The 132,023-nt window shown below is 56.9% G+C and overlaps 12 protein-coding genes and 1 long non-coding RNA gene across 25 annotated transcripts in view; 3 read left to right on the top strand and 10 right to left on the bottom strand.

Moving 5' to 3' along the window:
* Positions 1-581: 581 nt before the first annotated feature.
* Positions 582-7,971, top strand: LOC129735246 (coiled-coil domain-containing protein 63-like). Of its 2 annotated transcripts, XM_055700797.1 has the most exons (12): positions 582-704; positions 1,541-1,630; positions 2,050-2,213; positions 2,356-2,545; positions 3,678-3,797; positions 4,280-4,461; positions 5,015-5,196; positions 5,713-5,933; positions 6,389-6,463; positions 6,866-7,058; positions 7,434-7,631; positions 7,814-7,971. In XM_055700797.1, the coding sequence occupies exons 2-12, from the start codon at positions 1,619-1,621 to the stop codon at positions 7,927-7,929; spliced, it is 1,653 nt and encodes a 550-aa protein (XP_055556772.1). In that variant the 5' UTR covers positions 582-704; positions 1,541-1,618; the 3' UTR covers positions 7,930-7,971. The 2 variants fall into 2 exon arrangements, with proteins under 2 accessions (XP_055556772.1, XP_055556771.1); XM_055700796.1 differs by lacking the exon at positions 582-704 and having other exon boundaries at positions 1,489-1,630.
* Positions 7,972-9,380: 1,409 nt separating this feature from the next.
* On the bottom strand, positions 9,381-13,246 carry LOC129735272 (myosin regulatory light chain 2A, cardiac muscle isoform-like). 2 transcript variants are annotated; one of them, XM_055700953.1, is made up of 5 exons: positions 12,210-13,246; positions 11,224-11,328; positions 9,939-10,014; positions 9,808-9,856; positions 9,381-9,697 (listed from the first exon to the last, which is right to left on the bottom strand). In XM_055700953.1, the coding sequence occupies exons 1-5, from the start codon at positions 12,271-12,273 to the stop codon at positions 9,602-9,604; spliced, it is 390 nt and encodes a 129-aa protein (XP_055556928.1). In that variant the 5' UTR covers positions 12,274-13,246; the 3' UTR covers positions 9,381-9,601. The 2 variants fall into 2 exon arrangements, with proteins under 2 accessions (XP_055556928.1, XP_055556927.1); XM_055700952.1 differs by lacking the exons at positions 11,224-11,328; positions 12,210-13,246 and having other exon boundaries at positions 9,939-11,143.
* Positions 13,247-17,941: 4,695 nt separating this feature from the next.
* On the top strand, positions 17,942-29,169 carry LOC129735361 (myosin regulatory light chain 2A, cardiac muscle isoform-like). The gene is made up of 6 exons (XM_055702119.1): positions 17,942-18,472; positions 26,411-26,561; positions 27,443-27,547; positions 28,757-28,832; positions 28,915-28,963; positions 29,074-29,169. The coding sequence occupies exons 2-6, from the start codon at positions 26,498-26,500 to the stop codon at positions 29,167-29,169; spliced, it is 390 nt and encodes a 129-aa protein (XP_055558094.1). The 5' UTR covers positions 17,942-18,472; positions 26,411-26,497.
* Positions 29,170-30,800: 1,631 nt separating this feature from the next.
* On the bottom strand, positions 30,801-52,222 carry LOC129734841 (coiled-coil domain-containing protein 63-like). Of its 3 annotated transcripts, none has more exons than XM_055700160.1 (12): positions 51,911-52,222; positions 38,070-38,369; positions 37,137-37,226; positions 36,225-36,414; positions 34,974-35,093; positions 34,309-34,490; positions 33,575-33,756; positions 32,839-33,059; positions 32,309-32,383; positions 31,714-31,906; positions 31,141-31,338; positions 30,801-30,958 (listed from the first exon to the last, which is right to left on the bottom strand). In XM_055700160.1, exons 2-12 carry the CDS (start codon positions 38,291-38,293, stop codon positions 30,843-30,845), a joined length of 1,791 nt encoding a protein of 596 aa, XP_055556135.1. In that variant the 5' UTR covers positions 38,294-38,369; positions 51,911-52,222; the 3' UTR covers positions 30,801-30,842. The 3 variants fall into 3 exon arrangements, with proteins under 3 accessions (XP_055556135.1, XP_055556147.1, XP_055556129.1); XM_055700172.1 differs by lacking the exon at positions 51,911-52,222 and adding an exon at positions 36,554-36,717 and having other exon boundaries at positions 38,070-38,192; XM_055700154.1 differs by lacking the exon at positions 51,911-52,222 and having other exon boundaries at positions 38,070-38,448.
* Positions 52,223-54,549: 2,327 nt separating this feature from the next.
* Positions 54,550-60,447, bottom strand: LOC129735254 (coiled-coil domain-containing protein 63-like). Its single transcript, XM_055700883.1, has 10 exons — positions 60,304-60,447; positions 59,972-60,161; positions 58,722-58,841; positions 58,058-58,239; positions 57,324-57,505; positions 56,588-56,808; positions 56,058-56,132; positions 55,463-55,655; positions 54,890-55,087; positions 54,550-54,707 (listed from the first exon to the last, which is right to left on the bottom strand). The coding sequence occupies exons 1-10, from the start codon at positions 60,420-60,422 to the stop codon at positions 54,592-54,594; spliced, it is 1,596 nt and encodes a 531-aa protein (XP_055556858.1). The 5' UTR covers positions 60,423-60,447; the 3' UTR covers positions 54,550-54,591.
* Positions 60,448-60,886: 439 nt separating this feature from the next.
* LOC129737330 (uncharacterized) lies at positions 60,887-62,130 on the bottom strand. The gene is made up of 2 exons (XR_008735065.1): positions 61,992-62,130; positions 60,887-60,976 (listed from the first exon to the last, which is right to left on the bottom strand). It is a non-coding gene; the product is annotated as an uncharacterized LOC129737330 (long non-coding RNA).
* Positions 62,131-63,504: 1,374 nt separating this feature from the next.
* Positions 63,505-71,047, bottom strand: LOC129735251 (coiled-coil domain-containing protein 63-like). Of its 3 annotated transcripts, none has more exons than XM_055700825.1 (12): positions 70,944-71,047; positions 69,843-69,932; positions 69,260-69,423; positions 68,928-69,117; positions 67,677-67,796; positions 67,013-67,194; positions 66,279-66,460; positions 65,543-65,763; positions 65,013-65,087; positions 64,418-64,610; positions 63,845-64,042; positions 63,505-63,662 (listed from the first exon to the last, which is right to left on the bottom strand). In XM_055700825.1, exons 2-12 carry the CDS (start codon positions 69,852-69,854, stop codon positions 63,547-63,549), a joined length of 1,653 nt encoding a protein of 550 aa, XP_055556800.1. In that variant the 5' UTR covers positions 69,855-69,932; positions 70,944-71,047; the 3' UTR covers positions 63,505-63,546. The 3 variants fall into 3 exon arrangements, with proteins under 3 accessions (XP_055556800.1, XP_055556801.1, XP_055556798.1); XM_055700826.1 differs by lacking the exon at positions 70,944-71,047 and adding an exon at positions 70,769-70,788; XM_055700823.1 differs by lacking the exon at positions 70,944-71,047 and having other exon boundaries at positions 69,843-69,969.
* Positions 71,048-72,221: 1,174 nt separating this feature from the next.
* On the bottom strand, positions 72,222-80,043 carry LOC129735253 (coiled-coil domain-containing protein 63-like). 5 transcript variants are annotated; one of them, XM_055700874.1, is made up of 12 exons: positions 79,894-80,043; positions 78,793-78,882; positions 78,210-78,373; positions 77,881-78,070; positions 76,630-76,749; positions 75,966-76,147; positions 75,232-75,413; positions 74,496-74,716; positions 73,966-74,040; positions 73,371-73,563; positions 72,798-72,995; positions 72,225-72,615 (listed from the first exon to the last, which is right to left on the bottom strand). In XM_055700874.1, the coding sequence occupies exons 2-12, from the start codon at positions 78,802-78,804 to the stop codon at positions 72,500-72,502; spliced, it is 1,653 nt and encodes a 550-aa protein (XP_055556849.1). In that variant the 5' UTR covers positions 78,805-78,882; positions 79,894-80,043; the 3' UTR covers positions 72,225-72,499. The 5 variants fall into 5 exon arrangements, with proteins under 5 accessions (XP_055556847.1, XP_055556849.1, XP_055556851.1 ...); XM_055700876.1 differs by lacking the exon at positions 79,894-80,043 and adding an exon at positions 79,719-79,735; XM_055700875.1 differs by lacking the exon at positions 79,894-80,043 and having other exon boundaries at positions 78,793-78,921.
* A 1,363-nt stretch (positions 80,044-81,406) lies between these two features.
* Positions 81,407-82,319, bottom strand: LOC129735260 (coiled-coil domain-containing protein 63-like). Its single transcript, XM_055700915.1, has 2 exons — positions 81,747-82,319; positions 81,407-81,564 (listed from the first exon to the last, which is right to left on the bottom strand). Exons 1-2 carry the CDS (start codon positions 82,192-82,194, stop codon positions 81,449-81,451), a joined length of 564 nt encoding a protein of 187 aa, XP_055556890.1. The 5' UTR covers positions 82,195-82,319; the 3' UTR covers positions 81,407-81,448.
* Positions 82,237-87,892, bottom strand: LOC129735368 (coiled-coil domain-containing protein 63-like). The gene is made up of 9 exons (XM_055702224.1): positions 87,745-87,892; positions 87,162-87,325; positions 86,830-87,019; positions 85,578-85,697; positions 84,914-85,095; positions 84,180-84,361; positions 83,444-83,664; positions 82,915-82,989; positions 82,237-82,512 (listed from the first exon to the last, which is right to left on the bottom strand). Exons 1-9 carry the CDS (start codon positions 87,754-87,756, stop codon positions 82,237-82,239), a joined length of 1,422 nt encoding a protein of 473 aa, XP_055558199.1. The 5' UTR covers positions 87,757-87,892.
* A 2,470-nt stretch (positions 87,893-90,362) lies between these two features.
* On the bottom strand, positions 90,363-97,644 carry LOC129735250 (coiled-coil domain-containing protein 63-like). Of its 2 annotated transcripts, XM_055700810.1 has the most exons (12): positions 97,628-97,644; positions 96,701-96,790; positions 96,118-96,281; positions 95,786-95,975; positions 94,535-94,654; positions 93,871-94,052; positions 93,137-93,318; positions 92,401-92,621; positions 91,871-91,945; positions 91,276-91,468; positions 90,703-90,900; positions 90,363-90,520 (listed from the first exon to the last, which is right to left on the bottom strand). In XM_055700810.1, exons 2-12 carry the CDS (start codon positions 96,710-96,712, stop codon positions 90,405-90,407), a joined length of 1,653 nt encoding a protein of 550 aa, XP_055556785.1. In that variant the 5' UTR covers positions 96,713-96,790; positions 97,628-97,644; the 3' UTR covers positions 90,363-90,404. The 2 variants fall into 2 exon arrangements, with proteins under 2 accessions (XP_055556785.1, XP_055556786.1); XM_055700811.1 differs by lacking the exons at positions 96,701-96,790; positions 97,628-97,644 and adding an exon at positions 96,660-96,678.
* Positions 97,645-112,978: 15,334 nt separating this feature from the next.
* LOC129734189 (myosin regulatory light chain 2A, cardiac muscle isoform-like) lies at positions 112,979-116,848 on the top strand. Of its 2 annotated transcripts, XM_055696380.1 has the most exons (5): positions 112,979-114,013; positions 114,894-114,998; positions 116,207-116,282; positions 116,365-116,413; positions 116,524-116,848. In XM_055696380.1, the coding sequence occupies exons 1-5, from the start codon at positions 113,950-113,952 to the stop codon at positions 116,617-116,619; spliced, it is 390 nt and encodes a 129-aa protein (XP_055552355.1). In that variant the 5' UTR covers positions 112,979-113,949; the 3' UTR covers positions 116,620-116,848. The 2 variants fall into 2 exon arrangements, with proteins under 2 accessions (XP_055552355.1, XP_055552346.1); XM_055696371.1 differs by lacking the exons at positions 112,979-114,013; positions 114,894-114,998 and having other exon boundaries at positions 115,462-116,282.
* Positions 116,849-118,230: 1,382 nt separating this feature from the next.
* Positions 118,231-132,023, bottom strand: part of LOC129734193 (coiled-coil domain-containing protein 63-like) — a 16,481-nt gene continuing 2,688 nt past the window's right edge. Inside the window, exons 2-13 of the mRNA XM_055696390.1 lie at positions 125,665-127,009; positions 124,565-124,654; positions 123,982-124,145; positions 123,653-123,842; positions 122,402-122,521; positions 121,738-121,919; positions 121,004-121,185; positions 120,268-120,488; positions 119,739-119,813; positions 119,144-119,336; positions 118,571-118,768; positions 118,231-118,388 (exon numbers count right to left, since the gene is read on the bottom strand). Coding sequence (XP_055552365.1) covers positions 118,273-118,388; positions 118,571-118,768; positions 119,144-119,336; positions 119,739-119,813; positions 120,268-120,488; positions 121,004-121,185; positions 121,738-121,919; positions 122,402-122,521; positions 123,653-123,842; positions 123,982-124,145; positions 124,565-124,576 — 1,653 coding nt within the window. The 5' untranslated portion in view covers positions 124,577-124,654; positions 125,665-127,009 and the 3' untranslated portion in view covers positions 118,231-118,272. The remainder of the gene's footprint in view (positions 118,389-118,570; positions 118,769-119,143; positions 119,337-119,738; positions 119,814-120,267; positions 120,489-121,003; positions 121,186-121,737; positions 121,920-122,401; positions 122,522-123,652; positions 123,843-123,981; positions 124,146-124,564; positions 124,655-125,664; positions 127,010-132,023) is intronic.

Below are 132,023 nucleotides of genomic sequence, written 5' to 3' on the forward strand. Positions count from 1 at the left end.
GTGCTTGCAGGCTTCCCAAAGGCTGCTGCACCAAAGCCTTCCCAGCCCTGGGACAGGTAACAAGTGTTCAGAGAGCGGTGGCTTTGCTGATCAAGGTTTTGCTTCCCCTTACGCTCCTGAAAATGCAGAACAAGCCCACTGACAGCTCTTGGACACCTGGAGTTTCTGCTTACACGCAGCATTTGAAAACGTGGTCCACTGTGGAGGTAGCTGCCACGTGTGCTGATTTATTTGTTTCTATTCTCACCTCCTCCTTGCTGCTCACTGCTCGTGAGCCTGGCAGGTTTTCAGGAGCCAAGCTCCTCTTACATAACGTTGTGGCAAATCGGTAGGACAGGATTCGGAGGGATCTGTGGCTGGAATCACCCTTGATCCCTGCATTCCCTTCTGGTTTGTCCTCACAGCTTGGGCATGCCATTGTGAGCTGCTGCTTTGCCCTGGGGCATCCTTTGCCTTGGGCATCCCTCTGGACCAGGGGTGATGTGGAGGATAAGGTCTCTAACCCTGCCGCTCTGCTGTCTACCACTGCTGGTCGTGTTTGCTCAAGTGACCAAGCTCTCCCTCCCTGTGGCCCTGGGCAGATCCCTCTCTGGAGCAGAAGGTTTTGGAATTGCCCACGATGGAGAAAAAAAAAAGGTGTCTGAAGCCGACTTCAGGAGACTGCAGGGAGAGTTTCAGAGAGCAGCAAAGGGAAGCAAGAACGGGTAAAATGTGGGTTTCTGCTTGCTGTGGACATGCAGCCAGGGAGATGCTGGAGCACATGCTTCAGGGCTGGCTGTGGGACACGGAAACCACTTGGGTCTGTTTCGCGTGGGCTCCCAGTGCTGCCCATGGGGTGGGTGGGGGTGCCCCGGCCGCCCCCTTGGTGACAGTCACAATGGAGACCCCATCCATGCTGCGGTGGGACCTGGCAACGGGGCCAGTGCCTGTTCCACAGAGCCTGGGGCAGGGAGCAGGGCTGGCTCCCTGCCAGGCTCTCCTCTCTCCTGCACTTCCCGTGGGAGGCAGGGGGCTGCTCTTTGGGAATATCTGACTGCCACCGTGGTCCCATCCCCTGGCTGGAGAGGAACCGCAGCACCCTGCGGTGGGGTGAGCAGCGCTGGGGGCAAGAGGGGAGCCCGGGGGGCTGCAGCAGGGCTGGGGGGGACCAGCGGTGGGGGTGAGGGCTGCGTGGTCAGCCCCAGCGCCTTCCCTGCCTGCGGCGGGACAGGGGCTGAATCCAGGCGATATCCCCCACTTACGCTCCCCGGGGGCTCTGCCCGCCGGCATGGGGGGCCTTGGCCTCGCCGGGATTTCTGTGGAAACCCAGGTACTGGACAGGGTGGAACAGCTCAAACCATCTGTTCTTCCCCTACTTATAAACTCAACAGGAGGAGTGTGTTTTGCGATGACATCACTACGGATGCTCTCCTTTTATTCATCGCGCAGCCGTCTGTGATGGTTTCCTCATGTGCCAAACACACGAGCGGGTGCTGAGGGACGGGCAGGGGGACACAAACACCCCCTTAACCAGCGTTTCATTTCTCCCCTTGGGAAGCAGGTCTGTCCCCGCAGAGGCTCCATCATCCCCTTCCCGAGGCGTCTGCAGAGCAACCAGCAGAGTTAGCTGGAAGAAACGATGGACTCCAAGGTATAAAGTGAAGCACAAACCCAAGGTGAACTTCTCTGCAGGTGCAGGTCTGCCACGGGGACCTCCCCTGCAGAAATAAACGTGGCGGTGCGGTCAGCCGGGCAGGCGGTGGGGAGCCAGGCTTGCTTTGGCCAGCAGTGTTGGGTGGTGGGGGGACTAATTCTGCAGCCCTCCTGTGCTGGGCACGAAGCTGTGAGGCGGCTCGGCAGCTCTCATGGAGTTGGTTTGGATGACTCAGTGTTTTGGGTGGTCAGGCATATTGTGACGTCATGAATACTGGGTGGCAGCGAAGAGCTGAAGGTGGTGACAAACGGCTGGAGGTGGTGGTGCCATCCACCCGCTCCCCAGTGTCCAGCTCTGCTGTCTACCGCTGCTGGTCGTGTTTGCTCAAGTGACCAAGCTCTCCCTCCCTGTGGCAGTGGGGAGAGCCCTCTCTGGAGCAGAAGGTTTTGGACGTGCCCGCGATGGAGAAAAAAAAGGTGTCTGAAGCTGAGTTCAGGAGACTGCAGAGAGAGTTTCAGAGAGCAGCGGAGAAGAGGAAATCTTACGGTGCCAACGTGAGGCAGCAAATGCAGGCTCAGGAGTGAGTGCAGCTTTGTGTTTGGAAAGTTCCTCCATGCCGAGATCTGGGGACCCCGGTGCTGAAGTGAGGAGGGGTGAGGACTTGCTCCGGTATTGCAGGTGGGATGTGCTAAAGGTCATTTGTTGTCGTTGTGTTTTTACAGAAAAGAAATAGCGTCGCTGACTCAAGAACGCAAAGTGGTGTTATTAACGCCGAGCCAGATCCCATCCCCAAGAAATAGGATGCGGGATGAGAGGAATTGTACGGGGCTCCAAGGCCTTTTGCAGACCAAATATCAGTGTGATTCCCTGATTAAAGACAGAAAAGCCCTGTTAGCGGAGCTGGACAAGGAGGTAAGAGCATCTGGAGCGTTCCCTGGCTGAGCACGGTAGAGCAGTGCAGAGTCACAGAGTCAACCCTATGTAAAACGCACTTGGTTCAGGCTTTGGAATATAATGCTGCCTCCTGGCAAAAACCACAAGACAATGCCAAGCGGGCAGAGCCAGGCTCCCATTCAAGTCAGCACTGGCTGGAAACGTAAGGTCTGACTCTCAACCACCTTCTTGTCCCACGGGTCTCTGCAGCTGCTCTTTGACGGCACGCGCCTGCCTGGGGTCACACAACATCCCTCTGCTTGTCCCTTGAGGGTTTTTTTTTTTCCTCATGTAAAAAAAAAAAAGACAAAACTGGAACAGTCAGTTGTGCTGCCTGAGACATGGGAAATAGAGGAGCAGCAACATCTAAGGGATGTCCCATCACTTCTCCTGAGGACAGTCTGGTTGGGTTTGGTCAGTGGTGGGGTGGCATGCCCAGGGCAACCCAGGGCTACAGAAGTGACAGGTCCCTGCAGCTTTCTGCTCTGGACAAGCCACCCATGACGGAAGCCAGGGAACATGCTCAGGTGGTTTGCAGGTGCTAGATGTGCTGTAGAGTTTTCCGCAACAGGGTTAGCTTTCAATCAGGGATCTCTTGGCTGAGTCATACCTCTCCCACCTGCCCCCGGCTTCGTTGTTCTCCAACTACTTCGCTCTTCTCATGGATTTATTTCCTCTGGCAGCTGCCCACTTCTGACAAAAGTTTTCCTCCACTCATTCCCAGGGAGTGCTGCGCAGACCCCTGTCTGGCCAGCACTCTACCCCTACCAAAAAGCCACCCTCCTTGCCTCTTCTGCTCGGCACAGAGTGCTGCTGTGCCGCCTTCAGCACCTGCTGAATTTCCCTCCAGAGGCAGCTGCGTTTCCTTTGCCACACGAAAATAAACCCATTCCTAGTTACAGCGTATGTTTCTTGAGTGTGCAGGGTGGGATCCCTTGGGATTAAAGCTGCCGCTGTAACTGTGAGCTCCTTAATGACATGGTTGCTGTAGTTCAGGTCAACAGGGTATTTTCTTTGGCTAAGTGTCCTGCCAAGAGTCCAGAACGTAGGGGTGGAGATTATACTGACTTTTTTTTCCCCTCTCTTTCTTTTTTCTAACCTGTACGTGCAGATACTAGAGCTGGAAAAAAAGATGGCGAGGCAAAACCGGGCGGCAGTGAAGGCGAAGCAAGCAAACAGTAGCAAACAGCTGCAAAAGCAGATTGAGACACTGGAGCTGCATCTAAACAACGTAAGCAAACATTTTGCAGACCTCCGGAGACCATGTGTGGGGCCACACTGGGGCCTGTGTGCAACCCCCTTTTTGGCCAGGACCAAGTGTAATGCTGCAGATGCATTTGGTTGAGACAAACAGCATAAAGGAGGAGCTGGCTCGTTCCTCTGGCCTGCTTGCTCCCAGAGTATCTCAAAGGCTCCTTCAAGCTTGGTGAGCCAAATGCAGCACTTGGGCCATGCCAAGAAGCCTGAAGGTCTGCACCTGTTTAGTGATAAACCTGAGCTGCCTGCAGCCACCTTGCCTTGGACACCACCAGCTCCTGGTCTGTGCCATGATCAGCCTAGCCTGCTGTTACCTCCCCTGTCTTGGGGAGGGGGATAGTACAGGAGCAACTTCAGAGAAGAGATTTGTCCCAGCCGTGGTCAAGGTCTTTCAGCAGAAACCTGACGCCCCCAAGTCCCGCACCAGCTTCAAACCTTTTGCTTGCCTCTCCCCAGGTCACCGTCCATTTCCATACCATCCTGTCCAGAAACAAAGAGCTCCGAGAAGAGATTGAAAAGCTGCAAATCCAGAAAGCTCTTTTGGGCAAGCTCTCCTTGAAGCTCCATAAGAAGCTGGCTCAGCAGAGGAGAAGGATGAACACTGCCGCTGAGCAGTGCACACAAGGCTACAAGCAGCGGTACGTGGCCTTGTGAACCCTCTGTGGCAAACTTGGCGCTGGTGGGCAATGCCAGCGACGGGTGTCGATGTAAAGAGAGGCCATCTGCAACTTCAGAGAGAGGATGCACCCGCTGTTGTCTAGAGCTGGGTGCTAAGGCTTTGGTGCTTGGTCAGTGCAGGGAGACCGGTACCTCCAGGGGGGTTTACTCCGCCTATGCCAGATGTTTCTCAGGATGTGGTGAACTGCCCTATGGAGCAGCCTCTTTCCCCCCCGAGTCCCATCTCCGCCTGCATGGGAGGGTGCAGCAGACCTGGAGCAGAGACCAGCCAGCTCCAGGCAAAGTGAGCTTGGCTGCCACAGCTGGGTGCTGTGTCCGAGTACAAACCCCCAGCCAGAGCTGTGTTAGCTGCTGCTGGCCTCGGGCTAACGCAGCTGCATCTGCATGGGAGCCGGCCAGCGTGCACAGCATCACGGGGGTTTTGCTCGGCCAGGCACAGAGATGCATGGGAATGGGCAGGACTACAAATCCTTATACCTTCCCGTGGTGTAACCTGCTGCTCTCTGTGCTCAGGATGGGGGCTCTGGCAAGGATTGCAGCCTTGAACAAAAGACACATAGAAGACACAGTCCAGCGCAATGTTGAGCTGCAGGAGCAGAAGCGTGCCCTAGAAAAGGAGAACAAACTGAAAAACTTCATGCTGACCAAGTGCAGAGATCGCTCGGAATTGGAGGAAGTGGCCAAAAAGAGAAAAGGTACCAGATGAGAGAGAATACCTGCAACTGGTAGCACAAGCCAGGAGTTGGCAGAGTTGCCCAAGGGGGTTGCGTATAGAAGCTTATGGCTCTGCACCCCAAAGGCGGGACCTCTCCCCATAGCTCTGCACCCCAAAGGCGGGACCTGTCCCCTGCCTGCAGGCTCCTTCACCCAGCCTTCAGCCTACAAGTGGAAAGGATGAAGAGTGATAACCAAGTGAAAGCACCCAGCATCATGTGTCTTGGGGTGCCCTTGGGGCAGAGGGAGGGGTGGGGAGGCAGGGAGCTGCCCCTATGGCTCCTTTTGTCCTCTTGGGGAAGGATCCCACCGTGTTTGCCCCGTTCCCATGAGGACAGGGAGCTCCCTGCTTAGTTTTGGGTGAAATAAAGACACTCTCTGCCCCTCTGGCCCCAGGCCCCACGCCAAACCTCAGGGCACCTGCAGGGAAAGGCTCTGCAAAGGGAGCCCTGCAGGGACACCGCACAGCCAGGCCTCTTTTTCCATCTCTCCCTCAGCCCTGAAGGCAGCCCAGTGGGCCAAGCAGAGCCAAATGGAGAGCTTCGAGAGCCAGGAGGTGGCTTACAGGCGCCTGCTGGAGCTGGCAGAGGACGGGAACTTTGACCGCCTGGTGGATAACTTGATCGAAAAGGAGGGGAAGAACTTTGCCTCCTTCATCTACATCACTGAGCTGAAGAACGAGATGGAGAAGATGAAGCAGAGGATCAAGGATGTCCAGGTCTCTTCCAAGCTCTTCATGTCTGCCCTTTCTCAGCTGGTGCTTTGGGGCTGGCGTGGGTTTTTTTCCTCTCCCATGTGTCCGGCCTCGCTGCTCACAGCGGAGCCCAGCTCACAGCCTGCCACACGGGTGGGATTAGGGGAATGCAAAGCGGTAGCCCAAAATAGAACTCCCACAGACAGAAGGCTGTGTTCTCAGAGCTAAAAGTGTCTCAGTGCTGCCACCGTGTACCCAGCAGTATGCAGGAGGGCCAAGAGCTGCCTCAGCCTTGAGTGGGGCTGGCTGGAGTGAGAAGGGGGGTCATGACTTGTCCTCCTGCCCTGGGGACAGTGGTCCCCAGAGGGGTCAAGTGGGATGTCCCTGCTCCCAGGGTGGAGGGATGGTCCCCAGCCTCTCTTGGGCACATCTGGTGAGCATTCAGCCAGTATGCCCTCCATGTGCTTGTGTTTACACAGGACGAAATTACAACCCTTATGATGGACCGGGAGGACGCAGAGACGGGCAACTTCCATGTCCTGCAGGAGCTGGAGGTATGGCAGCCGGGATTTCCCTCTGCCAGGGCAGCAGAAGCCTGTGTGTCCCGGCATGTGTCCTAGCGAGTGTGGTCCCGTCAACACCGCTCTGGGCAACGGCTGGAGAGGCATGGGCAGAAAAGGGCCCTGCATTGGCTTTGGCAGCCCTGTCTCCCAGTGCATGAGGAGAGGGTGACTGCAGGGCTTCTGCCAGCCCTGGTTCTCTGGCACCTGGGGCCTGGGCTGTGGCATGGGGAGCTTGGGATCCCCTTCACAGAGCCTTTCCCCTGCAGGGATGGGAGCATCCCACAGCCCCTCCTGGGCCGCCTCCAGTGTCCGGACTGGACTTGGCCAGGACTTGGGGGTGGGGGGGCGCGAGCAGGGGGCTGTTGTGACACCTGGCAAAACCTTTGCGGATAGGAAAAACTAGCGGAAACCACGAGGGAAGCCAACTGGTGCGAAGAGAGATGCAAAGAGAGCAGCAGAGTCCTGGGCCAGATCAAATGTGGCGTGGAGGCCCTTTTGGAAGTAATCGGTGGCGATGCTACGAAGACAACGGAGCAGCTTGGAGAAAATGGGCAGATCACGGATGGGAATCTGACGCGGATTTTAGGTGGGTCAGGGCTGCCCGCCTTCGCTTGCCACATGGCCCAGACCTTGTCTGTCCACCCCCTGCTTGCCCCGTGTTTAGATTGAGCTGGTTTCCTGCCCCCACCCCGTCATGCACGGGTGTCCCTAATGGGAATTTGCGATGCCAAATCCCCAGGAAATTCAGGAGCCAACCGGGACGTAGAACCACCCCGGTGGACCCCCCAGGCCCCCATGTTGGCTCTGGGTGTGGGACCCAGCCTTGACCCCTCGCCCCTGGGGAGCCTGACGGCACTGCCTGGGGGGAATCCATGGGTCCTGTGCCCAGCAGACCGCCGGGGCGGCGTTTGGGCAGGGCCCGGTGGAGGGGCCCTGTGGGACAGCATTCCCTCCCACCCAGGTCTCGTGGAGAAGGAGACCAACGAGCTCCTGCTGATGGAGAGCGTCCTGCGCTACACGCGGGCTGAGGGCTCGCAGCCGGCCCAGCCCTTCGCCAGCCCGCTCCTGGGCACCACCAGCCTCCCGTGGGTGATGGATCGGGCCCGGCTCTGCCCGCCGCCCCCCGCCCTGGACAGCACCCCCGCCGACATCGCCGCCTGTGAGTGAGGTGGGAGGGAGGGGCTACGGCCAGGCAGACAGCCAATCCACAACCCCCTCATGGCCGCCTGGCCAATCCCCCGCTGCCACCTCTCCTCCCCAGCCAATCCCCACCGGCCTGTCCCACCCCACCACATCTATAAGGCCTGTGCCGGCAGACACGGGTGTCCTTTTCTTGGGCAGGGGAGGTGCCGCTGGGCCACGGGCAGCTGCACCAGCTGGTCCTCCAGAGCTGCGAGAAGGAGCTGGGCCACGCTGCCGCTGCCGCCAAGAAGGGGAGCAAGAGCCTCAAGGAGTGAGAGCCCGGCACGGAGGGATGAAATAAACAGTTCCGCTCCTCAGCTGCCCCTCTGCTTCTGCGCCCTGGACATCCTTCCATCTCCCAACACCTTCTGCGGGCTTCAAAAGCTTGCCGGCTGATATTTCGGCACGGCTTGGCCCACTGCTGACAGCAGCCATGGCCGGGGGTGGGAACAGCTGCTCTCCGGCGGGGGGGCCGTTGCCGTTGCTCAACGCCACGCGCTTCCCGCAGCTGGGCATCGCGGGAGTGGTGCACCGGGGACATGGTGACCACAGTCCCTGCCCTGCACCATGCCTGCCCGAGGGGCTTGGTGAGGCCACGGGGGGATGCAGAGCGGGCTCACGGGGCTTTGCCTGCTAAGCTGGGAGAAGCCGGCAGCTCTCTGCTGCCTGAAGGAAAGCTGAGCTCAGCGCTGGTCCTGGGCTGGTGGGACCAGGTGGCTGCTAGCCAGCAGCCCTGCGTGAAACAGCCTGTTTGGGTCTGGGAGCTGGGCCACGCTGGGAACCGAGGAGGCAAGGGGAGGAGAGGGCACGCGAGGGTGATGTGCACGGGCCGGGAGGCTGGGGCAGGGGGGTCTGGGAGGGCGCGGGGGCTCCCGCCGGGCACAGCCGCACTGCGCAGACACACTAGAAACTGGAGCTTTGGCCCTATTTCTGCTGAGGGTGAAGAGAAGCGAACCAGAGAGGAGGGATCTGCAGTATGAGACAGTCAGGGCCACCGAGACAGTGACAGCTTCATCCCTGGAGAGGTGGGGGTTATTATCCCACGGAGCTGTTGATCATGCAGGAATGGGATGAAAATCCCTGGGAGCTTCCCCCAGCCCCGCTGGGAGCCTCAGGCTTCAGTGCCTTCCCAGCATCGCTCTGCCCTCGGTTGTGATTTTTCTTACCTAGTGCCACATTCTGCTTTCTGCCATGAAAATCATTTCCAAGTAAATGCATCCTCAGAGCCTGTCCGTCTGGCTGTGAATTAGCCTGGAACTGGATGGCTGGCTTGTTAGCTCATCAGAGTCTCCGGGATAACGGCAAAGCACAACCTCAGGAGCAATGTGCTGGCTGGGGATTTTGCTCATCGCCTTGAACTGGCCACACCCTGCAACCTGGGCCGCAGATGCCCTTTGCTCACCTTCAGCACCTCCTCTGTTCCCCTTCACCCCAGAGCTGAGTAAGCAACACCAGGTCTACAAAACACAGCCCTGCTGCAGCCTCCAGCGCTGTCTCGTGCTTCTGCCCTCCAGGGATCTCTGGGTTTGCCGAGTCCCTGGGAAGGAGCTGGCCACGCACTCCAGCTTATGAGGAAGGGATTATCACAGCTCTTGTGACTCAGCCCGTGGCTCCCGTGTGCTTCCCTGCACGGAAGGGAGAGAAGCAGGCAGGAATCCTCAGTTTGTCCCCTCTACCGGGCTGCCAAAGAGTCTCTGTCCCCAGGGACATTCCTGGGGCAGGGGGTTCTGGGAGGGCGCGGGGGCTCCCGCCGGGCACAGCCACACTGCGCAGACACACCACGCCAGCCCAAGCACCGCTCACACCAGCGGCTGGGTTTCCTCTTGCCAAGGGCAGTTTAATGTGGATGCCATTGACGCATTCCCCAAGGGGAGAGGTAAAGGGTCCCCCCGCCCCCCGTGCACCCCAGACAGAGGTGATCCTGCCAGCCCCAGTGCCGAGCGTGGGCTAGTCCTCTTCACCGTGCGTAATGATGTGGACAAGGTTTTTGTAGTCCAGGTTGCCAGAAATGTCCGGAGGGAAGGCTGCGAACATCTGATCGACCTGCCGGGAAACAAACGGGTTGAAAAGGCAGCGCAGAAGGGCTTTGTGGCTGGGGGTCTGTCGGGGTGGAGGGCACAGGAGGCTGGCGGAGGGTGGGAAGGAGCTCGTACCTCTTCCTGGGAAAACCTCTCGCCCTGCGTCATCAGCATTTCTTTGATGCTGCAAACAAGAGCACGGTGAGCACCAGGGAGGCCTCGGTGAGGACACCCCCCTGCCCCCCGTCGAGGCACCCCTTACTCACTAGGCAGATTTCAGGCCTTTCCCCTCTGGATCGAACACCTTGAATGCATTCAGGATTGTCTCCTCCGGGTCAGCACCTGCGGGTGACATGGCCACAGCCGTTGGAGGTGGCGGTGGAGGAAGCCAGCTGCAGCCTCCTGCTTCTCCCAGCCTTTGGGGAGAAGGTGAGGGCCAGGCTGGGAAGTGGGGGGCCCACAGGAATGCTGACCCTGCAGCTGGGACCTCGACCGTGGGTGGTGGCATGTAGAGGAGCAGACATAGGGCCATGGTGTGCCCACAGAGCAGGCGGTGTCACCACCGCCCTGGCGTCCGGCAGCTATCTAATCTTTTGGGTGTATTTATAGAGCTCCAGGCACAGACTCGTGGGGCCTCGTAGCCTTCTGCAGATCTGCCGGGGGGCTGCGTGCCTTGGCTTGTGTAAGTGATACAGGGTGCAGCTGGATGGGCCCCTTGGGTCAAACCCATGCTGTAGGTAGGGCCCTTGCCAGGGTGGCACTTGGTGGCACCGTTGCTGTCAGCAGGCTCAGAGGCACTGCAAGATCTCCTGGCCCCTTTTTTCTGGAGGGACAGCAGCAGCACAGCCTGTTGGTTTTTTTAAACGGCTGTGGAAACTGAGGCATGGGGACCTGCTCCTCCCCCGCAAGCGGCTGGGGAGACATGGGATGAGATCCAGCTCTCTGCATGGGCAGCCCCAGCCCTGCCTTTGGGACTGTTGGTATGGCAGGTTGGCACGAGTTTTGGGGTGCAGGGACCTGCCTGGGGACAGCTGCTCAGGGTACATGGCGCTGAGTTTGTCCTAGCTGTGGTGCCTTGGGATGGGGAGGCGGGGGTAGTGCCCAAGGCCACGATTTGGAGGACAAAGACTGGAGCTCTTGGGGAGAGGGGTTCTTGCTGGTTATAGTCCCAACAAAGCCTCTGTCTCTGGGGGGGGGTCCCTGTGTTGCAACTGGGAGAAGGTGGCACTAAAGGGTGTGGGAGGGGTGGGTGAGGGAGATCATTTCACAGGTATCCCCGGGTTGTCCCTAGGTGTCACCTCTTGGCCGTGGCGTGGGAGGCATCTTTGCTCTGACCCACTCCCCAAGCTCTGCACACCGCAGCATGGCAGTCGGTGCCACCTGCCTTTCCTTGAGCAGCTCCCATCTGAGGCCTCCAAGGAGTCTCTGATGGGTCTCGCCTGGAATGGTGATGGAGATCCTGGGAGCTGGGTGGCCTCCCCACGTGGGACGGGATATTAGTGATGGTGTGGGTGCCCACCAACCCCGCCAGCTTCCCGGGTGCCCCCTCACCTTTCAGTTTCTCTCCAAACATGGTGAGGAACACAGTGAAGTTGATGGGGCCGGGTGCCTCCTTGATCATCTCATCGATCTCCTCGTTTTTCACATTCAGGCGTCCTAGGGGAGAGCAGCGTTGGGCGACTTGTGTGTCCACGTCCTGCTGCAAATTCATGCAGACCTCTGCGCTCCGCTCTACATACTGGGGGCTAGAAGACACAGCACAGGAGCCTTCCCCTGGAGGATTTTGCCCCCAGCCGAGGGAAGCGGCACAGCCCTGGGGAGCCACTTTTGATAAGGAATGGCAGTAGCAGAAGCGATGATGGGAGAATCAACGTGCTGGCTGAGGGTGGGTGGGCTGGACATGTCCAGCTCTGGTTTCTCGGGCTGCAGGATCACAGCAAAGAAGGCTGCAAAGGACTGAGCTGTGCCGCTTCCCTCCTGCACGGCCCCATGGATCAGCCTCCTTCAGCCCTCCTCAGAAGCTGTTTTGGGTCAAACCCACCAGCACTGTGGTTCCCCCTGGCCCCCAGTGCCAGAAACGAACAGGACTGAATGCCTGCGTCCTCTTCCCTGAGCTTGGGGTGTCTTTGGGACTCCCCAGCCCCATCGCTGCTTCGTGCTGACCTCCACGACGGGAGAGCCAAGGTTGCAACTTCAGAGCTTCCTACAAACCCCGTCAATCCCTGTAACGCCCGTACACCCAGGGATGCTGTGGGACGGGCACAGCCAGGCAGGGAGCATTTGGCTGTGTGACCCAGGAGCTGGCTCTCTCTGGTACCTACGGGATAAACCACCCGCTGCTGCAGGAGCTGCTCCGAGTCACCCGGCGTGGGATCTCACTCCCTAACAGAACTGGGTTTGGATCAGGCAGTTTCCAGCAAAACAGGAGATCCAGTTAACTGCCGGGGCTTGGCTAAAGGGGGGCTCACAGCTGGTTTCTCACTTAGTAAGTCTAACGTTGTTGAAGCTCCTGGGGAAGGTCCTAAAAGGGGGCTCACCGAGTGCAGCAAACGTGTCTCTCAGATCTGCCTTGTTGACGAAGCCACCCCGGTTCTGATCCATGATGTTTTAAAGCTGGTGCCGGTGGCCACCCTGTCCCTGGAGTTCACGCCAAGGGGGCTTGTGGGGTTGGCCCATGTGTCCCAGTGCTGGCTGGTGGCCGGAGGCCATCTCCTCTGCCACAGACGGCTTCTGTGCCCTCAGCCACGTCCCTGCACCTCAGGCTGCCATTGCAGGGGGGCTTGGGGGCATCCTTCCCTTTCCTTGCACTCCCTCCCTGCATCCCCCTTCTGCTGGCAGCATCTTTGGGAGCTCTGGGAGGGTTTTATCCATCTCTCCTTCGTGTTCAGAAGGTTTGCATGTTTAACAGCTTGTTCCAAACAGACTTAATTTAGCATCTTTGCCTGATTGAGCTCCATTTTCACTCGGACTGCGGCAATAACCAGGAGGATCTGCCCAGCTCAGGGGTCTGGGGAAGAGCTGCCACCCACAAAACCAGGGGCCGGCTGGGCTGGGGACAAGGCAGGTCACGGGGACGAGGATGGAGAATACCCCCATCCCTGGGCTGTGGCCTGTCCCAGGGATGTGCCCCGTGCTGGGCGCGGGATGTGGCCCCAGGACGATGCAGCTGTGCTGGCCTCCCGAGCCAGAAATAGCAGTGTTATCTGCCATGCGCACGCCCAGACGCACCGCAGTCGAGATAATTTGGGCAAAGCAGTCAAAAAGGCAAATTAATTAAAGCGCATGTGCTAATTGTAGGGGGCATGTGCCTGAAAATAAGTAGCCGTGGCAGAAGCGTGGCCGGTGGGGGGACCCAGGCACCCGGGGGCACCGAGGGCTGAGGCCAGGCACAGCTCAGTGCACGCGCTGCGGGAGCTGCGGTGGGCACCGAGGGGAGGCGGAGGGGCGCTGTGCCCCCCGAGGCGGCTCAGCCTGCGCTCCTGTGCCCCCCTGCGCCCCCCTGTCCCTTAGTGTCCCGCTCGGGTGCCGCCCCAGCCCCCGCAGTGCCCCCCGTGCGCCCCCGCCCCGGCCCGCTGGGACGCGCTGCAGCGCGGCGGCCGCCGCCAGGTGGCGCCATTGTAGCGGGCGCGGTGCGGGCGCTGCCTGGTCCCTGGGCGCTGGCGGGTCAGGGAGAGGGGAGGGGGCAGGCGGAGATGGGAGGGCAGGGAGAGGGGAGGGGGCAAAGGGGAGATGGGAGGGCAGAGGGAGATGGGAGGGCAGGGAGAAGGGAGGGGGCAGGGCGAAAGAGGGAAGGGCAGGGAGAGGGAGGGGGCAGGGGGTGATGGGGGAGCAGGGAGAGGGGAGGGGGCAGGGGGAGAGAGGGCAGGGCAGGGAGATGTGATGGGGCAGGGGGAGAGGGAGGGCAGGGAGAGGGGAAATGAGAAGGCAGGGAGAGGGGAGAGGAGAAGGCGTCGACGGGAGAAGGCAGGGAGAGGGGTGAGGGCAGGAAGAAATTTGGGGAGAGGGGAGAAGGCATGGAGAGGGGCAGGGAGAAAGGGGCAGGGGGAGAGGGCAGTGTGGGGGGCGAGGGCAGGGAGAGGGGCAGGGGAAGAGGGATGAGGGGAGAGGGCAGGGAATGGGAGGGACAGAAGGGAAAGGAGCAGAAGGGGGAGGTGCAGGGAGGAGCGAGACAGGGAGAAGGGTAGGAGGGAGAGGGCAGGCTGCCATGAAGTTACAGCAGCCGCGGTGATGGGCTGCCGTGCTGTGCAACACTTCAAACCATTTGGGAGAGCACGGCACAGAGGCTGGAACAGCTGGTGCCCCGCTACGGAGCATGGCTCCTGCCTCCCTGGGCCAGGCAGAGCCGGGCATCGCTGGCATCGCTGGGCTGACCCTGGCCTCTCGGCTGCAGGAGGCAGAGACCCTGCTGCAGGGGGCACGGGGTAGGCAGGGGAGCCCCTGCCAGGGTCTTCCAGACCCCAGGACCCAGCTCCGCTTGGTGACAGCTGACAGGGCCATGCTGCTTCATGGGATGGGAGCAGGGCTCCGGCAGTGGCCCTCTGGGTCCCCATGAGGGTCTTTCTGCTCTGTGCCCCGGGCTGAAGCTGGGCCCCAGCTCCTGGCCAGCCCCAGGACCTGATGGCGCTGCTGTCCCTTGGTGTGGCGCCTGCCATCCCCCTGCCCATCCTTGGGATAAGGCTCACCGTCACCGTCACCGCTGGCCCGTCACCGCTGGCCTGCGCCAGCATCACCCCTCGGCCACCTACCGGGGCCAGATCACCGCACAAAGGACCTACCATGTGGATCGCAGATGTCAGGAAGGAGAGAATAAATGCCTGAAATGGGAGTATGCTGAAATCCTTTTCTTTTTTTTTGTTTAAAGTACACAGAAAAGCCCCTTCCATATTTTAATGAAAAGCCTTTCAGAAGAGGAGGCAAGAGGCTGCCATTTACAACGGGCTATTGTCAGGCGCACAAAGCAAACCCTTCTGGAGACAAACTGATTTATTAACCCGCACCTCGCAGCCCTCCCCCAGGCGGGCGAGCCCTTAGGGTCGGTGGGCGGTGGGGCCGGGCTCCCCCTGCTCCCCCGGGGTTCCCCGGGGTCCAGAGGGACGCTGCCCAAGGGGACACGGGGACACAGGGGGAGCAGGGATGGAGGGTGCTGCCCTGCACCTCTCCATCCCTCTGTGTGGCACAGGGCACAGCCCCTCTCCTCTTCCTTACGGCTCCCATCGATTTAATAGTGATTTGGCCAAACAGAAACATTCCTCCAAAGCCCACAATTTAATTTGCTCACCAAAGATGCCGTTAGTTCTATTTCTGATTTACGAGCCGGCTCCCCTGTTCCCTCAGCAGCAGAGTGGGGCAGTGATGTATGGGCATAAGATCAGCTTTGTGGGTGCGGGGAGAAGGTCCCCTTGGTGCGACCTGTCTCTGATGGTGCCCAACAGCAGATACCTGGAACATCTTGGTCATGAACAGATTGAGCCATCCCCAAGGGGAGGACACCTTGACACCTTGGCATCAAACAGCAGAAACCAACTCTCACCTCAGCTAAGAGCATCCATCCCACCTGGGTTTATTGACCCACCTGTAACCACCCACCACCACCACCACCACCACCAGCAGCACCACCAGCACCACCCCCCAACCCCAACCCCAAGCCCAAGCCCAAGCCTCACCCCCCCACCCCGCCCTGTGCAGGGCCCTGAGAGAGGGATGGAGGGATGGAAATGAATTCCCCTGGAGGGATCCCCGCCTTGCACAGCTGGTGCTCTCACTGCTGGCTAATTGCAGCCTCATTAAGCCAAAGGTGAGACACTTGCCTGGCACCACCAGCAGACCCAACCTCATTACAAATCTCAGTGCCTTCCAGGGGGCTCAGGTTTTCTGGTTTTTGTGGTTGTGGGGGCTGAGAGAGGATCTATTTATTTCCAGAGCAAAGCTGGGTGCTTGACTTGGGTGCACTCCAGCAGGGACAGTGCAGAGGCTGGTGATGGTTGGGGTCTTGGTGCATCCATGGAGTTTGCTGTTGATGCCAGTGGTGCTGAGGTTTCAGCTGAGTGTTTGCAACTGCATTGGGCTTCACCAGTTCCAGGCGGGCCGGGTGCTTTTGTTGCTGCACTGTGAGCAGGACCTGCCGCGGGAGCCCACTTCTCCAGCCAGCTCTGGAGGTGGGGAAGGAGCTGGAGCGGGGGTCTTGGGAGCGTCCAGGCTCTCTCTAACACAAGCCGTCTTGGCTCTTGCAAATCCTTTCTTTGAACTTTGATTTTCTGTTCACTCGTTCTTCTGCCTGAGGCGTTTGCAATTGTGGGATTGTGAGCAGCTCTGAGTTTCTCTGACTGGAAGAGATGAGAAAGAAGAGATCATTTCCTAGCCGCTTGTGCTACAGCGTGGTACCAAGGTCACTTTGGGTGTCTGCCTTACCCTTTTGGACAGTTTTCCTGGTGCCGGTGAGCTTCAGATGGCGAGAAGGGAAGGAGCAGACCTGTCAGAAGCACCCGCAGAGCCGGGTGCGGTTTGAAGGCTACTCCTCTTCTTCAGGATCTTCTGAACTCCAGCTATACTTTTTATTGGAATTCCAAGGGTTCTGCAAAATGCAAGTAACGTCAGCAGGATGATACCTGAGCTGCCAGGTGGGGCCAAGCCCCGGGATGGGGGGGATGCTGTTCTCTCCCCAGCCATGTGCAGGGAGAGGCTCCAGTGCCACAAGAGCCACGGCAGTGAGAGGAGCCAAGAGCTTTGGGGCTGGGATGGTGGAAGACCCCGAGTGACAGCTGCAGGAGTGCTTGTCCTGGCTTTGCTGGCATCCATGTGCACGGGTAGTGGAGGCTGCCGGGATGGCTGACCATCTTCCTCCAGCCCCTCCAACTCCTCCACTGGGATCTCCACCGTGGCAAGCGGTGACGGGTAAGATGGGAGGAGCAGCACGCTGGTGAGCCAGGGGGCTACTGCGTGCTGCCCTCAGCCTCCCCGCAGCTTCAGAGGCAAAGCAGTGCCCGGGGCTGGTGAGCCTGGGCCAACGCTGCAAGGCTGCATCCCCCTCCATGGGGGGGGTGGGGGGTGGGCAGCTTGCCCCACGCTGGGCCTTGGGGACCAGAGAAGGGCTGTGGGTTTGTGTCACCACCTGGCAGGAGCCCTGGGCTCTTCCATGCGCAGAGGCGTGCACGTGTCTGCACAACAGCTTGGGGTGTTACCTGCTCCTTAGCAGGAATATTAAAACGCTGCACTTGCTTGGTCTGCAAATACCTGCTGCAAAATGTACCCGAAGGGACAGCTCAGCCCTTCTCCGCTGAAAAGCGAGTCACGGCCGGTGATGCTGGGGTCCCTCTGGTGCAAGCACGGCGGGAGGTGGGTGGGGTGGGGTGGCTGCTTGCCCCTGGGCAAAGGGAATTGACACTCAAAGCTCAATTAACATTGCATAGTTGGTTTGACAGGCTGTGGGGCAGAGGTGGGAAGTTATTCGGGTTGTTTTGGGGTAGGAAAGCCACGGGGGTATTTCTTGGCCAGGTTTTGGTAGTGCCCAGGCGCTGCTGGCTGCTCTCCGATGAAGTTGGTCAAATTCTTCCGTGCCCAGGCACGTTAATTTAAAAACAGAGCCCGAACGTGGCCTGGACGTTGGGATTTTTCCTGGAGCGCGTTTGCTGGAGCAACTCCCACCAGGGTCAAAGGTGCTGGATGTGTCAGGTTAAGGGAGGGCAAGAGAAAAACCCAGCCCCCGCTGAAAAAGTTTGACGGGTGGCTGCTGGGTGGCCGTTTCCCACCTTCCTGCGGCACTGGGTGTCACGGAGCCAATTGCGGCTGGGAAAGACCTTGGAGACCCTCAAGCCCAACCGCTGAGCCGGGTTCTTAAAGCGCTGCTTTAAGAAAATACTGATTTATTGGGGGGGGGGGGGGGGGGGGGGGATCGTTGCGCCGAGGTGCTGCGCCCCTTCCCCGGCGAGGTCCGGCGGGATCCCGGAGCCGGGGGGGGGAGTGTTCCGGTGCCGGGGAGGGGGGCGGCCCGTCCCTCCCCGCGGGGCGCGGCGGCGGGCGCTGCGCTGCGCTGCGCTGTGCTGCGCTCCCCTCCGCGCCGCTCCGCGCCCCTCCGCGCCGCCGGGCTCCCCCAAGATGGCCGCCGACGTGGGATCGATGTTTCGGTACCGGACGCGGTTTGATGTCCGCCGGCTCCAGGTTGGTGGCGGCGGCGGCGGCCGCGGGGCTGGCGGCGGGGGGGGGGATCCGGGCGGCCGCCCCCCCCCGCCCGCTCCCGCCCTCCCTCCGCCCGCCCTTCCCCATCGATAGGTATCAGAAATTGATCCCCGCCGCCGCCGCTCTTTGTTCGGCGCCGCCCGGGAGCATGGAGCAGCGCTAGCGGCGATGGAGCCGCCCGGCCCCCGCCCCGCCGCCCCCGAGGTGACAGCGGGGCCGGGGGGGCGGCCGCCGCTCCGCCCCGGCGGGAGGGAGGGAAGTTGCGCGGGATGAAGTTGCGGGGAGCGCGGCCCCCCGCGCCGCTCCGCCAAGTTTGTGGCGGTGCCCGCCCGCGGAGCGCAGCCGCAGGTGCCCGCGGGCCGCCAAGTGTCCCCGCCGCCTGTCGCCCCCCCGCCGCGGCGGGGCCGGCCCGCTCCCCGCTGCCCGGGGCCGGCGGGGGCGCGGTAGCCCGGGGCGGGCGGAGCGGCGCCGGCCGGAGCCCCGCCGCGCTGCCATTGTTACCGCGGGCCGGGGCCGGCCGGCGGCGTGCGGGACCGGGGCGGGCTGCGGCGCGGGGGCGGGGGGCGCCTTTGTGGCGCTGGGCAGGTCCCGGCCGCCGTGCCCCGCCGTGGTGCCCTCGGCGGTAACGGTAAGTCCTTTGTTAACGCGGGCGGGGGGAGGCTGGTCGGGGGGTGCTGGCAGCCCGTGACCTTAAATAGGCACCGCGGTCGCGGGGAGGCGGCTAATTAACACAATAGCTCGCCCAGCGTCATGGGATGAAACCCAGCCTGGCTCTACTACAGAAGCCGAAAGGCTGGTTGACACGGACATGAAATGGGTTCATCCCTGTAGGATATTACGGAGTTTAAGACGTAGCACGCTTCGTAGGGGAGTAAACAAATGGGAGTGCGATTTCTGGGGCTCCGGTGCTGCAGCAACAGTTCCAGCCTTTCATACATTTTGGCTTTGAAGCGGATCCCGTGCCGCATCTGTGCTAGGCGACCCGAAAAGTACCGCAGGTAGCGCGGCCGGCCGGCTGGCCACGACTGCTCAGCTCGGGCATTGTGGCTGGGCAGGATTAGGGCGCTCGGCGCCGGGGCTGGGCAGCGTTCCCCGCTACGGCACGCTGGGGACCTGCGGGTGCGCGCAGACCGTTATGGAAAGGCAAAACGCTGGCGGCTACTTTTCCGTGGGTCTGTGGCAGGGGGAACTTTGCCGGCGGGGCCGGGCGGTGGGCAGCCCTCCATCCCGGTGGGGGGGGTGGGGGTCGGTGGGCAGGCTCCGTCCCTGCCGTTCTGCTGGACCAGGTGGCTGTGGCTGGGTGCAGAGCGGGAGAGGGAGCGGTGGGGATTGACTTCTGGGCAGGCTTCGTCGCCTCGCCGGGATGATGGTGGGAAAGGTGACCTTGTGCCAGCTTGGCCTAATGCCCTCTACTTAAAAAAAAATAAATAAAAAAAATGGGGGGGGGGGGGAAACGAATTAAAAAAGAGGAAACAATCCATTCATATTTTCCAAGGAGTTTTTCCTTATTTTTCTTTCCTCCTTTTTTTTTTTTTTTCTCCTTCCTTATTAATGCATGTGTCTAAGCAGCTCTGCTGGCCTGGGGCTGGCTGGGAAAGGCAGAGTTTGAGCAACCCTGATGAATTGGTAGGCATATATGAAACATGTAGATAATGTGCTACTCGGCAGCACTTTGATTGAAACGACTTGTTTGCTGATGATATTCAGTGGTGTGACTGAAACTCGCCTCCCAGGGTGGAGACAGTCTCAGGCACTGAAACAGGCTGGACGTGTATTTTTAGTAAAGTAGTATTTTCAGCTCAGGATTTGAATTTTGTGGCGATTTCCTCATCCCTCTCTGAGTCACACCCCAAGTCCTTTCTGTTGTTTATTGCAGATGTTGAATGCTACAATCATCCGGGAGTTAAGTGCTTGTTTTTTGGAGGAAGAAGCTAATATTCCTTAACGTGGTTTCTTGCCTCAGCCTGCAGGCAAGGATTTAAGCCAGAAACACCGTCAATCGAGTTTGCCCTGCCAGCATCAACTCACCTTGGAGGTGTCAGCCCTGCAACGGTGCTTAACTCACGATGCGCCTCCCCAGCTGGATGCTGGCACCCGTCAGGGCTGCATCCTAAAAGCTGGTACCCTGGGGTTTCCCTCCTTGCCTTTACACTTTACACAGATTTCCAAACTCTGCACCAGTCAACAGACATTCAGAGCACCGAGGAGCTTCAACACAGGGATGGAGCAGGGGTCTGTGGGCTGCCGGCACACCGGGCTTGTGCCACAGTGCCAAAAGGGAGCAATGCTGTTGTGGTTTCCTATTTGCCTTCTCTACTCTGTGCCGGGGCAGACTTGTGTCCCCTGGCAGGACCACCTGTGTCCGGGGAGGATGCTCGCTGCCGGAGCAGAGGAGCTGCTGGAAAATCTCTCTTGGAAGCCCAGCAGTACCAGTTTACTGCAGGCAGAGGAGAGCAGGCTGAGCCCTCACCATTAAGCAACACGCTCTTCCCGCTGCGGTGCGTCCGTGCTTAACTTGCCATCGGTCAGAGAAAGACAACACACGTGGGGACGAGTGTGTGTGGCAATGCGGGGCCTTCCCAAAGCGTCGGCTCTTGCGCTGGACTGGAGCGGCAGATCTGGAGAGGGCCAGACGGTCTGTCGGGAGCACTGAGCATCAGACACCGTGTGGCCTCTGGAGCTTCAGGGCTGGGTTGCTTCTCCCTGGGGGGTGCATCCCAGGACGTAAAGCCCCCATTCCTGAAGCATGGGTGTCCACAGTCCTCCTGGCGTGCCCGGGGTGAGAGCAGCAGGGATACAGGGACTGTCTGGCAGCAGGGCCATCCCTGCACGGTGCTGACTGCTGGTTGCATCGTCTCACTCAGCCCCAGCTTTGGGGACACCAGTTTTTGCCAGAGAAATGGGTGGGACTCCCTGCAGAGCCCAGCTGGGCAAAGGTGCCTGGGTGCTGTCCCTTCCCACCTCCTCCTGGGGACTTCAGAGCCCGTTGGGCCATTTTGCAACCCAGCAGAGGATTTCCCGCTGGCGAGGGCTACGCCTGCCCTCTGAGAGCAGTGTGTCCAGCTACGTCCTTTCCTCCTCCTGCAGGAGCAAGAAATTGGACAATGAAAATGGAGCTGATTGCTTGAGAGACGGCACGGCGGCCTGGGGCCAGGGGATGGCACAGCGCAGCATTTTAAAACTGCAGGTAAGTGCCCAGTGGGATATTTTGCCAGCTCAGAAGGAGGTGGGAGAAGGCTCTGCGCTGCGCCGGGGAATACGCTGCACAGGCGGGTTTCAAGAAGCAGCACAGGTTGAGCTGGTAAATTATGAAATGCCACACTTGAGGTCTGTTATATAATGTCCCTTTACAGAACCTGGGAGCTAAATATAAAAGAGACTTACGTTTGGGGCTGGTGTAAAGCGATGCTCCAGAATGGGGTTGTGTGGGAAGGAGCGCTCTGCAGCGCTGCGAGAAGCGGAAAGGCTTTCGAGACCCTGGTTTCACTCCCAGCTTCCATAGCTTGTTTTCTCTGCAACCTTGCGAAAAGCATTTACTCCCTGGGTCTCAGTTTCCCTCCCTTTAAATCAGGAACAGTAAAACCTCCATTTCCTTGCAGCTGCATTGTCAAGATTAATTCATGTTTGCAAAGTGACCTGAGAATCTATAGAAAGCCCAACAGTACATCATTATCCCGATCTAATCTTGGCATATAATATCAGCGGGCCAAGTTCCCCTCCCACACTGGAGGAGAAGGGGTTGTGCCAGCGTAGGTGAGGGGAAAATTCCAGCTGAGACCATTTTGTTTTCTTTGAGGAAATTCCCCTCTTGGTTAGCTCTGAACAGAAGGATCAGCTCCCACACAAATCGGCTCATGCCGAAGTGCAGAGGGGTTAATGGCACTTTTGGATGGCTCGTCCTGCCTCTCCAGGATGCTGATGGTGATGCTGAGCTCCCGCAGGACCTGCTGCTGCCTCGCTGGCTCCTGCTGCTCCCAGGTGACAAGGCTGGGAGCATCTCCCATGGGAAATGCAAGCAGGAGCAGAGCAAAATGCCCTAAGTGCCAGGATCCAGCCTGCTTGGCAGTGATCTGGGGCTGTTTCACACTCCCTCAGCTCCTGCCCTCTTCCGCTGTATTTCCACCACTGAGCCCAGCGTGGCCCCCAGCATCCTGCTTTGCTCGGAGGATGCTCCCTCCTGTCCCTGTTCTCCATGAAATGCTGGGAACAGCCTGGCCTACCTTCCTTCTTCCTCTCTGCATGCAGAGAGAAGACCGCAGATGCTGGACGGTCACAGGGGAGATAGACTGGTTTTCAGGTCAGGTGTGACTGTTGGATTTGGGGGCTCAAGGAAGCCAGGCGCAGACTGAAGGAGAGCTAAAGCACGGGATGTCAGAGGAAAGGTGAGGGTGAGCAGGGGATGGTGCTGCCACAGCCTAGTTCCTGCAGTGATGGAGGGATGCAGAGATGGAACTAGGATCAGCCTCGTTCAGCTTCTCTGCCAGCGCAGAGACACCAAGGGGCAGCTAACAGAGGGCCTGCCCCAGGCCGCAGGACCGGGGAGCAGCTCACCTGAGCTCACAGCGCTGCTCATTTCCCCCCGGAGGTGGCTGACATCCCATTCATGGGTTACCTGCAGACGGGAGAGCGAGAGACTGCTCCATCCCTTGTCTTTTGCTGGGACAGGGATGATGCAGAGCATCGTGGTCCCTGAGCGGAGGCTGAAATGGGGGTGTAGGAGCCCCAGGAAGCCTTGTCACCCCCCTTGCAGCCCTCCCCGCTGTGCAGTGCCCATTGGGAGCCGCATTTCACAGCCCGTGTCTGGCTGCATGGCTGGGACCTGGCCAAAGTGGATGCGCGGCCCCTCCAGGTACGATGTGTGGTTTCTTAAAACCACCTGATCAGCCAGGCCTGATCCTGCACCTGTGAAACCCATCCGAATTGCTGGAAAAAAATGTTTTCTGACAGGATGGAGATTTGCAGGGGTGTTGCCAAGCAACTGGCTCAGCTCTGCTGCCTCCTGCTCCTCTCCTCCTCCTGAAGAGTGAGCAGGCAGGGGATGGCTGCATCCCTGCATCCCTCTGCCCTGCCTGGCCAGGGCAGCCTGCCTCTGCCTGCCTGGGGAGGTACCACTGGGGAAGGCAAGGACCACTTGTGGCTGGTGCGCCGGGGTGCTGCTGGCCGGTGGGGGTGACCGCTCCTGCACGCCCAACCCATGGCAAATCTCCATCAGCAGCAGGGTTAGAAACAGGCTCTCTCTTCCAGCCCTTCTCTGAGCTGTGCAGCTTCCCTTTGAACTAGTCCCAGGAATGTGTGCTGACACACCGAGCAAAACGCTCAGGAGGACTCATTATAACCCGACTTTGATTAGTGCCACCTCTGCATTTCTTTGGGAGTTGCTTCGCATTTACCCTAAGAGAAGTTGGCAGCCCGAACCCTTGGGATTTTCTTTTCTAAAGCTTTAATTTAAATCAACTCTTGGGCAATAAACTGCCGGTTACAAAACTCAGCTGATGTCCCTTGTAAGGCCTTGGACCTGCAGCCAGGGCCATGAAGCAACGGCTGGCAGGAGGGGAGGCAACTGATAGCTGCGATCTTGCAAAAGATCAGTTGCTGAGTGAGTGGCAATAAAGAGCAAATCCAGCCAGCTTGTAGAAATGGCAAATGGGCCAGACTGCTGAGAACAATCTGTTCCTTCTCTAGAGAAGGGCTGTGGTGCTGGCGATGGGCTGGGCAAGGGGCTATTCTCAGTGTGAGCTGCTCTGAAATTCTGCTTCAGAAAAACGGCAGGGCCGAGACAGGCTAATTACCAGGAGACATGTCCTAAATCAAATAAAAAGGCTGCAAGTGGCTTTGCCAGGCTGACTCTTCACCAGGGAGGTTTGTGCTGAAGGAGCCCTGCTCTGCCTCGTCCCACAGACCCGCTCGCTGCTGTGTCCAAAGCTTTCTGCTCCAGCAGCACAGCTGCCAGGCTGATGCTGGGGCAGGGAAACCCTGCTGATCCACCTCAGGTCATCCGCCGGCCTTTGACTGTGCACTTTACTGTCTCGTTCCATCACCTACCTAATCGGGCATTAATAACGTCACTGAGCCAGAACGAGAGCACCCAGTTTCTTGCCCAGTGCTGCAATTGCTGTTGGAAGGGGATGCCCCAGAGTGCCCAAACCTCTCCCATCAAGGCAAAACTGGGGAGACAGAAAGGTCTGGGACTGTCTATATTAGCATCGTGCTGGGCTGGACCTGGGGTGCGCTTCCTCCAGGCAGATTTCTTTCGCTTGTCCTGCTTTCCTTGGGGCTTGTGGGCTCCCCCAGGATACTTACTGGATACATCCTGCTGATGTGACTTCATGGCAGTCTCCCCTCTCCCTCCTACTCCTTTTCCCTGTCTCTCTCCCCCCCGCCCCTCTCCCTTCTGCTTCTTTTCCTCCTGTCCCTCCCTTTCCCTCTCCCTGCCCTCTCCCATCATCCTTCTTCCCCTGCCCGTGCCCTCTCCCCTAGTCCCTCTACCTCTGCCCATCTCCCTGCACTCCCCCCCCGCCCCTTTCTCTCCGCCCCTCTCCCTGACTTCTCCTCTCCCCTCTCCCTGCCTCTCTCCCCCTGCCCCCCTCTCCTCCTGCTGATCGTCTCCATGCCCCCCCATTTCCCCCTGCCCCTCTCCCCTCCTCCTTCCCCCATCTCTCCCTATCCCATCCCCTCCCCTCCCCTCACTCCCCCTGCCCCCTCTCCTCTCCCTGCCATCTTTTCTCTCCCCCTCCCCCCTCCCTCCCCTCTCCCCCTGCCCCCTCCCCTCTCCCTGCCCTCCCATCTCTCCCTGCCCTCCCTCTCCCCTTGCCCCATCACCTCTCCCTGCTCCCCCATCTCCCCCTGCTCCATCACCTCTCCCTGCCCTCCCCTCACTCCCCCTGCCCCCTTCCCTCTCCCTGCCCTCCCATCTCTCCCTGCCCTCCCATCTCTCCCTGCCCTCCCATCTCTCCCTGCCCTCCCTCTCCCCTTGCCCCATCACCTCTTCCCTTGCCCCATCACCTCTCCCCTTGCCCCATCACCTCTCCGTGCTCCCCCATCTCCCCCTGCTCCATCACCTCTCCCTGCCCTCCCCTCACTCCCCCTGCCCCCTTCCCTCTCCCTGCCCTCCCCTCTCTCCCCCCTCCCCCTCCCCTCTCCCTGCCCCCCATCTCCCCCTCCCCCTCCCTCTCCCTGCCCTCCCATCTCCCCTGCCCCCTCCCCTCTCCCTGCCCTCACATCTCCCCCGACCCTTCCCCTCTCCCTGCCCCGCCGGGGACCAAGCAGCGCCCGCACCGCGCCCGCTACAATGGCGCCACCTGGCGGCGGCCGCCGCGCTGCAGCGCGTCCCAGCGGGCCGGGGCGGGGGCGCACGGGGGGCACTGCGGGGGCTGGGGCGGCACCCGAGCGGGACACTAAGGGACAGGGGGGCGCAGGGGGGCACAGGAGCGCAGGCTGAGCCGCCTCGGGGGGCACAGCGCCCCTCCGCCTCCCCTCGGTGCCCACCGCAGCTCCCGCAGCGCGTGCACTGAGCTGTGCCTGGCCTCAGCCCTCGGTGCCCCCGGGTGCCTGGGTCCCCCCACCGGCCACGCTTCTGCCGCGGCTACTTATTTTCAGGCACATGCCCCCTACAATTAGCACATGCGCTTTAATTAATTTGCCTTTTTGACTGCTTTGCCCAAATTATCTCGACTACGGTGCGGCTGGGCGTGCGCATGGCAGATAACACTGCTATTTCTGGCTCGGGAGGCCAGCACAGCTGCATCGTCCTGGGGCCACATCCCGCGCCCAGCACGGGGCACATCCCTGGGACAGGCCACAGCCCAGGGATGGGGGTATTCTCCATCCTCGTCCCCGTGACCTGCCTTGTCCCCGGCCCAGCCAGCCCCTGGTTTTGTGGGTGGCAGCTCTTCCCCAGACCCCTGAGCTGGGCAGATCCTCCTGGTTATTGCCGCCGTCCGAGTGAAAATGGAGCTGAATCAGGCAAAGATGCTAAATTAAGTCTGTTTGGAACAAGCTGTTAAACATGCAAACCTTCTGAACACGAAGGAGAGATGGATAAAACCCTCCCAGAGCTCCCGAAGATGCTGCCAGCAGAAGGGGGATGCAGGGAGGGAGTGCAAGGAAAGGGAAGGATGCCCCCAAGCCCCCCTGCAATGGCAGCTGAGGTGCAGGGACGTGGCTGAGGGCACAGAAGCCGTCTGTGGCAGAGGAGATGGCCTCCGGCCACCAGCCAGCACTGGGACACATGGGCCAACCCCTGCGGCGAATGAAGAGACGGGACGCAGCTTGATGCAAGCAAATGTCAATTTATTGTACAGAAGCACGCGTTTTTATACACTTTCAGAAGCTGCGCGTTTTAAACTAATTGGTTCTTGAAGCTAAGCATTGCATACTAGGCAATCCCTGGTTGGTGGTTAACTACCAGCAATTAACAGCAAGGTGTTACCTTTCCTTGGCGCCATCCTTGGCGCCATCCGTCTCCCACTTCCCTGTGCTCTGTAAACATGCCCCATCATGTTAATTGTTGTCTAGACAAGCTCGAGCACATTCCCCTCAGCTAACTGATTGCCACGCATGGTCCTAGTTTCCAGACTGCTCCTGCAAACCCCACAAGCCCCCTTGGCGTGAACTCCAGGGACAGGGTGGCCACCGGCACCAGCTTTAAAACATCATGGATCAGAACCGGGGTGGCTTCGTCAACAAGGCAGATCTGAGAGACACGTTTGCTGCACTCGGTGAGCCCCCTTTTAGGACCTTCCCCAGGAGCTTCAACAACGTTAGACTTACTAAGTGAGAAACCAGCTGTGAGCCCCCCTTTAGCCAAGCCCCGGCAGTTAACTGGATCTCCTGTTTTGCTGGAAACTGCCTGATCCAAACCCAGTTCTGTTAGGGAGTGAGATCCCACGCCGGGTGACTCGGAGCAGCTCCTGCAGCAGCAGGTGGTTTATCCCGTAGGTACCAGAGAGAGCCAGCTCCTGGGTCACACAGCCAAATGCTCCCTGCCTGGCTGTGCCCGTCCCACAGCATCCCTGGGTGTACGGGCGTTACAGGGATTGACGGGGTTTGTAGGAAGCTCTGAAGTTGCAACCTTGGCTCTCCCGTCGTGGAGGTCAGCACGAAGCAGCGATGGGGCTGGGGAGTCCCAAAGACACCCCAAGCTCAGGGAAGAGGACGCAGGCATTCAGTCCTGTTCGTTTCTGGCACTGGGGGCCAGGGGGAACCACAGTGCTGGTGGGTTTGACCCAAAACAGCTTCTGAGGAGGGCTGAAGGAGGCTGATCCATGGGGCCGTGCAGGAGGGAAGCGGCACAGCTCAGTCCTTTGCAGCCTTCTTTGCTGTGATCCTGCAGCCCGAGAAACCAGAGCTGGACATGTCCAGCCCACCCACCCTCAGCCAGCACGTTGATTCTCCCATCATCGCTTCTGCTACTGCCATTCCTTATCAAAGGTGGCTCCCCAGGGCTGTGCCGCTTCCCTCGGCTGGGGGCAAAATCCTCCAGGGGAAGGCTCCTGTGCTGTGTCTTCTAGCCCCCAGTATGTAGAGCGGAGCGCAGAGGTCTGCATGAATTTGCAGCAGGACGTGGACACACAAGTCGCCCAACGCTGCTCTCCCCTAGGACGCCTGAATGTGAAAAACGAGGAGATCGATGAGATGATCAAGGAGGCACCCGGCCCCATCAACTTCACTGTGTTCCTCACCATGTTTGGAGAGAAACTGAAAGGTGAGGGGGCACCCGGGAAGCTGGCGGGGTTGGTGGGCACCCACACCATCACTAATATCCCGTCCCACGTGGGGAGGCCACCCAGCTCCCAGGATCTCCATCACCATTCCAGGCGAGACCCATCAGAGACTCCTTGGAGGCCTCAGATGGGAGCTGCTCAAGGAAAGGCAGGTGGCACCGACTGCCATGCTGCGGTGTGCAGAGCTTGGGGAGTGGGTCAGAGCAAAGATGCCTCCCACGCCACAGCCAAGAGGTGACACCTAGGGACAACCTGGGGATACCTGTGAAATGATCTCCCTCACCCACCCCTCCCACACCCTTTAGTGCCACCTTCTCCCAGTTGCAACACAGGGACCCCCCCCAGAGACAGAGGCTTTGTTGGGACCATAACCAGCAAGAACCCCTCTCCCCAAGAGCTCCAGTCTTTGTCCTCCAAATCGTGGCCTTGGGCACTACCCCCCGCCTCCCCATCCCAAGGCACCACAGCTAGGACAAACTCAGCGCCATGTACCCTGAGCAGCTGTCCCCAGGCAGGTCCCTGCACCCCAAAACTCGTGCCAACCTGCCATACCAACAGTCCCAAAGGCAGGGCTGGGGCTGCCCATGCAGAGAGCTGGATCTCATCCCATGTCTCCCCAGCCGCTTGTGGGGGAGGAGCAGGTCCCCATGCCTCAGTTTCCACAGCCGTTTAAAAAAACCAACAGGCTGTGCTGCTGCTGTCCCTCCAGAAAAAAGGGGCCAGGAGATCTTGCAGTGCCTCTGAGCCTGCTGACAGCAACGGTGCCACCAAGTGCCACCCTGGCAAGGGCCCTACCTACAGCATGGGTTTGACCCAAGGGGCCCATCCAGCTGCACCCTGTATCACTTACACAAGCCAAGGCACGCAGCCCCCCGGCAGATCTGCAGAAGGCTACGAGGCCCCACGAGTCTGTGCCTGGAGCTCTATAAATACACCCAAAAGATTAGATAGCTGCCGGACGCCAGGGCGGTGGTGACACCGCCTGCTCTGTGGGCACACCATGACCCTATGTCTGCTCCTCTACATGCCACCACCCACGGTCGAGGTCCCAGCTGCAGGGTCAGCATTCCTGTGGGCCCCCCACTTCCCAGCCTGGCCCTCACCTTCTCCCCAAAGGCTGGGAGAAGCAGGAGGCTGCAGCTGGCTTCCTCCACCGCCACCTCCAACGGCTGTGGCCATGTCACCCGCAGGTGCTGACCCGGAGGAGACAATCCTGAATGCATTCAAGGTGTTCGATCCAGAGGGGAAAGGCCTGAAATCTGCCTAGTGAGTAAGGGGTGCCTCGACAGGGGGCAGGGGGGTGTCCTCACCGAGGCCTCCCTGGTGCTCACCGTGCTCTTGTTTGCAGCATCAAAGAAATGCTGATGACGCAGGGTGAGAGGTTTTCCCAGGAAGAGGTACGAGCTCCTTCCCACCCTCCGCCAGCCTCCTGTGCCCTCCACCCCGACAGACCCCCAGCCACAAAGCCCTTCTGCGCTGCCTTTTCAACCCGTTTGTTTCCCGGCAGGTCGATCAGATGTTCGCAGCCTTCCCTCCGGACATTTCTGGCAACCTGGACTATAAAAACCTTGTCCACATCATTACGCACGGTGAAGAGGACTAGCCCACGCTCGGCACTGGGGCTGGCAGGATCACCTCTGTCTGGGGTGCACGGGGGGCGGGGGGACCCTTTACCTCTCCCCTTGGGGAATGCGTCAATGGCATCCACATTAAACTGCCCTTGGCAAGAGGAAACCCAGCCGCTGGTGTGAGCGGTGCTTGGGCTGGCGTGGTGTGTCTGCGCAGTGTGGCTGTGCCCGGCGGGAGCCCCCGCGCCCTCCCAGAACCCCCTGCCCCAGGAATGTCCCTGGGGACAGAGACTCTTCAGGCAGCCCGGTAGAGGGGACAAACTGAGGATTCCTGCCTGCTTCTCTCCCTTCCGTGCAGGGAAGCACACGGGAGCCACGGGCTGAGTCACAAGAGCTGTGATAATCCCTTCCTCATAAGCTGGAGTGCGTGGCCAGCTCCTTCCCAGGGACTCGGCAAACCCAGAGATCCCTGGAGGGCAGAAGCACGAGACAGCGCTGGAGGCTGCAGCAGGGCTGTGTTTTGTAGACCTGGTGTTGCTTACTCAGCTCTGGGGTGAAGGGGAACAGAGGAGGTGCTGAAGGTGAGCGAAGGGCATCTGCGGCCCAGGTTGCAGGGTGCGGCCAGTTCAAGGCGATGAGCAAAATCCCCAGCCAGCACATTGCTCCTGAGGTTGCTCTTTGCCGTTATCCCGGGGACTCTGATGAGCTAACAAGCCAGCCATCCAGTTCCAGGCTAATTCACAGCCAGACGGACAGGCTCTGAGGATGCATTTACTTGGAAATGATTTTCATGGCAGAAAGCAGAATGTGGCACTAGGTAAGAAAAATCACAACCGAGGGCAGAGCGATGCTGGGAAGGCACTGAAGCCTGAGGCTCCCGGCGGGGCTGGGGGAAGCTCCCAGGGATTTTCATCCCATTCCTGCATGATCAACAGCTCCGTGGGATAATAACCCCCACCTCTCCAGGGATGAAGCTGTCACTGTCTCGGTGGCCCTGACTGTCTCATACTGCAGATCCCTCCTCTCTGGTTCGCTTCTCTTCACCCTCAGCAGAAATAGGGCCAAAGCTCCAGTTTCTAGTGTGTCTGCGCAGTGCGGCTGTGCCCGGCGGGAGCCCCCGCGCCCTCCCAGACCCCCCTGCCCCAGCCTCCCGGCCCCTGCACATCACCCTCGCGTGCCCTCTCCTCCCCTTGCCTCCTCGGTTCCCAGCGTGGCCCAGCTCCCAGACCCAAACAGGCTGTTTCACGCAGGGCTGGTGGCTAGCAGCCACCTGGTCCCACCAGCCCAGGACCAGCGCTGAGCTCAGCTTTCCTTCAGGCAGCAGAGAGCTGCCGGCTTCTCCCAGCTTAGCAGGCAAAGCCCCGCGAGCCCGCTCTGCATCCCCCCGTGGCCTCACCAAGCCCCTCGGGCAGGCATGGTGCAGGGCAGGGACTGTGGTCACCATGTCCCCGGTGCACCACTCCCGCGATGCCCAGCTGCGGGAAGCGCGTGGCGTTGAGCAACGGCAACGGCCCCCCCGCCGGAGAGCAGCTGTTCCCACCCCCGGCCATGGCTGCTGTCAGCAGTGGGCCAAGCCGTGCCGAAATATCAGCCGGCAAGCTTTTGAAGCCCGCAGAAGGTGTTGGGAGATGGAAGGATGTCCAGGGCGCAGAAGCAGAGGGGCAGCTGAGGAGCGGAACTGTTTATTTCATCCCTCCGTGCCGGGCTCTCACTCCTTGAGGCTCTTGCTCCCCTTCTTGGCGGCAGCGGCAGCGTGGCCCAGCTCCTTCTCGCAGCTCTGGAGGACCAGCTGGTGCAGCTGCCCGTGGCCCAGCGGCACCTCCCCTGCCCAAGAAAAGGACACCCGTGTCTGCCGGCACAGGCCTTATAGATGTGGTGGGGTGGGACAGGCCGGTGGGGATTGGCTGGGGAGGAGAGGTGGCAGCGGGGGATTGGCCAGGCGGCCATGAGGGGGTTGTGGATTGGCTGTCTGCCTGGCCGTAGCCCCTCCCTCCCACCTCACTCACAGGCGGCGATGTCGGCGGGGGTGCTGTCCAGGGCGGGGGGCGGCGGGCAGAGCCGGGCCCGATCCATCACCCACGGGAGGCTGGTGGTGCCCAGGAGCGGGCTGGCGAAGGGCTGGGCCGGCTGCGAGCCCTCAGCCCGCGTGTAGCGCAGGACGCTCTCCATCAGCAGGAGCTCGTTGGTCTCCTTCTCCACGAGACCTGGGTGGGAGGGAATGCTGTCCCACAGGGCCCCTCCACCGGGCCCTGCCCAAACGCCGCCCCGGCGGTCTGCTGGGCACAGGACCCATGGATTCCCCCCAGGCAGTGCCGTCAGGCTCCCCAGGGGCGAGGGGTCAAGGCTGGGTCCCACACCCAGAGCCAACATGGGGGCCTGGGGGGTCCACCGGGGTGGTTCTACGTCCCGGTTGGCTCCTGAATTTCCTGGGGATTTGGCATCGCAAATTCCCATTAGGGACACCCGTGCATGACGGGGTGGGGGCAGGAAACCAGCTCAATCTAAACACGGGGCAAGCAGGGGGTGGACAGACAAGGTCTGGGCCATGTGGCAAGCGAAGGCGGGCAGCCCTGACCCACCTAAAATCCGCGTCAGATTCCCATCCGTGATCTGCCCATTTTCTCCAAGCTGCTCCGTTGTCTTCGTAGCATCGCCACCGATTACTTCCAAAAGGGCCTCCACGCCACATTTGATCTGGCCCAGGACTCTGCTGCTCTCTTTGCATCTCTCTTCGCACCAGTTGGCTTCCCTCGTGGTTTCCGCTAGTTTTTCCTATCCGCAAAGGTTTTGCCAGGTGTCACAACAGCCCCCTGCTCGCGCCCCCCCACCCCCAAGTCCTGGCCAAGTCCAGTCCGGACACTGGAGGCGGCCCAGGAGGGGCTGTGGGATGCTCCCATCCCTGCAGGGGAAAGGCTCTGTGAAGGGGATCCCAAGCTCCCCATGCCACAGCCCAGGCCCCAGGTGCCAGAGAACCAGGGCTGGCAGAAGCCCTGCAGTCACCCTCTCCTCATGCACTGGGAGACAGGGCTGCCAAAGCCAATGCAGGGCCCTTTTCTGCCCATGCCTCTCCAGCCGTTGCCCAGAGCGGTGTTGACGGGACCACACTCGCTAGGACACATGCCGGGACACACAGGCTTCTGCTGCCCTGGCAGAGGGAAATCCCGGCTGCCATACCTCCAGCTCCTGCAGGACATGGAAGTTGCCCGTCTCTGCGTCCTCCCGGTCCATCATAAGGGTCGTAATTTCGTCCTGTGTAAACACAAGCACATGGAGGGCATACTGGCTGAATGCTCACCAGATGTGCCCAAGAGAGGCTGGGGACCATCCCTCCACCCTGGGAGCAGGGACATCCCACTTGACCCCTCTGGGGACCACTGTCCCCAGGGCAGGAGGACAAGTCATGACCCCCCTTCTCACTCCAGCCAGCCCCACTCAAGGCCGAGGCAGCTCTTGGCCCTCCTGCATACTGCTGGGTACACGGTGGCAGCACTGAGACACTTTTAGCTCTGAGAACACAGCCTTCTGTCTGTGGGAGTTCTATTTTGGGCTACCGCTTTGCATTCCCCTAATCCCACCCGTGTGGCAGGCTGTGAGCTGGGCTCCGCTGTGAGCAGCGAGGCCGGACACATGGGAGAGGAAAAAAACCCACGCCAGCCCCAAAGCACCAGCTGAGAAAGGGCAGACATGAAGAGCTTGGAAGAGACCTGGACATCCTTGATCCTCTGCTTCATCTTCTCCATCTCGTTCTTCAGCTCAGTGATGTAGATGAAGGAGGCAAAGTTCTTCCCCTCCTTTTCGATCAAGTTATCCACCAGGCGGTCAAAGTTCCCGTCCTCTGCCAGCTCCAGCAGGCGCCTGTAAGCCACCTCCTGGCTCTCGAAGCTCTCCATTTGGCTCTGCTTGGCCCACTGGGCTGCCTTCAGGGCTGAGGGAGAGATGGAAAAAGAGGCCTGGCTGTGCGTGTCCCTGCAGGGCTCCCTTTGCAGAGCCTTTCCCTGCAGGTGCCCTGAGGTTTGGCGTGGGGCCTGGGGCCAGAGGGGCAGAGAGTGTCTTTATTTCACCCAAAACTAAGCAGGGAGCTCCCTGTCCTCATGGGAACGGGGCAAACACGGTGGGATCCTTCCCCAAGAGGACAAAAGGAGCCATAGGGGCAGCTCCCTGCCTCCCCACCCCTCCCTCTGCCCCAAGGGCACCCCAAGACACATGATGCTGGGTGCTTTCACTTGGTTATCACTCTTCATCCTTTCCACTTGTAGGCTGAAGGCTGGGTGAAGGAGCCTGCAGGCAGGGGACAGGTCCCGCCTTTGGGGTGCAGAGCTATGGGGAGAGGTCCCGCCTTTGGGGTGCAGAGCCATAAGCTTCTATACGCAACCCCCTTGGGCAACTCTGCCAACTCCTGGCTTGTGCTACCAGTTGCAGGTATTCTCTCTCATCTGGTACCTTTTCTCTTTTTGGCCACTTCCTCCAATTCCGAGCGATCTCTGCACTTGGTCAGCATGAAGTTTTTCAGTTTGTTCTCCTTTTCTAGGGCACGCTTCCGCTCCTGCAGCTCAACATTGCGCTGGACTGTGTCTTCTATGTGTCTTTTGTTCAAGGCTGCAATCCTTGCCAGAGCCCCCATCCTGAGCACAGAGAGCAGCAGGTTACATCACGGGAAGGTATAAGGATTTGTAGTCCTGCCCATTCCCATGCATCTCTGTGCCTGGCCGAGCAAAACCCCCGTGATGCTGTGCACGCTGGCCAGCTCCCATGCAGATGCAGCTGCGTTAGCCCGAGGCCAGCAGCAGCTAACACAGCTCTGGCTGGGGGTTTGTACTCGGACACAGCACCCAGCTGTGGCAGCCAAGCTCACTTTGCCTGGAGCTGGCTGGTCTCTGCTCCAGGTCTGCTGCACCCTCCCATGCAGGCTGAGATGGGACTCGGGGGGAAAGAGGCTGCTCCATAGGGCAGTTCACCACAGCCTGAGAAACATCTGGCATAGGCGGAGTAAACCCCCCTGGGGGTACTGGTCTCCCTGCACTGACCAAGCACCAAAGCCTTAGCACCCAGCTCTAGACAACAGCGGGTGCATCCTCTCTCTGAAGTTGCAGATGGCCTCTCTTTACATCGACACCCGTCGCTGGCATTGCCCACCAGCGCCAAGTTTGCCACAGAGGGTTCACAAGGCCACGTACCGCTGCTTGTAGCCTTGTGTGCACTGCTCAGCGGCAGTGTTCATCCTTCTCCTCTGCTGAGCCAGCTTCTTATGGAGCTTCAAGGAGAGCTTGCCCAAAAGAGCTTTCTGGATTTGCAGCTTTTCAATCTCTTCTCGGAGCTCTTTGTTTCTGGACAGGATGGTATGGAAATGGACGGTGACCTGGGGAGAGGCAAGCAAAAGGTTTGAAGCTGGTGCGGGACTTGGGGGCGTCAGGTTTCTGCTGAAAGACCTTGACCACGGCTGGGACAAATCTCTTCTCTGAAGTTGCTCCTGTACTATCCCCCTCCCCAAGACAGGGGAGGTAACAGCAGGCTAGGCTGATCATGGAACAGACCAGGAGCTGGTGGTGTCCAAGGCAAGGTGGCTGCAGGCAGCTCAGGTTTATCACTAAACAGGTGCAGACCCTCAGGCTTCTTGGCATGGCCCAAAGTGCTGCATTTGGCTCACCAAGCTTGAAGGAGCCTTTGAGATACTCTGGGAGCAAGCAGGCCAGAGGAACGAGCCAGCTCCTCCTTTATGCTGTTTGTCTCAACCAAATGCATCTGCAGCATTACACTTGGTCCTGGCCAAAAAGGGGGTTGCACACAGGCCCCAGTGTGGCCCCACACATGGTCTCCGGAGGTCTGCAAAATGTTTGCTTACGTTGTTTAGATGCAGCTCCAGTGTCTCAATCTGCTTTTGCAGCTGTTTGCTACTGTTTGCTTGCTTCGCCTTCACTGCCGCCCGGTTTTGCCTCGCCATCTTTTTTTCCAGCTCTAGTATCTGCACGTACAGGTTAGAAAAAAGAAAGAGAGGGGAAAAAAAAGTCAGTATAATCTCCACCCCTACGTTCTGGACTCTTGGCAGGACACTTAGCCAAAGAAAATACCCTGTTGACCTGAACTACAGCAACCATGTCATTAAGGAGCTCACAGTTACAGCGGCAGCTTTAATCCCAAGGGATCCCACCCTGCACACTCAAGAAACATACGCTGTAACTAGGAATGGGTTTATTTTCGTGTGGCAAAGGAAACGCAGCTGCCTCTGGAGGGAAATTCAGCAGGTGCTGAAGGCGGCACAGCAGCACTCTGTGCCGAGCAGAAGAGGCAAGGAGGGTGGCTTTTTGGTAGGGGTAGAGTGCTGGCCAGACAGGGGTCTGCGCAGCACTCCCTGGGAATGAGTGGAGGAAAACTTTTGTCAGAAGTGGGCAGCTGCCAGAGGAAATAAATCCATGAGAAGAGCGAAGTAGTTGGAGAACAACGAAGCCGGGGGCAGGTGGGAGAGGTATGACTCAGCCAAGAGATCCCTGATTGAAAGCTAACCCTGTTGCGGAAAACTCTACAGCACATCTAGCACCTGCAAACCACCTGAGCATGTTCCCTGGCTTCCGTCATGGGTGGCTTGTCCAGAGCAGAAAGCTGCAGGGACCTGTCACTTCTGTAGCCCTGGGTTGCCCTGGGCATGCCACCCCACCACTGACCAAACCCAACCAGACTGTCCTCAGGAGAAGTGATGGGACATCCCTTAGATGTTGCTGCTCCTCTATTTCCCATGTCTCAGGCAGCACAACTGACTGTTCCAGTTTTGTCTTTTTTTTTTTTACATGAGGAAAAAAAAAACCCTCAAGGGACAAGCAGAGGGATGTTGTGTGACCCCAGGCAGGCGCGTGCCGTCAAAGAGCAGCTGCAGAGACCCGTGGGACAAGAAGGTGGTTGAGAGTCAGACCTGACGTTTCCAGCCAGTGCTGACTTGAATGGGAGCCTGGCTCTGCCCGCTTGGCATTGTCTTGTGGTTTTTGCCAGGAGGCAGCATTATATTCCAAAGCCTGAACCAAGTGCGTTTTACATAGGGTTGACTCTGTGACTCTGCACTGCTCTACCGTGCTCAGCCAGGGAACGCTCCAGATGCTCTTACCTCCTTGTCCAGCTCCGCTAACAGGGCTTTTCTGTCTTTAATCAGGGAATCACACTGATATTTGGTCTGCAAAAGGCCTTGGAGCCCCGTACAATTCCTCTCATCCCGCATCCTATTTCTTGGGGATGGGATCTGGCTCGGCGTTAATAACACCTCTTTGCGTTCTTGAGTCAGCGACGCTATTTCTTTTCTGTAAAAACACAACGACAAATGACCTTTAGCACATCCCACCTGCAATACCGGAGCAAGTCCTCACCCCTCCTCACTTCAGCACCGGGGTCCCCAGATCTCGGCATGGAGGAACTTTCCAAACACAAAGCTGCACTCACTCCTGAGCCTGCATTTGCTGCCTCACGTTGGCACTGTAAGATTTCCTCTTCTCCGCTGCTCTCTGAAACTCTCTCTGCAGTCTCCTGAACTCGGCTTCAGACACCTTTTTTTTCTCCATCGCGGGCACGTCCAAAACCTTCTGCTCCAGAGAGGGCTCTCCCCACTGCCACAGGGAGGGAGAGCTTGGTCACTTGAGCAAACACGACCAGCAGCGGTAGACAGCAGAGCTGGACACTGGGGAGCGGGTGGATGGCACCACCACCTCCAGCCGTTTGTCACCACCTTCAGCTCTTCGCTGCCACCCAGTATTCATGACGTCACAATATGCCTGACCACCCAAAACACTGAGTCATCCAAACCAACTCCATGAGAGCTGCCGAGCCGCCTCACAGCTTCGTGCCCAGCACAGGAGGGCTGCAGAATTAGTCCCCCCACCACCCAACACTGCCGGCCAAAGCAAGCCTGGCTCCCCACCGCCTGCCCGGCTGACTGCACCGCCACGTTTATTTCTGCAGGGGAGGTCCCCGTGGCAGACCTGCACCTGCAGAGAAGTTCACCTTGGGTTTGTGCTTCACTTTATACCTTGGAGTCCATCGTTTCTTCCAGCTAACTCTGCTGGTTGCTCTGCAGACGCCTCGGGAAGGGGATGATGGAGCCTCTGCGGGGACAGACCTGCTTCCCAAGGGGAGAAATGAAACGCTGGTTAAGGGGGCGTTTGTGTCCCCCTGCCCGTCCCTCAGCACCCGCTCGCGTGTTTGGCACATGAGGAAACCATCACAGACGGCTGCGCGATGAATAAAAGGAGAGCATCCGTAGTGATGTCATCGCAAAACACACTCCTCCTGTTGAGTTTATAAGTAGGGGAAGAACAGATGGTTTGAGCTGTTCCACCCTGTCCAGTACCTGGGTTTCCACAGAAATCCCGGCGAGGCCAAGGCCCCCCATGCCGGCGGGCAGAGCCCCCGGGGAGCGTAAGTGGGGGATATCGCCTGGATTCAGCCCCTGTCCCGCCGCAGGCAGGGAAGGCGCTGGGGCTGACCACGCAGCCCTCACCCCCACCGCTGGTCCCCCCCAGCCCTGCTGCAGCCCCCCGGGCTCCCCTCTTGCCCCCAGCGCTGCTCACCCCACCGCAGGGTGCTGCGGTTCCTCTCCAGCCAGGGGATGGGACCACGGTGGCAGTCAGATATTCCCAAAGAGCAGCCCCCTGCCTCCCACGGGAAGCGCAGGAGAGAGGAGAGCCTGGCAGGGAGCCAGCCCTGCTCCCTGCTCCCTGCCCCAGGCTCTGTGGAACAGGCACTGGCCCCGTTGCCAGGTCCCACCGCAGCATGGATGGGGTCTCCATTGTGACTGTCACCAAGGGGGCGGCCGGGGCACCCCCACCCACCCCATGGGCAGCGCTGGGAGCCCATGCGAAACAGACCCAAGTGGTTTCCGTGTCCCACAGCCAGCCCTGAAGCATGTGCTCCAGCATCTCCCTGGCTGCATGTCCACAGCAAGCAGAAACCCACATTTTACCCGTTCTTGCTTCCCTTTGCTGCTCTCTGAAACTCTCTCTGCAGTCTCCTGAAGTCGGCTTCAGACACCTTTTTTTTTTCTCCATCGTGGGCAATTCCAAAACCTTCTGCTCCAGAGAGGGATCTGCCCAGGGCCACAGGGAGGGAGAGCTTGGTCACTTGAGCAAACACGACCAGCAGTGGTAGACAGCAGAGCGGCAGGGTTAGAGACCTTATCCTCCACATCACCCCTGGTCCAGAGGGATGCCCAAGGCAAAGGATGCCCCAGGGCAAAGCAGCAGCTCACAATGGCATGCCCAAGCTGTGAGGACAAACCAGAAGGGAATGCAGGGATCAAGGGTGATTCCAGCCACAGATCCCTCCGAATCCTGTCCTACCGATTTGCCACAACGTTATGTAAGAGGAGCTTGGCTCCTGAAAACCTGCCAGGCTCACGAGCAGTAAGCAGCAAGGAGGAGGTGAGAATAGAAACAAATAAATCAGCACACGTGGCAGCTACCTCCACAGTGGACCACGTTTTCAAATGCTGCGTGTAAGCAGAAACTCCAGGTGTCCAAGAGCTGTCAGTGGGCTTGTTCTGCATTTTCAGGAGCGTAAGGGGAAGCAAAACCTTGATCAGCAAAGCCACCGCTCTCTGAACACTTGTTACCTGTCCCAGGGCTGGGAAGGCTTTGGTGCAGCAGCCTTTGGGAAGCCTGCAAGCACCTGCATGGGGGATTTCCCACATATTGCATCTGCATTTCAAAATCCCCAGCAGAACAAAGGAATCCCGGGGGGAGTGGAAGATCTCTTTCTCGCTCCCACATCTTGTGTTCAGTGATACGCCTCCCACTGGGGTCCACACAGGCAGAGCAGCCTTTGGACCAACAGCAAACCAACAGACCTTCATCTTATTTCCACTTTCCACTCCTCTGGCAGCCCTCCTGGTGCTCCTTTTTCATTGGTTTTAATTAGAGAAGCAGGTCATCCATGAAGCAGAGTTATGCTGGGGTAAAATCAAAGGAAGCAAAGAAACCAGCCGCGTCCCAGGCTGCTAATGTGCATTTCTGGCCAATGCACTGAGGAACATCCACAAAGTGTTTTCTTCAAGCCATGTGAAGCTGAAGCTACACAAAAATATCCCACTTCATCTTTCTGAGAAGCAGTTGCCTCTGCTTGTCTTGCAAGGTCTGCTCCACACCATGGGTCAATTCACATCCCTCTGTAACCACATCCAGGCAGCCTGAGGTGAGCTATGCAGGGAGCCACCCCGCTCCCCAGTGCCTCTCCCCTTGCGCAACAAAGAGAAAAGGCAAAAAATATGCTCATCCCACCATAAAGCAGCTGAAGAAGGGCTGAAAATCCCTTTGCTGGATGTACAGCACTGGCTGACACCAGTTTTTCCTTTTCCCACCTTGTGAACAGCTCAGCTGAGCCCCATGGAAACCCGCAAGAACTTTCTAGCCGGTTATGAAACTCAGGTTTTGGCGGAGCATAGAGATTCCTGACCAAAGAGGGGAAGACGGGGGCTCCACTCCTTGCCAAAGCAGTGTCAACTGATCTGCTACTGCTGCTCTCCACTTAAAGTAGGACAAAGCCTCCTTTCGCGCTGTTTGTCCGCTTTTTCTAAGCGATGCAGCAGATGACCACCATGCTTGCCCAGGGATGCTCGACGGCAGACAGGAAATACCTTTCATCAGAAACCCATAAAGTACCTCAACTTTTTTTTATTTTTTTTAAAAAAACAAACATGGAGGGACGGAATAGCAAATCACATTTTGCCCATGTCCAAATAGCCTGTCTCAAAAATTTTGAAGCAGAAATCTTTTACCATTTTTTGTCAAACATGTCACTTGAACAAACTTGAGATGGACTTGTTCTCGTTGTTGACAGCATCTGTTGGTGGGAGATTTCAGACAGAGGCCAGCCGTTGAGACTGAAACCTTTGGCTCGGTGGAAATCAAGTCCTGGCTGGGGTGTGCAGGGTACACCAGTGAGAAGAGAGAGCACGACAAAATCTCCGACAGGCATCGCGCTGCTGGCTGTCTGGGAATGGAGCTGCATTCGGCTTCTGCACATGGTTTGAGCCCTTGGTGAGCCCCAAGGTGAAGCCAGAGGCTCAGGAGCAGCAGCCAGCCTCCTCGCCAGGTCGCACACAATGCATCTGCCTGCCTGCAGCTGGCAGGTTTTGTTACTGGAGGGAGATCATTGCACTGTATGTTTTGTAAATAAAATATGATACCAAGAAAACACCTGCCTGTGCGTCATCAGCTCCCTTCTGAACAGGACAGGAACCCCTACATCTCCAGATCAGCCTCGCAACATGTTCCAGCTGCTCTTCTTTTGCCTCACAAATTGGCACCGTCTAACCCCCAGACTCCGCAGCATCTGAAATTTGGGGGTCAGCAAAATATTTTCGTCATCAGAAGCAAGAAGCATGCATAAAAGCTTTATCTTGATTGTAACACAAGGAAATCTGGATGCAAACAGTAGGAGTTACGAAAACATCTAAATCCTGCCTGGGTATTGAGTTTGGAAAAATAATATTTGACCCACAAGTCACCTGCTCTTGTTTTTGCAGTGTTGGAACAGCCCGTGTAGATCTTTGTTTGAAATGTACACAAACACGTTGAATTTCATGGGCTTAGTAAATATGTAATCTAAGGCAAGGGGAAGTGTGGGTGACTCGCATTTCTTAGGATCCGCCTACATACAGGGATAAAATAATTATTTAATAAAATAATTTCATTATTATCTGCATATATATATGTGCATGTGTGTATATATAGTGTATATATGTATCATATTATACACACGATAGATGTATGTGTGTGCATATATTAGGTATATATATATATGTACAGAACAATAATGAAACAAACGCTCCTTATTTTGCTCCTGTATGTAGGTGGGTATTTATATATATTATATATATTTTTAAACATAGCCAGATTATGAGCAACTGTACAATAAACAAAGTGGCATGTGCATGAGATAGTGAGGACAAATCAGTGGGGAAAAATATTTTACATGGAGGCTTCCAAGGAATGTGACCAGAGTGGTGATTTCTTTGTGGCATTCTTGGTTAAGCCTCTTCTAACAAGAATTGACGGTGCTTTGGACCTTGCCTAATACAGTTCAGCAAGTGAGATATATTCTTTGCCCTGTCCACTGTCTTTTGAAGGGCCGGATCCTTCCTTCCAGAAGTAGGGTGTTCCCAGTGAAGTCTGCACCCTAGAAGGTGCTGAGCTCTCCCCTTCCACCTCATTTTCCCCAGCATTAACAGGAGTGAAAGGCACCCCACTAAAGGTGCTCAGACCCTCAAAGGACTTGGCCCTGGAGAGGGGGTAACAGCTGAAGGTTAAGAAGAAGATATTTCCAGCAAAGAAAACAAGGGCAGGAAGGTTCCTCTGGAAACACTGGACCAATTCCCCTTTTCAAATAACTCAGTTAAGTCCAAGAGAACTTGGCCCACACAATGAGAAAGGATTTGGTGCAAAAGAGCTGGGGTGGGTGGGTGTGGGGGTGGGTGTTGTTCCCTGGGAAGGTGCAGAACAAAAATAGATGTAAATCTGCAAAGGCTGTCACAATGAAGTACATCTGAAGTAACTCTATTGTCTTCAACGGGGTTACTTTGGGCTTACACCATCGTGACTAAGATCAGCGTCTCAGCTTGGGCATGCTCATTACAATAAGTGTTCGCTCGGGGAAGTCAAGCATTGCAGCTGCGTCTTGCAACGGGCAAGCGCCTGCCTTTCAGGTAGACTCTGCATCCTCTTCTCTCCTTCCTCCCGCCAGATCTAAGGGTGCTGAGGCTGCAAGTCCTTTGCTTTATCGCCCTCACGAAGCTGAACTCTGCTTGGGCCCCACCGCGGTAACAAGCTTTTATGAGTACTGTATAACTGCCGGCAGGGGGAATCTGGCACGCATAGTGGGAGCAATTCACGCGGGGAAGGGAGGGGAGGAAGAAAGAGGTTGTCACAGCCAGCCATTCAAATTAAAGTAGGAGTCAATAAGCAATTAAACAAGATTTCAGAGAAGCAAACGGAACTGTGAGGAGGGCCCACACAGCCCATCTCTCTTGCCCATGCCATCCAATTTATGAGCAGAACCTCATTTACCCGTTGGTAGCCAAGGTGCAGCTACATACGGGATAAAGTAACAGCAGAAGCATGAAACAAAAGAGCAAGACACTCTGGAAGGTGCAGGCTGTTTCTCTGTCCTTAAGTATTTCAAAGTGCTGTGCACTTCTTGAAGCCTTTGCAGGGGGAGACCCACGTATCTGAAGGCGCTCAGGAGCCGAAGGGCTTGCTCAGGCTGCACAAACTGCAGTGGGTGAGCGGGGCCGGGAGCTTGTGGCCCCGAGGCGAGCTGGCCACGGGCTCACTCTGCGAGCTGGCCACAAGCTCACCTTCCGAGCCGGGCCACCGGGCTCACCCTGCGAGCTGGCCACCAGGCTCACCCTGCGAGCTGGCCACGGGCTCACCCTGCGAGCTGGCCACGAGCTCACCTTCCGAGCCGGCCACCGGGCTCACCTTCCGAGCCGGCCACCGGGCTCACCTTCCGAGCTGGCCACGGGCACCCAGCAGCGGGCACCCTGCGAGCTGGGCCACAGGTCAACCAGGCCAAGGGCTCGCAGGGAGCAGGAAGGGGCCGCCACTGCCTTCCCAGGTCCCACCACTCACCCCTGCAGGCCATGGCTCCTCAGGCCGCAGCACCCGTGAGGCAGATGGCGGCCACAGGTGAAATCCGGACGGAGGAACAATCAAAATAAAAGTTCCGTTCACGGGCGCTGATCTGAGAGAATGGAAAGAGGCTGCCCGAGAATACCGTAATGATCCGATAAAGACGGCACAGAATTTTAAATTTCTAATAAAACAGCACAATCCTGACTGGAGTGATATACAATTATTATTAGATTGTTTGACTGAAACTGAAAAACAATTAGTCATAAAAACAGCGGGGGATCTCGCAAAGGAACATCATAATATAAAGGGAGATAATTATAGAGAATGGTTTCCTTTGTTGGACCCGGAATGGGACCCAAACCGAGCCGCTGAAATGGGAAGATTACAGGCATACCAGGAATGGATATTCAGAGGAATGGAGAAAGCAATTCCTAGAACAATAAATTGGGCAGCGTTATATGAGGTCAGACAGGGTCCTTCTGAAACACCTTCAGAATTCTTAGACAGAATAAGAGATGCAATGCACCGGTACACGTCTCTGGACCCAAATTCGGAGGTAGGCGCACAGCAACTAATATCCCTCTTTTTAGGACAATCACAGGGGGATATTAGGCGCAAGCTGCAAAAATTGAGACCTCCTGAAAATAGAGACTTGGAAAAATTAGTAGAGGAAGCATGGAGAATATTTAGTAACCGAGAAGAAGGTTACAAGCAGGACCAAAAGAAAGTATTAGCAGTAGTAAGAGAAAATGAGAATCAAAAATCTAAAGTTAAATCAAGGCGTGGGCTGACACCCCTGGGTAGGAATCAGTGTGCAATATGCAAAAGGACAGGACACTGGAAAAACGAATGCCCTGAACGCAGACATCAAGAAAACACTAAATGGCGCAATAATCAAGGGAAAACAATAGCTCACATGGAAGAAGAAAATTGACTAGCCGACCCATTAATAAAATTAAAATTAGGAGAAGAACAGGAGGAGGTGGAATTTTTAATAGACACAGGAGCCACCTATTCGGTTTTGAACCAGGCTTTAATGCCTTTGGGAAATGATTATGTTTCAGTAAAAGGTGCAACTGGCCAAACTGAAAAGGCTTATTTTTGTAAACCTTTAAAATATAAGTTGGGAAAACAGATGGGGATCCATAAATTCCTATTTATGCCAAATTCCCCAAAGGCCCTTCTTGGTAGGGACTTATTAGAACAATTGGAGGCAACAATCAAATTTAAAAAAGGGGAAGTTACTCTGGAGGTAAATAATCATCAATACATACAGGTTATGAGCCTATCTCTGGCCAATACTCCTATAAAAAGGGAAATTGATACCAGAATTATTGATCAGGTATATCCCGGAGTATGGGCAATTGACATACCGGGACGTGCCAAGAATGCATCACCTGTAATAGTAAAATTGAAGGATGGACAGAGTGCGGTAAGAATTAAACAATACCCACTGAAAAGGGAAGATAGGGAAGGAATTCGTCCAAACATAGAGCGATTCATAGAACTAAAACTACTAAAAGAATGTGAGTCAGAATTTAACACACCTATCCTCCCAGTTAAAAAACCTGATGGGTCTTATAGGATAGTTCAAGATTTAAGGGCCATTAACAAAATAACAGAGGATCTGTATCCTGTAGTAGCTAACCCCTATACCTTACTAACCACCCTGACACCTGACCTAGCTTGGTTCACAGTTTTAGACTTAAAAGATGCCTTCTTTTGCCTCCCTCTCCATGAAGCCAGCCAAAGAATTTTTGCTTTTGAATGGGAAAATCCCAGAAGCGGTCGAAAGACCCAGCTCACATGGACGGTGTTGCCACAGGGGTTTAAAAATAGCCCCACAATTTTTGGAAACCAATTAGCAAAGGATTTGGAGTTATGGGAACCACCGTCAGAAGAAGGGAAAGTGTTACAATATGTAGACGATCTTCTTATTGCAACCAGAACCGAAGAATCTTGTATTATTTGGACTGTGAGTCTGCTGAACTTTCTGGGACTACAAGGATATCGAGTTTCTAAGAAGAAGGCACAGGTGGTGTTACAACAGGTCACATACCTGGGGTACGAGATCAGTGCCGGACAACGGGTCCTGGGGAAGGCCCGAAAAGAAGCCATATGCCAAGCCCCCCGACCACGAACTGTAAAGGAACTGCAGACATTTCTGGGAATGACAGGATGGTGCCGGCTTTGGATATGTAATTGTGGCTTGCTTGTTAAACCATTATATTCCCTGATAGCAGCTAATCAGAAGGATCTTCAGTGGGATGCTGAATCAGACAGAGCTTTCCATGAACTGAAGAAAGCCTTGATGTCGGCACCAGCACTAGGACTTCCTGATGTGAGTAAGCCATTTTTCCTATTTTCCCATGAGAAACAGGGAATGGCATTAGGAATACTGGCACAAGATTTGGGACCATACAGACGGGCAGTGGCATACTTCTCTAAACAGCTGGATGCCACTGCAAAAGGATGGCCTGGTTGCCTGAGAGCAGTAGCAGCCGTCATCCTAAACATCCAAGAGGCCCGGAAGTTTACCCTGGGCCAGAAAATGACTGTCTTAGTATCCCACACAGTGTCTGCAGTCCTCGAAACAAAAGGGGGGCATTGGCTCTCCCCACAGAGATTCCTAAAATACCAGGCCATAATGGTGGAACAAGATGATGTTGAGATCGTGACTACAAACATCGTCAATCCGGCCTCATTTCTTAATGGGAATATTGGAGAATCAGTCGATCATGACTGTCTAGAAACGATCGAAGCCACTTATTCTAGTCGGACAGATCTCAAGGATGTTCCTATTAATGGAGCTGAACATCGGTTCACGGATGGGAGCAGCTATATGCTGAATGGAAAGCGACATTCCGGATATGCTGTTACAACCTCTGAAGAAGTGATAGAATCGGGGCCGCTACCAGCTGACACTTCGGCACAGAAGGCTGAAATCATAGCCCTTACTCGAGCTCTGGAGAGAGCTCGGGGAAAACCTATAAATATTTGGACTGATTCTAAATATGCCTTTGGAGTGGTACATGCTCATGGAGCAATATGGAAAGAAAGGGGACTGTTAACCTCCCAAGGAAAAATCATCAAACATGCGGAAGAAATCTTGAAACTCCTAAATGCGGTCCAGCTTCCTGAAAGGGTGGCAATTATGCACATTAAGGCACACCAGAAAGTGAGCACAGAATTGGAAAGAGGAAATGAACTGGCGGACAGGGAAGCAAAACAGGCAGCCAGAAAAGCAATCAAGGTAGAGGGTGCGCTAATACCCGATGGACAAATATCTCTAGAAGGTAAACCAGACTATACTAAAGAAGATCGCAAACTGATTTCTGACCTAAAGGGATCATATAATGAGGAAGGGTGGGCTATAATCTCACATGGGAGAATAGTGATTGTTGCGACGGAGGGAAGACACAGTCGCTCAATATGAGTGATCAGCAGACTTCGTTTATTGTCCCTTACAGTCACCTTTTATGCCTTGTTATAATTAGCTCATACATATTACAAAAGTTAAGCTCATTATTGGTTAGTTGCCTAAATACCAAGCCCACCCCTAGTTTCTCTTCTGTAGTTTTCTGTTCCCACCTGCAACATTCTTTTCCCACCAAAATCTTCCTGTTATTGTGTAACAAGGACAGCCAAAGACAGTGTATTTTGCTTTACTTCAGATAAGCTGAGAGCGATGTGCATTTTTGTCCAGCCAGCTGGACTATGTCTATGTGACCTTTTTCAGCTAGCCAGTTATCCACAATTCCCCTGTTTTTATTTTGGGCGACATAGGCTTGGTCGACCATTTTCAATAACAGCGTGTTAACACAGGAAAATACACAGCCAACTTATAAAATCTCAGTTCAGAAGTATAATTCCTGAAATACTTGAAAAATAAAGTTAGCTTGAAGCTTTAATTTAGATGCTCTTTCTGTTCCAGTGATATAAAAAGTTTAAAAAATTCAAAGGTAATTTTAAAGTTCTGAACATGGACTAATGCAAGCTCAAACCCGAAAAAGAAACCAAACTGATGTTTGACTAGGAATATTTGCAAATATTTTAGTGGAAAATCCCTGACCATTAACAATTTTCTGTCCAAATAACAACTGCCCTTATGCAACCAACCAGTCCATACATTTTCTGAAGAATACCTCATTGATATCAAAGAATTAACAAAGGGGAAAAATTAGTTCTAAGCTATATACATTCATAAGTGTTTTTTTCAATAGTTACATACAGATTTACACACTAAGCCATAATGGCTTGTAGGTCATACACACAAGAATAGTACGTTGCTTATCTGTCTGAATGTCTATGCTAAATTTGACAACTGTGCCACAAGCCAAGCCTACATGGGTGCTGTATGTTATGCACGTTCCTTAACAAACAGAAGTATAATAGACAAATTCCCAAGACCTAGTCCCCAACCTAATTATATTATTTTATAGCCAATTAAGGAAAATAACACAAATGTGCATATCTGCATGTGCACACACCTTTTAGTTCAGAACCAATCTGTGATAAAAGGCCTTAGCCTTATGGCATCATCGAATCTTAACGAGTACAGTAATTAAAAATGCAGTCTTACTGTAAGTGCGATTTATGCTGACATTCCCTCAAATGCTACACGTGAGTATTTCTCACTCAACTGCCTCAAGTTAAAATAGTAGTATTTGTTAATATGTATTAAAAAAATCATTAATTCTCTACAATAGCAGTTGACTTCCATAACACTATGTAAGCAAAAGAGGCCTAAGATGGGTTTTCTGAATACTAACAATTTATTTTAGACTGTCTAAACTCAGGTCTTGAAAGATTTCACTCTGCCAGACATAGAAACACTGTTGCACTCCAGTTGTGATATCCCTTTTCCCAAGTTGTCACATGCACATCTCGCTCAAGCAACATTATTGTCAAAGTTTCTCTCTGCTACATAAAAGCATGTTGCACTTGTAGATATAAAAGACAGCACCCTTACTTAGATTATTACCTTATTACCTCATAACTCTTAGTATACCTTGTATCTCTGATTTCATCACTTCAAAAATTCACCAGAAGCAGATAAAACCACAGCCTCAGATTAAACTACACCTTAACTGCTGATTCAAATAAAGGCATTCTCTTCCAGATATGCCTAATGCTTACAAATAATTTTGGCTGGTTTTGATCAAGAAACTATTATTACAATAATGATCAAAAATAATAATCCCATTTGCAAAATGCCTTTAAGCCAGCCTCCTAGTCCCAACCAATTTCCACATTCAGAATACAGCATAAATACAGAATACAGAATAAATTATCTCCATCAAGGCAAAAAGGCTTCTTTTTAAACACAGAAATGTTTGCTAGTTCAAGGCAGAAACCCATTTCTTGTAGGTGACATCTGAAGCTTTTTTTTTTTTTTTTTTTTTTTTTTTTTTTTTTTTTTTTTGGTGGGATTGTAATCAAGTCCGTATTTTTCCTTGAGAAGCTTAAGCTGTTCCTCTTGTTTCAGGAGTGTTTCCAACTCTGATCTGTCGACTAGGTCCATATTTCCCAAAGATATCATACATTTCCTCCGCTGTGATTTTATACGGCAGGTTCCGAATATAAAGGGTCCGATTGACCTCTGGGGGCAGCCAGATGTCAGCTCGCTTGGCCGCTTGCATCGCCATGGCGCCGATCGGAGCGGGGGGGGTGGAGGGGGGGGGTGCAGCCTCGGAGAGAAACCGCGGCCGGGAAGGGGCCTGCCGGGCCGCGCCGCCGCTCGCCGCTGCCGCGGGGGTCCCGGATGCTATCCCATACGCTAATAACCCGAGTAATTCCTTTTTACAATCTATGTCCCGAACGCTCCGCTTTTCTAAAAAGCATATGAGCGAATCGTACGTCGCTTGTCTCTCCATACCTTCGTCAGCGCTGTTGCAGCCTTTGCGAGACTTCGGCGACGCGTGGCCGGCGGGACCCTCTGTAGGTGCTCCCGGGCGCGGGGACTGTGCCCTTCCGCCTCCTGCGCTGCTTTCAGGACCGGTACCCGAATCTCCGTCGAACCGTGGCTCGCAGGTTCAGCCCTCTCTAGGGTCCCTGTTCGGGCGCCATTTGTTGCGACGGAGGGAAGACACAGTCGCTCAATATGAGTGATCAGCAGACTTCGTTTATTGTCCCTTACAGTCACCTTTTATGCCTTGTTATAATTAGCTCATACATATTACAAAAGTTAAGCTCATTATTGGTTAGTTGCCTAAATACCAAGCCCACCCCTAGTTTCTCTTCTGTAGTTTTCTGTTCCCACCTGCAACATTCTTTTCCCACCAAAATCTTCCTGTTATTGTGTAACAAGGACAGCCAAAGACAGTGTATGTTGCTTTACTTCAGATAAGCTGAGAGCGATGTGCATTTTTGTCCAGCCAGCTGGACTATGTCTATGTGACCTTTTTCAGCTAGCCAGTTATCCACAAGTGATTCCTTCCTACATGGTATGGTCAGTAGTCAGGGAAGAACATAGAAAAAGGCACTGGGGGGCAGAAGCTCTATATAAGGATCTCACTAAAAACATAATAGCACGAAATTTGTATACTACTATTAGACAAGTAACCCAACAATGTGATCTTTCTCTCCAGACTAATCCTAAGATTACCAAGGGGCCAAAGCTGGGAAAAATCGGGAGAGGAAATGTTCCTGGGCAACATTGGCAGATCGATTTCTCGGAACTTCCTAGAAAAGGGGGGTATCGATATTTATTGGTACTAACAGATACCTTTTCAGGTTGGCCAGAAGCCTTCCCGTGCAGAACTGCTAAAGCCCGGGAAGTGACCAAAATACTACTCCAAGAGATAATACCTAGGTTTGGAGTCCCAGCGGTAATGTCCTCGGATAGAGGACCACATTTTGTGTCCAGAATAGTGCAACAGATCAGCCACCATCTAGGAATAGATTGGCAATTACATACCCCATACGGACCACAATCGAGTGGCCAGGTGGAAAAAGATGAATCATCTAATCAAACAACAGATTGTCAAGTTAGGCCAAGAAACAAATCTAACTTGGCCCCAGTCTTTGCCATTAGCTCTTACACGAATTCGAACCAGACCAAGAGCAAAAGAGGGGCTTAGCCCATTTGAAATTTTATATGGACGACCCTATGGGGTACAAAAGGGGATGTCTTCACAGATTGGTGAAGAAACAATGACTTCCTATATGGTGGCACTAAACAAACAATTAATAAGAATTGAGAAGCATGTGATGGGAACACGCAGTAGGGGTCTGGATGGACCTGTTCACGATATACAACCAGGAGACTATGTATACGTTAAGTGTTTTGCAGATAAAACCCTGGAACCACAGTGGACCGGACCTTTTCAAGTTCTACTCACCACCTACACTGCAATCAAGGTTGAGGGACAGAAGTCTTGGATTCACCATACCCGGATTAAGAAAGCCCCTGCAACTTCGTGGAAAGTAACCCCAGATAAAAAAGAACTGAAACTCAAATTTACTCGGACAAATGGGAACAATGTGGGTGGCAAGTAAGTGAACCTGAGCGGTTGCGGATCCACCATATGGGAAGGGCACCACAACAAACAATATAGAACAAAAGAGTCTGGGACTGAGCCAGTGGCCGGTCTTGCCCAACTTGTTATCAGTAAGCCCCAACTCAAACAAAGATATTTTTGATCAAAACAGATTTTATGACAATGCTACGGAGGTAGAAAGAAAACTCCAGTCATGGTGGAATATGGTGAACTTCACCTACGACCCCAACACACACACCATCACAGCTTTTGTATTAACCATACATAATGCAGTAATAATTACCATACACCCCATTGTAGCCCTTGGAATTAACCATAATGGGGTGCTCCTATACCCTTTTGAACATAGAACATGGGCCAGAAAGATAGGCGACAAGTGGCAAACAGTAGATTTAGAATCTTGTATTATGCGAGAACAGCAGGGCTTCCTCTGTGAAAGCAATACTATAATGGCTCATATGTCATTTCGAGGCCCAACCAAATGCAAACTTGAAAACAGTAATTATATATGCAGGGAAGGGATGTGCGTGTTTGAGAACTAAGTGTAACACAATAACCATAGATGGGGAGGTAAAGGAGACTGCACAGTATTCAAATTATTGTATTTGTAATTTTACTACTATCACAGGATGCGATTTTAGTTACTCAGCCCCAGTAGTGTCTCATCAATTCTTAAAATCCAATTTTACCCTATCACAGATAATAATTCCTACCCCCATAGGACTAAATATAAGCAGTATAAAAGAACTATTAAAACATGCAGATTTACAACGTATACTGGAAGAAACCAAAGAAAAGGGACATGAAACTCTTCTTATGATCCATCATGATGTAGAGGGGATCAAGAAAGTTTTAAAAAAGGTAGAACAGGATGGAAACCATAACTGGTGGGATACTCTCTTTGGCTGGTCACCTTCTGCAACAGGAATTCTTAACACTATGGTACACCCCATTGTGATCTTGTTGATCAGTTTAGGAATTTCCTTAATACTAACCATTATGTTATATTTGTGGGTTTGGAGAATGTTTACAAGGGTAACACTTATGTATGATGCTTTATATCATTCGGGAAGGCTGCTTAAGTAAAAGAATTTACTTAATTTAATAGAAAAGGGGGGATTGATATGGAGAAATAATGTGAAATGGGGATAATGGACATGGATTGTATGTGTCTGCTTAAGGAATGTGGGTATGGTGACTAGTCATGGGTGCGGTGACAACTACAGTTTTGAGGAGACGCCTGTCCCTCCTCCTCTAACAAAGGGGCTGTTTAAAAGAGAATGAGAAAAGAAGAGAGACATTCAAATGCTATCTAGAGGGAGGGAGTGCTAAGTCTCCTTGCTGGAAAAGATTGGGTGGTCACAAGGACATGAATCACCTGAAGAAGATCGGATGGTCACAAGAACATGAATCACCTACAAACCTGCAAGACCACCACATTCCAGGAAACGGACTGATAAGCTAATTAACATACGAAGCGGGGTTTAGGTAACGAATATGTATAGGCGTTAATTGAATATTCATTTGTTCATTGTATAAATGTGAGATGGTTCGTCACTTCGGGTATGCACGCTTGTGGAGGAGCGATCCCCCGTGCATCTGCGCGCAATAAACATACCTACTTTATAACTTTCGAGTTATAGAGTCTAATTCCGCACGTCACCACCACTCACCCCGCAGGCCATGGCTCCTCAGGCCGCAGCGCCCGTGAGGCAGATGGCGGCCACAGGTGTGATTTTGGTGCTGTTGGCCCTATTCTAGGGCTGGGGAAGCGGTGGATCCCCAGAGAGGGAGCCCACCCCTCACGCCAGCTGCCTCCTGCCAAGCTGCCGTCGCCTCACAGCTCAGCCTCCGTGCGGGTGCCCGGAGGAGGCTGTACTGACAGAAGGCCGACCCCAGCCGCCGCCCCCCGCCGTCAGCAGACGCCAAACGGCCACCGTGTGGCGGCAGTGCCGCACTATTTCACCTCCCGTGAGCGGAAGTATTCTGCGAGAGCGGCACGTCTGCGAGTCGCTTCCCGCCCCGCGCTTCCCGCCCCGCGCTTCCCGCCCCGCGCTTCCCGCCCCGCGCTTCCCGCCCCGCGCTTCCCGCCCGGCCTGTAAAGGGTTCCCGGTGAGCCGCCCCCCCCTCGCAGTATCCGTGCGCCGGCCGAGCTCGCTGAGGAGACGGCGGCCATTTTGTTCAGGGCTGGGTCTTTGCTGAGAGCGGCGTCGAGCGGGGGAGCCGGGGGGGGGGGGAAGAGCGAGAGGGAAGAAGGAGAGCGGGGAGGAGAGGAGTGTGAAATGTGTGCATTTGATTCGTGTCAATATAGAACAACGCTAGGACCGACCGCATGAAGAAATGTAACCTTGTGTAACCACACGCCTAAGAAAAACAAAGTGATCAATGTATATAGTTCCTGTATCTTGCAAAGAACATCTGGCTACATACCTAGTTTCTGTATCTTACAAAGGACATCTGGTTACACACCCTGATATGCAGGCTGAGCTGCTAACCCAATAGTGTTAAGTAAGAGAAGTTTACAGGGCACATGCGTAAAATCTAGGGTCATCCGAAGGGTGAGCTGAGGAAGACTGCTCACTTCATCCATCGACCCCCAGAAAGGGGTTAAGAAGACTCTCAGAGATAGCAAGAGCATGTGCCACAAAGTATGCGCCTATGCCAAGGATCTATTTACATAAACCAACCCTTTCTTAGAAATAGCTATGAATATATATTAGTTTAGGAAATATAAACCAAAAATAAATTCTGTACAGCGCGCGTCTTGGTGGAGCGCAGACTCCCGGCGCACCCGGTGCTGTTTGCTTGGCTCAATTTGCTTAATAAATTGCAAACTTTGATTGTAATCCTATCTTGGGACTAAGTTATTTATCACAGGAGGAAGGGGAGAAACGAGCCAGAACGAGGGGAGATGTGCCGGCCAAGCAGCGAGCGGAGGGAGGGGGAGCCGTGGGGAGGGATCTGCCCGTCCGCTGAGAGGCGATGGCAGATATAGACAAGCTCAACATCGACAGCATCATCCAACGGCTGCTGGAGGCTGAGGGTCGGGGACGGCACGGGGCAGGTGGCCATGGGGGGGGCGGCCGAGCCGGTGCCCGGGAGCCCATCGGTGCGGTGCCTCAGGGTCCCGCCTCAGCCGCCACCGCGGGTCCTGCCTGCCCGGTGAGGTCAGGGGGGCAAAATGGAGAGGCGCCGAGGCGCTTTGTCTCGCTGGGGCTCGCCTCCGCCACCGCCCCAGGCGGCTCTGCCTGTTGTTTCGAAATCTCGTAATGAAGTACTTATCAACACCAATGTGATGCACATAAGCACACACTTCTTTATTGACGGCCGGGTGTGTGAGTGAGTCCTCTCACGATCAACGCACACCAAGCTTCAAAATCATACACCATATATATAACTTATTCATACATATTCATTAAATATTCATGCATAAACATAATATTTCCCGAAAACCATCAACATACTCCCCTCCCTTATCCAATTCTGTGCAGTAAAGATTAGAAAGATCTAGAAATGGGTCTGGGGTACTATTTGGGTAGGTGGCACATGAGTCAGTGGTCGCAATCTCCGCCTGCCGGAATTACCTTTTACTTTCTTGGCAGGTATCTATGGGTTGTTCCAGTCTACTCTCCCCAATTCCCATTAATTCTACATTTTGACGTCTCCATGCATTCTCCTACGTAAATATGTAAATACTGTATCGAACCATCTTTAATCTTAAGTCTGTTATCTAAGTTCTAGTCATTCCTACTAGGTGATTTGGACCTATTCTTTTGGTGTTGGTACAGGGCTGTACGAAGGATTTCATAGTAACTGTCATTTGTTGTACAAATACAAAGCTCCACTAAAAAGCTTCTTATAATTTTATGTTCCTATTAAAATAACTCTATAAGATCAAATATGTTTCTATGTAATCAAATGTGGTAGCTAATTCTAACTAATAGCACATATGTAACACTGTCAGTCCGAACATCTGCCTCAGCCCCTGTGTTTCCGAGCTGTTTGTGGCTTCGGGTCCCCTCTGTGCTCCTGGCGCAGTGTTGGCACCAGCCGCCTACCCTCCTTCACGGTGGTACACTGTGGTCACCATGTCCCCAGTGCACCATTCCCGCGATGCCCGGCTGCGGGAAGCGCGTGGCGTTGAGCAACGGCAACGGCCCCCCCGCCAGAGAGCAGCTGTTCCCACCCCCGGCCATGGCTGCTGTCAGCAGTGGGCCAAGCCGTGCCGAAATATCAGCCGGCAAGCTTTTGAAGCCCGCAGAAGGTGTTGGGAGATGGAAGGATGTCCAGGGCGCAGAAGCAGAGGGGCAGCTGAGGAGCGGAACTGTTTATTTCATCCCTCCGTGCCGGGCTCTCACTCCTTGAGGCTCTTGCTCCCCTTCTTGGCGGCAGCGGCAGCGTGGCCCAGCTCCTTCTCGCAGCTCTGGAGGACCAGCTGGTGCAGCTGCCCGTGGCCCAGCGGCACCTCCCCTGCCCAAGAAAAGGACACCCGTGTCTGCCGGCACAGGCCTTATAGATGTGGTGGGGTGGGACAGGCCGGTGGGGATTGGCTGGGGAGGAGAGGTGGCAGCGGGGGATTGGCCAGGCGGCCATGAGGGGGTTGTGGATTGGCTGTCTGCCTGGCCGTAGCCCCTCCCTCCCACCTCACTCACAGGCGGCGATGTCGGCGGGGGTGCTGTCCAGGGCGGGGGGCGGCGGGCAGAGCCGGGCCCGATCCATCACCCACGGGAGGCTGGTGGTGCCCAGGAGCGGGCTGGCGAAGGGCTGGGCCGGCTGCGAGCCCTCAGCCCGCGTGTAGCGCAGGACGCTCTCCATCAGCAGGAGCTCGTTGGTCTCCTTCTCCACGAGACCTGGGTGGGAGGGAATGCTGTCCCACAGGGCCCCTCCACCGGGCCCTGCCCAAACGCCGCCCCGGCGGTCTGCTGGGCACAGGACCCATGGATTCCCCCCAGGCAGTGCCGTCAGGCTCCCCAGGGGCGAGGGGTCAAGGCTGGGTCCCACACCCAGAGCCAACATGGGGGCCTGGGGGGTCCACCGGGGTGGTTCTACGTCCCGGTTGGCTCCTGAATTTCCTGGGGATTTGGGATCGCTAATTCCCATTAGGGACACCCGTGCATGACGGGGTGGGGGCAGGAAACCAGCTCAATCTAAACACGGGGCAAGCAGGGGGTGGACAGACAAGGTCTGGGCCATGTGGCAAGCGAAGGCGGGCAGCCCTGACCCACCTAAAATCCGCGTCAGATTCCCATCCGTGATCTGCCCATTTTCTCCAAGCTGCTCCGTTGTCTTCGTAGCATCGCCACCGATTACTTCCAAAAGGGCCTCCACGCCACATTTGATCTGGCCCAGGACTCTGCTGCTCTCTTTGCATCTCTCTTCGCACCAGTTGGCTTCCCTCGTGGTTTCCGCTAGTTTTTCCTATCCGCAAAGGTTTTGCCAGGTGTCACAACAGCCCCCTGCTCGCGCCCCCCCACCCCCAAGTCCTGGCCAAGTCCAGTCCGGACACTGGAGGCGGCCCAGGAGGGGCTGTGGGATGCTCCCATCCCTGCAGGGGAAAGGCTCTGTGAAGGGGATCCCAAGCTCCCCATGCCACAGCCCAGGCCCCAGGTGCCAGAGAACCAGGGCTGGCAGAAGCCCTGCAGTCACCCTCTCCTCATGCACTGGGAGACAGGGCTGCCAAAGCCAATGCAGGGCCCTTTTCTGCCCATGCCTCTCCAGCCGTTGCCCAGAGCGGTGTTGACGGGACCACACTCGCTAGGACACATGCCGGGACACACAGGCTTCTGCTGCCCTGGCAGAGGGAAATCCCGGCTGCCATACCTCCAGCTCCTGCAGGACATGGAAGTTGCCCGTCTCTGCGTCCTCCCGGTCCATCATAAGGGTCGTAATTTCGTCCTGTGTAAACACAAGCACATGGAGGGCATACTGGCTGAATGCTCACCAGATGTGCCCAAGAGAGGCTGGGGACCATCCCTCCACCCTGGGAGCAGGGACATCCCACTTGACCCCTCTGGGGACCACTGTCCCCAGGGCAGGAGGACAAGTCATGACCCCCCTTCTCACTCCAGCCAGCCCCACTCAAGGCCGAGGCAGCTCTTGGCCCTCCTGCATACTGCTGGGTACACGGTGGCAGCACTGAGACACTTTCAGCTCTGAGAACACAGCCTTCTGTCTGTGGGAGTTCTATTTTGGGCTACCGCTTTGCATTCCCCTAATCCCACCCGTGTGGCAGGCTGTGAGCTGGGCTCCGCTGTGAGCAGCGAGGCCGGACACATGGGAGAGGAAAAAAACCCACGCCAGCCCCAAAGCACCAGCTGAGAAAGGGCAGACATGAAGAGCTTGGAAGAGACCTGGACATCCTTGATCCTCTGCTTCATCTTCTCCATCTCGTTCTTCAGCTCAGTGATGTAGATGAAGGAGGCAAAGTTCTTCCCCTCCTTTTCGATGAAGTTATCCACCAGGCGGTCAAAGTTCCCGTCCTCTGCCAGCTCCAGCAGGCGCCTGTAAGCCACCTCCTGGCTCTCGAAGCTCTCCATTTGGCTCTGCTTGGCCCACTGGGCTGCCTTCAGGGCTGAGGGAGAGATGGAAAAAGAGGCCTGGCTGTGCGTGTCCCTGCAGGGCTCCCTTTGCAGAGCCTTTCCCTGCAGGTGCCCTGAGGTTTGGCGTGGGGCCTGGGGCCAGAGGGGCAGAGAGTGTCTTTATTTCACCCAAAACTAAGCAGGGAGCTCCCTGTCCTCATGGGAACGGGGCAAACACGGTGGGATCCTTCCCCAAGAGGACAAAAGGAGCCATAGGGGCAGCTCCCTGCCTCCCCACCCCTCCCTCTGCCCCAAGGGCACCCCAAGACACATGATGCTGGGTGCTTTCACTTGGTTATCACTCTTCATCCTTTCCACTTGTAGGCTGAAGGCTGGGTGAAGGAGCCTGCAGGCAGGGGACAGGTCCCGCCTTTGGGGTGCAGAGCTATGGGGAGAGGTCCCGCCTTTGGGGTGCAGAGCCATAAGCTTCTATACGCAACCCCCTTGGGCAACTCTGCCAACTCCTGGCTTGTGCTACCAGTTGCAGGTATTCTCTCTCATCTGGTACCTTTTCTCTTTTTGGCCACTTCCTCCAATTCCGAGCGATCTCTGCACTTGGTCAGCATGAAGTTTTTCAGTTTGTTCTCCTTTTCTAGGGCACGCTTCTGCTCCTGCAGCTCAACATTGCGCTGGACTGTGTCTTCTATGTGTCTTTTGTTCAAGGCTGCAATCCTTGCCAGAGCCCCCATCCTGAGCACAGAGAGCAGCAGGTTACACCACGGGAAGGTATAAGGATTTGTAGTCCTGCCCATTCCCATGCATCTCTGTGCCTGGCCGAGCAAAACCCCCGTGATGCTGTGCACGCTGGCCGGCTCCCATGCAGATGCAGCTGCGTTAGCCCGAGGCCAGCAGCAGCTAACACAGCTCTGGCTGGGGGTTTGTACTCGGACACAGCACCCAGCTGTGGCAGCCAAGCTCACTTTGCCTGGAGCTGGCTGGTCTCTGCTCCAGGTCTGCTGCACCCTCCCATGCAGGCTGAGATGGGACTTGGGGGGAAAGAGGCTGCTCCATAGGGCAGTTCACCACAGCCTGAGAAACATCTGGCATAGGCGGAGTAAACCCCCCTGGGGGTACTGGTCTCCCTGCACTGACCAAGCACCAAAGCCTTAGCACCCAGCTCTAGACAACAGCGGGTGCATCCTCTCTCTGAAGTTGCAGATGGCCTCTCTTTACATCGACACCCGTCGCTGGCATTGCCCACCAGCGCCAAGTTTGCCACAGAGGGTTCACAAGGCCACGTACCGCTGCTTGTAGCCTTGTGTGCACTGCTCAGCGGCACTGTTCATCCTTCTCCTCTGCTGAGCCAGCTTCTTATGGAGCTTCAAGGAGAGCTTGCCCAAAAGAGCTTTCTGGATCTGCAGCTTTTCAATCTCTTCTCGGAGCTCTTTGTTTCTGGACAGGATGGTATGGAAATGGACGGTGACCTGGGGAGAGGCAAGCAAAAGGTTTGAAGCTGGTGCGGGACTTGGGGGCGTCAGGTTTCTGCTGAAAGACCTTGACCACGGCTGGGACAAATCTCTTCTCTGAAGTTGCTCCTGTACTATCCCCCTCCCCAAGACAGGGGAGGTAACAGCAGGCTAGGCTGATCATGGCACAGACCAGGAGCTGGTGGTGTCCAAGGCAAGGTGGCTGCAGGCAGCTCAGGTTTATCACTAAACAGGTGCAGACCTTCAGGCTTCTTGGCATGGCCCAAGTGCTGCATTTGGCTCACCAAGCTTGAAGGAGCCTTTGAGATACTCTGGGAGCAAGCAGGCCAGAGGAACGAGCCAGCTCCTCCTTTATGCAGTTTGTCTCAACCAAATGCATCTGCAGCATTACACTTGGTCCTGGCCAAAAAGGGGGTTGCACACAGGCCCCAGCGTGGCCCCACACATGGTCTCCGGAGGTCTGCAAAATGTTTGCTTACGTTGTTTAGATGCAGCTCCAGTGTCTCAATCTGCTTTTGCAGCTGTTTGCTACTGTTTGCTTGCTTCGCCTTCACTGCCGCCCGGTTTTGCCTCGCCATCTTTTTTTCCAGCTCTAGTATCTGCACGTACAGGTTAGAAAAAAAAAGAGAGGGGAAAAAAAAGTCAGTATAATCTCCACCCCTACGTTCTGGACTCTTGGCAGGACACTTAGCCAAAGAAAATACCCTGTTGACCTGAACTACAGCAACCATGTCATTAAGGAGCTCACAGTTACAGCGGCAGCTTTAATCCCAAGGGATCCCACCCTGCACACTCAAGAAACATACGCTGTAACTAGGAATGGGTTTATTTTCGTGTGGCAAAGGAAACGCAGCTGCCTCTGGAGGGAAATTCAGCAGGTGCTGAAGGCGGCACAGCAGCACTCTGTGCCGAGCAGAAGAGGCAAGGAGGGTGGCTTTTTGGTAGGGGTAGAGTGCTGGCCAGACAGGGGTCTGCGCAGCACTCCCTGGGAATGAGTGGAGGAAAACTTTTGTCAGAAGTGGGCAGCTGCCAGAGGAAATAAATCCATGAGAAGAGCGAAGTAGTTGGAGAACAACGAAGCCGGGGGCAGGTGGGAGAGGTATGACTCAGCCAAGAGATCCCTGATTGAAAGCTAACCCTGTTGCGGAAAACTCTACAGCACATCTAGCACCTGCAAACCACCTGAGCATGTTCCCTGGCTTCCGTCATGGGTGGCTTGTCCAGAGCAGAAAGCTGCAGGGACCTGTCACTTCTGTAGCCCTGGGTTGCCCTGGGCATGCCACCCCACCACTGACCAAACCCAACCAGACTGTCCTCAGGAGAAGTGATGGGACATCCCTTAGATGTTGCTGCTCCTCTATTTCCCATGTCTCAGGCAGCACAACTGACTGTTCCAGTTTTGTCTTTTTTTTTTTTACATGAGGAAAAAAAAACCCCTCAAGGGACAAGCAGAGGGATGTTGTGTGACCCCAGGCAGGCGCGTGCCGTCAAAGAGCAGCTGCAGAGACCCGTGGGACAAGAAGGTGGTTGAGAGTCAGACCTTACGTTTCCAGCCAGTGCTGACTTGAATGGGAGCCTGGCTCTGCCCGCTTGGCATTGTCTTGTGGTTTTTGCCAGGAGGCAGCATTATATTCCAAAGCCTGAACCAAGTGCGTTTTACATAGGGTTGACTCTGTGACTCTGCACTGCTCTACCGTGCTCAGCCAGGGAACGCTCCAGATGCTCTTACCTCCTTGTCCAGCTCCGCTAACAGGGCTTTTCTGTCTTTAATCAGGGAATCACACTGATATTTGGTCTGCAAAAGGCCTTGGAGCCCCGTACAATTCCTCTCATCCCGCATCCTATTTCTTGGGGATGGGATCTGGCTCGGCGTTAATAACACCACTTTGCGTTCTTGAGTCAGCGACGCTATTTCTTTTCTGTAAAAACACAACGACAACAAATGACCTTTAGCACATCCCACCTGCAATACCGGAGCAAGTCCTCACCCCTCCTCACTTCAGCACCGGGGTCCCCAGATCTCGGCATGGAGGAACTTTCCAAACACAAAGCTGCACTCACTCCTGAGCCTGCATTTGCTGCCTCACGTTGGCACTGTAAGATTTCCTCTTCTCCGCTGCTCTCTGAAACTCTCTCTGCAGTCTCCTGAACTCGGCTTCAGACACCTTTTTTTTCTCCATCGCGGGCACGTCCAAAACCTTCTGCTCCAGACAGGGCTCTCCCCACTGCCACAGGGAGGGAGAGCTTGGTCACTTGAGCAAACACGACCAGCAGCGGTAGACAGCAGAGCTGGACACTGGGGAGCGGGTGGATGGCACCACCACCTCCAGCCGTTTGTCACCACCTTCAGCTCTTCGCTGCCACCCAGTATTCATGACGTCACAATATGCCTGACCACCCAAAACACTGACTCATCCAAACCAACTCCATGAGAGCTGCCGAGCCGCCTCACAGCTTCGTGCCCAGCACAGGAGGGCTGCAGAATTAGTCCCCCCACCACCCAACACTGCCGGCCAAAGCAAGCCTGGCTCCCCACCGCCTGCCCGGCTGACCGCACCGCCACGTTTATTTCTGCAGGGGAGGTCCCCGTGGCAGACCTGCACCTGCAGAGAAGTTCACCTTGGGTTTGTGCTTCACTTTATACCTTGGAGTCCATCGTTTCTTCCAGCTAACTCTGCTGGTTGCTCTGCAGACGCCTCGGGAAGGGGATGATGGAGCCTCTGCGGGGACAGACCTGCTTCCCAAGGGGAGAAATGAAACGCTGGTTAAGGGGGTGTTTGTGTCCCCCTGCCCGTCCCTCAGCACCCGCTCGTGTGTTTGGCACATGAGGAAACCATCACAGACGGCTGCGCGATGAATAAAAGGAGAGCATCCGTAGTGATGTCATCGCAAAACACACTCCTCCTGTTGAGTTTATAAGTAGGGGAAGAACAGATGGTTTGAGCTGTTCCACCCTGTCCAGTACCTGGGTTTCCACAGAAATCCCGGCGAGGCCAAGGCCCCCCATGCCGGCGGGCAGAGCCCCCGGGGAGCGTAAGTGGGGGATATCGCCTGGATTCAGCCCCTGTCCCGCCGCAGGCAGGGAAGGCGCTGGGGCTGACCACGCAGCCCTCACCCCCACCGCTGGTCCCCCCCAGCCCTGCTGCAGCCCGCCGGGCTCCCCTCTTGCCCCCAGCGCTGCTCACCCCACCGCAGGGTGCTGCGGTTCCTCTCCAGCCAGGGGATGGGACCACGGTGGCAGTCAGATATTCCCAAAGAGCAGCCCCCTGCCTCCCACGGGAAGTGCAGGAGAGAGGAGAGCCTGGCAGGGAGCCAGCCCTCCCTGCTCCCTGCCCCAGGCTCTGTGGAACAGGCACTGACCCCGTTGCCAGGTCCCACCGCAGCATGGATGGGGTCTCCATTGTGACTGTCACCAAGGGGGCGGCCGGGGCACCCCCACCCACCCCATGGGCAGCGCTGGGAGCCCACGCGAAACAGACCCAAGTGGTTTCCGTGTCCCACAGCCAGCCCTGAAGCATGTGCTCCAGCATCTCCCTGGCTGCATGTCCACAGCAAGCAGAAACCCACATTTTACCCGTTCTTGCTTCCCTTTGGGGTGTTTGAATCAGCCCGTAATTTGGGACTTGGAAGCCTTTTGCTCCAACTGGAAAGCAGCACCCAGGGCTTCACCATCCCCAGCAGCACTTTGGGGCCACAGAGCTGCTTTCCCTTCCTTGCCGGCCCCACAGCCGGCTCCCTGGCCTTCCTACCTGTCTTCCTTGTGGAGAGGCTGCAATCACCACATCACTGCCATTGCCCTCAGCATCCAGACACCCTCAAGATGCCTGCCGTCGGGACAGCACCAATGGTTGGCACTGCCGGCCTGGGGAATGTCCCTGGGGACAGAGACTCTTTGGCAGCCCGGTAGAGGGGACAAACTGAGGATTCCTGCCTGCTTCTCTCCCTTCCGTGCAGGGAAGCACACGGGAGCCACGGGCTGAGTCACAAGAGCTGTGATAATCCCTTCCTCATAAGCTGGAGTGCGTGGCCAGCTCCTTCCCAGGGACTCGGCAAACCCAGAGATCCCTGGAGGGCAGAAGCACGAGACAGCGCTGGAGGCTGCAGCAGGGCTGTGTTTTGTAGACCTGGTGTTGCTTACTCAGCTCTGGGGTGAAGGGGAACAGAGGAGGTGCTGAAGGTGAGCGAAGGGCATCTGTGGCCCAGGTTGCAGGGTGCGGCCAGTTCAAGGCGATGAGCAAAATCCCCAGCCAGCACATTGCTCCTGAGGTTGCTCTTTGCCGTTATCCCGGAGACTCTGATGAGCTAACAAGCCAGCCATCCAGTTCCAGGCTAATTCACAGCCGGACGGACAGGCTCTGAGGATGCATTTACTTGGAAATGATTTTCATGGCAGAAAGCAGAATGTGGCACTAGGTAAGAAAAATCACAACCGAGGGCAGAGCGATGCTGGGAAGGCACTGAAGCCTGAGGCTCCCGGCGGGGCTGGGGGAAGCTCCCAGGGATTTTCATCCCATTCCTGCATGATCAACAGCTCCGTGGGATAATAACCCCCACCTCTCCAGGGATGAAGCTGTCACTGTCTCGGTGGCCCTGACTGTCTCATACTGCAGATCCCTCCTCTCTGGTTCGCTTCTCTTCACCCTCAGCAGAAATAGGGCCAAAGCTCCAGTTTCTAGTGTGTCTGCGCAGTGCGGCTGTGCCCGGCGGGAGCCCCCGCGCCCTCCCAGACCCCCCTGCCCCAGCCTCCCGGCCCCTGCACATCACCCTCGCGTGCCCTCTCCTCCCCTTGCCTCCTCGGTTCCCAGCGTGGCCCAGCTCCCAGACCCAAACAGGCTGTTTCACGCAGGGCTGCTGGCTAGCAGCCACCTGGTCCCACCAGCCCAGGACCAGCGCTGAGCTCAGCTTTCCTTCAGGCAGCAGAGAGCTGCCGGCTTCTCCCAGCTTAGCAGGCAAAGCCCCGCGAGCCCGCTCTGCATCCCCCCGTGGCCTCACCAAGCCCCTCGGGCAGGCATGGTGCAGGACCGGGACTGTGGTCACCATGTCCCCGGTGCACCACTCCCGCGATGCCCAGCTGCGGGAAGCGCGTGGCGTTGAGCAACGGCAACGGCCCCCCCGCCGGAGAGCAGCTGTTCCCACCCCCGGCCATGGCTGCTGTCAGCAGTGGGCCAAGCCGTGCCGAAATATCAGCCGGCAAGCTTTTGAAGCCCGCAGAAGGTGTTGGGAGATGGAAGGATGTCCAGGGCGCAGAAGCAGAGGGGCAGCTGAGGAGCGGAACTGTTTATTTCATCCCTCCGTGCCGGGCTCTCACTCCTTGAGGCTCTTGCTCCCCTTCTTGGCGGCAGCGGCAGCGTGGCCCAGCTCCTTCTCGCAGCTCTGGAGGACCAGCTGGTGCAGCTGCCCGTGGCCCAGCGGCACCTCCCCTGCCCAAGAAAAGGACACCCGTGTCTGCCGGCACAGGCCTTATAGATGTGGTGGGGTGGGACAGGCCGGTGGGGATTGGCTGGGGAGGAGAGGTGGCAGCGGGGGATTGGCCAGGCGGCCATGAGGGGGTTGTGGATTGGCTGTCTGCCTGGCCGTAGCCCCTCCCTCCCACCTCACTCACAGGCGGCGATGTCGGCGGGGGTGCTGTCCAGGGCGGGGGGCGGCGGGCAGAGCCGGGCCCGATCCATCACCCACAGGAGGCTGGTGGTGCCCAGGAGCGGGCTGGCGAAGGGCTGGGCCGGCTGCGAGCCCTCAGCCCGCGTGTAGCGCAGGACGCTCTCCATCAGCAGGAGCTCGTTGGTCTCCTTCTCCACGAGACCTGGGTGGGAGGGAATGCTGTCCCACAGGGCCCCTCCACCGGGCCCTGCCCAAACGCCGCCCCGGCGGTCTGCTGGGCACAGGACCCATGGATTCCCCCCAGGCAGTGCCGTCAGGCTCCCCAGGGGCGAGGGGTCAAGGCTGGGTCCCACACCCAGAGCCAACATGGGGGCCTGGGGGGTCCACCGGGGTGGTTCTACGTCCCGGTTGGCTCCTGAATTTCCTGGGGATTTGGCATCGCAAATTCCCATTAGGGACACCCGTGCATGACGGGGTGGGGGCAGGAAACCAGCTCAATCTAAACACGGGGCAAGCAGGGGGTGGACAGACAAGGTCTGGGCCATGTGGCAAGCGAAGGCGGGCAGCCCTGACCCACCTAAAATCCGCGTCAGATTCCCATCCGTGATCTGCCCATTTTCTCCAAGCTGCTCCGTTGTCTTCGTAGCATCGCCACCGATTACTTCCAAAAGGGCCTCCACGCCACATTTGATCTGGCCCAGGACTCTGCTGCTCTCTTTGCATCTCTCTTCGCACCAGTTGGCTTCCCTCGTGGTTTCCGCTAGTTTTTCCTATCCGCAAAGGTTTTGCCAGGTGTCACAACAGCCCCCTGCTCGCGCCCCCCCACCCCCAAGTCCTGGCCAAGTCCAGTCCGGACACTGGAGGCGGCCCAGGAGGGGCTGTGGGATGCTCCCATCCCTGCAGGGGAAAGGCTCTGTGAAGGGGATCCCAAGCTCCCCATGCCACAGCCCAGGCCCCAGGTGCCAGAGAACCAGGGCTGGCAGAAGCCCTGCAGTCACCCTCTCCTCATGCACTGGGAGACAGGGCTGCCAAAGCCAATGCAGGGCCCTTTTCTGCCCATGCCTCTCCAGCCGTTGCCCAGAGCGGTGTTGACGGGACCACACTCGCTAGGACACATGCCGGGACACACAGGCTTCTGCTGCCCTGGCAGAGGGAAATCCCGGCTGCCATACCTCCAGCTCCTGCAGGACATGGAAGTTGCCCGTCTCTGCGTCCTCCCGGTCCATCATAAGGGTCGTAATTTCGTCCTGTGTAAACACAAGCACATGGAGGGCATACTGGCTGAATGCTCACCAGATGTGCCCAAGAGAGGCTGGGGACCATCCCTCCACCCTGGGAGCAGGGACATCCCACTTGACCCCTCTGGGGACCACTGTCCCCAGGGCAGGAGGACAAGTCATGACCCCCCTTCTCACTCCAGCCAGCCCCACTCAAGGCCGAGGCAGCTCTTGGCCCTCCTGCATACTGCTGGGTACACGGTGGCAGCACTGAGACACTTTTAGCTCTGAGAACACAGCCTTCTGTCTGTGGGAGTTCTATTTTGGGCTACCGCTTTGCATTCCCCTAATCCCACCCGTGTGGCAGGCTGTGAGCTGGGCTCCGCTGTGAGCAGCGAGGCCGGACACATGGGAGAGGAAAAAAACCCACGCCAGCCCCAAAGCACCAGCTGAGAAAGGGCAGACATGAAGAGCTTGGAAGAGACCTGGACATCCTTGATCCTCTGCTTCATCTTCTCCATCTCGTTCTTCAGCTCAGTGATGTAGATGAAGGAGGCAAAGTTCTTCCCCTCCTTTTCGATGAAGTTATCCACCAGGCGGTCAAAGTTCCCGTCCTCTGCCAGCTCCAGCAGGCGCCTGTAAGCCACCTCCTGGCTCTCGAAGCTCTCCATTTGGCTCTGCTTGGCCCACTGGGCTGCCTTCAGGGCTGAGGGAGAGATGGAAAAAGAGGCCTGGCTGTGCGTGTCCCTGCAGGGCTCCCTTTGCAGAGCCTTTCCCTGCAGGTGCCCTGAGGTTTGGCGTGGGGCCTGGGGCCAGAGGGGCAGAGAGTGTCTTTATTTCACCCAAAACTAAGCAGGGAGCTCCCTGTCCTCATGGGAACGGGGCAAACACGGTGGGATCCTTCCCCAAGAGGACAAAAGGAGCCATAGGGGCAGCTCCCTGCCTCCCCACCCCTCCCTCTGCCCCAAGGGCACCCCAAGACACATGATGCTGGGTGCTTTCACTTGGTTATCACTCTTCATCCTTTCCACTTGTAGGCTGAAGGCTGGGTGAAGGAGCCTGCAGGCAGGGGACAGGTCCCGCCTTTGGGGTGCAGAGCTATGGGGAGAGGTCCCGCCTTTGGGGTGCAGAGCTATAAGCTTCTATACGCAACCCCCTTGGGCAACTCTGCCAACTCCTGGCTTGTGCTACCAGTTGCAGGTATTCTCTCTCATCTGGTACCTTTTCTCTTTTTGGCCACTTCCTCCAATTCCGAGCGATCTCTGCACTTGGTCAGCATGAAGTTTTTCAGTTTGTTCTCCTTTTCTAGGGCACGCTTCTGCTCCTGCAGCTCAACATTGCGCTGGACTGTGTCTTCTATGTGTCTTTTGTTCAAGGCTGCAATCCTTGCCAGAGCCCCCATCCTGAGCACAGAGAGCAGCAGGTTACACCACGGGAAGGTATAAGAATTTGTAGTCCTGCCCATTCCCATGCATCTCTGTGCCTGGCCGAGCAAAACCCCCGTGATGCTGTGCACGCTGGCCGGCTCCCATGCAGATGCAGCTGCGTTAGCCCGAGGCCAGCAGCAGCTAACACAGCTCTGGCTGGGGGTTTGTACTCGGACACAGCACCCAGCTGTGGCAGCCAAGCTCACTTTGCCTGGAGCTGGCTGGTCTCTGCTCCAGGTCTGCTGCACCCTCCCATGCAGGCTGAGATGGGACTTGGGGGGAAAGAGGCTGCTCCGTAGGGCAGTTCACCACATCCTGAGAAACATCTGGCGTAGGCGGAGTAAACCCCCCTGGGGGTACCGGTCTCCCTGCACTGACCAAGCACCAAAGCCTTAGCACCCAGCTCTAGACAACAGCGGGTGCATCCTCTCTCTGAAGTTGCAGATGGCCTCTCTTTACATCGACACCCGTCGCTGGCATTGCCCACCAGCGCCAAGTTTGCCACAGAGGGTTCACAAGGCCACGTACCGCTGCTTGTAGCCTTGTGTGCACTGCTCAGCGGCAGTGTTCATCCTTCTCCTCTGCTGAGCCAGCTTCTTATGGAGCTTCAAGGAGAGCTTGCCCAAAAGAGCTTTCTGGATTTGCAGCTTTTCAATCTCTTCTCGGAGCTCTTTGTTTCTGGACAGGATGGTATGGAAATGGACGGTGACCTGGGGAGAGGCAAGCAAAAGGTTTGAAGCTGGTGCGGGACTTGGGGGCGTCAGGTTTCTGCTGAAAGACCTTGACCACGGCTGGGACAAATCTCTTCTCTGAAGTTGCTCCTGTACTATCCCCCTCCCCAAGACAGGGGAGGTAACAGCAGGCTAGGCTGATCATGGCACAGACCAGGAGCTGGTGGTGTCCAAGGCAAGGTGGCTGCAGGCAGCTCAGGTTTATCACTAAACAGGTGCAGACCTTCAGGCTTCTTGGCATGGCCCAAGTGCTGCATTTGGCTCACCAAGCTTGAAGGAGCCTTTGAGATACTCTGGGAGCAAGCAGGCCAGAGGAACGAGCCAGCTCCTCCTTTATGCAGTTTGTCTCAACCAAATGCATCTGCAGCATTACACTTGGTCCTGGCCAAAAAGGGGGTTGCACACAGGCCCCAGTGTGGCCCCACACATGGTCTCCGGAGGTCTGCAAAATGTTTGCTTACGTTGTTTAGATGCAGCTCCAGTGTCTCAATCTGCTTTTGCAGCTGTTTGCTACTGTTTGCTTGCTTCGCCTTCACTGCCGCCCGGTTTTGCCTCGCCATCTTTTTTTCCAGCTCTAGTATCTGCACGTACAGGTTAGAAAAAAGAAAGAGAGGGGAAAAAAAAGTCAGTATAATCTCCACCCCTACGTTCTGGACTCTTGGCAGGACACTTAGCCAAAGAAAATACCCTGTTGACCTGAACTACAGCAACCATGTCATTAAGGAGCTCACAGTTACAGCGGCAGCTTTAATCCCAAGGGATCCCACCCTGCACACTCAAGAAACATACGCTGTAACTAGGAATGGGTTTATTTTTGTGTGGCAAAGGAAACGCAGCTGCCTCTGGAGGGAAATTCAGCAGGTGCTGAAGGCGGCACAGCAGCACTCTGTGCCGAGCAGAAGAGGCAAGGAGGGTGGCTTTTTGGTAGGGGTAGAGTGCTGGCCAGACAGGGGTCTGCGCAGCACTCCCTGGGAATGAGTGGAGGAAAACTTTTGTCAGAAGTGGGCAGCTGCCAGAGGAAATAAATCCATGAGAAGAGCGAAGTAGTTGGAGAACAACGAAGCCGGGGGCAGGTGGGAGAGGTATGACTCAGCCAAGAGATCCCTGATTGAAAGCTAACCCTGTTGCGGAAAACTCTACAGCACATCTAGCACCTGCAAACCACCTGAGCATGTTCCCTGGCTTCCGTCATGGGTGGCTTGTCCAGAGCAGAAAGCTGCAGGGACCTGTCACTTCTGTAGCCCTGGGTTGCCCTGGGCATGCCACCCCACCACTGACCAAACCCAACCAGACTGTCCTCAGGAGAAGTGATGGGACATCCCTTAGATGTTGCTGCTCCTCTATTTCCCATGTCTCAGGCAGCACAACTGACTGTTCCAGTTTTGTCTTTTTTTTTTTTACATGAGGAAAAAAAAACCCCTCAAGGGACAAGCAGAGGGATGTTGTGTGACCCCAGGCAGGCGCGTGCCGTCAAAGAGCAGCTGCAGAGACCCGTGGGACAAGAAGGTGGTTGAGAGTCAGACCTTACGTTTCCAGCCAGTGCTGACTTGAATGGGAGCCTGGCTCTGCCCGCTTGGCATTGTCTTGTGGTTTTTGCCAGGAGGCAGCATTATATTCCAAAGCCTGAACCAAGTGCGTTTTACATAGGGTTGACTCTGTGACTCTGCACTGCTCTACCGTGCTCAGCCAGGGAACGCTCCAGATGCTCTTACCTCCTTGTCCAGCTCCGCTAACAGGGCTTTTCTGTCTTTAATCAGGGAATCACACTGATATTTGGTCTGCAAAAGGCCTTGGAGCCCCGTACAATTCCTCTCATCCCGCATCCTATTTCTTGGGGATGGGATCTGGCTCGGCGTTAATAACACCTCTTTGCGTTCTTGAGTCAGCGACGCTATTTCTTTTCTGTAAAAACACAACGACAACAAATGACCTTTAGCACATCCCACCTGCAATACCGGAGCAAGTCCTCACCCCTCCTCACTTCAGCACTGGGGTCCCCAGATCTCGGCATGGAGGAACTTTCCAAACACAAAGCTGCACTCACTCCTGAGCCTGCATTTGCTGCCTCACGTTGGCACTGTAAGATTTCCTCTTCTCCGCTGCTCTCTGAAACTCTCTCTGCAGTCTCCTGAACTCGGCTTCAGACACCTTTTTTTTCTCCATCACGGGCACGTCCAAAACCTTCTGCTCCAGAGAGGGCTCTCCCCACTGCCACAGGGAGGGAGAGCTTGGTCACTTGAGCAAACACGACCAGCAGCGGTAGACAGCAGAGCTGGACACTGGGGAGCGGGTGGATGGCACCACCACCTCCAGCCGTTTGTCACCACCTTCAGCTCTTCGCTGCCACCCAGTATTCATGACGTCACAATATGCCTGACCACCCAAAACACTGAGTCATCCAAACCAACTCCATGAGAGCTGCCGAGCCGCCTCACAGCTTCGTGCCCAGCACAGGAGGGCTGCAGAATTAGTCCCCCCACCACCCAACACTGCTGGCCAAAGCAAGCCTGGCTCCCCACCGCCTGCCCGGCTGACCGCACCGCCACGTTTATTTCTGCAGGGGAGGTCCCCGTGGCAGACCTGCACCTGCAGAGAAGTTCACCTTGGGTTTGTGCTTCACTTTATACCTTGGAGTCCATCGTTTCTTCCAGCTAACTCTGCTGGTTGCTCTGCAGACGCCTCGGGAAGGGGATGATGGAGCCTCTGCGGGGACAGACCTGCTTCCCAAGGGGAGAAATGAAACGCTGGTTAAGGGGGTGTTTGTGTCCCCCTGCCCGTCCCTCAGCACCCGCTCGTGTGTTTGGCACATGAGGAAACCATCACAGACGGCTGCGCGATGAATAAAAGGAGAGCATCCGTAGTGATGTCATTGCAAAACACACTCCTCCTGTTGAGTTTATAAGTAGGGGAAGAACAGATGGTTTGAGCTGTTCCACCCTGTCCAGTACCTGGGTTTCCACAGAAATCCCGGCGAGGCCAAGGCCCCCCATGCCGGCGGGCAGAGCCCCCGGGGAGCGTAAGTGGGGGATATCGCCTGGATTCAGCCCCTGTCCCACCGCAGGCAGGGAAGGCGCTGGGGCTGACCACGCAGCCCTCACCCCCACCGCTGGTCCCCCCCAGCCCTGCTGCAGCCCCCCGGGCTCCCCTCTTGCCCCCAGCGCTGCTCACCCCACTGCAGGGTGCTGCGGTTCCTCTCCAGCCAGGGGATGGGACCACGGTGGCAGTCAGATATTCCCAAAGAGCAGCCCCCTGCCTCCCACGGGAAGTGCAGGAGAGAGGAGAGCCTGGCAGGGAGCCAGCCCTGCTCCCTGCCCCAGGCTCTGTGGAACAGGCACTGGCCCCGTTGCCAGGTCCCACCGCAGCATGGATGGGGTCTCCATTGTGACTGTCACCAAGGGGGCGGCCGGGGCACCCCCACCCACCCCATGGGCAGCGCTGGGAGCCCATGCGAAACAGACCCAAGTGGTTTCCGTGTCCCACAGCCAGCCCTGAAGCATGTGCTCCAGCATCTCCCTGGCTGCATGTCCACAGCAAGCAGAAACCCACATTTTACCCGTTCTTGCTTCCCTTTGCGGTGTTTGAATCAGCCCGTAATTTGGGACTTGGAAGCCTTTTGCTCCAACTGGAAAGCAGCACCCAGGGCTTCACCATCCCCAGCAGCACTTTGGGGCCACAGAGCTGCTTTCCCTTCCTTGCCGGCCCCACAGCCGGCTCCCTGGCTTTCCTACCTGTCTTCCTTGTGGAGAGGCTGCAATCACCACATCACTGCCATTGCCCTCAGCATCCAGACACCCTCAAGATGCCTGCCGTCGGGACAGCACCAATGGTTGGCACTGCTGGCCTGGGGAATGTCCCTGGGGACAGAGACTCTTCAGGCAGCCCGGCAGAGGGGACAAACTGAGGATTCCTGCCTGCTTCTCTCCCTTCCGTGCAGGGAAGCACACGGGAGCCACGGGCTGAGTCACAAGAGCTGTGATAATCCCTTCCTCATAAGCTGGAGTGCGTGGCCAGCTCCTTCCCAGGGACTCGGCAAACCCAGAGATCCCTGGAGGGCAGAAGCACGAGACAGCGCTGGAGGCTGCAGCAGGGCTGTGTTTTGTAGACCTGGTGTTGCTTACTCAGCTCTGGGGTGAAGGGGAACAGAGGAGGTGCTGAAGGTGAGCGAAGGGCATCTGTGGCCCAGGTTGCAGGGTGCGGCCAGTTCAAGGCGATGAGCAAAATCCCCAGCCAGCACATTGCTCCTGAGGTTGCTCTTTGCCGTTATCCCGGAGACTCTGATGAGCTAACAAGCCAGCCATCCAGTTCCAGGCTAATTCACAGCCAGACGGACAGGCTCTGAGGATGCATTTACTTGGAAATGATTTTCATGGCAGAAAGCAGAATGTGGCACTAGGTAAGAAAAATCACAACCGAGGGCAGAGCGATGCTGGGAAGGCACTGAAGCCTGAGGCTCCCGGCGGGGCTGGGGGAAGCTCCCAGGGATTTTCATCCCATTCCTGCATGATCAACAGCTCCGTGGGATAATAACCCCCACCTCTCCAGGGATGAAGCTGTCACTGTCTCGGTGGCCCTGACTGTCTCATACTGCAGATCCCTCCTCTCTGGTTCGCTTCTCTTCACCCTCAGCAGAAATAGGGCCAAAGCTCCAGTTTCTAGTGTGTCTGCGCAGTGCGGCTGTGCCCGGCGGGAGCCCCCGCGCCCTCCCAGACCCCCCTGCCCCAGCCTCCCGGCCCCTGCACATCACCCTCGCGTGCCCTCTCCTCCCCTTGCCTCCTCGGTTCCCAGCGTGGCCCAGCTCCCAGACCCAAACAGGCTGTTTCACGCAGGGCTGCTGGCTAGCAGCCACCTGGTCCCACCAGCCCAGGACCAGCGCTGAGCTCAGCTTTCCTTCAGGCAGCAGAGAGCTGCCGGCTTCTCCCAGCTTAGCAGGCAAAGCCCCGCGAGCCCGCTCTGCATCCCCCCGTGGCCTCACCAAGCCCCTCGGGCAGGCATGGTGCAGGGCAGGGACTGTGGTCACCATGTCCCCGGTGCACCACTCCCGCGATGCCCAGCTGCGGGAAGCGCGTGGCGTTGAGCAACGGCAACGGCCCCCCCGCCGGAGAGCAGCTGTTCCCACCCCCGGCCATGGCTGCTGTCAGCAGTGGGCCAAGCCGTGCCGAAATATCAGCCGGCAAGCTTTTGAAGCCCGCAGAAGGTGTTGGGAGATGGAAGGATGTCCAGGGCGCAGAAGCAGAGGGGCAGCTGAGGAGCGGAACTGTTTATTTCATCCCTCCGTGCCGGGCTCTCACTCCTTGAGGCTCTTGCTCCCCTTCTTGGCGGCAGCGGCAGCGTGGCCCAGCTCCTTCTCGCAGCTCTGGAGGACCAGCTGGTGCAGCTGCCCATGGCCCAGCGGCACCTCCCCTGCCCAAGAAAAGGACACCCGTGTCTGCCGGCACAGGCCTTATAGATGTGGTGGGGTGGGACAGGCCGGTGGGGATTGGCTGGGGAGGAGAGGTGGCAGCGGGGGATTGGCCAGGCGGCCATGAGGGGGTTGTGGATTGGCTGTCTGCCTGGCCGTAGCCCCTCCCTCCCACCTCACTCACAGGCGGCGATGTCGGCGGGGGTGCTGTCCAGGGCGGGGGGCGGCGGGCAGAGCCGGGCCCGATCCATCACCCACGGGAGGCTGGTGGTGCCCAGGAGCGGGCTGGCGAAGGGCTGGGCCGGCTGCGAGCCCTCAGCCCGCGTGTAGCGCAGGACGCTCTCCATCAGCAGGAGCTCGTTGGTCTCCTTCTCCACGAGACCTGGGTGGGAGGGAATGCTGTCCCACAGGGCCCCTCCACCGGGCCCTGCCCAAACGCCGCCCCGGCGGTCTGCTGGGCACAGGACCCATGGATTCCCCCCAGGCAGTGCCGTCAGGCTCCCCAGGGGCGAGGGGTCAAGGCTGGGTCCCACACCCAGAGCCAACATGGGGGCCTGGGGGGTCCACCGGGGTGGTTCTACGTCCCGGTTGGCTCCTGAATTTCCTGGGGATTTGGCATCGCAAATTCCCATTAGGGACACCCGTGCATGACGGGGTGGGGGCAGGAAACCAGCTCAATCTAAACACGGGGCAAGCAGGGGGTGGACAGACAAGGTCTGGGCCATGTGGCAAGCGAAGGCGGGCAGCCCTGACCCACCTAAAATCCGCGTCAGATTCCCATCCGTGATCTGCCCATTTTCTCCAAGCTGCTCCGTTGTCTTCGTAGCATCGCCACCGATTACTTCCAAAAGGGCCTCCACGCCACATTTGATCTGGCCCAGGACTCTGCTGCTCTCTTTGCATCTCTCTTCGCACCAGTTGGCTTCCCTCGTGGTTTCCGCTAGTTTTTCCTATCCGCAAAGGTTTTGCCAGGTGTCACAACAGCCCCCTGCTCGCGCCCCCCCACCCCCAAGTCCTGGCCAAGTCCAGTCCGGACACTGGAGGCGGCCCAGGAGGGGCTGTGGGATGCTCCCATCCCTGCAGGGGAAAGGCTCTGTGAAGGGGATCCCAAGCTCCCCATGCCACAGCCCAGGCCCCAGGTGCCAGAGAACCAGGGCTGGCAGAAGCCCTGCAGTCACCCTCTCCTCATGCACTGGGAGACAGGGCTGCCAAAGCCAATGCAGGGCCCTTTTCTGCCCATGCCTCTCCAGCCGTTGCCCAGAGCGGTGTTGACGGGACCACACTCGCTAGGACACATGCCGGGACACACAGGCTTCTGCTGCCCTGGCAGAGGGAAATCCCGGCTGCCATACCTCCAGCTCCTGCAGGACATGGAAGTTGCCCGTCTCTGCGTCCTCCCGGTCCATCATAAGGGTCGTAATTTCGTCCTGTGTAAACACAAGCACATGGAGGGCATACTGGCTGAATGCTCACCAGATGTGCCCAAGAGAGGCTGGGGACCATCCCTCCACCCTGGGAGCAGGGACATCCCACTTGACCCCTCTGGGGACCACTGTCCCCAGGGCAGGAGGACAAGTCATGACCCCCCTTCTCACTCCAGCCAGCCCCACTCAAGGCCGAGGCAGCTCTTGGCCCTCCTGCATACTGCTGGGTACACGGTGGCAGCACTGAGACACTTTTAGCTCTGAGAACACAGCCTTCTGTCTGTGGGAGTTCTATTTTGGGCTACCGCTTTGCATTCCCCTAATCCCACCCGTGTGGCAGGCTGTGAGCTGGGCTCCGCTGTGAGCAGCGAGGCCGGACACATGGGAGAGGAAAAAAACCCACGCCAGCCCCAAAGCACCAGCTGAGAAAGGGCAGACATGAAGAGCTTGGAAGAGACCTGGACATCCTTGATCCTCTGCTTCATCTTCTCCATCTCGTTCTTCAGCTCAGTGATGTAGATGAAGGAGGCAAAGTTCTTCCCCTCCTTTTCGATCAAGTTATCCACCAGGCGGTCAAAGTTCCCGTCCTCTGCCAGCTCCAGCAGGCGCCTGTAAGCCACCTCCTGGCTCTCGAAGCTCTCCATTTGGCTCTGCTTGGCCCACTGGGCTGCCTTCAGGGCTGAGGGAGAGATGGAAAAAGAGGCCTGGCTGTGCGTGTCCCTGCAGGGCTCCCTTTGCAGAGCCTTTCCCTGCAGGTGCCCTGAGGTTTGGCGTGGGGCCTGGGGCCAGAGGGGCAGAGAGTGTCTTTATTTCACCCAAAACTAAGCAGGGAGCTCCCTGTCCTCATGGGAACGGGGCAAACACGGTGGGATCCTTCCCCAAGAGGACAAAAGGAGCCATAGGGGCAGCTCCCTGCCTCCCCACCCCTCCCTCTGCCCCAAGGGCACCCCAAGACACATGATGCTGGGTGCTTTCACTTGGTTATCACTCTTCATCCTTTCCACTTGTAGGCTGAAGGCTGGGTGAAGGAGCCTGCAGGCAGGGGACAGGTCCCGCCTTTGGGGTGCAGAGCTATGGGGAGAGGTCCCGCCTTTGGGGTGCAGAGCTATAAGCTTCTATACGCAACCCCCTTGGGCAACTCTGCCAACTCCTGGCTTGTGCTACCAGTTGCAGGTATTCTCTCTCATCTGGTACCTTTTCTCTTTTTGGCCACTTCCTCCAATTCCGAGCGATCTCTGCACTTGGTCAGCATGAAGTTTTTCAGTTTGTTCTCCTTTTCTAGGGCACGCTTCTGCTCCTGCAGCTCAACATTGCGCTGGACTGTGTCTTCTATGTGTCTTTTGTTCAAGGCTGCAATCCTTGCCAGAGCCCCCATCCTGAGCACAGAGAGCAGCAGGTTACACCACGGGAAGGTATAAGAATTTGTAGTCCTGCCCATTCCCATGCATCTCTGTGCCTGGCCGAGCAAAACCCCCGTGATGCTGTGCACGCTGGCCGGCTCCCATGCAGATGCAGCTGCGTTAGCCCGAGGCCAGCAGCAGCTAACACAGCTCTGGCTGGGGGTTTGTACTCGGACACAGCACCCAGCTGTGGCAGCCAAGCTCACTTTGCCTGGAGCTGGCTGGTCTCTGCTCCAGGTCTGCTGCACCCTCCCATGCAGGCTGAGATGGGACTCGGGGGGAAAGAGGCTGCTCCATAGGGCAGTTCACCACAGCCTGAGAAACATCTGGCATAGGCGGAGTAAACCCCCCTGGGGGTACCGGTCTCCCTGCACTGACCAAGCACCAAAGCCTTAGCACCCAGCTCTAGACAACAGCGGGTGCATCCTCTCTCTGAAGTTGCAGATGGCCTCTCTTTACATCGACACCCGTCGCTGGCATTGCCCACCAGCGCCAAGTTTGCCACAGAGGGTTCACAAGGCCACGTACCGCTGCTTGTAGCCTTGTGTGCACTGCTCAGCGGCACTGTTCATCCTTCTCCTCTGCTGAGCCAGCTTCTTATGGAGCTTCAAGGAGAGCTTGCCCAAAAGAGCTTTCTGGATTTGCAGCTTTTCAATCTCTTCTCGGAGCTCTTTGTTTCTGGACAGGATGGTATGGAAATGGACGGTGACCTGGGGAGAGGCAAGCAAAAGGTTTGAAGCTGGTGCGGGACTTGGGGGCGTCAGGTTTCTGCTGAAAGACCTTGACCACGGCTGGGACAAATCTCTTCTCTGAAGTTGCTCCTGTACTATCCCCCTCCCCAAGACAGGGGAGGTAACAGCAGGCTAGGCTGATCATGGCACAGACCAGGAGCTGGTGGTGTCCAAGGCAAGGTGGCTGCAGGCAGCTCAGGTTTATCACTAAACAGGTGCAGACCTTCAGGCTTCTTGGCATGGCCCAAGTGCTGCATTTGGCTCACCAAGCTTGAAGGAGCCTTTGAGATACTCTGGGAGCAAGCAGGCCAGAGGAACGAGCCAGCTCCTCCTTTATGCAGTTTGTCTCAACCAAATGCATCTGCAGCATTACACTTGGTCCTGGCCAAAAAGGGGGTTGCACACAGGCCCCAGTGTGGCCCCACACATGGTCTCCGGAGGTCTGCAAAATGTTTGCTTACGTTGTTTAGATGCAGCTCCAGTGTCTCAATCTGCTTTTGCAGCTGGTTGCTACTGTTTGCTTGCTTCGCCTTCACTGCCGCCCGGTTTTGCCTCGCCATCTTTTTTTCCAGCTCTAGTATCTGCACGTACAGGTTAGAAAAAAGAAAGAGAGGGGAAAAAAAAGTCAGTATAATCTCCACCCCTACGTTCTGGACTCTTGGCAGGACACTTAGCCAAAGAAAATACCCTGTTGACCTGAACTACAGCAACCATGTCATTAAGGAGCTCACAGTTACAGCGGCAGCTTTAATCCCAAGGGATCCCACCCTGCACACTCAAGAAACATACGCTGTAACCAGGAATGGGTTTATTTTTGTGTGGCAAAGGAAACGCAGCTGCCTCTGGAGGGAAATTCAGCAGGTGCTGAAGGCGGCACAGCAGCACTCTGTGCCGAGCAGAAGAGGCAAGGAGGGTGGCTTTTTGGTAGGGGTAGAGTGCTGGCCAGACAGGGGTCTGCGCAGCACTCCCTGGGAATGAGTGGAGGAAAACTTTTGTCAGAAGTGGGCAGCTGCCAGAGGAAATAAATCCATGAGAAGAGCGAAGTAGTTGGAGAACAACGAAGCCGGGGGCAGGTGGGAGAGGTATGACTCAGCCAAGAGATCCCTGATTGAAAGCTAACCCTGTTGCGGAAAACTCTACAGCACATCTAGCACCTGCAAACCACCTGAGCATGTTCCCTGGCTTCCGTCATGGGTGGCTTGTCCAGAGCAGAAAGCTGCAGGGACCTGTCACTTCTGTAGCCCTGGGTTGCCCTGGGCATGCCACCCCACCACTGACCAAACCCAACCAGACTGTCCTCAGGAGAAGTGATGGGACATCCCTTAGATGTTGCTGCTCCTCTATTTCCCATGTCTCAGGCAGCACAACTGACTGTTCCAGTTTTGTCTTTTTTTTTTTTACATGAGGAAAAAAAAACCCCTCAAGGGACAAGCAGAGGGATGTTGTGTGACCCCAGGCAGGCGCGTGCCGTCAAAGAGCAGCTGCAGAGACCCGTGGGACAAGAAGGTGGTTGAGAGTCAGACCTTACGTTTCCAGCCAGTGCTGACTTGAATGGGAGCCTGGCTCTGCCCGCTTGGCATTGTCTTGTGGTTTTTGCCAGGAGGCAGCATTATATTCCAAAGCCTGAACCAAGTGCGTTTTACATAGGGTTGACTCTGTGACTCTGCACTGCTCTACCGTGCTCAGCCAGGGAACGCTCCAGATGCTCTTACCTCCTTGTCCAGCTCCGCTAACAGGGCTTTTCTGTCTTTAATCAGGGAATCACACTGATATTTGGTCTGCAAAAGGCCTTGGAGCCCCGTACAATTCCTCTCATCCCGCATCCTATTTCTTGGGGATGGGATCTGGCTCGGCGTTAATAACACCTCTTTGCGTTCTTGAGTCAGCGACGCTATTTCTTTTCTGTAAAAACACAACGACAAATGACCTTTAGCACATCCCACCTGCAATACCGGAGCAAGTCCTCACCCCTCCTCACTTCAGCACCGGGGTCCCCAGATCTCGGCATGGAGGAACTTTCCAAACACAAAGCTGCACTCACTCCTGAGCCTGCATTTGCTGCCTCACGTTGGCACTGTAAGATTTCCTCTTCTCCGCTGCTCTCTGAAACTCTCTCTGCAGTCTCCTGAACTCGGCTTCAGACACCTTTTTTTTCTCCATCGCGGGCACGTCCAAAACCTTCTGCTCCAGAGAGGGCTCTCCCCACTGCCACAGGGAGGGAGAGCTTGGTCACTTGAGCAAACACGACCAGCAGCGGTAGACAGCAGAGCTGGACACTGGGGAGCGGGTGGATGGCACCACCACCTCCAGCCGTTTGTCACCACCTTCAGCTCTTCGCTGCCACCCAGTATTCATGACGTCACAATATGCCTGACCACCCAAAACACTGAGTCATCCAAACCAACTCCATGAGAGCTGCCGAGCCGCCTCACAGCTTCGTGCCCAGCACAGGAGGGCTGCAGAATTAGTCCCCCCACCACCCAACACTGCTGGCCAAAGCAAGCCTGGCTCCCCACCGCCTGCCCGGCTGACCGCACCGCCACGTTTATTTCTGCAGGGGAGGTCCCCGTGGCAGACCTGCACCTGCAGAGAAGTTCACCTTGGGTTTGTGCTTCACTTTATACCTTGGAGTCCATCGTTTCTTCCAGCTAACTCTGCTGGTTGCTCTGCAGACGCCTCGGGAAGGGGATGATGGAGCCTCTGCGGGGACAGACCTGCTTCCCAAGGGGAGAAATGAAACGCTGGTTAAGGGGGTGTTTGTGTCCCCCTGCCCGTCCCTCAGCACCCGCTCGTGTGTTTGGCACATGAGGAAACCATCACAGACGGCTGCGCGATGAATAAAAGGAGAGCATCCGTAGTGATGTCATCGCAAAACACACTCCTCCTGTTGAGTTTATAAGTAGGGGAAGAACAGATGGTTTGAGCTGTTCCACCCTGTCCAGTACCTGGGTTTCCACAGAAATCCCGGCGAGGCCAAGGCCCCCCATGCCGGCGGGCAGAGCCCCCGGGGAGCGTAAGTGGGGGATATCGCCTGGATTCAGCCCCTGTCCCGCCGCAGGCAGGGAAGGCGCTGGGGCTGACCACGCAGCCCTCACCCCCACCGCTGGTCCCCCCCAGCCCTGCTGCAGCCCCCCGGGCTCCCCTCTTGCCCCCAGCGCTGCTCACCCCACCGCAGGGTGCTGCGGTTCCTCTCCAGCCAGGGGATGGGACCACGGTGGCAGTCAGATATTCCCAAAGAGCAGCCCCCTGCCTCCCACGGGAAGTGCAGGAGAGAGGAGAGCCTGGCAGGGAGCCAGCCCTGCTCCCTGCCCCAGGCTCTGTGGAACAGGCACTGGCCCCGTTGCCAGGTCCCACCGCAGCATGGATGGGGTCTCCATTGTGACTGTCACCAAGGGGGCGGCCGGGGCACCCCCACCCACCCCATGGGCAGCTCTGGGAGCCCATGCGAAACAGACCCAAGTGGTTTCCGTGTCCCACAGCCAGCCCTGAAGCATGTGCTCCAGCATCTCCCTGGCTGCATGTCCACAGCAAGCAGAAACCCACATTTTACCCGTTCTTGCTTCCCTTTGGGGTGTTTGAATCAGCCCATAATTTGGGACTTGGAAGCCTTTTGCTCCAACTGGAAAGCAGCACCCAGGGCTTCACCATCCCCAGCAGCACTTTGGGGCCACAGAGCTGCTTTCTCTTCCTTGCCGGCCCCACAGCCGGCTCCCTGGCCTTCCTACCTGTCTTCCTTGTGGAGAGGCTGCAATCACCACATCACTGCCATTGCCCTCAGCATCCAGACACCCTCAAGATGCCTGCCGTCGGGACAGCACCAATGGTTGGCACTGCCGGCCTGGGGAATGTCCCTGGGGACAGAGACTCTTTGGCAGCCCGGTAGAGGGGACAAACTGAGGATTCCTGCCTGCTTCTCTCCCTTCTGTGCAGGGAAGCACACGGGAGCCACGGGCTGAGTCACAAGAGCTGTGATAATCCCTTCCTCATAAGCTGGAGTGCGTGGCCAGCTCCTTCCCAGGGACTCGGCAAACCCAGAGATCCCTGGAGGGCAGAAGCACGAGACAGCGCTGGAGGCTGCAGCAGGGCTGTGTTTTGTAGACCTGGTGTTGCTTACTCAGCTCTGGGGTGAAGGGGAACAGAGGAGGTGCTGAAGGTGAGCGAAGGGCATCTGTGGCCCAGGTTGCAGGGTGCGGCCAGTTCAAGGCGATGAGCAAAATCCCCAGCCAGCACATTGCTCCTGAGGTTGCTCTTTGCCGTTATCCCGGAGACTCTGATGAGCTAACAAGCCAGCCATCCAGTTCCAGGCTAATTCACAGCCAGACGGACAGGCTCTGAGGATGCATTTACTTGGAAATGATTTTCATGGCAGAAAGCAGAATGTGGCACTAGGTAAGAAAAATCACAACCGAGGGCAGAGCGATGCTGGGAAGGCACTGAAGCCTGAGGCTCCCGGCGGGGCTGGGGGAAGCTCCCAGGGATTTTCATCCCATTCCTGCATGATCAACAGCTCCGTGGGATAATAACCCCCACCTCTCCAGGGATGAAGCTGTCACTGTCTCGGTGGCCCTGGCTGTCTCATACTGCAGATCCCTCCTCTCTGGTTCGCTTCTCTTCACCCTCAGCAGAAATAGGGCCAAAGCTCCAGTTTCTAGTGTGTCTGCGCAGTGCGGCTGTGCCCGGCGGGAGCCCCCGCGCCCTCCCAGACCCCCCTGCCCCAGCCTCCCGGCCCCTGCACATCACCCTCGCGTGCCCTCTCCTCCCCTTGCCTCCTCGGTTCCCAGCGTGGCCCAGCTCCCAGACCCAAACAGGCTGTTTCACGCAGGGCTGCTGGCTAGCAGCCACCTGGTCCCACCAGCCCAGGACCAGCGCTGAGCTCAGCTTTCCTTCAGGCAGCAGAGAGCTGCCGGCTTCTCCCAGCTTAGCAGGCAAAGCCCCGCGAGCCCGCTCTGCATCCCCCCGTGGCCTCACCAAGCCCCTGGGGCAGGCATGGTGCAGGACCGGGACTGTGGTCACCATGTCCCCGGTGCACCACTCCCGCGATGCCCAGCTGCGGGAAGCGCGTGGCGTTGAGCAACGGCAACAGCCCCCCCGCCAGAGAGCAGCTGTTCCCACCCCCGGCCATGGCTGCTGTCAGCAGTGGGCCAAGCCGTGCCGAAATATCAGCCGGCAAGCTTTTGAAGCCCGCAGAAGGTGTTGGGAGATGGAAGGATGTCCAGGGCGCAGAAGCAGAGGGGCAGCTGAGGAGCGGAACTGTTTATTTCATCCCTCCGTGCCGGGCTCTCACTCCTTGAGGCTCTTGCTCCCCTTCTTGGCGGCAGCGGCAGCGTGGCCCAGCTCCTTCTCGCAGCTCTGGAGGACCAGCTGGTGCAGCTGCCCGTGGCCCAGCGGCACCTCCCCTGCCCAAGAAAAGGACACCCGTGTCTGCCGGCACAGGCCTTATAGATGTGGTGGGGTGGGACAGGCCGGTGGGGATTGGCTGGGGAGGAGAGGTGGCAGCGGGGGATTGGCCAGGCGGCCATGAGGGGGTTGTGGATTGGCTGTCTGCCTGGCCGTAGCCCCTCCCTCCCACCTCACTCACAGGCGGCGATGTCGGCGGGGGTGCTGTCCAGGGCGGGGGGCGGCGGGCAGAGCCGGGCCCGATCCATCACCCACGGGAGGCTGGTGGTGCCCAGGAGCGGGCTGGCGAAGGGCTGGGCCGGCTGCGAGCCCTCAGCCCGCGTGTAGCGCAGGACGCTCTCCATCAGCAGGAGCTCGTTGGTCTCCTTCTCCACGAGACCTGGGTGGGAGGGAATGCTGTCCCACAGGGCCCCTCCACCGGGCCCTGCCCAAACGCCGCCCCGGCGGTCTGCTGGGCACAGGACCCATGGATTCCCCCCAGGCAGTGCCGTCAGGCTCCCCAGGGGCGAGGGGTCAAGGCTGGGTCCCACACCCAGAGCCAACATGGGGGCCTGGGGGGTCCACCGGGGTGGTTCTACGTCCCGGTTGGCTCCTGAATTTCCTGGGGATTTGGCATCGCAAATTCCCATTAGGGACACCCGTGCATGACGGGGTGGGGGCAGGAAACCAGCTCAATCTAAACACGGGGCAAGCAGGGGGTGGACAGACAAGGTCTGGGCCATGTGGCAAGCGAAGGCGGGCAGCCCTGACCCACCTAAAATCCTTGTCAGATTCCCATCCGTGATCTGCCCATTTTCTCCAAGCTGCTCCGTTGTCTTCGTAGCATCGCCACTGATTACTTCCAAAAGGGCCTCCACGCCACATTTGATCTGGCCCAGGACTCTGCTGCTCTCTTTGCATCTCTCTTCGCACCAGTTGGCTTCCCTCGTGGTTTCCGCTAGTTTTTCCTATCCGCAAAGGTTTTGCCAGGTGTCACAACAGCCCCCTGCTCGCGCCCCCCCACCCCCAAGTCCTGGCCAAGTCCAGTCCGGACACTGGAGGCGGCCCAGGAGGGGCTGTGGGATGCTCCCATCCCTGCAGGGGAAAGGCTCTGTGAAGGGGATCCCAAGCTCCCCATGCCACAGCCCAGGCCCCAGGTGCCAGAGAACCAGGGCTGGCAGAAGCCCTGCAGTCACCCTCTCCTCATGCACTGGGAGACAGGGCTGCCAAAGCCAATGCAGGGCCCTTTTCTGCCCATGCCTCTCCAGCCATTGCCCAGAGCGGTGTTGACGGGACCACACTCGCTAGGACACATGCCGGGACACACAGGCTTCTGCTGCCCTGGCAGAGGGAAATCCCGGCTGCCATACCTCCAGCTCCTGCAGGACATGGAAGTTGCCCGTCTCTGCATCCTCCCGGTCCATCATAAGGGTCGTAATTTCGTCCTGTGTAAACACAAGCACATGGAGGGCATACTGGCTGAATGCTCACCAGATGTGCCCAAGAGAGGCTGGGGACCATCCCTCCACCCTGGGAGCAGGGACATCCCACTTGACCCCTCTGGGGACCACTGTCCCCAGGGCAGGAGGACAAGTCATGACCCCCCTTCTCACTCCAGCCAGCCCCACTCAAGGCCGAGGCAGCTCTTGGCCCTCCTGCATACTGCTGGGTACACGGTGGCAGCACTGAGACACTTTTAGCTCTGAGAACACAGCCTTCTGTCTGTGGGAGTTCTATTTTGGGCTACCGCTTTGCATTCCCCTAATCCCACCCGTGTGGCAGGCTGTGAGCTGGGCTCCGCTGTGAGCAGCGAGGCCGGACACATGGGAGAGGAAAAAACCCACGCCAGCCCCAAAGCACCAGCTGAGAAAGGGCAGACATGAAGAGCTTGGAAGAGACCTGGACATCCTTGATCCTCTGCTTCATCTTCTCCATCTCGTTCTTCAGCTCAGTGATGTAGATGAAGGAGGCAAAGTTCTTCCCCTCCTTTTCGATGAAGTTATCCACCAGGCGGTCAAAGTTCCCGTCCTCTGCCAGCTCCAGCAGGCGCCTGTAAGCCACCTCCTGGCTCTCGAAGCTCTCCATTTGGCTCTGCTTGGCCCACTGGGCTGCCTTCAGGGCTGAGGGAGATATGGAAAAAGAGGCCTGGCTGTGCGTGTCCCTGCAGGGCTCCCTTTGCAGAGCCTTTCCCTGCAGGTGCCCTGAGGTTTGGCGTGGGGCCTGGGGCCAGAGGGGCAGAGAGTGTCTTTATTTCACCCAAAACTAAGCAGGGAGCTCCCTGTCCTCATGGGAACGGGGCAAACACGGTGGGATCCTTCCCCAAGAGGACAAAAGGAGCCATAGGGGCAGCTCCCTGCCTCCCCACCCCTCCCTCTGCCCCAAGGGCACCCCAAGACACATGATGCTGGGTGCTTTCACTTGGTTATCACTCTTCATCCTTTCCACTTGTAGGCTGAAGGCTGGGTGAAGGAGCCTGCAGGCAGGGGACAGGTCTCGCCTTTGGGGTGCAGAGCTATGGGGAGAGGTCCCGCCTTTGGGGTGCAGAGCTATAAGCTTCTATACGCAACCCCCTTGGGCAACTCTGCCAACTCCTGGCTTGTGCTACCAGTTGCAGGTATTCTCTCTCATCTGGTACCTTTTCTCTTTTTGGCCACTTCCTCCAATTCCGAGCGATCTCTGCACTTGGTCAGCATGAAGTTTTTCAGTTTGTTCTCCTTTTCTAGGGCACGCTTCTGCTCCTGCAGCTCAACATTGCGCTGGACTGTGTCTTCTATGTGTCTTTTGTTCAAGGCTGCAATCCTTGCCAGAGCCCCCATCCTGAGCACAGAGAGCAGCAGGTTACACCACGGGAAGGTATAAGGATTTGTAGTCCTGCCCATTCCCATGCATCTCTGTGCCTGGCCGAGCAAAACCCCCGTGATGCTGTGCACGCTGGCCGGCTCCCATGCAGATGCAGCTGCGTTAGCCCGAGGCCAGCAGCAGCTAACACAGCTCTGGCTGGGGGTTTGTACTCGGACACAGCACCCAGCTGTGGCAGCCAAGCTCACTTTGCCTGGAGCTGGCTGGTCTCTGCTCCAGGTCTGCTGCACCCTCCCATGCAGGCTGAGATGGGACTCGGGGGGAAAGAGGCTGCTCCATAGGGCAGTTCACCACAGCCTGAGAAACATCTGGCATAGGCGGAGTAAACCCCCCTGGGGGTACCGGTCTCCCTGCACTGACCAAGCACCAAAGCCTTAGCACCCAGCTCTAGACAACAGCGGGTGCATCCTCTCTCTGAAGTTGCAGATGGCCTCTCTTTACATCGACACCCGTCGCTGGCATTGCCCACCAGCGCCAAGTTTGCCACAGAGGGTTCACAAGGCCACGTACCGCTGCTTGTAGCCTTGTGTGCACTGCTCAGCGGCAGTGTTCATCCTTCTCCTCTGCTGAGCCAGCTTCTTATGGAGCTTCAAGGAGAGCTTGCCCAAAAGAGCTTTCTGGATTTGCAGCTTTTCAATCTCTTCTCGGAGCTCTTTGTTTCTGGACAGGATGGTATGGAAATGGACGGTGACCTGGGGAGAGGCAAGCAAAAGGTTTGAAGCTGGTGCGGGACTTGGGGGCGTCAGGTTTCTGCTGAAAGACCTTGACCACAGCTGGGACAAATCTCTTCTCTGAAGTTGCTCCTGTACTATCCCCCTCCCCAAGACAGGGGAGGTAACAGCAGGCTAGGCTGATCATGGCACAGACCAGGAGCTGGTGGTGTCCAAGGCAAGGTGGCTGCAGGCAGCTCAGGTTTATCACTAAACAGGTGCAGACCTTCAGGCTTCTTGGCATGGCCCAAGTGCTGCATTTGGCTCACCAAGCTTGAAGGAGCCTTTGAGATACTCTGGGAGCAAGCAGGCCAGAGGAACGAGCCAGCTCCTCCTTTATGCAGTTTGTCTCAACCAAATGCATCTGCAGCATTACACTTGGTCCTGGCCAAAAAGGGGGTTGCACACAGGCCCCAGTGTGGCCCCACACATGGTCTCCGGAGGTCTGCAAAATGTTTGCTTACGTTGTTTAGATGCAGCTCCAGTGTCTCAATCTGCTTTTGCAGCTGGTTGCTACTGTTTGCTTGCTTCGCCTTCACTGCCGCCCGGTTTTGCCTCACCATCTTTTTTTCCAGCTCTAGTATCTGCACGTACAGGTTAGAAAAAAGAAAGAGAGGGGAAAAAAAAGTCAGTATAATCTCCACCCCTACGTTCTGGACTCTTGGCAGGACACTTAGCCAAAGAAAATACCCTGTTGACCTGAACTACAGCAACCATGTCATTAAGGAGCTCACAGTTACAGCGGCAGCTTTAATCCCAAGGGATCCCACCCTGCACACTCAAGAAACATACGCTGTAACTAGGAATGGGTTTATTTTCGTGTGGCAAAGGAAACGCAGCTGCCTCTGGAGGGAAATTCAGCAGGTGCTGAAGGCGGCACAGCAGCACTCTGTGCCGAGCAGAAGAGGCAAGGAGGGTGGCTTTTTGGTAGGGGTAGAGTGCTGGCCAGACAGGGGTCTGCGCAGCACTCCCTGGGAATGAGTGGAGGAAAACTTTTGTCAGAAGTGGGCAGCTGCCAGAGGAAATAAATCCATGAGAAGAGCGAAGTAGTTGGAGAACAACGAAGCCGGGGGCAGGTGGGAGAGGTATGACTCAGCCAAGAGATCCCTGATTGAAAGCTAACCCTGTTGCGGAAAACTCTACAGCACATCTAGCACCTGCAAACCACCTGAGCATGTTCCCTGGCTTCCGTCATGGGTGGCTTGTCCAGAGCAGAAAGCTGCAGGGACCTGTCACTTCTGTAGCCCTGGGTTGCCCTGGGCATGCCACCCCACCACTGACCAAACCCAACCAGACTGTCCTCAGGAGAAGTGATGGGACATCCCTTAGATGTTGCTGCTCCTCTATTTCCCATGTCTCAGGCAGCACAACTGACTGTTCCAGTTTTGTCTTTTTTTTTTTTTACATGAGGAAAAAAAAAACCCTCAAGGGACAAGCAGAGGGATGTTGTGTGACCCCAGGCAGGCGCGTGCCGTCAAAGAGCAGCTGCAGAGACCCGTGGGACAAGAAGGTGGTTGAGAGTCAGACCTGACGTTTCCAGCCAGTGCTGACTTGAATGGGAGCCTGGCTCTGCCCGCTTGGCATTGTCTTGTGGTTTTTGCCAGGAGGCAGCATTATATTCCAAAGCCTGAACCAAGTGCGTTTTACATAGGGTTGACTCTGTGACTCTGCACTGCTCTACCGTGCTCAGCCAGGGAACGCTCCAGATGCTCTTACCTCCTTGTCCAGCTCCGCTAACAGGGCTTTTCTGTCTTTAATCAGGGAATCACACTGATATTTGGTCTGCAAAAGGCCTTGGAGCCCCGTACAATTCCTCTCATCCCGCATCCTATTTCTTGGGGATGGGATCTGGCTCGGCGTTAATAACACCACTTTGCGTTCTTGAGTCAGCGACGCTATTTCTTTTCTGTAAAAACACAACGACAACAAATGACCTTTAGCACATCCCACCTGCAATACCGGAGCAAGTCCTCACCCCTCCTCACTTCAGCACCGGGGTCCCCAGATCTCGGCATGGAGGAACTTTCCAAACACAAAGCTGCACTCACTCCTGAGCCTGCATTTGCTGCCTCACGTTGGCACCGTAAGATTTCCTCTTCTCCGCTGCTCTCTGAAACTCTCTCTGCAGTCTCCTGAACTCGGCTTCAGACACCTTTTTTTTCTCCATCGCGGGCACGTCCAAAACCTTCTGCTCCAGAGAGGGCTCTCCCCACTGCCACAGGGAGGGAGAGCTTGGTCACTTGAGCAAACACGACCAGCAGCGGTAGACAGCAGAGCTGGACACTGGGGAGCGGGTGGATGGCACCACCACCTCCAGCCGTTTGTCACCACCTTCAGCTCTTCGCTGCCACCCAGTATTCATGACGTCACAATATGCCTGACCACCCAAAACACTGAGTCATCCAAACCAACTCCATGAGAGCTGCCGAGCCGCCTCACAGCTTCGTGCCCAGCACAGGAGGGCTGCAGAATTAGTCCCCCCACCACCCAACACTGCCGGCCAAAGCAAGCCTGGCTCCCCACCGCCTGCCCGGCTGACCGCACCGCCACGTTTATTTCTGCAGGGGAGGTCCCCGTGGCAGACCTGCACCTGCAGAGAAGTTCACCTTGGGTTTGTGCTTCACTTTATACCTTGGAGTCCATCGTTTCTTCCAGCTAACTCTGCTGGTTGCTCTGCAGACGCCTCGGGAAGGGGATGATGGAGCCTCTGCGGGGACAGACCTGCTTCCCAAGGGGAGAAATGAAACGCTGGTTAAGGGGGTGTTTGTGTCCCCCTGCCCGTCCCTCAGCACCCGCTCGTGTGTTTGGCACATGAGGAAACCATCACAGATGGCTGCGCGATGAATAAAAGGAGAGCATCCGTAGTGATGTCATCGCAAAACACACTCCTCCTGTTGAGTTTATAAGTAGGGGAAGAACAGATGGTTTGAGCTGTTCCACCCTGTCCAGTACCTGGGTTTCCACAGAAATCCCGGCGAGGCCAAGGCCCCCCATGCCGGCGGGCAGAGCCCCCGGGGAGCGTAAGTGGGGGATATCGCCTGGATTCAGCCCCTGTCCCGCCGCAGGCAGGGAAGGCGCTGGGGCTGACCACGCAGCCCTCACCCCCACCGCTGGTCCCCCCCAGCCCTGCTGCAGCCCCCCGGGCTCCCCTCTTGCCCCCAGCGCTGCTCACCCCACCGCAGGGTGCTGCGGTTCCTCTCCAGCCAGGGGATGGGACCACGGTGGCAGTCAGATATTCCCAAAGAGCAGCCCCCTGCCTCCCACGGGAAGTGCAGGAGAGAGGAGAGCCTGGCAGGGAGCCAGCCCTCCCTGCTCCCTGCCCCAGGCTCTGTGGAACAGGCACTGACCCCGTTGCCAGGTCCCACCGCAGCATGGATGGGGTCTCCATTGTGACTGTCACCAAGGGGGCGGCCGGGGCACCCCCACCCACCCCATGGGCAGCGCTGGGAGCCCACGCGAAACAGACCCAAGTGGTTTCCGTGTCCCACAGCCAGCCCTGAAGCATGTGCTCCAGCATCTCCCTGGCTGCATGTCCACAGCAAGCAGAAACCCACATTTTACCCGTTCTTGCTTCCCTTTGGGGTGTTTGAATCAGCCCGTAATTTGGGACTTGGAAGCCTTTTGCTCCAACTGGAAAGCAGCACCCAGGGCTTCACCATCCCCAGCAGCACTTTGGGGCCACAGAGCTGCTTTCCCTTCCTTGCCGGCCCCACAGCCGGCTCCCTGGCCTTCCTACCTGTCTTCCTTGTGGAGAGGCTGCAATCACCACATCACTGCCATTGCCCTCAGCATCCAGACACCCTCAAGATGCCTGCCGTCGGGACAGCACCAATGGTTGGCACTGCCGGCCTGGGGAATGTCCCTGGGGACAGAGACTCTTTGGCAGCCCGGTAGAGGGGACAAACTGAGGATTCCTGCCTGCTTCTCTCCCTTCCGTGCAGGGAAGCACACGGGAGCCACGGGCTGAGTCACAAGAGCTGTGATAATCCCTTCCTCATAAGCTGGAGTGCGTGGCCAGCTCCTTCCCAGGGACTCGGCAAACCCAGAGATCCCTGGAGGGCAGAAGCACGAGACAGCGCTGGAGGCTGCAGCAGGGCTGTGTTTTGTAGACCTGGTGTTGCTTACTCAGCTCTGGGGTGAAGGGGAACAGAGGAGGTGCTGAAGGTGAGCGAAGGGCATCTGTGGCCCAGGTTGCAGGGTGCGGCCAGTTCAAGGCGATGAGCAAAATCCCCAGCCAGCACATTGCTCCTGAGGTTGCTCTTTGCCGTTATCCCGGAGACTCTGATGAGCTAACAAGCCAGCCATCCAGTTCCAGGCTAATTCACAGCCAGACGGACAGGCTCTGAGGATGCATTTACTTGGAAATGATTTTCATGGCAGAAAGCAGAATGTGGCACTAGGTAAGAAAAATCACAACCGAGGGCAGAGCGATGCTGGGAAGGCACTGAAGCCTGAGGCTCCCGGCGGGGCTGGGGGAAGCTCCCAGGGATTTTCATCCCATTCCTGCATGATCAACAGCTCCGTGGGATAATAACCCCCACCTCTCCAGGGATGAAGCTGTCACTGTCTCGGTGGCCCTGGCTGTCTCATACTGCAGATCCCTCCTCTCTGGTTCGCTTCTCTTCACCCTCAGCAGAAATAGGGCCAAAGCTCCAGTTTCTAGTGTGTCTGCGCAGTGCGGCTGTGCCCGGCGGGAGCCCCCGCGCCCTCCCAGACCCCCCTGCCCCAGCCTCCCGGCCCCTGCACATCACCCTCGCGTGCCCTCTCCTCCCCTTGCCTCCTCGGTTCCCAGCGTGGCCCAGCTCCCAGACCCAAACAGGCTGTTTCACGCAGGGCTGCTGGCTAGCAGCCACCTGGTCCCACCAGCCCAGGACCAGCGCTGAGCTCAGCTTTCCTTCAGGCAGCAGAGAGCTGCCGGCTTCTCCCAGCTTAGCAGGCAAAGCCCCGCGAGCCCGCTCTGCATCCCCCCGTGGCCTCACCAAGCCCCTCGGGCAGGCATGGTGCAGGACCGGGACTGTGGTCACCATGTCCCCGGTGCACCACTCCCGCGATGCCCAGCTGCGGGAAGCGCGTGGCGTTGAGCAACGGCAACGGCCCCCCCGCCGGAGAGCAGCTGTTCCCACCCCCGGCCATGGCTGCTGTCAGCAGTGGGCCAAGCCGTGCCGAAATATCAGCCGGCAAGCTTTTGAAGCCCGCAGAAGGTGTTGGGAGATGGAAGGATGTCCAGGGCGCAGAAGCAGAGGGGCAGCTGAGGAGCGGAACTGTTTATTTCATCCCTCCGTGCCGGGCTCTCACTCCTTGAGGCTCTTGCTCCCCTTCTTGGCGGCAGCGGCAGCGTGGCCCAGCTCCTTCTCGCAGCTCTGGAGGACCAGCTGGTGCAGCTGCCCGTGGCCCAGCGGCACCTCCCCTGCCCAAGAAAAGGACACCCGTGTCTGCCGGCACAGGCCTTATAGATGTGGTGGGGTGGGACAGGCCGGTGGGGATTGGCTGGGGAGGAGAGGTGGCAGCGGGGGATTGGCCAGGCGGCCATGAGGGGGTTGTGGATTGGCTGTCTGCCTGGCCGTAGCCCCTCCCTCCCACCTCACTCACAGGCGGCGATGTCGGCGGGGGTGCTGTCCAGGGCGGGGGGCGGCGGGCAGAGCCGGGCCCGATCCATCACCCACGGGAGGCTGGTGGTGCCCAGGAGCGGGCTGGCGAAGGGCTGGGCCGGCTGCGAGCCCTCAGCCCGCGTGTAGCGCAGGACGCTCTCCATCAGCAGGAGCTCGTTGGTCTCCTTCTCCACGAGACCTGGGTGGGAGGGAATGCTGTCCCACAGGGCCCCTCCACCGGGCCCTGCCCAAACGCCGCCCCGGCGGTCTGCTGGGCACAGGACCCATGGATTCCCCCCAGGCAGTGCCGTCAGGCTCCCCAGGGGCGAGGGGTCAAGGCTGGGTCCCACACCCAGAGCCAACATGGGGGCCTGGGGGGTCCACCGGGGTGGTTCTACGTCCCGGTTGGCTCCTGAATTTCCTGGGGATTTGGCATCGCAAATTCCCATTAGGGACACCCGTGCATGACGGGGTGGGGGCAGGAAACCAGCTCAATCTAAACACGGGGCAAGCAGGGGGTGGACAGACAAGGTCTGGGCCATGTGGCAAGCGAAGGCGGGCAGCCCTGACCCACCTAAAATCCGCGTCAGATTCCCATCCGTGATCTGCCCATTTTCTCCAAGCTGCTCCGTTGTCTTCGTAGCATCGCCACCGATTACTTCCAAAAGGGCCTCCACGCCACATTTGATCTGGCCCAGGACTCTGCTGCTCTCTTTGCATCTCTCTTCGCACCAGTTGGCTTCCCTCGTGGTTTCCGCTAGTTTTTCCTATCCGCAAAGGTTTTGCCAGGTGTCACAACAGCCCCCTGCTCGCGCCCCCCCACCCCCAAGTCCTGGCCAAGTCCAGTCCGGACACTGGAGGCGGCCCAGGAGGGGCTGTGGGATGCTCCCATCCCTGCAGGGGAAAGGCTCTGTGAAGGGGATCCCAAGCTCCCCATGCCACAGCCCAGGCCCCAGGTGCCAGAGAACCAGGGCTGGCAGAAGCCCTGCAGTCACCCTCTCCTCATGCACTGGGAGACAGGGCTGCCAAAGCCAATGCAGGGCCCTTTTCTGCCCATGCCTCTCCAGCCGTTGCCCAGAGCGGTGTTGACGGGACCACACTCGCTAGGACACATGCCGGGACACACAGGCTTCTGCTGCCCTGGCAGAGGGAAATCCCGGCTGCCATACCTCCAGCTCCTGCAGGACATGGAAGTTGCCCGTCTCTGCGTCCTCCCGGTCCATCATAAGGGTCGTAATTTCGTCCTGTGTAAACACAAGCACATGGAGGGCATACTGGCTGAATGCTCACCAGATGTGCCCAAGAGAGGCTGGGGACCATCCCTCCACCCTGGGAGCAGGGACATCCCACTTGACCCCTCTGGGGACCACTGTCCCCAGGGCAGGAGGACAAGTCATGACCCCCCTTCTCACTCCAGCCAGCCCCACTCAAGGCCGAGGCAGCTCTTGGCCCTCCTGCATACTGCTGGGTACACGGTGGCAGCACTGAGACACTTTTAGCTCTGAGAACACAGCCTTCTGTCTGTGGGAGTTCTATTTTGGGCTACCGCTTTGCATTCCCCTAATCCCACCCGTGTGGCAGGCTGTGAGCTGGGCTCCGCTGTGAGCAGCGAGGCCGGACACATGGGAGAGGAAAAAAACCCACGCCAGCCCCAAAGCACCAGCTGAGAAAGGGCAGACATGAAGAGCTTGGAAGAGACCTGGACATCCTTGATCCTCTGCTTCATCTTCTCCATCTCGTTCTTCAGCTCAGTGATGTAGATGAAGGAGGCAAAGTTCTTCCCCTCCTTTTCGATGAAGTTATCCACCAGGCGGTCAAAGTTCCCGTCCTCTGCCAGCTCCAGCAGGCGCCTGTAAGCCACCTCCTGGCTCTCGAAGCTCTCCATTTGGCTCTGCTTGGCCCACTGGGCTGCCTTCAGGGCTGAGGGAGAGATGGAAAAAGAGGCCTGGCTGTGCGTGTCCCTGCAGGGCTCCCTTTGCAGAGCCTTTCCCTGCAGGTGCCCTGAGGTTTGGCGTGGGGCCTGGGGCCAGAGGGGCAGAGAGTGTCTTTATTTCACCCAAAACTAAGCAGGGAGCTCCCTGTCCTCATGGGAACGGGGCAAACACGGTGGGATCCTTCCCCAAGAGGACAAAAGGAGCCATAGGGGCAGCTCCCTGCCTCCCCACCCCTCCCTCTGCCCCAAGGGCACCCCAAGACACATGATGCTGGGTGCTTTCACTTGGTTATCACTCTTCATCCTTTCCACTTGTAGGCTGAAGGCTGGGTGAAGGAGCCTGCAGGCAGGGGACAGGTCCCGCCTTTGGGGTGCAGAGCTATGGGGAGAGGTCCCGCCTTTGGGGTGCAGAGCTATAAGCTTCTATACGCAACCCCCTTGGGCAACTCTGCCAACTCCTGGCTTGTGCTACCAGTTGCAGGTATTCTCTCTCATCTGGTACCTTTTCTCTTTTTGGCCACTTCCTCCAATTCCGAGCGATCTCTGCACTTGGTCAGCATGAAGTTTTTCAGTTTGTTCTCCTTTTCTAGGGCACGCTTCTGCTCCTGCAGCTCAACATTGCGCTGGACTGTGTCTTCTATGTGTCTTTTGTTCAAGGCTGCAATCCTTGCCAGAGCCCCCATCCTGAGCACAGAGAGCAGCAGGTTACACCACGGGAAGGTATAAGGATTTGTAGTCCTGCCCATTCCCATGCATCTCTGTGCCTGGCCGAGCAAAACCCCCGTGATGCTGTGCACGCTGGCCAGCTCCCATGCAGATGCAGCTGCGTTAGCCCGAGGCCAGCAGCAGCTAACACAGCTCTGGCTGGGGGTTTGTACTCGGACACAGCACCCAGCTGTGGCAGCCAAGCTCACTTTGCCTGGAGCTGGCTGGTCTCTGCTCCAGGTCTGCTGCACCCTCCCATGCAGGCTGAGATGGGACTCGGGGGGAAAGAGGCTGCTCCATAGGGCAGTTCACCACATCCTGAGAAACATCTGGCATAGGCGGAGTAAACCCCCCTGGGGGTACCGGTCTCCCTGCACTGACCAAGCACCAAAGCCTTAGCACCCAGCTCTAGACAACAGCGGGTGCATCCTCTCTCTGAAGTTGCAGATGGCCTCTCTTTACATCGACACCCGTCGCTGGCATTGCCCACCAGCGCCAAGTTTGCCACAGAGTGTTCACAAGGCCACGTACCGCTGCTTGTAGCCTTGTGTGCACTGCTCAGCGGCAGTGTTCATCCTTCTCCTCTGCTGAGCCAGCTTCTTATGGAGCTTCAAGGAGAGCTTGCCCAAAAGAGCTTTCTGGATTTGCAGCTTTTCAATCTCTTCTCGGAGCTCTTTGTTTCTGGACAGGATGGTATGGAAATGGACGGTGACCTGGGGAGAGGCAAGCAAAAGGTTTGAAGCTGGTGCGGGACTTGGGGGCGTCAGGTTTCTGCTGAAAGACCTTGACCACGGCTGGGACAAATCTCTTCTCTGAAGTTGCTCCTGTACTATCCCCCTCCCCAAGACAGGGGAGGTAACAGCAGGCTAGGCTGATCATGGCACAGACCAGGAGCTGGTGGTGTCCAAGGCAAGGTGGCTGCAGGCAGCTCAGGTTTATCACTAAACAGGTGCAGACCTTCAGGCTTCTTGGCATGGCCCAAGTGCTGCATTTGGCTCACCAAGCTTGAAGGAGCCTTTGAGATACTCTGGGAGCAAGCAGGCCAGAGGAACGAGCCAGCTCCTCCTTTATGCAGTTTGTCTCAACCAAATGCATCTGCAGCATTACACTTGGTCCTGGCCAAAAAGGGGGTTGCACACAGGCCCCAGTGTGGCCCCACACATGGTCTCCGGAGGTCTGCAAAATGTTTGCTTACGTTGTTTAGATGCAGCTCCAGTGTCTCAATCTGCTTTTGCAGCTGGTTGCTACTGTTTGCTTGCTTCGCCTTCACTGCCGCCCGGTTTTGCCTCGCCATCTTTTTTTCCAGCTCTAGTATCTGCACGTACAGGTTAGAAAAAAGAAAGAGAGGGGAAAAAAAAGTCAGTATAATCTCCACCCCTACGTTCTGGACTCTTGGCAGGACACTTAGCCAAAGAAAATACCCTGTTGACCTGAACTACAGCAACCATGTCATTAAGGAGCTCACAGTTACAGCGGCAGCTTTAATCCCAAGGGATCCCACCCTGCACACTCAAGAAACATACGCTGTAACCAGGAATGGGTTTATTTTTGTGTGGCAAAGGAAACGCAGCTGCCTCTGGAGGGAAATTCAGCAGGTGCTGAAGGCGGCACAGCAGCACTCTGTGCCGAGCAGAAGAGGCAAGGAGGGTGGCTTTTTGGTAGGGGTAGAGTGCTGGCCAGACAGGGGTCTGCGCAGCACTCCCTGGGAATGAGTGGAGGAAAACTTTTGTCAGAAGTGGGCAGCTGCCAGAGGAAATAAATCCATGAGAAGAGCGAAGTAGTTGGAGAACAACGAAGCCGGGGGCAGGTGGGAGAGGTATGACTCAGCCAAGAGATCCCTGATTGAAAGCTAACCCTGTTGCGGAAAACTCTACAGCACATCTAGCACCTGCAAACCACCTGAGCATGTTCCCTGGCTTCCGTCATGGGTGGCTTGTCCAGAGCAGAAAGCTGCAGGGACCTGTCACTTCTGTAGCCCTGGGTTGCCCTGGGCATGCCACCCCACCACTGACCAAACCCAACCAGACTGTCCTCAGGAGAAGTGATGGGACATCCCTTAGATGTTGCTGCTCCTCTATTTCCCATGTCTCAGGCAGCACAACTGACTGTTCCAGTTTTGTCTTTTTTTTTTTTACATGAGGAAAAAAAAAACCCTCAAGGGACAAGCAGAGGGATGTTGTGTGACCCCAGGCAGGCGCGTGCCGTCAAAGAGCAGCTGCAGAGACCCGTGGGACAAGAAGGTGGTTGAGAGTCAGACCTGACGTTTCCAGCCAGTGCTGACTTGAATGGGAGCCTGGCTCTGCCCGCTTGGCATTGTCTTGTGGTTTTTGCCAGGAGGCAGCATTATATTCCAAAGCCTGAACCAAGTGCGTTTTACATAGGGTTGACTCTGTGACTCTGCACTGCTCTACCGTGCTCAGCCAGGGAACGCTCCAGATGCTCTTACCTCCTTGTCCAGCTCCGCTAACAGGGCTTTTCTGTCTTTAATCAGGGAATCACACTGATATTTGGTCTGCAAAAGGCCTTGGAGCCCCGTACAATTCCTCTCATCCCGCATCCTATTTCTTGGGGATGGGATCTGGCTCGGCGTTAATAACACCACTTTGCGTTCTTGAGTCAGCGACGCTATTTCTTTTCTGTAAAAACACAACGACAACAAATGACCTTTAGCACATCCCACCTGCAATACCGGAGCAAGTCCTCACCCCTCCTCACTTCAGCACCGGGGTCCCCAGATCTCGGCATGGAGGAACTTTCCAAACACAAAGCTGCACTCACTCCTGAGCCTGCATTTGCTGCCTCACGTTGGCACTGTAAGATTTCCTCTTCTCCGCTGCTCTCTGAAACTCTCTCTGCAGTCTCCTGAACTCGGCTTCAGACACCTTTTTTTTCTCCATCGCGGGCACGTCCAAAACCTTCTGCTCCAGAGAGGGCTCTCCCCACTGCCACAGGGAGGGAGAGCTTGGTCACTTGAGCAAACACGACCAGCAGCGGTAGACAGCAGAGCTGGACACTGGGGAGCGGGTGGATGGCACCACCACCTCCAGCCGTTTGTCACCACCTTCAGCTCTTCGCTGCCACCCAGTATTCATGACGTCACAATATGCCTGACCACCCAAAACACTGAGTCATCCAAACCAACTCCATGAGAGCTGCCGAGCCGCCTCACAGCTTCGTGCCCAGCACAGGAGGGCTGCAGAATTAGTCCCCCCACCACCCAACACTGCCGGCCAAAGCAAGCCTGGCTCCCCACCGCCTGCCCGGCTGACCGCACCGCCACGTTTATTTCTGCAGGGGAGGTCCCCGTGGCAGACCTGCACCTGCAGAGAAGTTCACCTTGGGTTTGTGCTTCACTTTATACCTTGGAGTCCATCGTTTCTTCCAGCTAACTCTGCTGGTTGCTCTGCAGACGCCTCGGGAAGGGGATGATGGAGCCTCTGCGGGGACAGACCTGCTTCCCAAGGGGAGAAATGAAACGCTGGTTAAGGGGGTGTTTGTGTCCCCCTGCCCGTCCCTCAGCACCCGCTCGCGTGTTTGGCACATGAGGAAACCATCACAGACGGCTGCGCGATGAATAAAAGGAGAGCATCCGTAGTGATGTCATCGCAAAACACACTCCTCCTGTTGAGTTTATAAGTAGGGGAAGAACAGATGGTTTGAGCTGTTCCACCCTGTCCAGTACCTGGGTTTCCACAGAAATCCCGGCGAGGCCAAGGCCCCCCATGCCGGCGGGCAGAGCCCCCGGGGAGCGTAAGTGGGGGATATCGCCTGGATTCAGCCCCTGTCCCGCCGCAGGCAGGGAAGGCGCTGGGGCTGACCACGCAGCCCTCACCCCCACCGCTGGTCCCCCCCAGCCCTGCTGCAGCCCCCCGGGCTCCCCTCTTGCCCCCAGCGCTGCTCACCCCCACCGCAGGGTGCTGCGGTTCCTCTCCAGCCAGGGGATGGGACCACGGTGGCAGTCAGATATTCCCAAAGAGCAGCCCCCTGCCTCCCACGGGAAGTGCAGGAGAGAGGAGAGCCTGGCAGGGAGCCAGCCCTGCTCCCTGCCCCAGGCTCTGTGGAACAGGCACTGGCCCCGTTGCCAGGTCCCACCGCAGCATGGATGGGGTCTCCATTGTGACTGTCACCAAGGGGGCGGCCGGGGCACCCCCACCCACCCCATGGGCAGCGCTGGGAGCCCACGCGAAACAGACCCAAGTGGTTTCCGTGTCCCACAGCCAGCCCTGAAGCATGTGCTCCAGCATCTCCCTGGCTGCATGTCCACAGCAAGCAGAAACCCACATTTTACCCGTTCTTGCTTCCCTTTGGGGTGTTTGAATCAGCCCGTAATTTGGGACTTGGAAGCCTTTTGCTCCAACTGGAAAGCAGCACCCAGGGCTTCACCATCCCCAGCAGCACTTTGGGGCCACAGAGCTGCTTTCCCTTCCTTGCCGGCCCCACAGCCGGCTCCCTGGCCTTCCTACCTGTCTTCCTTGTGGAGAGGCTGCAATCACCACTTCACTGCCATTGCCCTCAGCATCCAGACACCCTCAAGATGCCTGCCGTCGGGACAGCACCAATGGTTGGCACTGCCGGCCTGGGGAATGTCCCTGGGGACAGAGACTCTTCAGGCAGCCCGGCAGAGGGGACAAACTGAGGATTCCTGCCTGCTTCTCTCCCTTCTGTGCAGGGAAGCACACGGGAGCCACGGGCTGAGTCACAAGAGCTGTGATAATCCCTTCCTCATAAGCTGGAGTGCGTGGCCAGCTCCTTCCCAGGGACTCGGCAAACCCAGAGATCCCTGGAGGGCAGAAGCACGAGACAGCGCTGGAGGCTGCAGCAGGGCTGTGTTTTGTAGACCTGGTGTTGCTTACTCAGCTCTGGGATGAAGGGGAACAGAGGAGGTGCTGAAGGTGAGCGAAGGGCATCTGTGGCCCAGGTTGCAGGGTGCGGCCAGTTCAAGGCGATGAGCAAAATCCCCAGCCAGCACATCGCTCCCGAGGTTGCGCTTTGCCGTTATCCCGGGGACTCTGATGAGCTAACAAGCCAGCCATCCAGTTCCAGGCTAATTCACAGCCAGACAGACAGGCTCTGAGGATGCATTTACTTGGAAATGATTTTCATGGCAGAAAGCAGAATGTGGCACTAGGTAAGAAAAATCACAACCGAGGGCAGAGCGATGCTGGGAAGGCACTGAAGCCTGAGGCTCCCGGCGGGGCTGGGGGAAGCTCCCAGGGATTTTCATCCCATTCCTGCATGATCAACAGCTCCGTGGGATAATAACCCCCACCTCTCCAGGGATGAGGTTGTCACTCTGTCTCGGTGGCCCTGACTGCCTCATACTGCAGATCCCTCCTCTCTGGTTCGCTTCTCTTCACCCTCAGCAGAAATAGGGCCCAAGCTCCAGTTCAGAATAAAGGTAGAGATGCAGGGGCGGACATTATTTTTCCAGAAACAATGCCACTGGGTGACTCAAAAGCCTGCTCTCCCTTCGCTTGGACTAGTCCAGCCTCAAAAGACAGTCCACAGCGCCTGTCCTTTTTGTGTTCCTTCTCCATGGACCAATTCTCAATTGTTTAGCAAAGAAGAAGTCAGTAAATTAAACTGTTGAGGAAGGATCTGATTTGGTAGTCAGTGGCCATCACACTTGTTGCACAAGCATTTATTATATTAAAGGGGGCCATTTTCACCCAAACAATACTCAACTGTCAGTCTTGCTCCAAATGAGGGTGACTTCGTTGTCTGTGATGGTAAGCGGAGCAGGATGAGATCGTCTGTAACGTCTGAATCCAACAAATCTCCATCTTCGGGGAGAAACAAAAGAAAAGTGACTTTCTATGCAATTTTCACCTTAACCCGTCTTCCCCGATTTAACAGGTACATTTAAGCGCCGATTGACACGGAGAAATTATTCCTTCAGCTGCAGATTTGGGGTCTAATTAAACTGCTTGTACTGTTTTAAGGGCCAGATTTTAATCTGTCTGTGCAAGCAGCGCATATCCTTCCTAATTTCAGCAACAACGTCGCTTTTTCACTGGGTCCAGTTTAATAGAGGCTGCAGGGAACGGCCAGAGCTGGGCTGGCTCCAATCTCCGCTCACCAACCTGGAGCGTCCCATCGATGTCACAGAACATCTCTGGGGTAAGCTAGAGGATCAGGCCCATATTTTCATGCAAATGTAATACACTCATGTTACTTAATGCCTATTTATAACAAATCCAGAACTTAGTTCTACTTAACCCGTCTTCAGCGTTTGACACGTGAAATCTGTGAGTCAGAGGACTATATACGGAACTGTCAAAACTTTATTTTTTCCCTCCTCTAAAATCCTGGATTAAATCAGAATCAAACTCCCGCCAGCACCAGCAGCAGCGCTGGGAGGAGCAGGAAGGTGCTGACAAGCACTAAGGCAGCTGGTGATGGAGTAAGGTCTTCTCAAGCAGCAGCATGATGGCAAAACCTCGCAGAAGAGGTCCTGAATTCAGTCACACGCTAGGTCCATCTCTGCTAAGCATCGTCCCATGGACCTGGAGTGATACCTTGGCCTCGTGGTGCCACCTTACCAAGGCTTGGCTTGTGAATGGCCTCCCAGGAGCACATTTTCTACTCAGGTTTTTCCTTCTTTCCTCTGGTGAATGGCTGTCTTAATATCTACATGAACCACACCAGCCTGCAATGGGCAAGACCAATTTTGGTCCTAAAAGAATTGCAAACACATTGAGAGCTGCAGACCTGCAGCTTTTGGAGCTGGCATGTTTTGCTCCACGTGTTTCTTAGAGAAAATGTTTCTTTCAAAATACACGCCATCTAGTCGTCACACGCTGAGTCGTTCTCTCCCTGCACAGTATCACTTCTTCTCGCCTGCCCTTCCTCGGCACACACCCTTCCAGGAGAGAAGGCTTTCACACCCGGCATCTGAAACAACACTGCAAACATCTGATGCTATTTACCTGATTTAACACTTTAAACCTCAACAAAATCAGAGCCAAATATGCCGGACACTCTACAACCATGCAGCAGAACAGCCTTCTCACACTGAAAGTTTACAGTGTGAAAATAACAAGTGCCTATCCATCGTTAGAGATGACAAAATAGCACAAAAGTAGCTGGTTTTCACCTCCGGGGTGTTTTTCCCGACAGCCTGCAAGTGCAGCAGCGACGGCCTCTGGGCAGCAGGATGGGGTAGAGGTGGCTCTGTATGGGTACCTGGCTTCAAGTTTTAAGAGTAATTGGCATTAAGTGAGGGGAGAGGAGGATGTTGGTTGCCTCCTCCATTACAGTGAAAAGGAGTTACAGCTGTAATTCCAAAGAGGAAATTGTCATGGTAATTTCCTGCAGATGGGCTTCTTCTGAATTGCTAACACCAAGCAAAATGTGATTGCCAGCAGTGAACTGACTCCTTTGTGGCATTACTCGCTATTTTTTAAAGGGTCATTTTAGGAGCAAGTTTCCCAGCCCTTGACTTTGGGAAAGCAAAACTTCTTCCCACTGCAGGTTCAGCCCCTCCAGTGGAGCCTAATAACATGGATTTCCTTCCCCTCTCTGTGCTAACTTAGAGACGCCTCCGACTGCGGCAGGTACACCGTGCTGAGTTACTGCTCCAAAGCTGCCGCCACGGGTGGGAAAACACAGAAGCAAAATAGCTGAGGATGCGCCACTGCCTGAAAGCAAGAAAAGAACTCTGAAAATTTCACTGGCCTCAGGTCAAACCTGGCACACAGCAAGCACTCCTGTCTGTGGGAAGATTTTAGCTAAAGCAAGAGAAGAGAACGGACTCAAGGACAAAGCCGCGGCAGAAGCTGCTGTCACGCGGGGTCTTGCCTGGCCAGGAACGGGGCTCTCTGTGTGGACGTGGGGGGTTTTTGCCTGTGATGTAAGCAAAACTGCACAAAGTAACGCTCTTAGCAGGGCTGGCGTTCCCTCAGCAGATTTGGAGGGACACGGCCATTTTACAGCATCAAACCCAAGCAGGAGGCAGGGGTTTTGCTCAGGCGTGGGGATGTAAGCAAAACTGCACAAAGTAACGCTCTTAGCAGGGCTGGCGTTCCCTCAGCAGATTTGGAGGGACACGGCCATTTTACAGCATCAAACCCAAGCAGGAGGCAGGGGTTTTGCTCAGGCGTGGGATGTGCCATGCAACAGGCCTGAAAGTCCGGCAGGGCACTTGGCTATGGCTAAGCCAAGCTAATAAATCCCCGCTGTGCCCTCCCAGATCCCATTCTTCCCCAGGGAAGTCTGTTGGCAAATCTAGATGCTGTGCTGGAAGCCCCCCGTGCCGGATCAAGCTGGAGAGCGCTGGGAGAAGGGGTGGGAGACTGATTTGTCATGGAGACAGCAGCACATCACAGGGGGAGTCGGGAAGGAAAGCCCCTTCCCCACAGACCCCAACGGCTCCGTGTCAGCTCTGGGCAGAGCTGGGCAGCATGGGAGAGCACAGCAGGTACAGCCTGTTTTAGAAGAGCTGTTTCCAATTAATCATTCCTGATGACCATCCCGTGCAATGCTCTTGATCGGGGCTAAGAACACCTGATTAGTGGAACACGCTCCACAAGTGGCTTAAAGCAACTGAGGATTTGCCTATGTATCACTCAGGGAAACTATTTTGAATTAACATTTAAAGGCAATTAATTCAACTGCTGTATGGGTGTTCTGTACCATCTCTATTCACTTTATCTCCTTTTACTCTTCTTTTCCAAATCAAATGAAGGCCACTTGATCTCTGGGTTGGGCGCAGGAGGCAAGCATCCTGGGGGAGCCCACAAGCCCCAAGGAAAGCAGGACAAGCGAAAGAAATCTGCCTGGAGGAAGCGCACCCCAGGTCCAGCCCAGCACGATGCTGATATAGACAGTCCCAGACCTTTCTGTCGCCCCGGTTTTGCCTTGATGGGAGAGGTTTGGGCACTCTGGGGCATCCCCTTCCAACAGCAATTGCAGCACTGGGCAAGAAACTGGGTGCACCAACTGCTCTCCTTCTGTGACGTTAATGCCCGATTAAGTAGGTGATGGAACGAGACAGTAAAGTGCACAGTCAAAGGCCGGCGGATGACCTGAGGTGGATCAGCAGGGTTTCCCTGCCCCAGCATCAGCCTGGCAGCTGTGCTGCTGGAGCAGAAAGCTTTGGACACAGCAGCGAGCGGGTCTGTGGGACGAGGCAGAGCAGGGCTCCTTCAGCACAAACCTCCCTGGTGAAGAGTCAGCCTGGCAAAGCCACTTGCAGCCTTTTTATTTGATTTAGGACATGTCTCCTGGTAATTAGCCTGTCTCGGCCCTGCCGTTTTTCTGAAGCAGAATTTCAGAGCAGCTCACACTGAGAATAGCCCCTTGCCCAGCCCATCGCCAGCACCACAGCCCTTCTCTAGAGAAGGAACAGATTGTTCTCAGCAGTCTGGCCCATTTGCCATTTCTACAAGCTGGCTGGATTTGCTCTTTATTGCCACTCACTCAGCAACTGATCTTTTGCAAGATCGCAGCTATCAGTTGCCTCCCCTCCTGCCAGCCGTTGCTTCATGGCCCTGGCTGCAGGTCCAAGGCCTTACAAGGGACATCAGCTGAGTTTTGTAACCGGCAGTTTATTGCCCAAGAGTTGATTTAAATTAAAGCTTTAGAAAAGAAGATCCCAAGGGTTCGGGCTGCCAACTTCTCTTAGGGTAAATGCGAAGCAACTCCCAAAGAAATGCAGAGGTGGCACTAATCAAAGTCGGGTTATAATGAGTCCTCCTGAGCGTTTTGCTCGGTGTGTCAGCACACATTCCTGGGACTAGTTCAAAGGGAAGCTGCACAGCTCAGAGAAGGGCTGGAAGAGAGAGCCTGTTTCTAACCCTGCTGCTGATGGAGATTTGTCATGGGTTGGGCGTGCAGGAGCGGTCACCCCCACCGGCCAGCAGCACCCCGGCGCACCAGCCACAAGTGGTCCTTGCCTTCCCCAGTGGTACCTCCCCAGGCAGGCAGAGGCAGGCTGCCCTGGCCAGGCAGGGCAGAGGGATGCAGGGATGCAGCCATCCCCTGCCTGCTCACACTTCAGGAGGAGGAGAGGAGCAGGAGGCAGCAGAGCTGAGCCAGTTGCTTGGCAACACCCCTGCAAATCTCCATCCTGTCAGAAAACATTTTTTTCCAGCAATTCGGATGGGTTTCACAGGTGCAGGATCAGGCCTGGCTGATCAGGTGGTTTTAAGAAACCACACATCGTACCCGGAGGGGCCGCGCATCCACTTTGGCCAGGTCCCAGCCATGCAGCCAGACACGGGCTGTGAAATGCGGCTCCCAATGGGCACTGCACAGCGGGGAGGGCTGCAAGGGGGGTGACAAGGCTTCCTGGGGCTCCTACACCCCCATTTCAGCCTCCGCTCAGGGACCACGATGCTCTGCATCATCCCTGTCCCAGCAAAAGACAAGGGATGGAGCAGTCTCTCGCTCTCCCGTCTGCAGGTAACCCATGAATGGGATGTCAGCCACCTCCGGGGGGAAATGAGCAGCGCTGTGAGCTCAGGTGAGCTGCTCCCCGGTCCTGCGGGCTGGGGCAGGCCCTCTGTTAGCTGCCCCTTGGTGTCTCTGCGCTGGCAGAGAAGCTGAACGAGGCTGATCCTAGTTCCATCTCTGCATCCCTCCATCACTGCAGGAACTAGGCTGTGGCAGCACCATCCCCTGCTCACCCTCACCTTTCCTCTGACATCCCGTGCTTTAGCTCTCCTTCAGTCTGCGCCTGGCTTCCTTGAGCCCCCAAATCCAACAGTCACACCTGACCTGAAAACCAGTCTATCTCCCCTGTGACCGTCCAGCATCTGCGGTCTTCTCTCTGCATGCAGAGAGGAAGAAGGAAGGTAGGCCAGGCTGTTCCCAGCATTTCATGGAGAACAGGGACAGGAGGGAGCATCCTCCGAGCAAAGCAGGATGCTGGGGGCCACGCTGGGCTCAGTGGTGGAAATACAGTGGAAGAGGGCAGGAGCTGAGGGAGTGTGAAACAGCCCCAGATCACTGCCAAGCAGGCTGGATCCTGGCACTTAGGGCATTTTGCTCTGCTCCTGCTTGCATTTCCCATGGGAGATGCTCCCAGCCTTGTCACCTGGGAGCAGCAGGAGCCAGCGAGGCAGCAGCAGGTCCTGCGGGAGCTCAGCATCACCATCAGCATCCTGGAGAGGCAGGACGAGCCACCCCTCTGCACTTCGGCATGAGCCGATTTGTGTGGGAGCTGATCCTTCTGTTCAGAGCTAACCAAGAGGGGAATTTCCTCAAAGAAAACAAAATGGTCTCAGCTGGAATTTTCCCCTCACCTACGCTGGCACAACCCCTTCTCCTCCAGTGTGGGAGGGGAACTTGGCCCGCTGATATTATATGCCAAGATTAGATCGGGATAATGATGTACTGTTGGGCTTTCTATAGATTCTCAGGTCACTTTGCAAACATGAATTAATCTTGACAATGCAGCTGCAAGGAAATGGAGGTTTTACTGTTCCTGATTTAAAGGGAGGGAAACTGAGACCCAGGGAGTAAATGCTTTTCGCAAGGTTGCAGAGAAAACAAGCTATGGAAGCTGGGAGTGAAACCAGGGTCTCGAAAGCCTTTCCGCTTCTCGCAGCGCTGCAGAGCGCTCCTTCCCACACAACCCCATTCTGGAGCATCGCTTTACACCAGCCCCAAACATAAGTCTCTTTTATATTTAGCTCCCAGGTTCTGTAAAGGGACATTATATAACAGACCTCAAGTGTGGCATTTCATAATTTACCAGCTCAACCTGTGCTGCTTCTCGAAACACGCCTGTGCAGCGTATTCCCCGGCGCAGCGCAGAGCCTTCTCCCACCTCCTTCTGAGCTGGCAAAATATCCCACTGGGCACTTACCTGCAGTTTTAAAATGCTGCGCTGTGCCATCCCCTGGCCCCAGGCCGCCGTGCCGTCTCTCAAGCAATCAGCTCCATTTTCATTGTCCAATTTCTTGCTCCTGCAGGAGGAGGAAAGGACGTAGCTGGACACACTGCTCTCAGAGGGCAGGCGTAGCCCTCGCCAGCGGGAAATCCTCTGCTGGGTTGCAAAATGGCCCAACGGGCTCTGAAGTCCCCAGGAGGAGGTGGGAAGGGACAGCACCCAGGCACCTTTGCCCAGCTGGGCTCTGCAGGGAGTCCCACCCATTTCTCTGGCAAAAACTGGTGTCCCCAAAGCTGGGGCTGAGTGAGACGATGCAACCAGCAGTCAGCACCGTGCAGGGATGGCCCTGCTGCCAGACAGTCCCTGTATCCCTGCTGCTCTCACCCCGGGCACGCCAGGAGGACTGTGGACACCCATGCTTCAGGAATGGGGGCTTTACGTCCTGGGATGCACCCCCCAGGGAGAAGCAACCCAGCCCTGAAGCTCCAGAGGCCACACGGTGTCTGATGCTCAGTGCTCCCGACAGCCCGTCTGGCCCTCTCCAGATCTGCCGCTCCAGTCCAGCGCAAGAGCCGACGCTTTGGGAAGGCCCCGCATTGCCACACACACTCGTCCCCACGTGTGTTGTCTTTCTCTGACCGATGGCAAGTTAAGCACGGACGCACCGCAGCGGGAAGAGCGTGTTGCTTAATGGTGAGGGCTCAGCCTGCTCTCCTCTGCCTGCAGTAAACTGGTACTGCTGGGCTTCCAAGAGAGATTTTCCAGCAGCTCCTCTGCTCCGGCAGCGAGCATCCTCCCCGGACACAGGTGGTCCTGCCAGGGGACACAAGTCTGCCCCGGCACAGAGTAGAGAAGGCAAATAGGAAACCACAACAGCATTGCTCCCTTTTGGCACTGTGGCACAAGCCCGGTGTGCCGGCAGCCCACAGACCCCTGCTCCATCCCTGTGTTGAAGCTCCTCGGTGCTCTGAATGTCTGTTGACTGGTGCAGAGTTTGGAAATCTGTGTAAAGTGTAAAGGCAAGGAGGGAAACCCCAGGGTACCAGCTTTTAGGATGCAGCCCTGACGGGTGCCAGCATCCAGCTGGGGAGGCGCATCGTGAGTTAAGCACCGTTGCAGGGCTGACACCTCCAAGGTGAGTTGATGCTGGCAGGGCAAACTCGATTGACGGTGTTTCTGGCTTAAATCCTTGCCTGCAGGCTGAGGCAAGAAACCACGTTAAGGAATATTAGCTTCTTCCTCCAAAAAACAAGCACTTAACTCCCGGATGATTGTAGCATTCAACATCTGCAATAAACAACAGAAAGGACTTGGGGTGTGACTCAGAGAGGGATGAGGAAATCGCCACAAAATTCAAATCCTGAGCTGAAAGTACTACTTTACTAAAAATACACGTCCAGCCTGTTTCAGTGCCTGAGACTGTCTCCACCCTGGGAGGCGAGTTTCAGTCACACCACTGAATATCATCAGCAAACAAGTCGTTTCAATCAAAGTGCTGCCGAGTAGCACATTATCTACATGTTTCATATATGCCTACCAATTCATCAGGGTTGCTCAAACTCTGCCTTTCCCAGCCAGCCCCAGGCCAGCAGAGCTGCTTAGACACATGCATTAATAAGGAAGGAGAAAAAAAAAAAAAAAGGAGGAAAGAAAAATAAGGAAAAACTCCTTGGAAAATATGAATGGATTGTTTCCTCTTTTTTAATTCGGTTCCCCCCCCCCCCCATTTTTTTTATTTATTTTTTTTTAAGTAGAGGGCATTAGGCCAAGCTGGCACAAGGTCACCTTTCCCACCATCATCCCGGCGAGGCGACGAAGCCTGCCCAGAAGTCAATCCCCACCGCTCCCTCTCCCGCTCTGCACCCAGCCACAGCCACCTGGTCCAGCAGAACGGCAGGGACGGAGCCTGCCCACCGACCCCCACCCCCCCCACCGGGATGGAGGGCTGCCCACCGCCCGGCCCCGCCGGCAAAGTTCCCCCTGCCACAGACCCACGGAAAAGTAGCCGCCAGCGTTTTGCCTTTCCATAACGGTCTGCGCGCACCCGCAGGTCCCCAGCGTGCCGTAGCGGGGAACGCTGCCCAGCCCCGGCGCCGAGCGCCCTAATCCTGCCCAGCCACAATGCCCGAGCTGAGCAGTCGTGGCCAGCCGGCCGGCCGCGCTACCTGCGGTACTTTTCGGGTCGCCTAGCACAGATGCGGCACGGGATCCGCTTCAAAGCCAAAATGTATGAAAGGCTGGAACTGTTGCTGCAGCACCGGAGCCCCAGAAATCGCACTCCCATTTGTTTACTCCCCTACGAAGCGTGCTACGTCTTAAACTCCGTAATATCCTACAGGGATGAACCCATTTCATGTCCGTGTCAACCAGCCTTTCGGCTTCTGTAGTAGAGCCAGGCTGGGTTTCATCCCATGACGCTGGGCGAGCTATTGTGTTAATTAGCCGCCTCCCCGCGACCGCGGTGCCTATTTAAGGTCACGGGCTGCCAGCACCCCCCGACCAGCCTCCCCCCGCCCGCGTTAACAAAGGACTTACCGTTACCGCCGAGGGCACCACGGCGGGGCACGGCGGCCGGGACCTGCCCAGCGCCACAAAGGCGCCCCCCGCCCCCGCGCCGCAGCCCGCCCCGGTCCCGCACGCCGCCGGCCGGCCCCGGCCCGCGGTAACAATGGCAGCGCGGCGGGGGCTCCGGCCGGCGCCGCTCCGCCCGCCCCGGGCTACCGCGCCCCCGCCGGCCCCGGGCAGCGGGGAGCGGGCCGGCCCCGCCGCGGCGGGGGGGCGACAGGCGGCGGGGACACTTGGCGGCCCGCGGGCACCTGCGGCTGCGCTCCGCGGGCGGGCACCGCCACAAACTTGGCGGAGCGGCGCGGGGGGCCGCGCTCCCCGCAACTTCATCCCGCGCAACTTCCCTCCCTCCCGCCGGGGCGGAGCGGCGGCCGCCCCCCCGGCCCCGCTGTCACCTCGGGGGCGGCGGGGCGGGGGCCGGGCGGCTCCATCGCCGCTAGCGCTGCTCCATGCTCCCGGGCGGCGCCGAACAAAGAGCGGCGGCGGCGGGGATCAATTTCTGATACCTATCGATGGGGAAGGGCGGGCGGAGGGAGGGCGGGAGCGGGCGGGGGGGGGCGGCCGCCCGGATCCCCCCCCCGCCGCCAGCCCCGCGGCCGCCGCCGCCGCCACCAACCTGGAGCCGGCGGACATCAAACCGCGTCCGGTACCGAAACATCGATCCCACGTCGGCGGCCATCTTGGGGGAGCCCGGCGGCGCGGAGGGGCGCGGAGCGGCGCGGAGGGGAGCGCAGCACAGCGCAGCGCAGCGCAGCGCCCGCCGCCGCGCCCCGCGGGGAGGGACGGGCCGCCCCCCTCCCCGGCACCGGAACACTCCCCCCCCCGGCTCCGGGATCCCGCCGGACCTCGCCGGGGAAGGGGCGCAGCACCTCGGCGCAACGATCCCCCCCCCCCCCCCCCCCCCCCCCAATAAATCAGTATTTTCTTAAAGCAGCGCTTTAAGAACCCGGCTCAGCGGTTGGGCTTGAGGGTCTCCAAGGTCTTTCCCAGCCGCAATTGGCTCCGTGACACCCAGTGCCGCAGGAAGGTGGGAAACGGCCACCCAGCAGCCACCCGTCAAACTTTTTCAGCGGGGGCTGGGTTTTTCTCTTGCCCTCCCTTAACCTGACACATCCAGCACCTTTGACCCTGGTGGGAGTTGCTCCAGCAAACGCGCTCCAGGAAAAATCCCAACGTCCAGGCCACGTTCGGGCTCTGTTTTTAAATTAACGTGCCTGGGCACGGAAGAATTTGACCAACTTCATCGGAGAGCAGCCAGCAGCGCCTGGGCACTACCAAAACCTGGCCAAGAAATACCCCCGTGGCTTTCCTACCCCAAAACAACCCGAATAACTTCCCACCTCTGCCCCACAGCCTGTCAAACCAACTATGCAATGTTAATTGAGCTTTGAGTGTTAATTCCCTTTGCCCAGGGGCAAGCAGCCACCCCACCCCACCCACCTCCCGCCGTGCTTGCACCAGAGGGACCCCAGCATCACCGGCCGTGACTCGCTTTTCAGCGGAGAAGGGCTGAGCTGTCCCTTCGGGTACATTTTGCAGCAGGTATTTGCAGACCAAGCAAGTGCAGCGTTTTAATATTCCTGCTAAGGAGCAGGTAACACCCCAAGCTGTTGTGCAGACACGTGCACGCCTCTGCGCATGGAAGAGCCCAGGGCTCCTGCCAGGTGGTGACACAAACCCACAGCCCTTCTCTGGTCCCCAAGGCCCAGCGTGGGGCAAGCTGCCCACCCCCCACCCCCCCCATGGAGGGGGATGCAGCCTTGCAGCGTTGGCCCAGGCTCACCAGCCCCGGGCACTGCTTTGCCTCTGAAGCTGCGGGGAGGCTGAGGGCAGCACGCAGTAGCCCCCTGGCTCACCAGCGTGCTGCTCCTCCCATCTTACCCGTCACCGCTTGCCACGGCGGAGATCCCAGTGGAGGAGTTGGAGGGGCTGGAGGAAGATGGTCAGCCATCCCGGCAGCCTCCACTACCCGTGCACATGGATGCCAGCAAAGCCAGGACAAGCACTCCTGCAGCTGTCACTCGGGGTCTTCCACCATCCCAGCCCCAAAGCTCTTGGCTCCTCTCACTGCCGTGGCTCTTGTGGCACTGGAGCCTCTCCCTGCACATGGCTGGGGAGAGAACAGCATCCCCCCCATCCCGGGGCTTGGCCCCACCTGGCAGCTCAGGTATCATCCTGCTGACGTTACTTGCATTTTGCAGAACCCTTGGAATTCCAATAAAAAGTATAGCTGGAGTTCAGAAGATACTGAAGAAGAGGAGTAGCCTTCAAACCGCACCCGGCTCTGCGGGTGCTTCTGACAGGTCTGCTCCTTCCCTTCTTGCCATCTGAAGCTCACCGGCACCAGGAAAACTGTCCAAAAGGGTAAGGCAGACACCCAAAGTGACCTTGGTACCACGCTGTAGCACAAGCGGCTAGGAAATGATCTCTTCTTTCTCATCTCTTCCAGTCAGAGAAACTCAGAGCTGCTCACAATCCCACAATTGCAAACGCCTCAGGCAGAAGAACGAGTGAACAGAAAATCAAAGTTCAAAGAAAGGATTTGCAAGAGCCAAGACGGCTTGTGTTAGAGAGAGCCTGGACGCTCCCAAGACCCCCGCTCCAGCTCCTTCCCCACCTCCAGAGCTGGCTGGAGAAGTGGGCTCCCGCGGCAGGTCCTGCTCACAGTGCAGCAACAAAAGCACCCGGCCCGCCTGGAACTGGTGAAGCCCAATGCAGTTGCAAACACTCAGCTGAAACCTCAGCACCACTGGCATCAACAGCAAACTCCATGGATGCACCAAGACCCCAACCATCACCAGCCTCTGCACTGTCCCTGCTGGAGTGCACCCAAGTCAAGCACCCAGCTTTGCTCTGGAAATAAATAGATCCTCTCTCAGCCCCCACAACCACAAAAACCAGAAAACCTGAGCCCCCTGGAAGGCACTGAGATTTGTAATGAGGTTGGGTCTGCTGGTGGTGCCAGGCAAGTGTCTCACCTTTGGCTTAATGAGGCTGCAATTAGCCAGCAGTGAGAGCACCAGCTGTGCAAGGCGGGGATCCCTCCAGGGGAATTCATTTCCATCCCTCCATCCCTCTCTCAGGGCCCTGCACAGGGCGGGGTGGGGGGGTGGGGGGGTGGGGCTTGGTCTTGGTCTTGGGCTTGGGCTTGGTCTTGGGCTTGGGGTTGGGGTTGGGGTTGGGGGGTGGTGCTGGTGGTGCTGGTGGTGCTGGTGGTGGTGGTGGTGGGTGGTTACAGGTGGGTCAATAAACCCAGGTGGGATGGATGCTCTTAGCTGAGGTGAGAGTTGGTTTCTGCTGTTTGATGCCAAGGTGTCAAGGTGTCCTCCCCTTGGGGATGGCTCAATCTGTTCATGACCAAGATGTTCCAGGTATCTGCTGTTGGGCACCATCAGAGACAGGTCGCACCAAGGGGACCTTCTCCCCGCACCCACAAAGCTGATCTTATGCCCATACATCACTGCCCCACTCTGCTGCTGAGGGAACAGGGGAGCCGGCTCGTAAATCAGAAATAGAACTAACGGCATCTTTGGTGAGCAAATTAAATTGTGGGCTTTGGAGGAATGTTTCTGTTTGGCCAAATCACTATTAAATCGATGGGAGCCGTAAGGAAGAGGAGAGGGGCTGTGCCCTGTGCCACACAGAGGGATGGAGAGGTGCAGGGCAGCACCCTCCATCCCTGCTCCCCCTGTGTCCCCGTGTCCCCTTGGGCAGCGTCCCTCTGGACCCCGGGGAACCCCGGGGGAGCAGGGGGAGCCCGGCCCCACCGCCCACCGCCCCTAAGGGCTCGCCCGCCCGGGGGAGGGCTGCGAGGTGCGGGTTAATAAATCAGTTTGTCTCCAGAAGGGTTTGCTTTGTGCGCCTGACAATAGCCCGTTGTAAATGGCAGCCTCTTGCCTCCTCTTCTGAAAGGCTTTTCATTAAAATATGGAAGGGGCTTTTCTGTGTACTTTAAACAAAAAAAAAGAAAAGGATTTCAGCATACTCCCATTTCAGGCATTTATTCTCTCCTTCCTGACATCTGCGATCCACATGGTAGGTCCTTTGTGCGGTGATCTGGCCCCGGTAGGTGGCCGAGGGGTGATGCTGGCGCAGGCCAGCGGTGACGGGCCAGCGGTGACGGTGACGGTGAGCCTTATCCCAAGGATGGGCAGGGGGATGGCAGGCGCCACACCAAGGGACAGCAGCGCCATCAGGTCCTGGGGCTGGCCAGGAGCTGGGGCCCAGCTTCAGCCCGGGGCACAGAGCAGAAAGACCCTCATGGGGACCCAGAGGGCCACTGCCGGAGCCCTGCTCCCATCCCATGAAGCAGCATGGCCCTGTCAGCTGTCACCAAGCGGAGCTGGGTCCTGGGGTCTGGAAGACCCTGGCAGGGGCTCCCCTGCCTACCCCGTGCCCCCTGCAGCAGGGTCTCTGCCTCCTGCAGCCGAGAGGCCAGGGTCAGCCCAGCGATGCCAGCGATGCCCGGCTCTGCCTGGCCCAGGGAGGCAGGAGCCATGCTCCGTAGCGGGGCACCAGCTGTTCCAGCCTCTGTGCCGTGCTCTCCCAAATGGTTTGAAGTGTTGCACAGCACGGCAGCCCATCACCGCGGTTGCTGTAACTTCATGGCAGCCTGCCCTCTCCCTCCTACCCTTCTCCCTGTCTCGCTCCTCCCTGCACCTCCCCCTTCTGCTCCTTTCCCTTCTGTCCCTCCCATTCCCTGCCCTCTCCCCTCATCCCTCTTCCCCTGCCCCTCTCCCTGCCCTCGCCCCCCACACTGCCCTCTCCCCCTGCCCCTTTCTCCCTGCCCCTCTCCATGCCTTCTCCCCTCTCCCCAAATTTCTTCCTGCCCTCACCCCTCTCCCTGCCTTCTTCCGTCGACGCCTTCTCCTCTCCCCTCTCCCTGCCTTCTCATTTCCCCTCTCCCTGCCCTCCCTCTCCCCCTGCCCCATCACATCTCCCTGCCCTGCCCTCTCTCCCCCTGCCCCCTCCCCTCTCCCTGCTCCCCCATCACCCCCTGCCCCCTCCCTCTCCCTGCCCTTCCCTCTTTCGCCCTGCCCCCTCCCTTCTCCCTGCCCTCCCATCTCCCTCTGCCCTCCCATCTCCCCTTTGCCCCCTCCCCTCTCCCTGCCCTCCCATCTCCGCCTGCCCCCTCCCCTCTCCCTGACCCGCCAGCGCCCAGGGACCAGGCAGCGCCCGCACCGCGCCCGCTACAATGGCGCCACCTGGCGGCGGCCGCCGCGCTGCAGCGCGTCCCAGCGGGCCGGGGCGGGGGCGCACGGGGGGCACTGCGGGGGCTGGGGCGGCACCCGAGCGGGACACTAAGGGACAGGGGGGCGCAGGGGGGCACAGGAGCGCAGGCTGAGCCGCCTCGGGGGGCACAGCGCCCCTCCGCCTCCCCTCGGTGCCCACCGCAGCTCCCGCAGCGCGTGCACTGAGCTGTGCCTGGCCTCAGCCCTCGGTGCCCCCGGGTGCCTGGGTCCCCCCACCGGCCACGCTTCTGCCGCGGCTACTTATTTTCAGGCACATGCCCCCTACAATTAGCACATGCGCTTTAATTAATTTGCCTTTTTGACTGCTTTGCCCAAATTATCTCGACTGCGGTGCGGCTGGGCGTGCGCATGGCAGATAACGCTGCTATTTCTGGCTCGGGAGGCCAGCACAGCTGCATCGTCCTGGGGCCACATCCCGCGCCCAGCACGGGGCACATCCCTGGGACAGGCCACAGCCCAGGGATGGGGGTATTCTCCATCCTCGTCCCCGTGACCTGCCTTGTCCCCGGCCCAGCCAGCCCCTGGTTTTGTGGGTGGCAGCTCTTCCCCAGACCCCTGAGCTGGGCAGATCCTCCTGGTTATTGCCGCAGTCCGAGTGAAAATGGAGCTCAATCAGGCAAAGATGCTAAATTAAGTCTGTTTGGAACAAGCTGTTAAACATGCAAACCTTCTGAACACGAAGGAGAGATGGATAAAACCCTCCCAGAGCTCTCAAAGATGCTGCCAGCAGAAGGGGGATGCAGGGAGGGAGTGCAAGGAAAGGGAAGGATGCCCCCAAGCCCCCCTGCAATGGCAGCCTGAGGTGCAGGGACGTGGCTGAGGGCACAGAAGCCGTCTGTGGCAGAGGAGATGGCCTCCGGCCACCAGCCAGCACTGGGACACATGGGCCAACCCCACAAGCCCCCTTGGCGTGAACTCCAGGGACAGGGTGGCCACCGGCACCAGCTTTAAAACATCATGGATCAGAACCGGGATGGCTTCGTCAACAAGGCAGATCTGAGAGACACGTTTGCTGCACTCGGTGAGCCCCCTTTTAGGACCTTCCCCAGGAGCTTCAACAACGTTAGACTTACTAAGTGAGAAACCAGCTGTGAGCCCCCCTTTAGCCAAGCCCCGGCAGTTAACTGGATCTCCTGTTTTGCTGGAAACTGCCTGATCCAAACCCAGTTCTGTTAGGGAGTGAGATCCCACGCCGGGTGACTCGGAGCAGCTCCTGCAGCAGCGGGTGGTTTATCCCGTAGGTACCAGAGAGAGCCAGCTCCTGGGTCACACAGCCAAATGCTCCCTGCCTGGCTGTGCCCGTCCCACAGCACCCCTGGGTGTACGGGCGTTACAGGGATTGACGGGGTTTGTAGGAAGCTCTGAAGTTGCAACCTTGGCTCTCCCGTCGTGGAGGTCAGCACGAAGCAGCGATGGGGCTGGGGAGTCCCAAAGACACCCCAAGCTCAGGGAAGAGGACGCAGGCATTCAGTCCTGTTCGTTTCTGGCACTGGGGGCCAGGGGGAACCACAGTGCTGGTGGGTTTGACCCAAAACAGCTTCTGAGGAGGGCTGAAGGAGGCTGATCCATGGGGCCGTGCAGGAGGGAAGCAGCACAGCTCAGTCCTTTGCAGCCTTCTTTGCTGTGATCCTGCAGCCCGAGAAACCAGAGCTGGACATGTCCAGCCCACCCACCCTCAGCCAGCACGTGATTCTCCCATCATCGCTTCTGCTACTGCCATTCCTTATCAAAGGTGGCTCCCCAGGGCTGTGCCGCTTCCCTCGGCTGGGGGCAAAATCCTCCAGGGGAAGGCTCCTGTGCTGTGTCTTCTAGCCCCCAGTATGTAGAGCGGAGCGCAGAGGTCTGCATGAATTTGCAGCAGGACGTGGACACACAAGTCGCCCAACGCTGCTCTCCCCTAGGACGCCTGAATGTGAAAAACGAGGAGATCGATGAGATGATCAAGGAGGCACCCGGCCCCATCAACTTCACTGTGTTCCTCACCATGTTTGGAGAGAAACTGAAAGGTGAGGGGGCACCCGGGAAGCTGGCGGGGTTGGTGGGCACCCACACCATCACTAATATCCCGTCCCACATGGGGAGGCCACCCAGCTCCCAGGATCTCCATCACCATTCCAGGCGAGACCCATCAGAGACTCCTTGGAGGCCTCAGATGGGAGCTGCTCAAGGAAAGGCAGGTGGCACCGACTGCCATGCTGCGGTGTGCAGAGCTTGGGGAGTGGGTCAGAGCAAAGATGCCTCCCACGCCACGGCCAAGAGGTGACACCTAGGGACAACCCGGGGATACCTGTGAAATGATCTCCCTCACCCACCCCTCCCACACCCTTTAGTGCCACCTTCTCCCAGTTGCAACACAGGGACCCCCCCCAGAGACAGAGGCTTTGTTGGGACCATAACCAGCAAGAACCCCTCTCCCCAAGAGCTCCAGTCTTTGTCCTCCAAATCGTGGCCTTGGGCACTACCCCCGCCTCCCCATCCCAAGGCACCACAGCTAGGACAAACTCAGCGCCATGTACCCTGAGCAGCTGTCCCCAGGCAGGTCCCTGCACCCCAAAACTCGTGCCAACCTGCCATACCAACAGTCCCAAAGGCAGGGCTGGGGCTGCCCATGCAGAGAGCTGGATCTCATCCCATGTCTCCCCAGCCGCTTGCGGGGGAGGAGCAGGTCCCCATGCCTCAGTTTCCACAGCCGTTTAAAAAAACCAACAGGCTGTGCTGCTGCTGTCCCTCCAGAAAAAAGGGGCCAGGAGATCTTGCAGTGCCTCTGAGCCTGCTGACAGCAACGGTGCCACCAAGTGCCACCCTGGCAAGGGCCCTACCTACAGCATGGGTTTGACCCAAGGGGCCCATCCAGCTGCACCCTGTATCACTTACACAAGCCAAGGCACGCAGCCCCCCGGCAGATCTGCAGAAGGCTACGAGGCCCCACGAGTCTGTGCCTGGAGCTCTATAAATACACCCAAAAGATTAGATAGCTGCCGGACGCCAGGGCGGTGGTGACACCGCCTGCTCTGTGGGCACACCATGGCCCTATGTCTGCTCCTCTACATGCCACCACCCACGGTCGAGGTCCCAGCTGCAGGGTCAGCATTCCTGTGGGCCCCCCACTTCCCAGCCTGGCCCTCACCTTCTCCCCAAAGGCTGGGAGAAGCAGGAGGCTGCAGCTGGCTTCCTCCACCGCCACCTCCAACGGCTGTGGCCATGTCACCCGCAGGTGCTGACCCGGAGGAGACAATCCTGAATGCATTCAAGGTGTTCGATCCAGAGGGGAAAGGCCTGAAATCTGCCTAGTGAGTAAGGGGTGCCTCGACGGGGGGCAGGGGGGTGTCCTCACCGAGGCCTCCCTGGTGCTCACCGTGCTCTTGTTTGCAGCATCAAAGAAATGCTGATGACGCAGGGCGAGAGGTTTTCCCAGGAAGAGGTACGAGCTCCTTCCCACCCTCCGCCAGCCTCCTGTGCCCTCCACCCCGACAGACCCCCAGCCACAAAGCCCTTCTGCGCTGCCTTTTCAACCCGTTTGTTTCCCGGCAGGTCGATCAGATGTTCGCAGCCTTCCCTCCGGACATTTCTGGCAACCTGGACTACAAAAACCTTGTCCACATCATTACGCACGGTGAAGAGGACTAGCCCACGCTCGGCACTGGGGCTGGCAGGATCACCTCTGTCTGGGGTGCACGGGGGGCGGGGGGACACTTTACCTCTCCCCTTGGGGAACGCGTCAATGGCATCCACATTAAACTGCCCTTGGCAAGAGGAAACCCAGCCGCTGGTGTGAGCGGTGCTTGGGCTGGCGTGGTGTGTCTGCGCAGTGTGGCTGTGCCCGGCGGGAGCCCCTGCGCCCTCCCAGACCCCCCTGCCCCAGGAATGTCCCTGGGGACAGAGACTCTTCAGGCAGCCCGGTAGAGGGGACAAACTGAGGATTCCTGCCTGCTTCTCTCCCTTCCGTGCAGGGAAGCACACGGGAGCCACGGGCTGAGTCACAAGAGCTGTGATAATCCCTTCCTCATGAGCTGGAGTGCGTGGCCAGCTCCTTCCCAGGGACTCGGCAAACCCAGAGATCCCTGGAGGGCAGAAGCACGAGACAGCGCTGGAGGCTGCAGCAGGGCTGTGTTTTGTAGACCTGGTGTTGCTTACTCAGCTCTGGGATGAAGGGGAACAGAGGAGGTGCTGAAGGTGAGCAAAGGGCATCTGTGGCCCAGGTTGCAGGGTGCGGCCAGTTCAAGGCGATGAGCAAAATCCCCAGCCAGCACATCGCTCCTGAGGTTGCGCTTTGCCGTTATCCCAGAGACTCTGATGAGCTAACAAGCCAGCCATCCAGTTCCAGGCTAATTCACAGCCAGACGGACAGGCTCTGAGGATGCATTTACTTGGAAATGATTTTCATGGCAGAAAGCAGAATGTGGCACTAGGTAAGAAAAATCACAACCGAGGGCAGAGCGATGCTGGGAAGGCACTGAAGCCTGAGGCTCCCGGCGGGGCTGGGGGAAGCTCCCAGGGATTTTCATCCCATTCCTGCATGATCAACAGCTCCGTGGGATAATAACCCCCACCTCTCCAGGGATGAAGCTGTCACTGTCTCGGTGGCCCTGGCTGTCTCATACTGCAGATCCCTCCTCTCTGGTTCGCTTCTCTTCACCCTCAGCAGAAATAGGGCCAAAGCTCCAGTTTCTAGTGTGTCTGCGCAGTGCGGCTGTGCCCGGCGGGAGCCCCCGCGCCCTCCCAGACCCCCCTGCCCCAGCCTCCCGGCCCCTGCACATCACCCTCGCGTGCCCTCTCCTCCCCTTGCCTCCTCGGTTCCCAGCGTGGCCCAGCTCCACAGCTCAGTGCACGCCAAACAGGCTGTTTCGCCCACCAGCCCAGGACCAGCGCTGAGCTCAGCTTTCCTTCAGGCAGCAGAGAGCTGCCGGCTTCTCCCAGCTTAGCAGGCAAAGCCCCGCGAGCCCGCTCTGCATCCCCCCGTGGCCTCACCAAGCCCCTCGGGCAGGCATGGTGCAGGGCAGGGACTGTGGTCACCATGTCCCCGGTGCACCACTCCCGCGATGCCCAGCTGCGGGAAGCGCGTGGCGTTGAGCAACGGCAACGGCCCCCCCGCCGGAGAGCAGCTGTTCCCACCCCCGGCCATGGCTGCTGTCAGCAGTGGGCCAAGCCGTGCCGAAATATCAGCCGGCAAGCTTTTGAAGCCCGCAGAAGGTGTTGGGAGATGGAAGGATGTCCAGGGCGCAGAAGCAGAGGGGCAGCTGAGGAGCGGAACTGTTTATTTCATCCCTCCGTGCCGGGCTCTCACTCCTTGAGGCTCTTGCTCCCCTTCTTGGCGGCAGCGGCAGCGTGGCCCAGCTCCTTCTCGCAGCTCTGGAGGACCAGCTGGTGCAGCTGCCCGTGGCCCAGCGGCACCTCCCCTGCCCAAGAAAAGGACACCCGTGTCTGCCGGCACAGGCCTTATAGATGTGGTGGGGTGGGACAGGCCGGTGGGGATTGGCTGGGGAGGAGAGGTGGCAGCGGGGGATTGGCCAGGCGGCCATGAGGGGGTTGTGGATTGGCTGTCTGCCTGGCCGTAGCCCCTCCCTCCCACCTCACTCACAGGCGGCGATGTCGGCGGGGGTGCTGTCCAGGGCGGGGGGCGGCGGGCAGAGCCGGGCCCGATCCATCACCCACGGGAGGCTGGTGGTGCCCAGGAGCGGGCTGGCGAAGGGCTGGGCCGGCTGCGAGCCCTCAGCCCGCGTGTAGCGCAGGACGCTCTCCATCAGCAGGAGCTCGTTGGTCTCCTTCTCCACGAGACCTGGGTGGGAGGGAATGCTGTCCCACAGGGCCCCTCCACCGGGCCCTGCCCAAACGCCGCCCCGGCGGTCTGCTGGGCACAGGACCCATGGATTCCCCCCAGGCAGTGCCGTCAGGCTCCCCAGGGGCGAGGGGTCAAGGCTGGGTCCCACACCCAGAGCCAACATGGGGGCCTGGGGGGTCCACCGGGGTGGTTCTACGTCCCGGTTGGCTCCTGAATTTCCTGGGGATTTGGCATCGCAAATTCCCATTAGGGACACCCGTGCATGACGGGGTGGGGGCAGGAAACCAGCTCAATCTAAACACGGGGCAAGCAGGGGGTGGACAGACAAGGTCTGGGCCATGTGGCAAGCGAAGGCGGGCAGCCCTGACCCACCTAAAATCCGCGTCAGATTCCCATCCGTGATCTGCCCATTTTCTCCAAGCTGCTCCGTTGTCTTCGTAGCATCGCCACCGATTACTTCCAAAAGGGCCTCCACGCCACATTTGATCTGGCCCAGGACTCTGCTGCTCTCTTTGCATCTCTCTTCGCACCAGTTGGCTTCCCTCGTGGTTTCCGCTAGTTTTTCCTATCCGCAAAGGTTTTGCCAGGTGTCACAACAGCCCCCTGCTCGCGCCCCCCCACCCCCAAGTCCTGGCCAAGTCCAGTCCGGACACTGGAGGCGGCCCAGGAGGGGCTGTGGGATGCTCCCATCCCTGCAGGGGAAAGGCTCTGTGAAGGGGATCCCAAGCTCCCCATGCCACAGCCCAGGCCCCAGGTGCCAGAGAACCAGGGCTGGCAGAAGCCCTGCAGTCACCCTCTCCTCATGCACTGGGAGACAGGGCTGCCAAAGCCAATGCAGGGCCCTTTTCTGCCCATGCCTCTCCAGCCGTTGCCCAGAGCGGTGTTGACGGGACCACACTCGCTAGGACACATGCCGGGACACACAGGCTTCTGCTGCCCTGGCAGAGGGAAATCCCGGCTGCCATACCTCCAGCTCCTGCAGGACATGGAAGTTGCCCGTCTCTGCGTCCTCCCGGTCCATCATAAGGGTTGTAATTTCGTCCTGTGTAAACACAAGCACATGGAGGGCATACTGGCTGAATGCTCACCAGATGTGCCCAAGAGAGGCTGGGGACCATCCCTCCACCCTGGGAGCAGGGACATCCCACTTGACCCCTCTGGGGACCACTGTCCCCAGGGCAGGAGGACAAGTCATGACCCCCCTTCTCACTCCAGCCAGCCCCACTCAAGGCCGAGGCAGCTCTTGGCCCTCCTGCATACTGCTGGGTACACGGTGGCAGCACTGAGACACTTTTAGCTCTGAGAACACAGCCTTCTGTCTGTGGGAGTTCTATTTTGGGCTACCGCTTTGCATTCCCCTAATCCCACCCGTGTGGCAGGCTGTGAGCTGGGCTCCGCTGTGAGCAGCGAGGCCGGACACATGGGAGAGGAAAAAACCCACGCCAGCCCCAAAGCACCAGCTGAGAAAGGGCAGACATGAAGAGCTTGGAAGAGACCTGGACATCCTTGATCCTCTGCTTCATCTTCTCCATCTCGTTCTTCAGCTCAGTGATGTAGATGAAGGAGGCAAAGTTCTTCCCCTCCTTTTCGATCAAGTTATCCACCAGGCGGTCAAAGTTCCCGTCCTCTGCCAGCTCCAGCAGGCGCCTGTAAGCCACCTCCTGGCTCTCGAAGCTCTCCATTTGGCTCTGCTTGGCCCACTGGGCTGTCTTCAGGGCTGAGGGAGAGATGGAAAAAGAGGCCTGGCTGTGCGTGTCCCTGCAGGGCTCCCTTTGCAGAGCCTTTCCCTGCAGGTGCCCTGAGGTTTGGCGTGGGGCCTGGGGCCAGAGGGGCAGAGAGTGTCTTTATTTCACCCAAAACTAAGCAGGGAGCTCCCTGTCCTCATGGGAACAGGGCAAACACGGTGGGATCCTTCCCCAAGAGGACAAAAGGAGCCATAGGGGCAGCTCCCTGCCTCCCCACCCCTCCCTCTGCCCCAAGGGCACCCCAAGACACATGATGCTGGGTGCTTTCACTTGGTTATCACTCTTCATCCTTTCCACTTGTAGGCTGAAGGCTGGGTGAAGGAGCCTGCAGGCAGGGGACAGGTCCCGCCTTTGGGGTGCAGAGCTATGGGGAGAGGTCCCGCCTTTGGGGTGCAGAGCCATAAGCTTCTATACGCAACCCCCTTGGGCAACTCTGCCAACTCCTGGCTTGTGCTACCAGTTGCAGGTATTCTCTCTCATCTGGTACCTTTTCTCTTTTTGGCCACTTCCTCCAATTCCGAGCGATCTCTGCACTTGGTCAGCATGAAGTTTTTCAGTTTGTTCTCCTTTTCAAGGGCACGCTTCTGCTCCTGCAGCTCAACATTGCGCTGGACTGTGTCTTCTATGTGTCTTTTGTTCAAGGCTGCAATCCTTGCCAGAGCACCCATCCTGAGCACAGAGAGCAGCAGGTTACACCACGGGAAGGTATAAGGATTTGTAGTCCTGCCCATTCCCATGCATCTCTGTGCCTGGCCGAGCAAAACCCCCGTGATGCTGTGCACGCTGGCCGGCTCCCATGCAGATGCAGCTGCGTTAGCCCGAGGCCAGCAGCAGCTAACACAGCTCTGGCTGGGGGTTTGTACTCGGACACAGCACCCAGCTGTGGCAGCCAAGCTCACTTTGCCTGGAGCTGGCTGGTCTCTGCTCCAGGTCTGCTGCACCCTCCCATGCAGGCTGAGATGGGACTCGGGGGGAAAGAGGCTGCTCCATAGGGCAGTTCACCACATCCTGAGAAACATCTGGCATAGGCGGAGTAAACCCCCCTGGAGGTACCGGTCTCCCTGCACTGACCAAGCACCAAAGCCTTAGCACCCAGCTCTAGACAACAGCGGGTGCATCCTCTCTCTGAAGTTGCAGATGGCCTCTCTTTACATCGACACCCGTCGCTGGCATTGCCCACCAGCGCCAAGTTTGCCACAGAGGGTTCACAAGGCCACGTACCGCTGCTTGTAGCCTTGTGTGCACTGCTCAGCGGCAGTGTTCATCCTTCTCCTCTGCTGAGCCAGCTTCTTATGGAGCTTCAAGGAGAGCTTGCCCAAAAGAGCTTTCTGGATTTGCAGCTTTTCAATCTCTTCTCGGAGCTCTTTGTTTCTGGACAGGATGGTATGGAAATGGACGGTGACCTGGGGAGAGGCAAGCAAAAGGTTTGAAGCTGGTGCGGGACTTGGGGGCGTCAGGTTTCTGCTGAAAGACCTTGACCACAGCTGGGACAAATCTCTTCTCTGAAGTTGCTCCTGTACTATCCCCCTCCCCAAGACAGGGGAGGTAACAGCAGGCTAGGCTGATCATGGCACAGACCAGGAGCTGGTGGTGTCCAAGGCAAGGTGGCTGCAGGCAGCTCAGGTTTATCACTAAACAGGTGCAGACCTTCAGGCTTCTTGGCATGGCCCAAGTGCTGCATTTGGCTCACCAAGCTTGAAGGAGCCTTTGAGATACTCTGGGAGCAAGCAGGCCAGAGGAACGAGCCAGCTCCTCCTTTATGCAGTTTGTCTCAACCAAATGCATCTGCAGCATTACACTTGGTCCTGGCCAAAAAGGGGGTTGCACACAGGCCCCAGTGTGGCCCCACACATGGTCTCCGGAGGTCTGCAAAATGTTTGCTTACGTTGTTTAGATGCAGCTCCAGTGTCTCAATCTGCTTTTGCAGCTGGTTGCTACTGTTTGCTTGCTTCGCCTTCACTGCCGCCCGGTTTTGCCTCGCCATCTTTTTTTCCAGCTCTAGTATCTGCACGTACAGGTTAGAAAAAAGAAAGACAGGGGAAAAAAAAGTCAGTATAATCTCCACCCCTATGTTCTGGACTCTTGGCAGGACACTTAGCCAAAGAAAATACCCTGTTGACCTGAACTACAGCAACCATGTCATTAAGGAGCTCACAGTTACAGCGGCAGCTTTAATCCCAAGGGATCCCACCCTGCACACTCAAGAAACATACGCTGTAACTAGGAATGGGTTTATTTTCGTGTGGCAAAGGAAACGCAGCTGCCTCTGGAGGGAAATTCAGCAGGTGCTGAAGGCGGCACAACAGCACTCTGTGCCGAGCAGAAGAGGCAAGGAGGGTGGCTTTTTGGTAGGGGTAGAGTGCTGGCCAGACAGGGGTCTGCGCAGCACTCCCTGGGAATGAGTGGAGGAAAACTTTTGTCAGAAGTGGGCAGCTGCCAGAGGAAATAAATCCATGAGAAGAGCGAAGTAGTTGGAGAACAACGAAGCCGGGGGCAGGTGGGAGAGGTATGACTCAGCCAAGAGATCCCTGATTGAAAGCTAACCCTGTTGCGGAAAACTCTACAGCACATCTAGCACCTGCAAACCACCTGAGCATGTTCCCTGGCTTCCGTCATGGGTGGCTTGTCCAGAGCAGAAAGCTGCAGGGACCTGTCACTTCTGTAGCCCTGGGTTGCCCTGGGCATGCCACCCCACCACTGACCAAACCCAACCAGACTGTCCTCAGGAGAAGTGATGGGACATCCCTTAGATGTTGCTGCTCCTCTATTTCCCATGTCTCAGGCAGCACAACTGACTGTTCCAGTTTTGTCTTTTTTTTTTTTACATGAGGAAAAAAAAAACCCTCAAGGGACAAGCAGAGGGATGTTGTGTGACCCCAGGCAGGCGCGTGCCGTCAAAGAGCAGCTGCAGAGACCCGTGGGACAAGAAGGTGGTTGAGAGTCAGACCTTACGTTTCCAGCCAGTGCTGACTTGAATGGGAGCCTGGCTCTGCCCGCTTGGCATTGTCTTGTGGTTTTTGCCAGGAGGCAGCATTATATTCCAAAGCCTGAACCAAGTGCGTTTTACATAGGGTTGACTCTGTGACTCTGCACTGCTCTACCGTGCTCAGCCAGGGAACGCTCCAGATGCTCTTACCTCCTTGTCCAGCTCCGCTAACAGGGCTTTTCTGTCTTTAATCAGGGAATCACACTGATATTTGGTCTGCAAAAGGCCTTGGAGCCCCGTACAATTCCTCTCATCCCGCATCCTATTTCTTGGGGATGGGATCTGGCTCGGCGTTAATAACACCTCTTTGCGTTCTTGAGTCAGCGACGCTATTTCTTTTCTGTAAAAACACAACGACAAATGACCTTTAGCACATCCCACCTGCAATACCGGAGCAAGTCCTCACCCCTCCTCACTTCAGCACCGGGGTCCCCAGATCTCGGCATGGAGGAACTTTCCAAACACAAAGCTGCACTCACTCCTGAGCCTGCATTTGCTGCCTCACGTTGGCACCGTAAGATTTCCTCTTCTCCGCTGCTCTCTGAAACTCTCTCTGCAGTCTCCTGAACTCGGCTTCAGACACCTTTTTTTTCTCCATCGCGGGCACGTCCAAAACCTTCTGCTCCAGAGAGGGCTCTCCCCACTGCCACAGGGAGGGAGAGCTTGGTCACTTGAGCAAACACGACCAGCAGCGGTAGACAGCAGAGCTGGACACTGGGGAGCGGGTGGATGGCACCACCACCTCCAGCCGTTTGTCACCACCTTCAGCTCTTCGCTGCCACCCAGTATTCATGACGTCACAATATGCCTGACCACCCAAAACACTGAGTCATCCAAACCAACTCCATGAGAGCTGCCGAGCCGCCTCACAGCTTCGTGCCCAGCACAGGAGGGCTGCAGAATTAGTCCCCCCACCACCCAACACTGCTGGCCAAAGCAAGCCTGGCTCCCCACCGCCTGCCCGGCTGACCGCACCGCCACGTTTATTTCTGCAGGGGAGGTCCCCGTGGCAGACCTGCACCTGCAGAGAAGTTCACCTTGGGTTTGTGCTTCACTTTATACCTTGGAGTCCATCGTTTCTTCCAGCTAACTCTGCTGGTTGCTCTGCAGACGCCTCGGGAAGGGGATGATGGAGCCTCTGCGGGGACAGACCTGCTTCCCAAGGGGAGAAATGAAACGCTGGTTAAGGGGGTGTTTGTGTCCCCCTGCCCATCCCTCAGCACCCGCTCGCGTGTTTGGCACATGAGGAAACCATCACAGACGGCTGCGCGATGAATAAAAGGAGAGCATCCGTAGTGATGTCATCGCAAAACACACTCCTCCTGTTGAGTTTATAAGTAGGGGAAGAACAGATGGTTTGAGCTGTTCCACCCTGTCCAGTACCTGGGTTTCCACAGAAATCCCGGCGAGGCCAAGGCCCCCCATGCCGGCGGGCAGAGCCCCCGGGGAGCGTAAGTGGGGGATATCGCCTGGATTCAGCCCCTGTCCCGCCGCAGGCAGGGAAGGCGCTGGGGCTGACCATGCAGCCCTCACCCCCACCGCTGGTCCCCCCCAGCCCTGCTGCAGCCCCCCGGGCTCCCCTCTTGCCCCCAGCGCTGCTCACCCCACCGCAGGGTGCTGCGGTTCCTCTCCAGCCAGGGGATGGGCCACGGTGGCAGTCAGATATTCCCAAAGAGCAGCCCCCTGCCTCCCACGGGAAGTGCAGGAGAGAGGAGAGCCTGGCAGGGAGCCAGCCCTGCTCCCTGCCCCAGGCTCTGTGGAACAGGCACTGGCCCCGTTGCCAGGTCCCACCGCAGCATGGATGGGGTCTCCATTGTGACTGTCACCAAGGGGGCGGCGGGGGCACCCCCCCCCACCCCATGGGCAGTGCTGGGAGCCCACGCGAAACAGACCCAAGTGGTTTCCGTGTCCCACAGCCAGCCCTGAAGCATGTGCTCCAGCATCTCCCTGGCTGCATGTCCACAGCAAGCAGAAACCCACATTTTACCCGTTCTTGCTTCCCTTTGCGGTGTTTGAATCAGCCCGTAATTTGGGACTTGGAAGCCTTTTGCTCCAACTGGAAAGCAGCACCCAGGGCTTCACCATCCCCAGCAGCACTTTGGGGCCACAGAGCTGCTTTCCCTTCCTTGCCGGCCCCACAGCCGGCTCCCTGGCCTTCCTACCTGTCTTCCTTGTGGAGAGGCTGCAATCACCACATCACTGCCATTGCCCTCAGCATCCAGACACCCTCAAGATGCCTGCCGTCGGGACAGCACCAATGGTTGGCACTGCCGGCCTGGGGAATGTCCCTGGGGACAGAGACTCTTCAGGCAGCCCGGTAGAGGGGACAAACTGAGGATTCCTGCCTGCTTCTCTCCCTTCCGTGCAGGGAAGCACACGGGAGCCACGGGCTGAGTCACAAGAGCTGTGATAATCCCTTCCTCATGAGCTGGAGTGCGTGGCCAGCTCCTTCCCAGGGACTCGGCAAACCCAGAGATCCCTGGAGGGCAGAAGCACGAGACAGCGCTGGAGGCTGCAGCAGGGCTGTGTTTTGTAGACCTGGTGTTGCTTACTCAGCTCTGGGATGAAGGGGAACAGAGGAGGTGCTGAAGGTGAGCAAAGGGCATCTGCGGCCCAGGTTGCAGGGTGCGGCCAGTTCAAGGCGATGAGCAAAATCCCCAGCCAGCACATCGCTCCTGAGGTTGCGCTTTGCCGTTATCCCGGAGACTCTGATGAGCTAACAAGCCAGCCATCCAGTTCCAGGCTAATTCACAGCCAGACGGACAGGCTCTGAGGATGCATTTACTTGGAAATGATTTTCATGGCAGAAAGCAGAATGTGGCACTAGGTAAGAAAAATCACAACCGAGGGCAGAGCGATGCTGGGAAGGCACTGAAGCCTGAGGCTCCCGGCGGGGCTGGGGGAAGCTCCCAGGGATTTTCATCCCATTCCTGCATGATCAACAGCTCCGTGGGATAATAACCCCCACCTCTCCAGGGATGAAGCTGTCACTGTCTCGGTGGCCCTGACTGTCTCATACTGCAGATCCCTCCTCTCTGGTTCACTTCTCTTCACCCTCAGCAGAAATAGGGCCCAAGCTCCAGTTCAGAATAAAGGTAGAGATGCAGGGGCGGACATTATTTTTCCAGAAACAATGCCACTGGGTGACTCAAAAGCCTGCTCTCCCTTCGCTTGGACTAGTCCAGCCTCAAAAGACAGTCCACAGCGCCTGTCCTTTTTGTGTTCCTTCTCCATGGACCAATTCTCAATTGTTTAGCAAAGAAGAAGTCAGTAAATTAAACTGTTGAGGAAGGATCTGATTTGGTAGTCAGTGGCCATCACACTTGTTGCACAAGCATTTATTATATTAAAGGGGGCCATTTTCACCCAAACAATACTCAACTGTCAGTCTTGCTCCAAATGAGGGTGACTTCGTTGTCTGGGTGGACCTTTAAGCTGTGGCTGAGCAGAATGGTAAGTGGAGCAGGATGAGATCGTCTGTAACGTCTGAATCCAACAAATCTCCATCTTCGGGGAGAAACAAAAGAAAAGTGACTTTCTATGCAATTTTCACCTTAACCCGTCTTCCCCGATTTAACAGGTACATTTAAGCGCCGATTGACACGGAGAAATTATTCCTTCAGCTGCAGATTTGGGGTCTAATTAAACTGCTTGTACTGTTTTAAGGGCCAGATTTTAATCTGTCTGTGCAAGCAGCGCATATCCTTCCTAATTTCAGCAACAACGTCGCTTTTTCACTGGGTCCAGTTTAATAGAGGCTGCAGGGAACGGCCAGAGCTGGGCTGGCTCCAATCTCCGCTCACCAACCTGGAGCGTCCCATCGATGTCACAGAACATCTCTGGGGTAAGCTAGAGGATCAGGCCCATATTTTCATGCAAATGTAATACACTCATGTTACTTAATGCCTATTTATAACAAATCCAGAACTTAGTTCTACTTAACCCGTCTTCAGCGTTTGACACGTGAAATCTGTGAGTCAGAGGACTATATACGGAACTGTCAAAACTTTATTTTTTCCCTCCTCTAAAATCCTGGATTAAATCAGAATCAAACTCCCGCCAGCACCAGCAGCAGCGCTGGGAGGAGCAGGAAGGTGCTGACAAGCACTAAGGCAGCTGGTGATGGAGTAAGGTCTTCTCAAGCAGCAGCATGATGGCAAAACCTCGCAGAAGAGGTCCTGAATTCAGTCACACGCTAGGTCCATCTCTGCTAAGCATCGTCCCATGGACCTGGAGTGATACCTTGGCCTCGTGGTGCCACCTTACCAAGGCTTGGCTTGTGAATGGCCTCCCAGGAGCACATTTTCTACTCAGGTTTTTCCTTCTTTCCTCTGGTGAATGGCTGTCTTAATATCTACATGAACCACACCAGCCTGCAATGGGCAAGACCAATTTTGGTCCTAAAAGAATTGCAAACACATTGAGAGCTGCAGACCTGCAGCTTTTGGAGCTGGCATGTTTTGCTCCACGTGTTTCTTAGAGAAAATGTTTCTTTCAAAATACACGCCATCTAGTCGTCACACGCTGAGTCGTTCTCTCCCTGCACAGTATCACTTCTTCTCGCCTGCCCTTCCTCGGCACACACCCTTCCAGGAGAGAAGGCTTTCACACCCGGCATCTGAAACAACACTGCAAACATCTGATGCTATTTACCTGATTTAACACTTTAAACCTCAACAAAATCAGAGCCAAATATGCCGGACACTCTACAACCATGCAGCAGAACAGCCTTCTCACACTGAAAGTTTACAGTGTGAAAATAACAAGTGCCTATCCATCGTTAGAGATGACAAAATAGCACAAAAGTAGCTGGTTTTCACCTCCGGGGTGTTTTTCCCGACAGCCTGCAAGTGCAGCAGCGACGGCCTCTGGGCAGCAGGATGGGGTAGAGGTGGCTCTGTATGGGTACCTGGCTTCAAGTTTTAAGAGTAATTGGCATTAAGTGAGGGGAGAGGAGGATGTTGGTTGCCTCCTCCATTACAGTGAAAAGGAGTTACAGCTGTAATTCCAAAGAGGAAATTGTCATGGTAATTTCCTGCAGATGGGCTTCTTCTGAATTGCTAACACCAAGCAAAATGTGATTGCCAGCAGTGAACTGACTCCTTTGTGGCATTACTCGCTATTTTTTAAAGGGTCATTTTAGGAGCAAGTTTCCCAGCCCTTGACTTTGGGAAAGCAAAACTTCTTCCCACTGCAGGTTCAGCCCCTCCAGTGGAGCCTAATAACATGGATTTCCTTCCCCTCTCTGTGCTAACTTAGAGACGCCTCCGACTGCGGCAGGTACACCGTGCTGAGTTACTGCTCCAAAGCTGCCGCCACGGGTGGGAAAACACAGAAGCAAAATAGCTGAGGATGCGCCACTGCCTGAAAGCAAGAAAAGAACTCTGAAAATTTCACTGGCCTCAGGTCAAACCTGGCACACAGCAAGCACTCCTGTCTGTGGGAAGATTTTAGCTAAAGCAAGAGAAGAGAACGGACTCAAGGACAAAGCCGCGGCAGAAGCTGCTGTCACGCGGGGTCTTGCCTGGCCAGGAACGGGGCTCTCTGTGTGGACGTGGGGGGTTTTTGCCTGTGATGTAAGCAAAACTGCACAAAGTAACGCTCTTAGCAGGGCTGGCGTTCCCTCAGCAGATTTGGAGGGACACGGCCATTTTACAGCATCAAACCCAAGCAGGAGGCAGGGGTTTTGCTCAGGCGTGGGGATGTAAGCAAAACTGCACAAAGTAACGCTCTTAGCAGGGCTGGCGTTCCCTCAGCAGATTTGGAGGGACACGGCCATTTTACAGCATCAAACCCAAGCAGGAGGCAGGGGTTTTGCTCAGGCGTGGGATGTGCCATGCAACAGGCCTGAAAGTCCGGCAGGGCACTTGGCTATGGCTAAGCCAAGCTAATAAATCCCCGCTGTGCCCTCCCAGATCCCATTCTTCCCCAGGGAAGTCTGTTGGCAAATCTAGATGCTGTGCTGGAAGCCCCCCGTGCCGGATCAAGCTGGAGAGCGCTGGGAGAAGGGGTGGGAGACTGATTTGTCATGGAGACAGCAGCACATCACAGGGGGAGTCGGGAAGGAAAGCCCCTTCCCCACAGACCCCAACGGCTCCGTGTCAGCTCTGGGCAGAGCTGGGCAGCATGGGAGAGCACAGCAGGTACAGCCTGTTTTAGAAGAGCTGTTTCCAATTAATCATTCCTGATGACCATCCCGTGCAATGCTCTTGATCGGGGCTAAGAACACCTGATTAGTGGAACACGCTCCACAAGTGGCTTAAAGCAACTGAGGATTTGCCTATGTATCACTCAGGGAAACTATTTTGAATTAACATTTAAAGGCAATTAATTCAACTGCTGTATGGGTGTTCTGTACCATCTCTATTCACTTTATCTCCTTTTACTCTTCTTTTCCAAATCAAATGAAGGCCACTTGATCTCTGGGTTGGGCGCAGGAGGCAAGCATCCTGGGGGAGCCCACAAGCCCCAAGGAAAGCAGGACAAGCGAAAGAAATCTGCCTGGAGGAAGCGCACCCCAGGTCCAGCCCAGCACGATGCTGATATAGACAGTCCCAGACCTTTCTGTCGCCCCGGTTTTGCCTTGATGGGAGAGGTTTGGGCACTCTGGGGCATCCCCTTCCAACAGCAATTGCAGCACTGGGCAAGAAACTGGGTGCACCAACTGCTCTCCTTCTGTGACGTTAATGCCCGATTAAGTAGGTGATGGAACGAGACAGTAAAGTGCACAGTCAAAGGCCGGCGGATGACCTGAGGTGGATCAGCAGGGTTTCCCTGCCCCAGCATCAGCCTGGCAGCTGTGCTGCTGGAGCAGAAAGCTTTGGACACAGCAGCGAGCGGGTCTGTGGGACGAGGCAGAGCAGGGCTCCTTCAGCACAAACCTCCCTGGTGAAGAGTCAGCCTGGCAAAGCCACTTGCAGCCTTTTTATTTGATTTAGGACATGTCTCCTGGTAATTAGCCTGTCTCGGCCCTGCCGTTTTTCTGAAGCAGAATTTCAGAGCAGCTCACACTGAGAATAGCCCCTTGCCCAGCCCATCGCCAGCACCACAGCCCTTCTCTAGAGAAGGAACAGATTGTTCTCAGCAGTCTGGCCCATTTGCCATTTCTACAAGCTGGCTGGATTTGCTCTTTATTGCCACTCACTCAGCAACTGATCTTTTGCAAGATCGCAGCTATCAGTTGCCTCCCCTCCTGCCAGCCGTTGCTTCATGGCCCTGGCTGCAGGTCCAAGGCCTTACAAGGGACATCAGCTGAGTTTTGTAACCGGCAGTTTATTGCCCAAGAGTTGATTTAAATTAAAGCTTTAGAAAAGAAAATCCCAAGGGTTCGGGCTGCCAACTTCTCTTAGGGTAAATGCGAAGCAACTCCCAAAGAAATGCAGAGGTGGCACTAATCAAAGTCGGGTTATAATGAGTCCTCCTGAGCGTTTTGCTCGGTGTGTCAGCACACATTCCTGGGACTAGTTCAAAGGGAAGCTGCACAGCTCAGAGAAGGGCTGGAAGAGAGAGCCTGTTTCTAACCCTGCTGCTGATGGAGATTTGCCATGGGTTGGGCGTGCAGGAGCGGTCACCCCCACCGGCCAGCAGCACCCCGGCACACCAGTGGTCCTTGCCTTCCCCAGTGGTACCTCCCCAGGCAGGCAGAGGCAGGCTGCCCTGGCCAGGCAGGGCAGAGGGATGCAGAGCAGGCAGGGGATGGCTGCATCCCACTCTTCAGGAGGAGGAGAGGAGCAGGAGGCAGCAGAGCTGAGCCAGTTGCTTGGCAACACCCCTGCAAATCTCCATCCTGTCAGAAAACATTTTTTTCCAGCAATTCGGATGGGTTTCACAGGTGCAGGATCAGGCCTGGCTGATCAGGTGGTTTTAAGAAACCACACATCGTACCCGGAGGGGCCGCGCATCCACTTTGGCCAGGTCCCAGCCATGCAGCCAGACACGGGCTGTGAAATGCGGCTCCCAATGGGCACTGCACAGCGGGGAGGGCTGCAAGGGGGGTGACAAGGCTTCCTGGGGCTCCTACACCCCCATTTCAGCCTCCGCTCAGGGACCACGATGCTCTGCATCATCCCTGTCCCAGCAAAAGACAAGGGATGGAGCAGTCTCTCGCTCTCCCGTCTGCAGGTAACCCATGAATGGGATGTCAGCCACCTCCGGGGGGAAATGAGCAGCGCTGTGAGCTCAGGTGAGCTGCTCCCCGGTCCTGCGGGCTGGGGCAGGCCCTCTGTTAGCTGCCCCTTGGTGTCTCTGCGCTGGCAGAGAAGCTGAACGAGGCTGATCCTAGTTCCATCTCTGCATCCCTCCATCACTGCAGGAACTAGGCTGTGGCAGCACCATCCCCTGCTCACCCTCACCTTTCCTCTGACATCCCGTGCTTTAGCTCTCCTTCAGTCTGCGCCTGGCTTCCTTGAGCCCCCAAATCCAACAGTCACACCTGACCTGAAAACCAGTCTATCTCCTCCGTGACTGTCCAGCATCTGCGGTCTTCTCTCTGCGTGCAGAGAGGAAGAAGGAAGATAGGCCA

Source organism: Falco cherrug, chromosome 1 (genome assembly GCF_023634085.1).
Source record: "Falco cherrug isolate bFalChe1 chromosome 1, bFalChe1.pri, whole genome shotgun sequence".
NCBI classification, from domain to species: Eukaryota; Metazoa; Chordata; class Aves; order Falconiformes; family Falconidae; genus Falco; species Falco cherrug.

What these genes read in the sequence shown, in the direction of transcription:
- LOC129735246 (XM_055700797.1), top strand. An exon ending in GAATCTGACGCGGATTTTAG is followed by an intron (nt 7,059 to 7,433) that starts GTGGGTCAGGGC and finishes CCTCCCACCCAG; the next exon opens with GTCTCGTGGAGAAGGAGACC. An exon ending in CCCCGCCGACATCGCCGCCT is followed by an intron (nt 7,632 to 7,813) that starts GTGAGTGAGGTG and finishes TTTCTTGGGCAG; the next exon opens with GGGAGGTGCCGCTGGGCCAC.
- LOC129735272 (XM_055700952.1), bottom strand. Translation starts at nt 10,204, where the DNA reads ATGGCCCTATGTCTGCTCCTCTACATGCCACCACCCACGGTCGAGGTC. An exon ending in AAAGGCCTGAAATCTGCCTA is followed by an intron (nt 9,857 to 9,938) that starts GTGAGTAAGGGG and finishes TCTTGTTTGCAG; the next exon opens with CATCAAAGAAATGCTGATGA. An exon ending in AGAGGTTTTCCCAGGAAGAG is followed by an intron (nt 9,698 to 9,807) that starts GTACGAGCTCCT and finishes GTTTCCCGGCAG; the next exon opens with GTCGATCAGATGTTCGCAGC.
- LOC129735361 (XM_055702119.1), top strand. Translation starts at nt 26,498, where the DNA reads ATGGATCAGAACCGGGGTGGCTTCGTCAACAAGGCAGATCTGAGAGAC. An exon ending in AGACACGTTTGCTGCACTCG is followed by an intron (nt 26,562 to 27,442) that starts GTGAGCCCCCTT and finishes GCTCTCCCCTAG; the next exon opens with GACGCCTGAATGTGAAAAAC. An exon ending in AGAGGTTTTCCCAGGAAGAG is followed by an intron (nt 28,964 to 29,073) that starts GTACGAGCTCCT and finishes GTTTCCCGGCAG; the next exon opens with GTCGATCAGATGTTCGCAGC.
- LOC129734841 (XM_055700160.1), bottom strand. Translation starts at nt 38,293, where the DNA reads ATGTGGAGGATAAGGTCTCTAACCCTGCCGCTCTGCTGTCTACCACTG. An exon ending in GCAAAGGGAAGCAAGAACGG is followed by an intron (nt 37,227 to 38,069) that starts GTAAAATGTGGG and finishes CTTGGGAAGCAG; the next exon opens with GTCTGTCCCCGCAGAGGCTC. An exon ending in AAGAAACGATGGACTCCAAG is followed by an intron (nt 36,415 to 37,136) that starts GTATAAAGTGAA and finishes GTGTTTTTACAG; the next exon opens with AAAAGAAATAGCGTCGCTGA.
- LOC129735254 (XM_055700883.1), bottom strand. Translation starts at nt 60,422, where the DNA reads ATGGAGAAAAAAAAGGTGTCTGAAGCCGAGTTCAGGAGACTGCAGAGA. An exon ending in CAGCAAATGCAGGCTCAGGA is followed by an intron (nt 60,162 to 60,303) that starts GTGAGTGCAGCT and finishes GTGTTTTTACAG; the next exon opens with AAAAGAAATAGCGTCGCTGA. An exon ending in TGGAGCTGCATCTAAACAAC is followed by an intron (nt 58,240 to 58,721) that starts GTAAGCAAACAT and finishes GCCTCTCCCCAG; the next exon opens with GTCACCGTCCATTTCCATAC.
- LOC129735251 (XM_055700825.1), bottom strand. An exon ending in AGTGGCCAAAAAGAGAAAAG is followed by an intron (nt 65,764 to 66,278) that starts GTACCAGATGAG and finishes TCTCTCCCTCAG; the next exon opens with CCCTGAAGGCAGCCCAGTGG. An exon ending in ATGTCCTGCAGGAGCTGGAG is followed by an intron (nt 64,611 to 65,012) that starts GTATGGCAGCCG and finishes CTTTGCGGATAG; the next exon opens with GAAAAACTAGCGGAAACCAC.
- LOC129735253 (XM_055700872.1), bottom strand. Translation starts at nt 78,974, where the DNA reads ATGTGCCAAACACACGAGCGGGTGCTGAGGGACGGGCAGGGGGACACA. An exon ending in GAATCTGACGCGGATTTTAG is followed by an intron (nt 72,996 to 73,370) that starts GTGGGTCAGGGC and finishes CCTCCCACCCAG; the next exon opens with GTCTCGTGGAGAAGGAGACC. An exon ending in CCCCGCCGACATCGCCGCCT is followed by an intron (nt 72,616 to 72,797) that starts GTGAGTGAGGTG and finishes TTTCTTGGGCAG; the next exon opens with GGGAGGTGCCGCTGGGCCAT.
- LOC129735260 (XM_055700915.1), bottom strand. Translation starts at nt 82,194, where the DNA reads ATGGGAATTTGCGATGCCAAATCCCCAGGAAATTCAGGAGCCAACCGG. An exon ending in CCCCGCCGACATCGCCGCCT is followed by an intron (nt 81,565 to 81,746) that starts GTGAGTGAGGTG and finishes TTTCTTGGGCAG; the next exon opens with GGGAGGTGCCGCTGGGCCAC.
- LOC129735368 (XM_055702224.1), bottom strand. An exon ending in TAGCGGAGCTGGACAAGGAG is followed by an intron (nt 85,698 to 86,829) that starts GTAAGAGCATCT and finishes CTGTACGTGCAG; the next exon opens with ATACTAGAGCTGGAAAAAAA. An exon ending in ATGTCCTGCAGGAGCTGGAG is followed by an intron (nt 82,513 to 82,914) that starts GTATGGCAGCCG and finishes CTTTGCGGATAG; the next exon opens with GAAAAACTAGCGGAAACCAC.
- LOC129735250 (XM_055700810.1), bottom strand. An exon ending in GAATCTGACGCGGATTTTAG is followed by an intron (nt 90,901 to 91,275) that starts GTGGGTCAGGGC and finishes CCTCCCACCCAG; the next exon opens with GTCTCGTGGAGAAGGAGACC. An exon ending in CCCCGCCGACATCGCCGCCT is followed by an intron (nt 90,521 to 90,702) that starts GTGAGTGAGGTG and finishes TTTCTTGGGCAG; the next exon opens with GGGAGGTGCCGCTGGGCCAC.
- LOC129734189 (XM_055696371.1), top strand. Translation starts at nt 116,017, where the DNA reads ATGGCCCTATGTCTGCTCCTCTACATGCCACCACCCACGGTCGAGGTC. An exon ending in AAAGGCCTGAAATCTGCCTA is followed by an intron (nt 116,283 to 116,364) that starts GTGAGTAAGGGG and finishes TCTTGTTTGCAG; the next exon opens with CATCAAAGAAATGCTGATGA. An exon ending in AGAGGTTTTCCCAGGAAGAG is followed by an intron (nt 116,414 to 116,523) that starts GTACGAGCTCCT and finishes GTTTCCCGGCAG; the next exon opens with GTCGATCAGATGTTCGCAGC.